Below are 123,677 nucleotides of genomic sequence, written 5' to 3' on the forward strand. Positions count from 1 at the left end.
AAAATTAACTTTCAGTTAACTATTCAGAAGTGCTAGTTTTAGTCAAAGGCTTTGTTTGTTTTGTTTTTGCTGACCTGGTTTGCCTTCGTTTCCCCTCTCCAATTGTTCATTTTGTTAGTTTTGTGGTGTAAACCACCTCAAATCGTACTACAGTAGCTAGCATTAACTTGCTAGGTTAGGTTTTAAAGGTCGACAGGTGTAGTGTAATATATGTATATGTGTGTGTGTGTGTGTGTGTGTGTGTGTGTATATATATATATATATATATATATATATATATATATAAAATACGTTTTATATATTTATACATACTGTATACTGTATATCATACACAAACTATATGTTCAAAGTTTAAATCATTACATATTTTAATTCAGGCTTTTTGGTTGGCCACCTATACTTTTACCCTCAAACTACTTGGCGTCAGTAAAATAACATTAAAAATAACATTAAATAAACATTAAAATGTTAAGGAGTGTGTTTTTAACACTATTTAACCAACCTGTGAGGTATCTGGTGTTTAATTTTGAAGGCAGCAGTCACGTTGTTCCGGTGTTTCCGGCATTGACTCGGCGAGGCGGTACGGGCAAGCAACACTTCACACCCGCGGCTGGCTAGTGTCGGCTGAGCTCAGAGGACCAGCGAAGGGGCGGCAGGAGTGGTCGGCTGCACTCCGATGAGACGCCACCTCCACCCGGCTTGGAATGGACCAATCACCGCGGGGAGAAGAGGTAAGGTAGTTGGATGAATGAACGCATACTCCTCTGTAGGTACAGTGTGGATGTATTGTTGTTACTGAGTCCGGTACAGTATTTTGTTTTGTATTTTGATATAGTTCTATTAACTTTGGGACTAATATGATAACTTGCTTTCACTTATTTTATGTGGGTGTTTTTATAAAATAATGTTGAGGCTGATTTTTCTTGATCGTTCTTGTGTGACATTTGTGAAAAAATTAGGTGAATCATGTTTTTTTTTTTCCCCTGTAAATGTTTGTCTTCATCCCTCTCAAGCTGCATTGTAATCCTTCTTAGTGTTCTCAATCACTAACAAGAAACCAAGAAATATTTGGAACTGGCCATTCTCATAATGTGCAGAATGAAAGTGGAGATTATGGGATTGGGAGGTTGTTTGGCAAGCAGAGAATAGGCTCGCTTGACTTTAAACACGAAACAAACAAAAGGCTAAACGCATTTTACCCTACATGACTGATTAAGTGCGACAAATGATGTGATACATGATGACATTTATGTGCTCCCTTTTGCCCGCGAGATGAAAGAGGCCCATTTGAGATGCACGCGTGTGTGCCCTACTTGTGCACTCTCATGTTTCACAGATCGCGTAACAGAATGACCTTTCGGCGGCGAGCATCTTAACACGTTTTGCGCTTGTCTCCTCATTGTTCATTTGGTTGATGAGATGGATGAGAGGCGGCCAGGCTGTCACTTTTCACTCATGTCATTGTCGTCATCCTTCTCTGTAAAAAGCAGTCACCGCAAGGTTGGTCCGTTCCAGGGGCGACACAAAGACGCGACTCAGAAACAGGTCACTTTTCAGCCTGGCAGGAGCGTCTGTGGCAGTTTACTGGCCCGACAGAAAAGGGAAGTGTTGAACCTCCTACCAAGGCACCTGTTTGGAGGTGGCCTGCATGTGCTTGGTAACTAAAGTCTTTCACAAGTCTGTTACAACAGTAGCAGCCGCATCAGGAAAACTGATCTACAACTGTCATGATAATCGAAAGCCCTCTAGTCTGGTCCAGCAACAAAATCTGCTGCAATGTGAGACCAGGGTTGTCCAGGAAGGGGTAGTGGTTGCAGTGCAGTAATCCCTTGCCACTTTGCGCTTCAAATTTGGCGGCTTCACTCTAAGAAAAAAATTACTAAATCATGCGGTTTTGTGGTTGAATACGGCCTACTATTGGTCAAAAATATGCATATTTAAGCAAATGTTACGCATTTTTGCCTAAGTTATGCATTTTCAAGCATACAAATGGCTCAATGAACTAAATTACAAATATAAGGCATTCAAAAGATGCATTCAAAACATTGATAAAACGTAGTATCCTACACTACTCATGAGGTGTCTGTTGTTACTGTAATGTTCTGTGAGATGCACAAAGATCAGACTTGATCATTGGAACAACAGGATTTGAGTTATTTCACAACAGGCACAAGAATCCCTAATAAAAACACGGGCTACTTTTGCAGCCGTTACCCATGCAAAGCTGAAACTCAACTCTGAAGCCCCAATGTCACTTCCTGTCTGCTTCTCGCTCAGGTCCACCAGGAAACAAATTTATAGCAGCACACGAGTTACTAGATCACGAGTCTTATTTATAGATTAAATGACTTCATTTACTTTTATTATGTGTACTATATTAGATATTACGCTTGTAAAGGTGACTACATGGGTGTTATTTCATGTGTAGAGGGCTCTAATACTGTTAAAATCCGTATTTAGAAGGTTGTAAACATGTTTTCTATGCTCTAACTATGAAAATATTCCATTTATAAAAAAGGAATCCTACTTCACGGATAATCACTTATCATGGTCAGGTTTTGAACCAATTAACCGTGATAAATGAGGGATTCCTGTAATCCAGAATGAGGTCGGTTCCTGCACAATTTGCACGCTAAGCAAAGCGATTCAAAGCTGACGTTTTTGTCCGATATAGGCCACCAAAAACGCCTCTTGGTAAAAGAGCTAGCCCTGATTCCTGGGTGGTAAACTACGCGGGACTCATGGGCCACTCAATCTCCCACATCATCATGTCTCCTTACATCTCGTGAAAGGGGCCGCCGATCTGACGAGAGAGGGCATCAGGTCTGATATTTCAAGAGTCTTAGGTCTGTAGGTGAGGTGGAACAACAATCAGCAGAAAAACAGGGCCCATCTAGCTTGACGGGAGCTTAACCTTCTAGCAGATTGGAGATTGTCTGCCCATACCAGAAATTGTTGTTCAGGTGTGACAACTCGTCCAGGACCACGTTGACTTTGGGCTGGCACGGCTGAGGGAGGGATGTCTGCCATGTGCTGCTATGTGCCACCATGATGCTCGTGATGCCAGAGAATGATGCTTGGGTAGAACTGGTCAGACTTGAATGTTCTCTGAATGTTCTTCCATGAGAGCCCAACACTTCCTTTGTTCAGGGGTCTGCAACCTGCGCTTCTTTTATACTTTCTGAGTGTTTATCTCTGTTTGGAGTTTGCATGCTCTCCCCGTGCGTGGGTTTTTTCCAGGTACTCCGGTTTCCTCCCACATTCCAAAAATATGCATGTTAGGTTAATTGGAGACTCAAAACTGCCCATAGGTATGAATGTGAGTGTGATTGTCTATATGTGCCCTGTGATTGGCGACCAGTCTCGCCCAAAGTCAGCTGGGATAGGGTCCAGCATACCGCCGCAACCCTAGTCAGGACAAGTGGCATAGAAAATTGATGGAGGGATTCAGTTTGCATTAAAAGGTACAGTTTTCGTCTGTTTGTATTTGGGTCAAGTGGGGCAGTAGATGAAACTATGGCGCAAAACAGTTGCTATCTGGGGCAGTAATGACCATTACCGCCACAAGATCTTTTCGGAATCTTGACCTTGCATTCAGCTGAATGGTATTCTTGTCAATTTTCTCAAGGCTGTTAAAGTTTTTGTATTGGCTGTCATTGGAAAGTATACCTAATGTTGATAAGACTGACTTGTTAGAAGGATCGCTTTTTCCTCGACGTGCTTCGCCTTTTGAGTTTGCTCTGTGTCTTGTCTATGAATTCGGGCAAGCCTTCTTATTGCCTTATCTGCAATATCTGCTGCTGCTGCTGCAACGGCCCATTTCCCGGCCAGAGGGAACTTTCATCTGGTGCAATGTAGCTGTCAAATAATGCAACTCTTTGAGGAAGTAGGACCCACACACAGAGAAAAGGGGAGAGGAGGGCGCAAATGTTGACATGGGACACTCATGATGAAGTAGAGGATTGTTGTGCGCGTGCGTTGTAAGGGCCTTCCATCCAGATGGCATGTCGACAGGAAGGTTCCAAGCAAACGGGCCCCTAATGAATGGGGAGGTTGAATCACCTGAGGGGACGGCACACATCAAAGAGCGCCTTTCCCTGCTTCCTCTCTTCCCTCAATCATCATCATCACTTTATACCATTGCTAGCCTCTCTGTTTTTCATCCTCACACCATGTCTGATCTGTTTACTTAATAGTTCCCCCAAGGAAGGAAGGATAGAAGGGCTGATGTCTCTCTTGGCAAGGATAATGCGTCTCCCGCTGTTCATTTTTAAAACGCGTCTCCATTAACCTCTCCTCATCCTCATCCCCTACTTATTTCCATCATTTTTATTCTTCCCCCACCCCACCACCCCATCATCTTCCCTTCATTTTATCCTCTCCTCTTCATCTTCTCTGGTGCCCCCTTGTCACATTTTTTCCTCCTTTCGATCCTTGAAGGTCAACCTCCAATTTGGAAACTAAATGAGCCATTGGAAACAATGGGAATGCTGGAGAAATAGTCCGTTCCGGCATCAAACTGACACCACTGTAAAACCTTTCGACCAGTGGTTCTCCACTGGATTGGCTGAGGGACCCATCATCACCCCTCAATGACAAGCGGCGACCCAAATTTTTTTCAACTCAAGCGCACTCTTCTCCAGTAGACATCTGCAGCTGTGTGGCGGGCGGACAACACGTTAAGTTGCAACTCAACGTCCTTAAAGCTTGACAAAGTCGCCCAGAAACATGGCACGCATCCCGTAGCGGCGTAGCAAGCAAATAGCACAGACAAGAACGCAAGTTATTTTTTTGCCGCGACCCACTTTTGGAGAATCATCATTTTTGAGAATCACTGTTTGACTTTCCTTTCCTTTTCTACACAATTCTTTCTCCCTCTCTCTAATGTTATTCACCTGTCGAGACAGATGGTCGCCCCACACTATCCCTTGGTTCGGTTTGAGTTTTTTTTCCTTGAGGGAGTTTTTCCTTGCTTTCGTCGTGAAAGTGCTTGCTCATGCTGGTTTTCCTTCATGTGTGTGGAGTGGTTTCATACGTGCTCCATGTCTTTTAACATTCTTAATGCTGCTAAGTGTTAAAATAAGTTCACTCTTAATGTTCAACAACCTCACATTTTAACTTCCGTCCGTCTGTCCGATTTCTATTCCGCTTATCCTCATGCTGGAGCCTATCCCAGCTGACTTCGGACGACAGGCGGGGTACACCCTGGACTGGTCGGCAGCCAATTCATTCGCAATTCACTCTCACAATTCATACCTTTGGACAATTTAGAGTCTCCAATTAACCTAACATGCATGTTTTTGGAATGTGGGAGGAAACCGGAGTACCCGGAGAAAACCCACGCACGTACGGGGAGAACATGCAAACTCCACACAGAGATACCCAATGGAGATTCGAACCCAGATCTTCCCGATCTCCTGACTGTGTGGCCAACATGCTAAACACTTGGCCACCGTGCCACATTTTAACTTAATTTTTACCATTTTTAACATTACTTGTCCTGCAAGTTAATGCCTGTAAAATGAAGGGGTGTCCAAGGTGCAGCATGGCGGCCATTTGGCCCTGCAGTTTTTTATTGGCCTGTGGCACATTGTAACATTTTTTAAAGAGCAAAATTGGAAAAATGGAGCTTAAGGCGCAATGTAAAGGAAAAATTGGATTGATGCTACCAACTAATAGCTTAATGCTTTGTCTTTAATGTTTTTTTTAACCTTTTTACCACTAAAAAACCATGACAGTGCCCTGCATCCTTTTGATTTTTCTGAGTGCAGAAAAAGTTTGGACACCATTGGTAAATGCAAAAACAACCACACACTCCACCATAACGAGTGATGCTGCGTTTACCTCTTATTCAGGCTCCCGTTAGAATAAGTATCTTGAAAAAGTTAATTCTGTGATGCTCCCGGAAGTCTCGTAAGGTTGCCTGACGTCTTGTAGGACACTGTCCATGATAGCGATAAATAACAGTCAAGCTTTAAATGAAAAGCCAAAGAAAAAGCACTTTAATATAAGTGATGGTCAGAGGCATTTCAGTTTGCGCTTTATTTGGGCAAGCAGTAGCCAAAACACAACTTGAAATGACGTGTTTCTGGCTCCCTATGCACTTGTTTTGTAAAAAGTTGCTAAAATGACATGTTTAGATCTAATGTAGTTGTTTATTATTCACCGTTTACTTACCTGTTTCATGTTGTGTGTAGTGTTTTTGTGTTCACACTGTGATTGTAGCCGGTGTTCTGTTTAGTGATCCCCCTGCTCATTTCCCTGTGTGACGAGTTTGCTGAGGGTTCAGTGATAGATAGCTATTGCTTTCTCAATGAAAGAGACGCTTTCTTTCAGCAAGCTGGAGTGCCTCTGACCATCTCTTGAAGATATTCAAGGTAGACGGGCTGCACTTCCACTAGAGTTTGATGTCAAGTAGGGGGCCGCGAGTGTGAGCACCCTTCTTTCGAGACATATTTTTCCCACAGTTTAAATTTTATTTTCTTCTCTCGCTCCCTTGTGTGCTCTTCATGCTATCTATAAAAACACCTCCTTCCCTTATGATCCTTACCTGGCCTATTGTTTTATTTGATTCAAAATAGAAGCAATTCAGTGCTTGTCAACAGTCTTCTTCTGTCCGCTCTTCCTCTCGGTTGAAAATAGAAGTGCTTGTTAAAGGCCTCCACCTCCTGCCATATCATCTCCTTGGCAATGGCATACCAATCAAGTATGTAAGGCCAAAAGTTCTGATATCATCTCCTTATCTTCTCCTATCCTCGTCATGCCGGTCAACCCTCTTGTTTTCCTCACAAAGCTGCCGTGTTTTGCCCTTCTTTCCAGCATCCTATCCATGTTTTTTTTTTTTTTAACTTCCATGTAAAATAATAAACACACAAAAAATAATGGTTGGTTTGCAACTTGCACCACACCACTGCAGGTGACGTTGGTGACCCAAGGAAGGGGCTTGTAATATGATGGGAGGACAAATGTGAGGCGTATTATCAGACACGCGTGCTTTTTGCAAGATTTGTGACACCGCGGGGGCCCTTATTTTCCTCTATTTTCCCATATTTCCAAATTCAAATGTTGTCCTCATCGACATTCCTCATGTTCACAGTGAGCTCGTGGGAGGGCAGGTTTAGACAGTTCACATGCACGCAATCACTCAAGAATCCTCGACCTGTGACATGCAAGCGACACAGCGGAGGCGGCACCGAGGCGATTCAAACATGAGGGTCTCATGATTGAGATAGTGGGTGCCTGCATCGGTGAAGAGCGCGTGCGCCCATGCATTCCACAGTAACGCATAGTATTTTCTAGGGATGCACGATGGGCCGAATTATGATATCATACCGATATTTCCAATAACATAAAAAAATAGCTATGATAACCTATTAAAAAAAAGCTCCAAAGAGGTGTGATTACCCGTACTATGCTGTAGGTGGGGTAGCGTGTGCAAATCAAGTGCTCCTTTTCTGTGATGCGCCGTCGTAACTTCCCCTGAGCTCTCTTGTAAACAAACATGGCGTCAAATTGTGTGGGACTTCTTCACCTTTTCAGCGGAAGGCATTTTGCTAAATGCTCCAACAGGTTTGCAGCCATTCCACGATGAGGGGAAAAAAACTCATCAAGCTTCAACACATCAAAATGGCAGCATTGCCATGACGTCCATGGACCAGGGCTTGTACCTATCGCAGCGGTGTTTGAAAAGTGAAAAAAAGGTTGCCAGAGACGACCCAAGGACTAAACAAAATAATAACCAATGTGAACAGAAAGAACATGAAAGGAGCCCTTGCATTTTGGTACAAATCCAGATAAAAGTGCAGTTTGCTCGCATCGGGCCAAATGGGGCAGTGACCGACAAGATCCAGCCGATGGAGCTGTGGTGCAAAAAGTTTGCTGTGTGTGGCAGTTTACTGCGTGTTTGATCACTGCCACTTAAAGGACTGGCGTGGTATGTTCTGACGTATGGCAGACGTCCACACAGTACTGTGCCATCCTACTTTATTTGAAGCAATTCATATTTTAATATATTTTTGAAGCAATGATCCGTTGTATGCATTAAAGGCTCCGAATGAACTGAATTTAAATCAAGCTGAGAGTTATTAAGAGTGTTATTAAGAGCAATGAGGGGTTGCGTTCAAAGACACCCCATAATTTAAGATGAATTCATATGTTTTGAGTGTAGATGTATTTTATGGGATTTCCGAGTATACTTACATATATGCACTAAACTGTACTCCCACATTAGTGAGTGATACGAATATCCACGTACTGTTTTTCCTTTGTCTTTCTGTTTATTTATACCACACATATGTTGCATAATAAAGACAACATTGTGATGTTCGGAGTGTTGAGGAAGTGTCGTTCCGATGACGAGCGGACTAGAGTTTGTTTGTGAGTTGAAGATACATACAGTATGTGGTGTTGGAACTGCGCTGCTGTTTATGTGTTGAGGTCAGAATAAAGTTATTAAAGAGCGTCAAGACTCTGTCTGACTGTGTGGGGATGCTATTGTGGGTCCGTTTGCCGTCATAGTGGAGAGATGTGGCTTGACATGATGCGTCATCCATCCATTTTCGGGCGGGGTACACCCTGGACTGGTCGCCAGCCAATCGCAGGGCACATATAACAACCATTCACACTACATTCATACCTATGGACAGTCGGCAATTAACCTAACATGCATGTTTTTGGAATGTGGGAGAAAACCGGAGTACCTGAATAACGCGCGGGGAGAACATGCAAACGCCAGACAGGGATGCCCAACGGAGATTCAAACCCAGATTTTCCCTTTCTCCTGACTGTGTGGCCAACATGCTAACCACTCGGCCACCGTGCGATAAAGAAATTTAATGTAATTAAATAAATTTGATACCGCGGTTAACGCTGTTTTTGACAATCCTACTTGTCACAAATGTATGCACATGAAAAGTGTGTTCCTATACTCTAGTTAAGGCTTTATGATGGTGATCGTTTGAAAGAAGAAACTGATATACGCCGCAACATAAGTGAGGAAGGGGTGGCTTTCAAAGACATTTAAAGGTTGAGTGTAGTTCAACCTACCGGACGAATGTTAATTCTTAGAGTAGTGTGACTGCTTTTGTATTTTTCACCCTCAATACACCTTAGCCAGCTCTTGAACTCGCCACGAATGCAATGCAGCATTTTGTTGAACGTTGTAGCTATATTTAAGCACATAACGTCCAGAGGGCAGGAAGCTGCAGCAGTAGTGGGATTTGGGATGCTGCAAAGCCCCTCTTTGTAAAACATCTCTGCCGCCTGATCATTTTCCTTTGCCTCCCTCATTGTTTACTTCATCTCCAGAGTGTCCGACCCTCTCAAAGTTGCCTCAGTTTATGGTTCTGAGAATGAAAAATGTGACCAGAGAAAACATCGTTGTCCGTTATTTTGTCACCAGGTACAAAAAAAATGTATCGTCTGTCTTGTTTGTGTGCTTGTAAACAAGTGCTTGACTGTGTTTATGTGGGGATTTATTATATCCTGTCGGGATACGGTGAATTTATGTCTGTTTGTCCGCCGTTTCCGCTACAGAGAATCAGGTCACACTTTTATTTGGTACATGTTTACATTTTGTGTACATCAGATTAAAAAAAATGCCTCCAAAAATGTATTTAGCCCCAATAAATTTGTACCAGCAGATTGAAGAGCTGATGAAAGTGCACTTAGTGTGTTGGCAATCCAGTAATGCCTCATTTGTCATGGTTAATTAGTTCCAGACCCGACCATGCTCTGTAAATTTCCGTGATGTAGGATTTCTTCTTTCAAAATTGAACGTTTGGTTAGAGCATAGAAAAGCTGTTTACGACCTTCTAAATACCATTAGAGCCCTCTAGACATGAAGTAACACCCCTATACTTGTACAACCCCAATATTGTAGACATAATAAGAGAAAATAAGCCATTTAAGACTTTGTGTGGGTCGGGGGTTCAGCGTTGAGTTTTATCCGCATGTAGCTCGTGTTGGGGATTATTGTGCCTGTTGTGAGATACTTCAAACGTGCAGTAAAAGCCTGTTGTTCCGCTGATAAAGTCTGGTGCTTGTGTGTCTCACCCAACATTACTGACACCTAGTGATCAGTGTAGAGGACTACATATCGTCTTGCAGTCTTCTAAATGCCTTACATTTGTATTTTACTTCATTTATCCATTTTAGAGTTTCATAGAGTGAAGCTGCGGAATTCGATGTGTGAATTGGTGAAGGATTACTTTATACGGGTGGGAATGACAGAGTAATGCAAGAAGCAGCATGACGACGCGTTTTGCCATCCCAATAAAATCAAACGTGGTGATTCAGTGTTGAGTGAGCATGTGTGTGTGTGTGTGTGTGTGCGTCTATGTGGCAGCCATGCTCTCCCCACGTAATTTGGGCTGAAACAACTCATTGATTCCTGGGGGAGTGCCACTTTTTAAAATCTGCACAGTGACAAATCCCTCTTTCTTAGCCTTGCTACTGTAATGATACCTTAATGATGCAAAATGCATAACGCGTAAACTCACTTAGAGTCTTAAAACCTGTGTCCTGCTGTCACTTATGCGGCTTTCGTACAAGTTTTGTTGCAGGAAACCATAAAACCAAAGAGTGGCGTCATGATGTGAAGGACCATGTGGAGCTCTGACTAATGAGGGCTGCTTGTTAAACAAAAAGTGGTGACTAAGCACCTTGAGATCACCCACTGATGTACCAGCTAGTGGCAGTGGGTTTCTACAGAAAAGTCCAGGTGCTACCAGATAATATTTCTAGTACCGCCATTTGAGGATACATGTCTAGAAAGGACGAGAAAAACAAATTAAAACAGCATGTCTACACTGGTGTCCGAGGGAGTCACGCAGTGCGCTTGAATGCCACATCATGTGAACAGCACTTGTGCAGGGAATACATTGCAGAAGAATGGACACAGACACAAAGTTGTTCATTGTTCTGTGTGCGTTATACGAATGAGTTTGACAATTATGTTGTGCATTAAGAGTGTTGAATCTTGAAGCGTACATTTACATTGTGCGCTAAATGTGAGCTGCGGCCTCACTTGTAAAGGTTGCTGTGCACAAAAATGTTGCGTCAGCAGGGGTGAGATGTGAGTTTGCATCCTTCTCCTCAAAAAATGGTCTTTTAAGAAAAATTCTATGCGGAAAACAGAATGGAAGACACTGTTTTTTTGTGTTATAAGTGTGCATGAGTCTGAGGTACATGGCTTCAGGTGAAATGACTGAAGGGGTATGGGACTGAAAAATTCTGGGAGCCACTGGTTTAGCCTATTCTGTGCATCAGCTATGGACACAGCAGTATTATACTCTCCTCTTTGTTGTGTTCTTCGATAACATTTGCAAAACGTAAATACAAGAGACTCCCACTCTCGTTTGACCTAAACTCCCACCTCCTGCTGCTCAAACATCCTCCCAGGTTGTCAGCGGAGGTCCGACTGGAGAGGCGCCTCATCTCGCCCTCCGACTTAGCCGTCAGTCAGAGCACAGTCCGGTATTCACTACCACCATAGACTAATCCTTTCATGAGTTCCCCGGCCTCAGGCAGCGGTGTCAAAGAGACGACTGTGTGGGGAGTGCGATACACAGAGATACATTTACAGATATGTACAGTAACTCAAATAGACCTTCCCCCCCAAAAACATATATTCTCACTCATGGCTGGCTTTAGCACATTGCAATGCACCTCAGTCGCTGTCCGTTTAAGACTACACTGGTTTGGGAGCACGTGAGTCCACATTATTCCTGGTTTTTGCCTTTTTAAAAATATATATTTTTTAATTTTGTTTGTTTTTACAATTTTTACAGACAAAAATGGAAGAAATAAGTATTAGAGCACCCTTGTCTCTTCAGTTTATTGATCCATTTCAATGCCTGGTATAACTAAAGGTAGGTACATTTGTTTGGACAAATATAATGATGATAACAAATATAGCTCATAAGAGTTTCATTTAAGAGCTGATATCTCATAACTTCCATGGTTTTCTCGGTAATAACCAAAATCATTAAGTTCTTACATGAATAGCTATAGTACTGTGTTGCCAAAAAATTGAACTCTTATGAGCTATTTTTGTTGTCATTGTTATATTTGTCCAAACAAAGGTACCTTTAGTTGTATCAGGAATTAAAATGAACAAGAAACTGAAGAAACAAGGGTGCTCTAATCATCTTTTCCATGACTGCATTTTAGATCGGGGTGTCCAAACTTTTTCCACCGAGGGCCACATTCTGAAAAATGAAAGGATGGGTCACTGCTAAGAAGTTACATATATTTCAAGAAAAAACTGCATCTCGGGTTTGTGATACAGGGCACCACTGATGATTTGTAATTCAACTAGTTAAAATGCATTTTTATGTCCTGCCATTACCTTGCAGGGTCATCACTCAGACAGGAGGTGTGGCTGCTTGAAAATCTTTTTCCGTCCCGTATAAATGATGCAAACGCTGCCTTTCTCAAACATGTTAAAAGCACAGATACGTGGATATTTCTATCCAGGTACCATAAAAGAGAGCCATCTCAAATGATGTTTTGTGAAGAGATGAATGAGAGTCCCTGATCTTCCTCTCTTCTCACTCATGTGGCAACATTTTTGTCAAAGAACCAAAGACTCTGAGGAATGCTTAGTTTGGCGTTGGCTGCTTGAACACTTTCCTGAATCAACATGTCTTACGCTTTTTAATGACATAACTAACACTGGTGTGCTGCAGTAACGGAAAGGGTCGCGATATAAGGGATATCTCTTCTTCTCCACAGCACGAAGAGACCACCTTTTGATGGCAGTGGAATGTAGCATTCCAACTACATGCATCATCCAGGCCAAGGATCTCCAGACGTTCCCTGAATCATCTCCGTGCAGGAAGAGGGCGTCATGAAGGGCTAGCTAGAGGGACCACATGAGAACACATGATTCACCTCTGAGCGCTGGATGACGTAACGGCGTCTGGGTTAGACTCTTCTAGCAGACCATTGCGCTAAGTGGACCAACAGAGTGGGAAAAAGTGCATTCTCACTGCCTCATTTATTGACTCTGCCAAAGACCAGAGCCAAGTAAGCCGAGGCATCACGTGGATTATGATGACCTCACACTGATAAGTCATATATGGACTCTTATTGCTGTGTGACGTCACATGAAAATCAAGAGGTGATTTTTTTGATGCAAGACGCAACCATGTTGCGGCGTGCACTACTGGACTGGATGTCTGTTAGAAAAATGTGTTATATTTGCACTCACAAAACGATTCCTGTGGGAGGGGTGCTGGTGCTTCTCTGCTGCTCTTTGTCGCTCCTCTATGTGATGACCTGCCGTCCCCAGCACTCAGATGACCCTCAGCTGAATCACGCCATACCCCACGCCAGCCCTAACCAGCTGGGTGATACAAGGCCCGCGGTTGGAGCAGGAGCTGGCGGAACAGGACAAGTTCTCCTGCAAGAACGTGAGGAGCAGCACCGCTTCCACATCTCCTCCCTAAAGAAGCAGATTGCTCAGCTCAAAGAGGCGTTGCAGGAGCGGAGCCAGCAGCTTAAAGGTGTGCAAGACAGCTTGAAGGGGGCCGGAGGAGCCCCGTCAGAGGGGCACAGTCCCCAAGGAGGCGGTTTGGGGGATGCTCCTGGGGCCAAAAGCCAGCAAATGGACCTCCAGGACTTTCTGAGGAGCCAGCTTTCCAAAGCTGAAGTGACAGCCGGGGAGAGGTTTCCTAGCGAGTATGCGGTGGTCCCCTTTGAGAGCTTCACTCTGCAATGGGTCTACCAGCTGGAGATGGGTCTGAGTCGTTACCCCAGGGAGAAGCCCATGAGGAGGGACAAGAGAAACGAGCTGGGAGAGGTGCTGGAGACGGCTCTGCACACCCTCAACACGCCATCGGCCCAGCAGGACGGCAAAAGTAGCAAAGTCTATACGACGTCTGACTTCATAGAAGGTGAGAACATTGAACACGAAGCTACTCCGGCCTTCCTTTACTTCAATGTAAAACGGTATTTTGTTCTTTAATACAAAATACGGGTCGTATATTTGTGGAATTTAGAGTCACTCACACACACCCAGTAAAGCCGAGGTCACAACCAGTCGTACGGGCTCCTACAGCCGGTAGGAACGTAGGGAAGGCGTAGGGAAGCCACCCTGTCATTTACTTGGGATTACTCCAATACATAGGCACCGAGCCAGGGGGCTTATAAGCCCACACCAGATCGCTGCCTCTCCCCTGCAGCAACCCCAGAGTAGAACAACATCCAGCCGTGGTCAAGAGTGTCCAAAGTGCAGTGCAGGGGCCATCTGCAGCCCGCAGCTGTTTTTTATTGGCCCGCAGATCATTCTAAAAATGTAATTTAACATGAAAACATTAAAAAAAAACAGCAAGAATGGAAAAATCTGCAATAATTTTACAAGAATAGAGTGAAAATATTAAAAGCAAAAATTTGAAATATTACAGAAAAAAATAATTATTTATACATATGAGAAACAAACAAAACAACGAAGAAAAGGTGTAATTTTTGGACAATGAAGTTGCGGAAAAAGTTATGTTACGAGAATAAAGTAATAAAATATCAGAATAAAGTCATAATTAGGAGAAGAAAATTTACTTGAAAAAAGTTGAAATAGTGGGAAATAAAAAAAAAAGCAAACAGCAGAAAGGGAAAAAAGTGCTGTAATTATGAGAATAAAGTCAAAATATTACAAGAAAAAAAGTTGTATTCTAATGAGAAAAAAGTTGCAATTTTACAAGAATAAACTCGTAATATAATAAGGAAAAATGATGTCATTTTTGCAGCGTGGATTTGAAATATTAAAGAAAAAAAATACATCCTTTTTTTTTCCATGTCATAATATTATAAGGAACCAAACTAAACAAAATAAAGTTGGGGAAAAAGTTCTAATATGATGAGAATAAAGTCAAAATATTATGGGAATAAAGTAAACATATTGCGGAAAGAAAATGTACAATTTAACAAGAAAGTTGAAAAAACGCAAAAATGGGTAAAAAAGAGCAAAGACTGAAGTTCGTAGTAATAATACGCTTTTTCACTAATATCACAAACCTGGGATGCAGTTTTTTTTCTTGACATATATATGAAAGTGGTCCTCGCATCCTTTCATTTTTCTGTATGTGGCCCTTGACATCCCTGAACTAGGTCTAGTCAGAATGTCGCAAACTCTAGCATAAGCTCAGGCTCCTTCCCCACCAGAGAGGTGACGTTCCATGTCCTAAGAACCAGATTTGGCCAGCCATCTCATCTCTCATCTGTTTTGGAGCCAGCATCGGATTTTCCCACAACAATTAGGGAAATGACTGCCGACTGGAATCAAACTCAAATATCGGCACTACATCGGACTTGACCCCTGAAACGTGTAGTGTAAATCCAGCCTAAGATGTACAACTATGTATAAATGTGATGTGTGTTGTAGTTGCATGAATCCTTGGAAGGATTGTGTGTTTTGTGTGTCAGGATATCCTACTGATTTGTCCTGCTTTGACCACAACTACAGGAAATGGACACAGCTGCTCCTCATTCTCAGAGGGAGTTTCTCTTCACGTTGCAGTATGTCCCTGTGCATGTGTGTGTGTGTGTGTGTGTGTGTGTGGGAAAAACTACCAAAGTGTGTGATGGAAGCCATGAAGTGACTGGTGCCTTGTGTGACCTCATGTGACCAGTTGTGTGACAGTGATCTTGACCGACGTGCAGAAGTGTGTGAGAGACTCCGCGTTTTCACATAAACAGAAGCCTTGTTAGGTCACAATGTGACTCTCCGGCGCTCACATGTTGCACTCGGTGTCCTTTAATGGTCATTGATTTGGAGGAAATCCTGCAAACACAGCGACCAGACAAGAGAGAGCTAGTAGCGGCGTCAAGGCCTGAAGCAGGGGCAAGTTGTTTTTTTTTCCTGCAGATAATGCTACAAATCTGTTCAACTGTAACCACTGCGTTCTGGCCACAGAAAAGCAGGGTCAGGAAGTGAAGGCATTTTGTCTAAATTCGTCTAACACATTTACCAAATCAGAGCTTATCGTGCCAGGCCCGCCAATTTGATATGCAGGAAGGACTCAATTCAGGGTGGCTATCAAACTTGGATCTTTTTCTTGTCTTTCCTTTTTACTTCCACATTCAAGTGTGCTTTGAAAAGCGTAAAATAGCCTTGCACGTAGCCTCGCAAATGTGTTTGTGTACGTGTGTGGTCTTTTGCCTGCAAACATTCAATATCGTCCTTGCTATCTAATGATAAGCAGGTACAGTCATTCATCGTCTAACGCGGTTAATTGCTTCCAGACCCAACCATGATAAGTGAATTTCAGAAGTAGGATTCCTAATTTATGAGTGGAATATTTTTATAGTTACATCTTAGAAAACCTATGTACGTCATTACGCTCGTATTATCCAATATAGTACAGAAAAAATGCAAATTATGAGATAAAATTTTGAAATAATGAGATATAAACTGCGCATGTGCCGAGCGCCATGTGACGAAGGCTCCAGTGAAAAAGGCAGCACATGCACGTTTGTATCTCATGATCTTGACATTTCTATCTCATAATTACGACTTTTTAATCTCAGAATTTGGACTTTTTCTGTCATAATTATGACTTTTCTATCTCATATTTATGACTTTTTAAATCGCGCAATTTCTACTTTTTCCTCTCATAATTGTGACTTTCTTGTCACATAATTAGGATTGGGCATCGTTTTAATTTGATTCCTCACAAGTAAACAGGATAGAGCCCAAAGTGCTCTTATTTTGAAGTCCGGAAATGCGTTGTGTAGGTCCGCTGACTGTTGCTAACAGAGATGGACTGCAAATGAATAAACTTTACACCAAATGCCCACATCAGTTAGCTTCCTGAAACCCTCCCTACATTGGCCTCATTTATTGTTGAACTTTACTGATTCTTAGAGGAAGTCTGTTACTTCTACACCATGAATGTTGTGAACATTAACCATGTTGGTCGTGCACCCTCCTTTGCATGATATCATTGTGTTGCTAAAGTTGCACAAACGTTTTTTTTTTTAATGAAGTTAAGCCAAACTTTTTAGCTGTGGGAAAGGGGTAGTGGTTCTTTTAGAGTTGGGACACCATGGAAAGATTCCGGTCAGAGAATCATTTAATCATCTTTATTATGTAGGTGGATGGGCTCTTTAGAAATGTGTGTTAGTGCAGATGAAATTGGGTTTGTCCAAATGAGTGGATTTGTCCAAGTAGGTGTGTGTCCACAGGCTTGTATGTGTGTGATCTAAACCAGTGGTCCCCAACCCCCGGGCCGTGGCCCGTTACCGGGCCGTGTGTCATTTGGTACCGGGCCGCACAGAAAGAAAAAATAATTTCCTTTATTTCATTTTTTTTAATGTTTAATTTTGAAAAGTGGCCGGATTCTCTCTGTTACATCCGTCTCACTTGATGCGTGTCCATGGTGCGCGTGCTAACTTTCTCTCACGCCGCACAGATAGACTACTACTGTATTTTTACCATTTTTCTTTCACCTCATATTTGGTGTGAAATGCTGATACTATGTGGGAATGCAAAAAAGTAAGTTTTGATGACTTATTGAGTGCTAATGTGCACATTTGTCTCAAGTTAATTCATGCTAGCGCACTGCCTTTTAGCACACACGTCAAACAGCCATGTAATAATCTCTCTGGAAAAACTTGGCTGGAATTTGAACTGGTGGATGGTGGGTTGGCATTCATTTTGTGCTTTTAATTTGATGTTATTCTTGTCTTAGATTTACACAATACATCATAAATTAGATAAATTAGATCGCTATAATGTACGAACCCCGTCCCATTTTCATCTCATAATTTCGACTTTTTATCTCTTAGTTATGACTTAGTGTTGGGATAATTTTTTCTTTCAGTGGCGGAAACAGGCTTCCATATACAGTCGTCCCTCGCTACATCGAGGTTTTTCAGAAATTAATAAATGATCGTTGTTTTGTGGGAGACTATGGTCTATTGTTAGTCAAAACAGTAATGACACAAAACATTGAGACATTAGCTCACATTACCTTAACACTGCATGAAGTCATGAAGTCAGCCATGGCATGTCTGGCATGATAGTGAAAAAAAGTTCTCCTCCCATTCCATGTGGAAGTGGTTGGCTTCTTAAGTTTAGAAGAAATAAACTCAAGGCTATCTTGTTGGCTTGCTGCTCCCTGCAGCATGAGAGTTGCACAATGTGTTGTAAACAATGAATAATAGGAGTGTAAAGGTGACTATAGGGGTGTTATTTCATGTCTACAGGGCTCAAATAATGTTAAAAAACATATTTAGAAAGTCAAGCAGGTTTTATATGCTCTAACTATGAAGATATTCCATTTATTAACATTGAATCATATATCGCCGGAAATCATTTATTGCGGTCGAGGTTGGAAACAACTAACCGCTACAAATGAGGGACTTGCTACATTTAGTGTTTCTGTTTCATTAATAGCAACAACATGTTTGTAGACCCAGTATTAGTCTTTGGTCACGGCTAATAAAAATACACACTTCCCCCTGGGTGATCTTTCCAGTAAAGTAAAAATAAAAAAAAATCAACCACAAAGCTGCCAGCCATTAGTAATAATAATAATAATAATCACAAAAACATGTGCTGCTGTTTGGTCACAAGTTTTGTGTGTTTTTGCATGCCTTCCACAGGCATCACGCGCACAGAGAAGGACAAAGGGACACTGTATGACCTGACCTTCCAAGGAGAGTACAGTCACGAATTCCGACGCCTGGTGCTCTTCCGACCCTTCGGACCGCTGATGAAGGTGAAAAACGAGAGGGTGGACACGGGCCATGTGGTCGTCAACATCGTCATGCCGCTGTATCGCCGCGCCGACAAGTTCAAGCGCTTCATGCGCTATTTCAGGTGGGCGCCTCCGTCCGTGTCATATATTCCGGTCCTGGATGTTTATGAAAAAAAAGCCACATGGCTTCTCTCATCTTGTAACAAACTCAGGAAAATATTATCTTCTGTTTTTCAAACCTAGTTGAGGATTTTAATAAGGGATTAAACACAGCGGTGCAGATTAGAATACATATACATTTAACAGCACGCCTTATTATTTAATTCTACATTAACACATTTTACAGCTGCAAGGTTAAAATCCCAATATGAACAAAGCTGGGACAGATTGGAATGATAGGAGTAAGAATAGATTAGTTCCTTTCTATCGTTGCATGCCCACAGGAGAGCTCAGTTCCTCAGCTAATTGTTACCAACTATTTACAGCTATCGTGTGTGCTGTTACGTGAAGAATAAATGTTACGTAACACGGCGGTGCTTGTTGGTGAAAAATCATAAGCGGCGCTGAAACGTGCTGTCACTTCCTGCTGTCCAAAATTAAACACTCCTCTCCACCCACCAATAAGTTACAATATGTTAAAAATAGCCATAAAAGAAACCTAAAAATGAACAATAGGCGCCGGTCAGTGGGAGAGTTTGTGTATTTGTTAGTGAAAGCAAACGCCTCTCCACCTGAGCCGTTGCACACAAAAGGGTGAACATTTTTCAAAACACGCACCCTGACTGTGTTGCCTGTGCTATTATTTTTCAGACAAATGCACCACCCGCTGCGATTGAAAGTTTTAACCCTGGATTGACTTGCTCTAATTGCCAAGTACCGTATTTTTGCGACCATAAGGCGTACCGTATTAAAAGGCGCAGTCTCAGTTACGGGTGCTATTTCTGTATTTAACACATACATAGCATAGCGCGCACCGTATTATTGGGCGCAGGCATGGTCAAACATACGGTAGCATGCATGCACGCTAAAACATACTGTGGCGCTCAGGAGTCAGTGAGGAAGCGATAGTGCTTCATTTCATTGGACAGATTAAGAACAGAACTCTCACTCAGTTAATCAAACCCACTGGAAATCAATCAAGAAGGTCATCACTCAACAGAACAGTCTCAGTCATGGTGCACAACTAAAAACATCACACAGCAACGCAGCAGATAGACAAAAACAGACAAGACACTACCGCTATTTGTGCAGAACAATAACTAACAACTATGTAGCTCAAACATGTAACTTTAAGAGCATTTGCACCAAAACAGTACCGCAAAGCACGCTGCGGAACAGGAAGTGCTCCCTGCGACGCTACGATACGCTAGCATGCATGCACGCTAAAACATACGCGAGCATGCATGCAACACCATGAACAATTTACAATTTTCACATTTGGAACTGAACTGTGTGTGCGCATGTGTGCCCTCGTGCGTGTGTGCGCGCGCGTGCATGCGTTACAATTTCCCTACAATGCGTAACCTTCTGCACGCTACACTCCTCCACGCTCTCCCACTTCCTCTTACCTGTCATGTGTGTTTCTTCCATGCACATGAGCTCTGCCGAGCTCTTATCAAATGCACTTCTGCCACCTAGTGGACGTTGTTTATGGCTTAAAATTGCTCTGAAGCCAAATGCATTAGTGGAGAGTGGTATCATCACCTTTTAGCCTCGTAAAAGACGTATAAATCCGTTTTTGGGATCGGGTGTTCAGGTTTATAAAAACATCTGACTCCGTCTTTGGTATTGAATGTGTTAATGATGGTGACAGTTCAACCCTGGAACAGATTATTAATATTTCGATTATTTCCTAAAGGGAAAAAAATGTTCAAAGGTTGTCTCGGAAGCGATCGTGTTCAATCTGGGAAGTCCTGCTCTATCAGTCAGAAGTCAACAAGCTAGCTAAAACACATGCCGCCACGGTGGACTCTCAGCATCATACCGCCCCACCGCCTCCCTTCCTCTTGTAAAGTCAGTGATTTATGACCGTGCTGTTGCTTATCACATCTCTTTTTGGTAAGTAAATCCTGCTTAGTTGCTTTGTTTCAGCCTGTTAAAATGCCCTCGGGGGAGCAGAAAAGTGTGAGTTGATATACAGCAACAGAGCCATAATGTTTGCTTGCTTGAAAGAGCTGCTGAGCCAACACTTCTCGCTCATCCATATTGAACGTGTGTGTGTGTTTATCACGTGTTTATATGAGCAAATAGGTGCAGACATGTACGGAGCCCCTAAGGGTGCATAGATGTAGAAATGAGAGATAAGCTAGGAATTCACATCCACACGAAGAGGCTGCAGAGACATTTGGGTTGCTTTTTCACGATGAATGATGAAAAAGCTGCCTCCTCTTCAGGGCTCAGCCAAAATCAATTTGCCTCCGATAATGCTAGCGTTTAGACACAAAACAGCATCTGTCACAGCCTGGACAAATGTTGCATTCCCGACGGCTGCTGTTTTTTTTTTGTTGTTGTTTTTTTAAAAGCTCATCCATTTGGATTTTATGAAAATTGCTCCCATTTGCTTGCTGATGTAAAAAATGGTGTATGTGTGTGTATTTGTTTTGCTAGTTTACAGTAGATGCCCGCTTATTGTGGGGGTTACTTTTCAGGATAACCAGCAAATGGCGAAAAGCCGCAAGTAATTGATACAAATGTCTAAAAATGGACATTCTCCTCCGATTTTAAAAGAACATTTGGATGAAAAAGTGACGGTCATTAATTATTAGATTAGATTCCGCTCCAGAACCCTCTCCCAGCTTTCTTCAGTATACCTCACACATTTATTAACCACATTTTAAATGAGAAAACCATAAAGACAAACATATAAAGATTGTGGGCTTTTTTAACAGTATGCTGTACATCTTATTTGTATTATCAAGTATTTATAGATTACCGTACTTTACGGACTATAAATTGCACTTTTTTCCGTGGTTTGGCTGGTCCTGCGACTTACACTCCGGAGCGACTTACATGATTTTATTCTTCACTGACAGCCACGAGAGGGCGCTCTAGGCTTTTGTGCCGGTATCTGCTAATCCTGTCACTCCTGTACCACAGAAAATTTACAATGTAAACATCAACTTCTAAAGACAACGAGAAAGACGGAACACGAATACCCCTAAAAAGGAAATCATATTCTGGAGATTACAAGATGAAAGTAAACCATTTATGTCATGTTGTTTAGGCTACAGTTATCTGAATGACTGTGAATACGTTAACATACCACCTATTCACGTTACGTTAACAGACGCCTGTTGTTGTCTATTTTACTGTTATTACTATAACTTGCCTTTCAAGATGAAATGTCTGTTCTTAATCTCTGATTTTATAAATTTCCCTCCAAAAATAACGTTTTTTCTTCTTCGTTATGCATTTTTGGCTGGTGCGACTTATACTCCGGAGCGACTTATAGTCCATAAAATACGGCAGTTCCAAGTTTGGGTGAATGAGATGTGTTTTCTGGGTAAAAAACAGCCTGCTTTCCGAGAAAAAAAATTGTTTTTGACCAAAAATCAGCAAATTTGCGGGGCTGTGACTGCTGAATCAGGAATGTGCTGGGACGTCTTTACTGAAGGTATTTGGGCTATGGTTTCGCTGGGTTTTTTATGCATCATGAGAGGCAAATTTTTTTTATTTATTATGGTTATCAAATGTTTCTTAAATGAAGCAGGTAATTCTCCCATAAAATAAAATTCTCAAAAAAAAAATGTTAATATAGCTTACAGGAAAATAGAAGGATGTGGGGACCACTTGCTGTGTACATTGAAGATGCTAAAAGCAAGCCAATGTAGGTCAAGGCTATATAAGCTTTGTGTTAGAAGTGACGAAGCAAACTGGTGTAATGTCTCATGAGAAAGAACACAGAACAAGCTGGAGTCCAAAATGGCTCCTGGGCCACACTTTGGACACCCCTAGTTTACAGTGTTTCCTTTTTAGGAAGGTGCAACAGTAAGAGTTTGAATAGTGAGATGATTATTTGGATTTGTAGTAAAGGTCCTTACCTGAAGTGCAGTGTAGTTGTAGCGTGCAAACCCATTCTCATCTCGACTGCACAATGGCAGCGTCCAGTTGTCGTCTTTGTTCGTTTACGGAGGAGAAGTGTTCAAAAACAGGTGCACCACACCCCGACATCGAGGCCCGGACGCAGGGGGACTGGCAAGCACGTAGCTGAGGAGATCCACCAGGTCCAAGTGTTGTCGCGTATACTCTCCGATATGTACTGTCGCCGAATGCTTTGCCATTTTGTTTGCTTTTAGGCAGGCCGTGTCCCTCACTTGGCAATATGTACAGTGAGGGAAATGGGACATTACATCGTGGGGAACACACACGGTCGTGAACACACACAGTTCAAAATCTACTGCAAAATTGCCGGTCCATAAGGTGGATTGTCCCGTACAGGGCGAACCGAGCGGTTACATGACAACGGTGTTTTCAGGCGGGTTTGCAGATCCGTGTGATCAATACGACAACATTGTCGTCTGTACATGAAACCTTTAAACACGCCATGAAACTGTCATTTGCGTTACTTTACGTTTAGATTCAAGATTTACTTCTTCATAAGGTTGGAATGTGGTTCATGTTTCTGTCAAAAAGCTGAACAAAGTGTGATGAGGTCACAGAGTTGAGTTTCTTTAGCATATACGTGATACATTTAACATGTTTCGGTGAAGAGACTAAATTTCCTGCTCTGTGTCTGGGCATTCTGGTACTTAACCAGCCGCTTCCAAGCGGTTCTTTTAGGAGATCTGTACTTTTTTTTTCCCCACTTTTATTCAGATTACAGCTACTCACAGTAAACCGTGCCGAAACAATGCCTCGAGTGTGTAAAAGGTGAGAAGAAAATGCGGAAAACCTTGCAGGATGCTGCAAGTTTTACATCTGCAACATCTTTTTAAATTATACGTATCACCGGAAAAATATTGTCGCAGCGCGTACACACACACACACACACACACACACACAAAAGCGGTTTCAGAGAAGCGATTAACAATTTACATTCATGTTATTGTTACAAAAAACGTAGTATAGGCCTATATATTTGAAGGCAAAGTGATTTGTTATGAATTTAAAAAAATCCAAAATGCTGCAGCGGGCTCAGACGAAAGGTTTATATTGATGACGCATTGCATTGCGTTGCATACGGTGTTTACGGTGTTTATCCGGTGTTTATCCGCTTCACATGTGCAGATGAGAAAGCTGCGCTCACTTTGATTGATGGATTTGTTTGTGCAAAAAGATACAAGCAGTGCAGGTCGTAGCTTACAATAGTCAGTATGAGAACGGTCAACAGAACGTTTCTCCTCAGGCTCACCACGCCACCATGTTCCAAGGTGTGTGCAATCATTAATAAGCAGACACCACACCACAGCACCACCTCACGTGACCCACCACACCCACGCACTTAAGGCGGACAACAAAACTAATGTATGGCTCCTACACCTGTATTAAAGGTGAGCGGCTAAGAAATATGATATCATTTCTTATTGCAATCTGTCATTGTTAGTTGTTTTTTTTATTGTTATTTTGTATACATTGTATATGTATACATTTGTATTAATACATATTTTAATACATTTATATTTTATTGGCTATTAAAATTATAATAATTTAAATTATATAATTTATATATTTTTTATAACACAAATGTATTATATAAACTGCTATATCATATATATTATAATTATATAATATTGTAAATTCATTATATGTATATACTGTATATGGATATATATACACACTTACATATACACATTTATACAATAAAAAATAATACAATAAAATAATAAATACACTAATAATATACTATATACTATAAATATCTTAATATAAATATATAAAATTACATTAATCAAATAAACATTCATACATAAATACAAATATTATATATACATACTGTATATACATAAGTACATATATATACATATGTATACATTTGTATACGTACATAATATACATTATTACAGTTGTTACTTCAGTGATATTGAAAACGCAATTAAATAATGAACTTTGTATTTTCCACAAATAGTCTTATATTCTTTTAATCAGCTAAGAAATATATTTTTTCAAATGAGTCTCTCTTCTATTGTAAACCCTTTTTTTTTTTTAAAGAGTCATTTTGCCTTGGATTTTGGCCTAAAAGGAGTCCATTGCAGTAAATCTTCTGATTCTGACTGATGTCCAATGGTTTCATATCACACTGGTGTTCCTCCCTTGAGTTCGGTTTGTGCTCATATGTTGCTTTCTCTGTGTTGTGTGTGCACCTGCAGGGATGTCGGTATACGCCAGGATGGCCGCGTCCATCTCACAGTGGTGTATTTTGGGAAAGAGCAAATGAACGAAGTCCGCAGCATTCTGGAGAACACGGCCAGGTGAGTCGGAAACACCGCCAACAACTCACCTTTGATTCAAAGCCAAATTGCATGTGGAGGAGAAAAAGAGATTTAGACTGTAATACTGGTTAGTACACCTGAGGACCATAACACTGTCTTTATATCACCGCATAATATCTCGATACAGTGCAAATATGTCTCCTAGGGGCTGTGAGCAGCATATTAGATGATATCAGAACGGTCATTATTGCTTTTCTGAGCGCGAACCTGCATTTGATCTTCTTGCTACAAAATTCAGGTTATCCAAAACCATGTTTATTTAAAAAAAGATTTACTAGAAATAACACTGAATGAGCTGCAAATGATTATTTAATTTAACTATGTATTGTACTTGACCAGTTAGAATCCAGTATGTCAGTGTTTCCCAACACATATTTTACAGTGCAAAAATCTCAAAGCACACCACCAAACAAAAATATCACAAAAAATATGCAGTATACCCTATTTTCCCGACTAAAAGTGCCATTTTTTATTTGTTTGGCTCCTCCTGCGACTTATATAGGGCCCTGTGAAATCCGTTTTTTACCTTTTACTTATTTTACCAGCACGGAGTGTGTGCTTTGGTGATAGAAAATTAATGTCCGGTAATTAAATGCAAAAATCCTTATATTTATTGATGTGTAACGGATGCCAGCCTGTGAGGCTGCGCAGGTGTACGTTAGTAAAACCTCACTCCCTCTGCCTTGAGAGCTGCGCTGAAAACGCAGTCAACAGTCCGGGATTTTGGCCATGTGGTCAGCGCTCTCGTCTCCCATTGCGAAGGTCCTGTGTCGAGCCCCGGAGCGTGCAGTGTGAAACAGGGCGGGTTACAGATGCAATACATCATCGGCCAATTTTGCCCAGTATTTCTAATAGGATGTCAGCCTCTGCACGCATGGCTACAAAATCCTCAACAAACTGTAATGCCTGTGCTTGTGGTTAAGGAAGACGTAGTCACCAATGCAATTCCTATTGCGTTATTAATGTAAGACACTTTTATGACACCCTTATTTTGTTGACACAACTGGTTGTGTCTGTCTGTTGGCGGTTAAGACGAGTTGGGAGGAAGAATAAACGTCCCTCTCGTCCTTCTTTCACTCAGAACTTGCACGACATCAGCGGCATCGGAACAAGCGGTAAAACACAACACGGTGAAAATATACTCAGCCGCACTAGAATGCTCGGCTAAGCTAAGCTAACCCCGCCAGCTTCCACTCACGCTCCGTAAGAGAGGAGTTTCAATGTTTTTTCGCCAACTTTTGCCGGCTGCGTAAGCCCTTAAAACGTGGTATTAGCGTCCACTTCACTTGTCCCATTCACTACTTCCTGAAGCTGCACCCTTAATGCACAATATTAAGTTGTGCATTCCCTGCACGACTTAATGTTTGTTTGATTTGTTTCAAAATTGCCTTTACATTTAACAAATCTATCGACAACCCCCCTGGCTCAATGTCTCGCCACTCATTTCTGTAATGTTATGAATAGTGGAGCATGTAGCGCCCGTGCAGTGCCGCTCACAGATAAATGACATCACGGACCTTGACCCACCAAAAACCTCCCGATACGACCCATTATCACAACACTGTGAGCCAATTCCCTGAGGGGCTCAGGTTGCTATGGCAATGCAGGTCGACTTGCATCCCCTCGGGGTTCTTGTTTGGGCGGACTAACTCCGGCACCACAAAGCGTCTCTTTGCATCCTCAATACAAGCAGTATTGGAAGGACTTGTCGTCATGAATCAGGTTTGCTGGAGTGACAGTTCAGGCAGCACAGATTAGATTTTGACAATATTGTGCTGTAATATTTACGCCTGATCAGCGCTTTTTCCTCCAAGTCTTTTTATAATCTCTCTTAAATCCCTGAAAAAAATGCATTCGTCAGCGTTTTTCAGATGCAGCAGAATACAGTTTGGTAAACATGAAGACGGATCCAGATGAATAGCATGATTAGGAAAGCAAAAAACACAGTTGACCCTTTATCTTTGAATACATCATCCCCACACAAATCCAAATTCCAAACCTCAACACTACATCATCTGAAGCAGCTCAGAATCAACATTTACCTAGAAATTATGTGACAAAAACATTAATTCAGTAACATACATCACATTCACCACTTGCTCGGTAGCACGAACCCTTTCCTGACTTATGTGTAAAATATATGTATAAACACCCTTATTCGTTCATATGATGCACTCAAAACGATGAACAACTCCATGTCTACTTTCTTCATGTCGGAACAGACTCAATTAAGTGCTGCCGTCATCATGTGACGACCCATTCAAGCGCACTAGTACCTGTTGGAGTGTTAGAGAATCTGCTTTCAGACATCAACCAATCAGAGGACAGAAAAATGTAGGCCAGCTAGCTGGCCTTGTGAGGTGAATCTGAAATAAAATTTAAAAAAAAAACATTACGCCATCACTGACTTAAAATGTTTGCGGAAACTTTTGTTATTCGACATGACACTGATGGATATCATTTGTCATTCGTCATAAACACCATTACGGACGAGCGTATAGTATCTGGACTAAAAGATAAATAAAAAAACACGGCGCAGCGCTTGAATACTTCATCATCTTATTTTGTAATCATGGCAATGTTATGTGTTGGATTTATGTTAATTAATATTAATTATAACAAACATCAGATTGTCAATTAAATATTTCTAGATTAAGTCTACAAGACACAGAGCTAATATGTTCTCAGTGCTCCATTTTTCGCTTTCTTTGGAGAGTTTATCAAAAAAAAGTTTTCCGTTGCGTATGTCATCAATTTATTGACCACGGCCTTTATTTGTGTGGATAGTGTCAGGGCAGTGTGCGTAAACTTATCTCTTTCCTTTTTCACAAATGATGATTAATTTTAAAAAATGATATTAAAATGTTAGCACTTTTTAATCATCCACAAGTTTTTGAAATGAGAACATATTCAAAAATGTATTTTTCTGTGGCAATACCTGATGGAGAGAGTGTACTGCAACAACCCACAGACCACCGAGGCCCTGAAGACCAACATCCGTCAGGAAATTCTGAGAATCCCTCTTGAGATGTGCGGCAATGTCATCACAAACGTCAATGTGTGTGTTGCGGCAGTCATCATTAAGTTCAATCATTTGAAAATATCCGTCTGGAAATACAGCAATTCATTTTTGATATTACTTCTTCATCCCCTTTATGAGTCATTGCGTCCAACTTTAAATTAAACAGATTTTGCTAAGCTTATATTCATCTAAAATGTGTTATCAAGTAGGAAAAAATGTAGAAACACGCTCACTGAAAATGAGGTTGGCCCTGCTCCATTCACACGGAAGGTAGCGGACGTGCTGTCACTCAATCTTTTATTTGTTATGCCACTGCTATGTCTACCAAATATGATACTTTTTCCAATATTTCCACCTCCATTTCCATGAAAGCCAGCTTCTTCATCCCCGTCGTTTTCCCACCTGCCATGATTCCAGTGCAATCAAGGTTCTTTAAGTATGGACGCCACAGTCATGAGTCACTTTGCATTGACCTTCTATGGTGAAGTGGAGGCGTGGAAAGGGCGTAACTTGAGTGGGAGTTGCATACGTGCACTTCTCCTCAAGGTGGAATCTATAAACCACAAATTGCGTGAATGTGTGCGTACGCGGCTTTTTGTCTTTTTAGGTCTAAATATTATTGTCTGTACGCACATTTTAGGTTTCTGGCGAATGCAGACTTTCAGTCAGCTTTCCACGCACAGTTTTATAGATGAGGCCCCTGATCTTCTGGCCAGAGAGTGTAATGAACATCAACCGCTAACTTTGGCCAGAAAAATGACTGCCAAGCCACAGCTGGCATGATGTAAAATCTTAATGGCCACCTGCTCTCTATCGCCAATTGCCATCTCCTCGGGCTTGATGATATATGATAAGATAGAGTTACAGGATGAGGCAGAAATCACAAAATACAACGTCTCAGTCAGGGCTATTCAACGAAATGGAATTATTTTCAGACAAATAAGGACCCTTCATTATTATTCTTATGTAGATAATGCCCATACAAGGCTTTGTCATACCTTGTTATCTCACCAAATGACTAATATAGTCATGGATAAAGTCATAGTCACACATTAAAACACAAGCAATATGTTTACAAAAGTTCACTCTGTCGTTCTTTTAAGGACGTACTGCAAAAACACTCAGAGCCTCTCTATGACAGTAGAGCTGTGCTGTTTTTAAAGACCGACATTTTGAATTTTTCATTTTCCCTGATCTAAGTGGTTGGTGCCCCACTATTGTTTTTCCATATAAAAACGCCACTGGGGACGAGAAGTTAGCAAACCTTGAACGAGATGGGATTTTCCCAAAAGGGGGAAGAGAGCTCAAACGAAATAGGATGCAAATGGAAGAAACAGAAGCTGAGAGAGAGTAAAAAGGAAGGATCATCTTCACACAACCCTTTATATTTGCTGCCTGTCATTCTATTCAAGCTGGATTCGGCTGAGAGACAGGTCTGAGTCTCAAATTTGCACAGCGGGATCAAATTAAGCTGGTTAAGTTAACCTGAATGTTGCTTTTACTGACAACTTATGCGTATCATTTTCCCTTGTGGGACGATTAAAGGATGCTTCAGATTTTGCCTAAAAGCATCTTCCTGTAGATGACAAGCTTACCCGCAAGCATGCTTTGCTGGTGTGTCAGATATGCATCCGGACTGACAAGTGGTCTGTCCAGCTGCAAGTGAGCAAAAGCATGAGTGATACGACTGACACACACACACACACAGACACACACACTCTCACAACAACACAAACAAAGCAGGGAGAAAAGTGGTCTTTCTCTGCCGAGCAGCACTAACAGAATTGGACCTGACATGACAGCATTTCCTTCCATTTGTCCTCCACTGGGTGTCAGACGTCATCATGCTTACAGTAATGACGCCTCGAATGTGAGGGTGTATTTTTAAAAAGCCATTCAAGAAAACAAGGCTATTGTATGTTTTAAGAGGATTTTCTACACTGCAGAAACTTAAATGGAAGCAAGCAGGTATTTCCAATTCTTACTGATATTATGTCTAGCAGCGTTAGCGTAGCATTGTGTCCGCAAAGAGGTGGGACTGTTCATGTGAGATGGTTTTTAAAAGAAGCGATAAAAATGGTGTCTTTTTAGTTGTTCGGTGACATGACAACAGCATTTTGGCGCGTCACAGCGTAAACTTTACAGATCTTCTGAAAATGACCTCGGTTTTCGTACGGCCCGGTTTTCGTATGATTCGGTTTTCGGCCAGAAATTTTCACCAAAATGTTGTCTCGCTTTTTTTTTTTGCACATTGTGTCCGTTTTTGCACAACATTGCAAGTAGCAAACTAGTCCCGTTTGCCCTGTGCAGTGTATCGTACCGTGAAATCGAGTTCCCAAATAAAAGCAACCAACGCATCGCTGACTCACTGTCTGTGCATTTACTTACTTTACTTATTGAAAACTCTTAAATAACACACCATGGGGCCAAAGAAAGCTGCGAGTGCCAGCAATTTGATAAAGTGAGAAACACTATTGAATTCGATGTACGGGAAGTCTGCATCAACAATGACTTCCATCCATTCGTCATTTATAATGATTTCATACTGATTTATACATGTCAAACGATAATTCATCTCTATAAAATTTATTTTTTGTCAATATTTTTGGGTGTCTGGAACGGATTCATTGGATTTACATGGGGAAAAGTTTTTGTCGAAATTTTGGAAGGAATTTATACTTACTACGGGACTTGCAGAGTTGCATTACTTTGAACACATTCGATTCCATTCATAGATACAGTCGTATATCGTCAAATAGAGGGTTTCTGCAAAGACCCAATCAAATAAGCAGTTCTTTATTAAGAGACACTGCCAACAAAGACATAACACAAGAAGAACATTAGTTCTGTTCTTGTGAGAGGGCTACTCTTAATGTCAAAGTCAATTAAAAAGCATCTTGCGTTGACATTGTTCAAGACAAACTGAGCTATTGTGCTGGGTCTCCACCATCTGGGGACAGTTTAGTGCCAGCGGGTGGGTCCACCCCTCTCAGGACTCTGGAACAAGACGGTGTTTGTGTTTGTACGGAAGACGTACGTGAAGACATGTCTATGCGCTCACGTTCTTGACAACAGGATAACCCATAGAAGATAAAGTGCTTAGCTTTTCTCTGATATGTATATGAGAGCTACACCCGGCGGAACATGTTTCCACTGGTTACATGTGTACAAAATATTGAACAACGGTGGGTGGCCGAATAGACACTAGAACCAAGGCAGTATAAAGCCTACGTGAGCTAAGCATTAGTCACTAACGGCATCAATTATTACGCCCCAGGGTTAAATCACAGCTGTTGCAGCTGTTTACGCATTCTTGAACAACTTCAGCTGTAGCTGCCACACCAAATGACAGTATGTCTGCTAAAACCAGCAGTGGGAACTAGTAATGGAGGGCATACTATTTTACCAACCCGAATAAAAGACGACCCTTTACTTTCTGTGCCTCTTGGGATGAAGTGGTTTGGCGCCACATGCCGGTTTGCAGTTATAAATCGTTTTGACAGTGAACATAAGACCATCCGTCTTTTTCAGACTGTTTTCAGGACAAAAATACACTCTTACATTTCAGTCAGTACAATAATTGTAGGGTTATTAAATGTTGGGTGCATAAGTGATTGTTGATTCATTATATCTTGAAACATTTGAGTCAAAAGTTCAAAATGCTGCCGCTGCCAGAAAAGCCGGAGGCGGAGGCTTCTCTGGCTCCTCTGGTGTACAGAGGCAGCTGAATGAATCAGCTTTGAAATGCTTTGAATGAAATGCTTTGTCGAGACGAAATGCATTAGCTACCTTTAGAATGTTAAGTTGCTGTGTGATGAGTTTAATGTTCTTTGTAAGTTGACACCGTGAGTCACACCGGGAGGAGTCTTAATTTAAGGGAAAATGTGTCGTCATTTTACGAGAATAAAGTAAACAAATAAAGCAAAATGAATCGTAATTTTACAGGAATTATTATATATACTACAAAAAAGTCTGGATTTTACTCAAAAAATTCCTAATATTAGGAGGGTAAAGTCAAAAAAGTAAAATAAAATAAATTTACTAGAATAAATAGAATAAAAATAGAATTTTACTAAAATAAAGTTTTTTACAAGAAGTCGTAACAATATTAGGATAAAATTGTAATTCAAAAGTTGTATCAATATTGTCGCAATATTACGAGAATATTAGCGCAAATGGCCCCCAGGCCACACTTTGGACACCCCTGCTGTATTAAATTCAATTCAATTCAATTCAATTCAAGAGTTTTATTGTGATATGCACAGTAAAACAGGTAGTTCTGCTATGCAATGAAATTCTTGTTCTGTTCATTCTCCCAAAAAAAGCAAGAAAACACAAGAAAATGAATAAACTGTTTTGTCACTTATATAACGCAAAGCTGAAATGGAAGCTGTTTTTTCTTTCAATATATTTAACTGTTTAGCGTAAAGGGGAAGTTTGGCGACCTCCGGGCTCAAGTGGAAAGGTGATTATAAGCCCAAAGTGGCTGCCATGAAAATCAAGCATCCAAACACCAGGCATGTGTTTTGGACATTGAAGCTGATGGTTCTATCAGAACCTCTGTCATCCACCCACTCGTCTTCCCTATTGCGCCCCTGCAGGGAGGCTAACTTCAAAGACTACACCCTCCTGCAGCTGGACGAGGAGTTTTCCAGAGGTCGGGGTCTGAATGTCGGGGCCCAAGCGTGGAAGGGTGGCGATGTGGTGCTGTTCTTCTGCGACGTGGATGTCTACTTCACCGCAGACTTCCTGAATTCCTGCAGACTCAATGCTGAGTCCGGTGAGACGCGGACATGTGAACGCCTACCCATCCGATCGTTAGTTTTCTGCCTGGCTGATACGTTTCTCCGCACAACTCAGGTAAAAAGGTATTCTACCCGGTGTTGTTCAGCCAGTACAACCCCGCAGTGGTCTACGGTGGTGCCCAGCACATCCCGCCAATGGAGCAACAGCTGGTAAAAGACACTCATCTTCTTTTACAGCATGCTAATCGACTGCACAGGGAAGTCTGGAAATAAGCCTACAAATACACCAAACTCTACAAGTGTCTCCCTTCCCCCTCTTCCTCTCCACTCAGGTGATAAAGGAAAACACAGGCTTCTGGAGGGATTTTGGTTTCGGCATGACGTGCCAGTACAGGTCGGACTTCATCAACATAGGTGACTATACTGTACGCGGCGCTAACTTAATACTGTCTACTGTTTACAGTTGAAATTGTCTTGACTTTGAGGTCTTATTGCATTACACTGCATCAAATGGCTCTGGGCTGGTGAGTGCATATTTTAGCATATCTCGCAGTGAGGCTCTCAAGACCAATTTGCATCAATTCATCCTCCCTCACAAATGAAACCAGGTTACCGTGATGCAGCGTGAGAGTTGCTTTGGCTGGCCAAAACATGTGCTTATGAATGCAGCCCAAGCCCTAGTCTCAGGCGGAATATTCCAAGATTTGTCATGAACTCATTTGTGTCGACGCGCCTGGGACTCGCTGACTGATGTCGACATAAGCGGTTGTCGACATAACCGAACCTCGCAGCTGAAACTAGCCAGTGCTACTTACCCAAGAGACACAAGGAGAATGGGCGATAATGAAGGATTGTTGAATCAACATCTAACTAATTTTGTTGTGTCATAAAGTAGGTAGCGCCAAATCGATCTGTGGCGGTCAAAATTCATTAGTGGCCGGCTGCCACAAATTGTGTCTCGCCACTTTACTTTTTGAATTTTGCGGCTTCACTCTATCACAGTTTTCAAAATAAATACATGAGTAAATTACCGCTGTTGCGTCGTTGATTATGGCCTATTATTAGTATATATATAAAATGCATATACTGTATATAAGCAAATTTTACGTCTTGTCGGCATAGATAGATACATCACAGATTCACATTTCCATCAGCTCTGCAAAAATGTCATAATAAACTTAATCAAAAAATAAAACAACCAAGGAAAGACAGGAGAGATAAGAAAAATAAGAAAATACAGTAAGAATAAATAAATGATGTTAAAATCTCATCATGTCTACTTATTTATGTCCAATATGTCTTATTTTCTGTTATTATGTCTACCATATTGGGTAATACAAGTGTAAAGTTGACTTTACGGGCTTTAGTTCATATCTAGAGGGCTCTAATAATGTTAAAAAACGGATTTAGAAGGTGGTAAACACGTTTTCTTAGCTGTAACTTAAAAAATATTCTATTTATAAAAAAGGAATCTTACTTTGCGGGAATTCACTTATCACAGTCGGGTCTGGAACCGATCAACCGCGATAGACGAGGAATTACTGTAAAGGAATGTCGATTTGTGATTTTCGAAAGCGGGTTCCACTGTCTATAGCTTTACTAACATCTCCATGTTTTCTTCCCTTCAGGAGGTTTTGACACGAACATAAAAGGCTGGGGCGGTGAGGATGTCTACTTATACAGGAAGTACCTGCACAGTAACATGCTGGTGGTGAGAGCGCCTTCGCGAGGCCTCTTCCACCTGTGGCACAAGAAGGAATGCGCCGACGAGCTATCGCCGGACCAGTACCGCATGTGCATGAACTCCAAGGCCATGAACGAGGCCTCGCAGGGCCAGCTGGGGATGCTCCTGTTCAAGCATGAGTTGGACGCTCACCTTCGCACGGAGAAACAAGACAAACTCAAGAAGACATGAAGACCCCACAAGACTCCACTCGCTTTCCTTTCAGAAAAGAACTCTCAGGAGTATAATACTCACCTTGCAAGAGTCACCGTACTGTTTCTTCCAGGAGGCATTGAACTGCACATTCAGGGACATTAACTGGCACTTTTTTTTTTACAGAAATCAGGAATGTCCTGTCTCTTTAAAACCTGGGTGCCTTTCCAAAGTCTTCTCACAACCACAAGCTCCACTTCAATATTGCGTTTATATGTGAGGAAGCGGCGCCACCTAGTGGACTAAAAGTAAACAAACAATGAAGGACATGCAGTGGGGCCTTGGTTAACGTCATCCCAAACCAAATTGGAATTTAAGCAAAGTAAATTTTCCCATAGGAAATAATGTAAATCCAATTAAGCCGCTCCAGACACCCAAAAATGTTAACACTACAGACATTTTATAGACAATAATTACAGTTTTACATGCAGAAAATGATGCAAAAATAATTACAAATGACAAATGAATGGACAACTGAACATTCAACATCACATACTTCATTTTGTTGGGGGGGAACACAAAAGCGTCAGTTAACAAAATAACAATACACAAAAAAAACACATTATTCTACTGCAACCACAATTTGCATAATTGTAAAAATATATCAAGCTAAATATCAACATTCTAGAACCAATAAACATGTACCTTGCCGTTTAATATAGAAAATGAATACTTGTTTTCTTGTTGGAACCAGAAATGAGTGCTATTGATGTCAAAATGAGACGGGCAGAAACACAGACTGTCACCCTCAACGCGCCGCCGGGTTGATACGCGGGCCGGGTTGATAGACTGTTACATGGGAGCTGAAGTAGATGAGGCGATGACGGAGCCACTCCGTCACATTTACATACCTCTGAAACGACGACGGTCTTCTCTTTAAGCTGTAAAATTCGGAGTTCTTGCACCCTTGGCTCGGTTACGGCACATTTCCTCCCTCTTTTGTGTGGTCCCTGTGTTTGTTACGTCGTGCATCTCTCTCTCGTGATATAAACAAAGGCTGTTTTCTTAAAAGGGCGCCCGCGGCCCACAATGCATTGTGCGACCACGTGCAAGTATCACAAGATTGTGTCTTGGGCGCAGGATCCAAGATGTCAGCGTAAACAAACAAAAGCATGCAAGCACAAGCCGAGGCAAAATTTTTGCAATAATTTTGGGGACGTTAACCGAGGTACCACTGTTATTTAAAGCCTACAACAGCCTTGTGAAGCTGGGTTTTTTATGTATAACTTATTCCCTATCGTATCATTTATGGCACTTTTATGGCTTTCAAGTTTAACCTGCAATCAGGTTTTGCCATCTGTTTTTGTTGATCAGGAGCACAAGGGGTTTTTTTTGTTGTTGTTTTTTGGCAACACCAGAACTGTGAAACAGCATGCCATGTGATATTTTGGCTGAAAAAATGAATTGTCTGTTCTTACCCTTGTGTTTAAAAACAAACAAAAACATCCCATCAGTCACTTGTGTTTTTGTTTTAGATGGCTGTAAACAATTAATTGGCAACTCTTTAAATTGTCCATAGGTATGAATGTGAGCGTGAATGATTGTCTATATGTGCCCTGCGATTGACTGGCGACCAGTCCAGGGTGTACCCCACCTCTCGCCCCAAGTCAGCTGGGATAGGCCCCAGCATACGGGCAACCCTGGTGAGGATAAGCGGCATAGATGATGGATGGATGGATGGATGGATGGATGGATGGATGGATGGCTGTAAACAAATGGCACCCAATGGTGCTTGACCAAAGAAGTGAGATATTTCAAATGACTTTATTTCACTCAATGTAAAAGTTTATTTTATGACAATAAAGTTGCAATATTACGTGAAAAACATATTACAGTACTGCAATAAAGTTGTAATTTAACGGTAAGGACTGTGATGTCTTCATTTTAGAAGAAATTAAATAAAGTCTTGTGGAAAAAGGTCCAAATTTTCCGACAAAGTCTTAATTGTATGATAGAAAAAACTACTACTGTACTGTTGTGTGCTGCAGCGGTTCTCAACCGGTGGGTCGCGAACAACAAATCCAAAATGACATTAAAATACTGTATGTACCGTAATATACAACCAATGTGGCTTTTTTTAATTGTGTGAATGCCCTCCGGGAGATTCGTTCTAATATCCACAGCACAAAAATTCCCACTTTTCCTGACATGCCCGTTTTATTCTGAATGCTGAATGCCTTTGATCTACTACTTCCACATTTCTTAACAGATTCCAACCATTCCAACATCAAACCATTCAATCGTTATAGTTCAATAGTTGAGGACATTTGTGCTATTATCCACATCCCACTTTTCTTGTCATGCCCATTTTTCCAGAATGCTGGATGGTTTTCATCAGATCAGATCAAAGGCATTCAGGACATCAAACCACTGAACTAATTCAGTACATTTGTGCCATTATCCATATTACAACAATTCCCATTTTACCCGACATTTCTATTTGTCTGGAATTGTCTTAGTGCTATCATGCTATCGTTCATACATCCGTTTTAAATTTTGGCAGGTTTCGGCACGCGTTTGCCTCGTCTGCTTTGACACTTGTTGGCTTTAACATATTTGTATTTCATGATGTCATAGTCTTGAATACTCTTATACGTCACATATAATTTGTATTCCTTTTTTTCCCCTTTTTATTATTCCTTTATTTGCTCTAGTTTTCGACGTTGACGTACAGCTCAGAGATGCGGCCGACGTAAATCGTTTTGACAACAGCGCTTCCTGTTTCCCAGCGTGTTTTGCTGTACTGTTGTTGTAAATAGCTGCTGCTCACATAGTTGTTGATTATTCAGCATTATTCGTTGGTAGTGCCTTGTCTGTTGTTCTACCTATTACGTTTTTTGTGTGACGTTTTCTTTTTAGCTCTTTAAAGACACCGTGAGTAAGAATGGTGTGTGGAATGATGAGGCCGCTCTGAGCTGTAACTTGGATTAACTCCTTCATTACGCTGCTTGCAAAATGTATAGATTATTTTCCCAGCACAGACTTGTGAGCGGCACAGTATTAATATATATATTAAATATTAATATACAATATCGGTCGCTATCCGGGCAGCAACCCGCGAGCCCATATTGGTCGCGAAAAAATGACAATTGGAAAATGTGTGGGTCCCTAGTTGAGACCATTTGAGAACCTCTGGTGTAGTGGATTTTGCATGCCATTGCAGTGCATGTCCCATAGAGGGCACTAGTGTATTATGCATCGAAGCATTATGCAGGTTGAATCAGCGTTGCCAGAGGTAGAAAATCATTATATTTGTACGATAATTTCACCCTCGACGACTAATAATTTAAAAAATAATCCAACGATGCACAACAATTCGATCGTTAAATGTTTGTATCACATTGTGTCTCTTTATAGCGTGGTCTTCTGCTAGTGTCAGTTTTGATCCAACCGTTTTTATGTTTATTTAAAAAGGGAAAACTGCATGATAAGCATACAGTACACAGTCTGTGGTAATATTTTGCTGTAGCAGGTGGTCCAGTGCAACGTAAAATTGGGTATGTCCGATTCATTTCCTCAAAATTTTGCAATGTTAAACTCTTGGTAAAATAATTTTGTCCTTTGTCATCTGGCAACACCGGGTTCCATTGACGAACTACAAGTTGCACCGGAGTAGTGGTGGAGGCTTGATGTTGCTGCACATTGACCAATACAGCCAACGAAACTGGAGATACGTTTCTCTCTTTTTTGAGTTGATATGTGAACATATTTATTAGTTTAAAATGTAACAGAGGTTACATGTGTTGAACTCACCTATTTCCCACATTTTTGTCGGCTCTTAAACGCAACTTGGGGCCCGCCTTCGGATCTCTTCGGCTGAGTCCGTAAACAGCGGCTGGTTAGCAACACGACCACAGGCAGGCAAGCAGGTACAGGTGTCCTCTTCGCAAATGGTCGACGTAAGTGATCGAGAGTTAAACTTTTATTTTTTAGAAGCCTGCTTTTAGGAGGGTCATTATGAGAGGAAGGTGGGTGTGTGAAGAACCCCACCGCCGCAGCAGTAGTAGTTCACCGTATAGGCTACAGACCACTGTCAGTCGCCTTTCGTCTTGCTTGTCGTCTCCTAGCTCAAACCGGTGTTAGCTTCACGTTTGTGGTCGTCTTTATTTTTGTCGTCTTTTTCTATTCTTCTACACACAAACTTCCCTTTCCCACCCTTATTTGACACTTGAGTCGGAAACAAGCCCCGCGACGAGGAGGAGCATCACACTGGTGTTTATTACCCGTCGTGGACGAGCCCACGGAGTCGAGAAAAGACAAGAGCCGGACTCGAGACAACATGTTCGAGACAAGAGGCATCCCCTTCGTGGTACTCGACGTCGTCTGCCTCGTGCTAGGTACGTGTGACCCTTTCACACTACCCGTGGCGTAGAACGCCGTGGCTTGCTTGTTGAATTAAGCGGATTTGTGTGTCGATTTAATCGGACATTACCGACCAAGGGGGTGGGGTGGGGTGGGGGGTGTTTGACATGTAACCTCTCCAAGTGCCGCTAACAGTTGCTGAATGACAACATATTAAAACAGCAGTATGCATTTCACCTCCATTATAGTCTTTGTTTGATGATTTGCATTGTATGCAAACGGTTGTTTGCATACAAGACCTAACAAAGATGCGCGCTAGTGTAAACTAAACACTGATTAGCCCCTGTTAGCATCATTGGTGAACTTTTATCAATCATTTTGTTACAAGTAGTAATAAGAACTCGTTGGAAAAAATAGAACATTGGCATAAAATGGTAATAGCGTCATCGAATTGCGAGAATAAAGTTGTAATAATGAGAAATGTTATGTCAACAGTTATTTTAAATGAAACGGTCAACATTTTATAAGAAAAAGTCGTAATAGCAGAATAAATCGTAATATTGTGAGGAAAATTGTAATATTATGAAGAAAAAAGTAACAATGTCAGGAAGATGATAACGTCATAATATTATAGTTGAAATCGTACAAAAACAACATTGTATTCTTAGGAGAAAAATGTCTTAATTTTATGCAGTAATAATATTAGAATAAAATCTTAATTTCAAGCGAAAAAAAGCTAGTCTTTATGCAAGAAAAAAGTAAAGTTATAATATAATACGAATAAAGTCACAATGTTAGAAGGAGACTAAAGCCGTAATATAACAATTTGGTTGAAATATTATGTCAACAAATGTATTTTTTTTGAGGAAAAGAGGTGTGAATTTTACAAGAAAAAAGAAGTAATTTGATGAGGGAGAATTCATAATATTAGGGAGAGGAAAAAGTTGTGATATTTGTAATAGAGTTAAAATATTGCTTCAGCGTCGTATTTTTAAGACTCGTAATTTTATAAGAAAACGAGAAGTCGCAATAAAACTAGAATAAAATAGTAATTTAACAAGAAAACAGAGATTCTTTTATGGGGGAAAAAAGTTGTAATTTTACGAGAAAATAAGTCACATTAGGAGAAGAATAAGGCTGTAATATGATAATACAGTTGAATTGCATATTTTTTTAATTAAAAAAAGTCCAAATTTTATGAGAAAAAAGTAATTTACAAGGGAAAAAACTCAATGTCATAGTACAGATGACTAATTGTTTCAACCAGATCATATTTTTACCAAAAAAAGTTGTAATTTTACGAGAAAATAAGTCACATTAGGAGAAGAATAAGGCTGTAATATGATAATACAGTTGAATTACATATTTTTTAAATTAAAAAAAGTCCAAATTTTATGAGAAAAAAGTAATTTACAAGGGAAAAAACTCAATGTCATAGTACAGATGACTAATTGTTTCAACCAGATCATATTTTTACCAAAAAAAGTTGTAATTTTACGAGGAAAAAGAAAAGTTCTTTTACGGAAAAAAAAATTTACATTTTATGACAAAAAAGTTGAAATATTCTAAGAAAAAAGTCACAATATTAGGAAGAGAATAAGGCTGTAATATCAGAATACAGTTGAAATATTATGTCAACAAATGTCATATTTTTTTAGAAATATTATGAGGAAAAGCTCCCAATATTAGGGAGGGGATAAAGTTGTAATATAATAATACAATTGAAATATTACTTCTATAGTGTCATATTTTTATAAGAATAAAAGCTGTAATTTTACACGAAAAAGAAAAGTTTGAGTAATTGTAGATTACTGACAATAATATCATGAAAAAAACATTAAAAAATTACATCGACGATTGTATTTTTTTAGAAGAAGAAGGCGGTAATGTTACAAAAAAAAGTCCTAATAATACTAGGATAAAAACATAAATTTTGTGAGAAAAAAAAGTCAGCATTTTGTAAGAAAAAAGTCACAATATTAGGAGAATAAAGTTGTCATATGAGAATGGGTTGAATTACATCAACAAAGCCGCATTGCTTTGATAAAGAGCACCTGTTTTTAAGTCAAGGTATAAATATAAAAAGTGTCATGATTTTCCTCACAAAATGACTTATTTCTTGCAAGATTCTTTCTTGTGAATTTTCTATTTTCTTTTCCATTCAGGCTTAGAATTTAACTCCTTTGTGTTTCAGGCTAAGAAAGTTGTAGAAAAATGACAACAATATGCGGATTACTCTAACATTGCACGATCCACCACAGTTCTGTGGCTTTATGTGGTTGCTGTTTCTTAACTGTTTTTTTTTTTTCAACCATATCACTGTGTACAGTATTGTAGATTACACAGAGTGGCTACAACTACACGCTAACAAGAATGCATCAAGAATTCTGCCATTCCAAAGATAACAGAACTGAGTTTGGATGGGTATTCATTGAACAACATGGTTATGGTTATGGTTATTGTTGCGGTAGCAGTTTGCAGTGGCGTGTCATGCTGAGGACGCTTCTAAGCAACTTGTGCATGGTCATAATGTCTGCTCATGTATTGATTATGCACAATTGCTGCGTCATGACACAACCATTACATTGGTGAAAGTCTAAAAACAGCAGCTATCCTTGTGACTTAGCTAAGCTGAAATAAATCACATCTTGTTATTAGTTCAAAATCAGATTAGGTGTGTGCACGGTGTGTGTTTGCTGGCCTTAAATGACCTTTTGATTATGATTGCTTGGCTCAGATGGTGACTCATGCAGCCTTTGTGTGTTGCTAAATTTACAACCAGACTACCAATTGAGTACATAAGGCAACGTTGGGCATTGCAACAGAAAAGTTATGCCTCCGCTGTTTGGGTGACTCATGACGCAAACTCTCTCCTGTTCTCTACAATTGAATTACCACCAAACATCTGCTGCGGTCTTGTCTGCACACACTGCAGGCAAATAAATGAAGAACCGAAGCATTGTCTCGCATGTGAACAGTTCCTGCTCCTTCATAAAGAGCATATCAAAGCTACATTTGGAAAGTGATGTGGCGTTCTAGCCTGCTTCTGTTTCTCTCTTAACATTCTAGCATTTCAGCTGCTGCAGCCAGTCAAGCACCAACAGCTGAAGCCACCTCACACAACCACCCAAGTGCTCTGGGACAATGTGTCACACGCTTCTGTTTTTTTTTTCTTTCTTTGTAACGCTGGTAAATCTTTGGGAATGCGCTCCACGGCTCAATTATACACCCTCGCTTTCCACCCCGACGGATGGCTTCACCACCACGGGACACGTTAAATTGGCCAAACAAGCGGAGAAATCACAGCCTCGTTACACTTGGACTATGGACGGTCAACACCTGCTTGCATAATGGGCTTTCCTCGTGGTATTTTATCTACGGGGAGTGCTGAGTTTCCAAATGTAGGACTGGCTTTGACTAAGGATTTCCATAGTCAAATCTGATTGGTTAGTCGACTAATGATTGAGTATTTTCATTTTTTTAAAGAGCACAGCTAATGGCAATCCCTACAGATAAACATGTCCCATTTGCAACTTTTTCCACCTTAAAGGTTAAATTGGCTAACACACTCAGATAAACAAATAAACACGGTAGGTGTGCAACAACAGTACCTTTATTTATTCAGTGACACAGAAAGCACGTTGAACAAAACGGACACGCGGTCGGAAAGTGGGCATATTACTTGGGCTGTCTTCAAGTGCAAGTGGGCATATTGAAGGGCACATCGAACCGCTCGCAACTTCAGGTTGTCTTAGAAGACGTTTCGCCTCTCATCAGTTCATGCTCAAAGACTAGGTGGGACAGTCAGACTAGATAGGACAGCTCTAGCCGTAGTACTGTAGTCTAGTCTAGAGGTCAGACTAGAGCTGTCCGGTCTAGTCTGACTGGTGTGTGTCCCACCTAGTCTTTGAGCATGAACTAGACTAGAGCTGTCCCACCTAGTCTTTGAGCATGAACTAGACTAGAGCTGTCCTATCTAGTCTTTGAGCATGAACTAGACTAGAGCTGTGCTATCTAGTCTTTGAGCATGAACTGATGAAGCCTGCTTGGATGAGAGGTAAAACATCTTCTAAGACAACCTGAGCAGTCGAGTTGCGATCGATTGAATACCCTGAGAATACAATGACCTGAATGAATGAGAATATCCACAGGCATGCACATAAAATAGGACCAACTTGGCTTGAGAAACAACATTTGCCAAAGCTCTCAGTTCATTTAAAATAAAATTAACTCATTTTAAATCAAATCTAATTTAAAATACAAGCTGCTGACACAAGTTGCACTTCACTCTCTTGGGGTCATCTTTAACCTTTTCTAAACATTTCCGCACTTTGGAGGATTTTTTCAGTAGCCATTAAGAGCCAATAAGTCCGTCAATGTTGACAGTCTTCCTCAGCGTTCAAAACTAGTGCTCACCTCAGCTTGATTTTATTAATGCCTGGTAAGTATATGTCTTCTGTTAAACACAAACGGCATTTTCAATTATTTCATTAGCACAAATTAGGCTGATTTTGTATCAAAATAGGCTAAGTATAACGTAGGCCTGTCACGATAATCGATAAAATGAAACAACAGAAAAAAAGATGTCGATCATTTTGACGCCTGGATAAATTAACATGTGCGACATGGATGTATGCCTGTTCCATTTCCTCATCTTGCTGTAGCAAACAGGCTGGATGACACGAGGGTTCACTCTGCTTGTGTCTGAGCGTATTGGTTGTATATTCAAATTAAGGGAAAGAGTGAGCCTCCTGTCAGCTATTGAGCATCTTTGTCGCAGTACGTGGAGGCGAGAGCCTAGCTAACTGTGAGAGAATACACTGAGTGCTAGCTAGCACTTAGCAAGCAAACGCTAATATGAATGAAAGCACAAAAGCGATAGTTTATAAGCCTAATGCCACAGTTCAAGTGTGGATATGCTGTGGGGTATTCGTCCCGGCGGTTGGCGCTTGCCGGGGTGTTCGATCGGCAAAGTGAACGTATAGTTTCAATGCCCAGGGTATGTGAAGTGGTGACGCCCTGCGTAAGCGCTATAGTAGGCATTTTCTGTGCCTCACACAGATACACTACCATCTAGTGGCTCAAATGTGACATGACACAGTGATCATTCAATGATAAACTTCATGATAATATGGTCTAAATCTCTCATTTATAGTACAATTATCGACCAGCAAAATTTGTTATCGTGGCAGGCCTAGTTTAACGAAAACAAGGACATTTTATGTAAAAATGTATGCTCAGCAGCAAGCGTGGGTGCCCCCTATGTAGGTGGCACAATCTTGATCACGTCACCATAATTACGTTCTACATGAGCAAAAAAACAAAACAAAAAAAAACGTAGCGCCAAAAATCACATGTCCAAAAATTAGTATGTCCGGTTGTAACCTCGGCTTGAGAGGGAAGTGACCGCTCAGCTTAAAAGTCTAGCACTGCAATGATATTTTAGACTAAAATCAGCAAAATGCATAGTGTAATGGCAAATTTAGCCCCCCGGATAGGGTGCATGCATCAGTCAGCACAGGTGAAAAAGTAGGACACCCCATGAATTTGTTTGTGTACGCCTGCAAAAGGGTGGTAATTTGTCAAAACATACAATCCAACAGTGATGCCTGTGCTGTTATTTTCCTGACAAATAACACCAAATGTTGGCCTTGTTATTAAATGGATTGTCTTGAAATTTATCTGCAATATTGCCTACTGTAACTCTAGGGTGTTTAGCCAAAACTCTCCTATCCTGAGTCACAAAAGGGCGGAGTGGTATGTGTTCTGGTGGCCGGTGGAGCTCCACTTGCCGTTATGATACATGGTTTCATTGATTGTTTGGCTACACACTTTTAACAACATGTGCAATAAAACATGAAAAATCTCATGAGGTTAAAGCTTATACAGAGTAAGAGGAACGTGCAGGACCCTTTTATCGTACTTTCATCAAGAATGCACTGACAAATCGTAGGTTGAAGATATTGGTTGTCATTTTCTTTCCCTTTGACACTCTTTCCTGCTTGATCTGTCATCCACAGGAGGCTTGCCTCTGGCGGCCTTCAACCTGGGTAAGATCCATCCCTACCAGAGGGGTTTTTTCTGTAACGACGACAGCATCAAGTACCCTTTCCACCACAGCACAATCACCTCCACAGTGCTCTACACTGTGGGCTTCTCACTGCCCATTAGCTGCGTAAGTAGTAGGAGTGCCCCAAGGCAGGTGCGACGGCCCCGTGAACTTTTGACGTGCCAATCGCAGACTGCATGCGTCGACCTCGTTTTCTTTTTTCCTACCGCTGTCAATGTGTGATCTGGATCCGGGCGTGTGATGGTGATGCAAACAAAATGTTTGCCTCCAAGAAGGCTATATTTACATAAGCATAGCAAAGTCTAGTACGCCTCAAGTCGCGTACATTCACAATGAGATTTTAGGGAAAAATACGCCTCTTAAGTCCCACAAAACTGCATGCTCTCGTGAGACTCCGCAAGTGTCTGACTTTTCCTTTGGCTTTTTTATTTTAAGGGCATCGGTCATGTGTGATGATAACCATAGAATCGGAAATGGAAGTTATTATGGAATACCTGTGGTGTAGCATCATATGTCTGTGTCAGCACAACATGGCGAAAGTCACATCAATAATAACAAAGATGAACTGTATGATGGGGAAGCATTAGCATAACACGGCCAGATCCAGATCACATGTTGCTGGTGTAATCCCAGTATCAGCTTAATTGTTAGTTCCTTATTTCCATGGCGACCCATGATGGGGATGTCCACTTAATAACAGTGAAAATACGTCTATTGACTGCCCCAACAAAGTGCGAGATGGATTGTTGCTTTAGTGACATTTTTTTGTAATCTGCTGTTTGAGTCACTTCTGTTGATCATCTGAACAGACGCACTGGTGCCGAGTGGCGTTGCTCCGCTCCTCGAAATAGACGGGAATGTTCTTTTGGAAGGGTGACTGTTTTTGGACAGAAGTTGAAAATGCAGCTGCCCAGCTGTCAGTCCGTTTTTATTATGTCTTTGTTATTTTATTTTCATCGAACGTCTTATGTGGAGCCAGCGTGATCTGCTGACCTGTCCAAACTTTTGTCTTTGTTTGTTTGAAATGTGCTCTTAACAACCCACCTCGCTGAGGAAGGCGGCGGGGCCGATGACAGGTTTTTGGGAAGGGAAACAATGAGGATGCAAACCTTCAGATTGAGGATTCCACCTCACGACCGAGAGACAATCAAACTAAAAACCTGCCCTGACATGCCATATCTGTTTAGTAACGTTCATTCTCTTAACACACTAACCAACATCAACTACTTCCCGAGGCTTTGGCGAGGACCGCCTCCCGGAGGATGCAACAGCCACAGTGTTGCATCATGGGTGGGGTGGGGGGCATCAGAGGCAATGCTGACCTGAGCTAACTGTTTTTTTCTCTCTCTCTTTCTCATTGCTTCTGCTAGCTGGACTCCCGTTCGTAATACTCACTGCGCAACACAAACCTTTCCGCCGAGGCTTTTTCTGTAACGATGATTCAATCAAGTACCCGCTTAAAGAGGACACCATTTCCTATCAGTTGTTAGGAGGTGTCATGATTCCACTCACAGTGCTCACTGTAAGTGCATCCCTCTTTATTACCATCTGACATTTTCTTGCCTGTGAGCCATTTTGTACGCTACTTTTCTTTGCATCCTTGGCTGCTGTTGTCCTGAAGCATCACTTCCTTCTAACTGTGCATTTGCTAACAGCGTGTTAAATCCATACAACACGATGTCAGGGACAAATATCGTCGTAAGGGTTACAATTCAGCCAATACTGAGTGCGTCGTAATTGGGGATGGGCGGGATTTATAATAATGTAATACGGTAATGCTCAGAAATGTGGCAAAGTCAGGTCGGGTAGAAGTAGTTTGCTGTCTAAACAGCAAGTAAAAAGGAAATTAGCTAAATTATGTACAAAACAATTTGCAGAGAAGAAAAGCTTAATTAATTGTAAATATTGTAATATACATGCAGCACAGACTGGTAGAAAATGAATGGAATGAGGTTCCCTGGGCTGCGTGTCAGTACATTCTGAGCAAATATTGACGTTGATGCTCCTATATCCCAAAAGTCATCACGGATTGACTTTGTTTAGTTTGGCAAATTTGACGTTTAGCTCCGAACTCCACAACTTAAAGGGATAGTTTGGATTTTTTGACATGAAGTTTTGTGACATCCCCATCCGCAGTGTCGTACATCAACAGGGACACCCCCCCCCCCGCTGTTGATGGACTACACTGTTGAAGGGGATGTCATACAACTTCATGTCAAAAAATCCAAACTATCCCTTTAAGGCTTCAGTGTTGCTGTCGGCCTTCGTTAGGTACTGCAAGCCCTGCATTCCTGCTCCGACATTGCAAGGCACGCCTCACGTAACACACACACACACACACACGCGCACACATTAGTCATGTTTGTTATAACAATTGTTTTGAAGTTGAACTTGGAATTGTGACAAACATAGACATGTGTTTGTTCAATCTGTTCTTTTAAACCACTATTCGACATATATCTGCTAGCTGGTGGTGGTCTTATATTTTTTGGTTTAAAAAAAGCTTAATTTAAAGCCAAAGATTTAATTGAAGAGAAAAGAAATTATATAAAATTGACAAAAAGTAACTAGTATTCATTAGTTGTTAATTATCCTGGTCATCGATTGAAGAATTATCACCAAATGTGCTTCCCTCGTATTATCAAACAGTGCTGTGATTTTGACACTCGTTTTTCCATTTTTTCGCCACGTAGCTGTCAAGCGTGCTCACAGTAGGTTAAACGCTACAGGGTAAAATCGGCTAGCTGTTAGCACTGCTTCAGGCCTTGCTGATAAAACCTTTTATTTAAGTGGACATCCTCTCAGTCAAACAGTGTAGTAATTCCAATATTGCAGGTGATTAAGTGTAGCGTAGGAACTCCACAGCAGACGTTTCATCCCGCCCTCCCGTCTCTGTATAACAGATGATCTTTGGCGAGTGCCTCTGCGTTTATCTCAAGCGCCTCAAGTCCAAGTCCTCGTTCGGCGGCTATGTGGCCCGCGTGTACAAGGCGGTCGGCACCTTCCTGTTCGGCGCCGCCATGAGCCAGTCGCTGACCGACATCGCCAAGTACTCCATCGGCCGCCTAAGGCCACACTTCCTGGACGTGTGCAAACCTGACTGGAAGCTCATCAGCTGTTCAGCGGGCACCTACGTGGAAAACTTCACCTGCACCGGAAACCCCACCATGGTCAACGAGGGCAGGTGGGCTCACTTTTATCGTCGTTATACTTCTTTTAGTACAAGTGCAAAGGTTCAGCATACCCCGCAAGCCTAGTGAGGCTCAGTGGCAAAGAAGGTGGATGGATGTGTTCAGGTTTGTAGCTTTTTATACAAGACTCCTCTGAATTTTATGACATGGTCATAGCGTGATACATACACGCTAATGCCCATATCGCCCAACCCTAATCTCTATATTGTTGTACTTTGCTTTATTCTATAGAAACCAATATATTGTTTATTGTATGTCTTGGAGTTTGAAGGGAAACTTTAAAATCAAATTCGTATTTTTTTCATTTGTCCATTTGAATATGCGTCACATCCGCGCCTGTGGCCCTTGCCTTCAGAGCCTACAGTCCCGTGTGAAGAGCAAGTCATATCTTACTGCCCCGACGTGGGGAAGGTCGCCATCGAGCGTCAGAAGCACGAGTCACATGAGAACACGAGCATTTATTAACACCAGCTGTTGTGTTTCAGAATTTCAGACCATTCCTAAATTTATGTTTACGTTTTTAATACTGCCAAGCTGCAACTGTTTTATTTATTATTATTTTTTAATTATATTAAAGTGGGCTATGTTTTATTTTAATTGTACACAAATTAATACGGGAAGGACTCAAAAGGGGCCTTGCAAGCTGCACTTCTGTTTGTTGTATTCGGGGACAATTAAAGCAGGCTAAAACTGTGTTACGTTTGTGGCTGCAGACTATTCTTCTTTTGCATAACAGAGAGCAAAAATAGCTCATTTGATAGTAAAGGTTGGCGACCCCCGCACGAGACTGTTTGAATGAGCAACCATGGACAGAAACAGGAAGTTGATAGACAGACACTAAGGAAACGAGTAAAAGACTTCCGTCACAGGATTATTAATTACAAATACATCAACCATAAACAGCTGAATGGCTTACTTGTACTTTCCATTCAACTTCGATCATTTGTTCATGCCACGATACCACACCTTTCATACATTTCATAGCAATTTATAGATTTGTTGGGAAAAAGTAATTTACCAGGCAAAGTGCTGCAAAGGCCTAAATGGATATTGAGAGGGTTTAAATACGACCTCGGGGAAGCGTGTACGAAATGCGTTATCAGCACGGGCCAGAAGGAAGTGTCCCTGGTGAGAGGATGTGCAGCTCGTATTGCTAGACGCACACCGTTTTGGCTCGTTGCTCCGTTCTCTTAGTATCTATTAAAAGTTAACTCCAGAATAGCGCGGTAGCTCAGTGGAAAAAAACAAAAAAAGAAGTCCTCTCACAGCACAAATGGCCCCTCAGGCTTATCAGCATTTCCAGGGCGTGGCCGCCTGACTCTTTCCTGGAGCCAATTCCCCTCCCTCTCCTCCTTCCCCGCTCCCCCACCCGGCTGCACTCCGCACGCTGAAACAAACGTTGATGAGTTAAAGCATCAGCTGATTGGAGGCAGCCATCCCAAACGCAGAAGATTGAAGGTTTGCACGTGTTTATGTGAGCAGCAGCAGGGAGAAGATCATCTTACTGCAACATGAGTCCTCCCGCGCCTCCTTTTTACTCCTCGGGAGGGAGGAGGCCCACATTCAAGGGCGTCCTCTTGTACGCACTTCCAATTTATCCGGAATGCTCGTCAATGCAATTTTTCCCACAGGAAATCGTGGAAGTGGAAATGATGCGTTCCAAAGGTCAAACTGTGCCAATCCTGAACCCTTTATAGGCAATGTTCAGTTAACTTTTAACACGCCTAACTGTCAGACAAGTGTAAAAAGAAGTTAACCACTAACAACATTGACAAAACAAACTACCTTTGAGGGAGAGAGTCAAACTGTCGACGTCATTAAGCCTGTATTAACTGTACAGGCCACGTTTTAAGTAACGTTCCAACACAACTTCGACTTTGCTGATAGTCAGATGTGGGAAGAAAATATTTCACTTCTTGTTGACTAATCGTTGACTTTAGTAATGAAACCCTTGCAGAAAAGACACGATGGGGTTTTCGTGTGGCTTTTCAATAGCGTTGCAGAAATCCAAGAACTTGGAAAGAAAATGAGAAGCTTTCCATGGCAGCAAATATTAAAGTAAGAGAAACACGTGAATTCACAGGAACGGACTGCGTGGAAAACGTACAGAAAGGCAAAGACGGTGCCTACTGGGATTTTGATCATAACCTCCAGTTGTACTTTTTTGCTCCGTTGCCTTTTTTAGTTAATAACAAAATGGTCAATACACTAGAACCCTCCCTTTCTCTCTTCAATTGCTGTTGTTCTCTCGCGACAAAATCCAACAAAATCAGTCGCGGTGCAGCCTTTAGCTTGGTCATCAGACTAGTGCTAGAGGCTAGTAGGCTAGAGAAGGCGTGTCTACATGATCCACACCACTTGGCGTTATAATTCCAGTAAGCACTGACCCTCGCTACATCACTTGGCTATGGCCTATTATTAGTCCAAAATACTACCACTTGTCAGGACTTGAAGCAATTAACCGCGATAAACGAGGGACGACGGGATGTAAAAAACTTGTATTCAGCCAGGCAATTTTATTCATTTGCACAGTCAAAGGACCTTCTCAGCCCACACAGCACACTTCCGGCCTTCAAAATAAGAGGGTTTTGGGCTGTATCCTGTTTCAAAAAAATAGCTTACACCAACTTTGAGGCAGCAAACGATGTATTCTACTTTTAAACATTTTCTGTGAAAGTGCACTCCTGTAAAACGAAACTTCATACATTTCTATTCAAGTTGAATCTACTAAGGATGGAACGATTCCAGTTCCTATCACGATTCATGGTTACCGATACGATCCAAGGACGATATCGGTTCATTTACAACAAAACAATCCGAAAGGATTCAGTCACTTTAAATCGATTCAGTAACTTTTTAGCCAAATATTCAACCAGTGGGACTGTGAAATAAATAGCTGGATACTGGAGAGTGCAGGTGACGTTTCCCAGCTTCCTGTTGCTTCTTGTAAGGGAATCAGGTATAAATGATTAATAATGCTGACATGCTTCAGAATAAATTGTCAATGAGTCCAAGAAAATGAGTTAAAAATCAGTCCAAAGCGGGATGAACAGAGGGTGGTATAGCTTGCAGTGATTAATTATTGACTTTAAATGGTCCAAAACCTGCACTTTGGTGAGGGACATTATGCAAATTCCTCAGCAAATGAATGTGGATGGTGTCTTCAATTAGGTGTCGTACGGCCCGATGGTTACTGATCACACTTTACAATAAGGTACACAAAAATACAATTGTTGCTGAAGAACTAATAAGGAACTAATGACTACGGCACATACATTTGGACTAGTTACTGAGGAACTAATGAAGAACTGCAAAGTGTTACCAAGTTACTAAACGTCCACGTCTTTAAACAATTCATGGATAAGTTCAGACATTTCACCCAAAACTAACTGTGGTTAGCGCCTTCATGCTAACTTTTATGACCCTGCCTCTTACAAGCATCGGAAATGAGGAATCTGAATGGGAACCAGAATCGTTCAAATTGAAACGATGCCCAACCGTAGCCGTGGATGACACATTATGTATTATGTGCGTATGCAGCATGTAGCGTTTGTCCTCGGATTTCCACTTCAATCCCATGATTTGCCATTCATTCCCATGGAACGTGTCCAACATTCCTGTGCTAAACCTCCCATGGAAAGTTTCCAGAAAGATAACCAGAAATGTTGAGATACCTGCGCACAGTCTAATCATGATATCATTTTACATTTTGAGCCATTCTGTCCCTGCAGGTTGTCCTTCTACTCGGGCCATTCATCGTTCTCCATGTACTGCATGTTGTTCCTGGCGGTACGTATGGAGTATCCTGAACTGTTTGACTTCACTGTAGCATTGTCTTCTGAGGCGACACGAGTATGAATAAACACACTCTTATGAACAGACAGGGTCAAAGGTCCCTGCTTTAATACAGAACTTTGGATCAGAGTTGGAGTGGAACATGATGGACGGTCCAAAGTCACTAAGAGACACGCCCTGTTGTTATTGGTGCAAACAATGTCAACTGTTGTCCCAATGGAACCTGACGTCCAGCTTCTTACATAACGCCTTATTGCATCACGTCTTGTGTGCTCAGAGCAAGAAGAGGCGGGACGTAATGGGAGTCGCACTTTCGAATGTTGGCGCCCTCTGGCCAGCGGGAGGAATCCGCTGCGTACAGTCCCTGGCGACAGCAACTCAATAATAATCGCTAGTCATCATCACTTGCCCCAGCTATACATGTAGGGCATTAGACATCACATAGATGATGATAGACATCCATTGTTTGGGGCCCAGTCACAGACCCATCAAGTATGCATGCCTCATGTGTAACTTCCTGTCACGGCAGCTTCCCGTGACGGCTTCCGGGTGAATTTCTGACAATCCTATTGGTCAATTTGAAATTTGGAGGCGTGATCTCGCGTCTGTTGGCTAAAAGCTTCCAAATGGCCTGCCAGACATTGCACTGGGGACATGCATAACTTGTTGTCCAGATATGTTTTAAATATGTTATTTTTATTACATAAAAAGTGGATTCACACCACTAAATTCTGTTTTGTGAGGGACAGTAAGAAAAGCTCTGACTTGCTTGAAAAGTAGTTTGGCGCCATCTGCTGGATTGCATGTGTTTTCAGACGACCTGTCTATTTCGGACTGCTTTCTAGAGGAAAAAGATCCGCTTAATATTTGGGTCAGTACGGTATTTTTCTTTTCTATGTGGCTCTTAAGCCCTTCCCTCCATTTTTAGAATAAGCAGGTCAAGTATAAAAAGTAGCTGTGGGCTGCGAAAGGACCCCATGTTGGACTTTGGACACCACTGCTCTCATTGTGCAAGTCCCAACAGTTTAAAAAATTACAAAAAGAGGATGCTTGCATAAAATAGGAGGAACTACATCATCCAGTCTGTGGTAAAAAAATGGAATGTGAATCAAATGTGAATCAACTGACGCTTTTAACCACACTTCCTGTCTGGTTTTGCGGAATCATCTAATACTGCTGATGTGCTCCTATGGCAGCTCTACCTGCAGGCTCGTCTGCAGGTGGACTGGGCCCGCCTGCTGAGACCCACCCTCCAGTTTTTCCTCATCGCCGCCTCCGTCTACACAGGCTTGTCCAGGGTGTCCGACTACAAGCACCACTGGAGCGACGTGCTGACGGGCCTCCTGCAGGGGGCGCTGATGGCCATCCTGGTGGTGAGTCCTTGTCATCTTTTAAAACGTCATTTTTAGACAGTGGAACCTCCTTAAAGTGCTGCAATCACATGGGATTTCGGCAAATCCCCTGGGACTATCGCTATGTGTACCATATGGAATCTGCACAATTCAATTTAGAGCTTATTTAATCCAGTCATTGCTCAGTCTTTGAGTCACTGTTCTTCCAGTCATTGGTCAGTCTTTTAGTCAATCTGAGTCACTGTTTATACATTGGTCAGTCTTTCAGTCACAGTTCTTGCAAAATTTGACTCCTCAAATCCTCCATTTGTGTCCCCTGCAGGTCTTCTGTGTGTCCGACTTTTTCAAGCAGCCTCTGGACTCCCGCAAGGAGGAGGACATCGCCCACACCAGTCTCCAGGAGACACCCACAAACAGAAACCACTTTGAGAGTCCCAACTAAAGCCAAAGGAGCAGGAGCGAAAGAACCAGACTCTGCTCACCTGGGATGGTAGTTCTCCAGCTTTGTCATCGCCTGCATGCAGAGCGTGTTTTGTTTTTTTTGTAAATGGCTAAGGACATGAGGATGGCAAGCATTTTAGCGTGAATCTACTGAGTCAGTGGGAAGGAAGATTGTACTGCATGCACCCACTGGAGAGCAGGACGAGACCACTACTTGGGATGGGTGGGGGGTGGGCGGGGGGAGGTTTGAACCTGTGAATGTAAGCCTGCTTTGTGCATTTCTTTACTGGGAGCCAAGCTGCTTCAAGCTCCCTCACTGAGGTTCACTTTGAGGTCAACTACTGCGTGTCCATTAAAGGGCTAATTTAAAGAATGTCCCACGTAAAGATGCTCCTCTTTGGCGATGAAGACAGAATCGACAGGTTTGTTTGCATCCTGTGATGCCTTCTTCACATAATTGCTATTGCTGCTGCCGCGTTTCCCCAAAAATGTTAATATAAACACACCACCACTATGTATGTTTGTCTCATCTGTATGTCGGCTGTTTAGCATACAGACTTTTATTGAAAAAGTTAAATATGTACAAATGTCTAAAACAAGAAAGAAAAAAAGGAAAAATAAAGCCATTTCACTTAACACTAACAAAACGTGTCATTTTTCTTTAAGATTGAAAATAAAAATGTACAAATGGCTGAAAGAAATTGCTGATAGTGACGCTTTCAAACTTTAAAATGAGGCCATGGTCCAAAGGTCAGGTGATGATCTATATTCACGACAACTGGGTCAATTCAAGCCGTGATGGTTCATGGTGTCTGTTCCAAGCATTACAAGTAGAGACTAGCAGCAAAGACGATGTCCCTCTTGATCTTGGTTATTCCTGCAGGGAGATAAAAGCACATCATTAATGTTAGTAGCGCAAGTGCAGCCTGTGGCTATCAGTAAACAAACTTTGACGTTTCATAATCACACTGACAGATTGCTGCTTGTATAACCGCAAATAAAAAGGCACTTATGTAACCAGCAGATGATAACACGGCTTCAGTGGTACGACTGTATTGATAAAAGCAGCAGTTCACGTGCACAATATTAAATAGTCTGAGAGGACCCACAACAGTGACTTGGCATTTCCCATGTCCCAAGGTGGAGGATATCATAACTGGCGAGAGGCACAAACGCATTACAATTACTGATGGCATTGAAACAGTGGCCAACGAACATCTGTGTTGTTTCCTTACCTTCGGCAAACTTGTTCTCCAGCTCCGTGTTGCCAATAGCTTTGGCGGCAGAGCACATTTGTCTAAGTACCTCCTCCAGGCGGCGCATGCAGCGAATTATACTTCCTGTAGGAGGTGACAAAAACAATTGTCTTTCAAGGCAAGATTCATACAGTGCGTTTGTGGGACATTTCGTAACTACACTGTCACCTTCAAAGACGTCGGTCATCTTGCAGATCTGCGCAAAGGTGGCGCCGTTGGCCCACGCATACACCACGTCCATGAGGTGAGGCTTGAACTGGCCCAGGTACGTGTCCTCGTCCACCTCCAGCTTGGCGTCCGCAGACACCTTGGCGATGCGCTTGGCACACTCCTGAACAGCAGCAGCAGACAACACGTTTTAGTGTATTCGCCCTCTGCTGCTAGTGATGGGTACTACATACAGATGTCCTCATGTTGCTTTGCTGCTGTTGCTAGGGAACCTGCAGCCCATGGGCCATATAAAGGCCACCATGCTATTTTAAACAAACCACACAATAACTTTTGGAAGAAGAACAAGAAGAAAAAAATTATCATTTGTTATTTTGGCGCATCTTATTTGCTCATAAATGCCGTTGCCTTCGGCAAAAGCTTCCTGACCACCCAAAGGCTTACCTGCATTTGCCTGAGGGGCGCGGCCAGTTGTTCTGTCAATTTTGGCAACTCATTAGCCTGTAAGGGGAGGAAAAAAACATTGAAGCATCTACACATTCAAAAAACACTTAAGTAGAAGGAAAGTTGGGGATCATTAATAACTGGCAGGAGTGACTGACTGCTTGGCAGTAAGACTACATTGCATGCATTTATTCATGTGCCTGTGAGTGCGCAAGCGCATTGCAGGCTGGGTTATTTAGTGTCTATGACTATTATGCAAAGTGGCGGTTATAATTAATAACTGGCGGGTGGTGTGACGACATATGGCACGCTTATCCTGCATGTGCAATGCTCATCCATCAGCAAGCCTGCTGTGGATTGTCTCAAGTGTTTCATTGTCATTAATAACTGGCAGGAGGAGAGAGAGTATTTCAGATGAGATATTAAGGGAGCAGTTAACTGGCGGGATGAACGGTTCCATGAATCATATGACACGTTGAATGTGTGCAGGCGTACCGCGGCTTTTTAATTTGCGGATTATTTCAAGACATTTGATTTATTTCTATTATGCAAGTAAGTGGTTATCAATGATAACCGGTGGACAGAGTGACCACAGTCACACGAGATCCAAGTTGTGCGTGCACATGTGTCAATGTACAAGTCCACTTTCCCTCTGGGTTATTTGGAGTCTCTTATTTCTGTCATGCAAGGTGGCAGCGATCGCTTTAATAATGAGATGTCTAGAAGGCGTGCGTGCAGGGGCTCGACTGAGCCCTTTTACTTTGTGGATTATTTCAAGCCTTTGTAATTATTTCTGTCATGCAACATAGTGGTTATCATATATAACTGGTGGGCGGAGTGATCATAATTATACGCAAGCTTAAGTTGTGTGCACATGAGCGAGCCTACTTTGGACGTTCACTTCCTGGATTATTTTCAGTCTATTTTTATCGTGCATTAATAACCGGTGGGACTATAAATCATAATGCGCATGCATTCACCTGTGCCTGAGTGAGACTACTGTGGACTATTCTGAGGCGGTTATCAATAATAACTGGTAGCGGTCACATGAATAAAAGTTGACACTGCTCACATGTGAGGGGCCAGGAAAGTGTACCACACAAGATAACGCTAGTTAAACACATTCAATTAGCCTTCAGTGTCCTCAAGCCTGCAATGACTAGCTTGTGTGCTGCTAATCTCATTTTGCTGCACCATACAGATAAGAGAATGATGATAAAATATATTCATAAGCAGAAACAAACAATGCAGCTATTATTTTTACAACCTGAACATGGCTCTTAAGCCATAAAAATGAATTGTTGAGCCTCATCAGCAACACGTAACTTTGACACCACATTTACATTCTAAAATAACAAAGTAACTTTTTTTTTTTAAGTTTTGCGTTCATACGTTCTCCTGGAAGACGAAGCAGGACAGCAGCGCGGTGGCTTGTTCCACTGTTAGGTCGTTGAAGAGGCCGTTGAACACCATCTCTGTCAGCAGGAGCTCGTCAGCGCTGGGCATGAAAACAAATTGTCAATAAATAAATAAAAAACCATCACTCATCAGCGTACGCGTTCTGACCTGCTGATTTCGCACGCAACTCGCCCCTTCATCTCGATGACGTCGGACGGGCTGGCGAAGCCGAGGCGCCGCAGCACTCGCTTCCTGCACTTGAGTTTGTCCATCTGCAGGACGGTCCGAGCTTTCTTTAGCTCACGCTTGGCCGTGCGCACGTCTGCAGCCATCTGAAGCACAAAGCACATACGGTACACCCAAATTACGTCACGCTGTACACAGAACACATCAAGGACACACACCAGGAATTAACACATTAAATACAATAATAAAATGAAACAGTAATACCTACTTAAAAACTGTCCAGGCATAGTCTGGAAAGAACCTCCCAGATTCACAGAATCCATGACCCCCTCTAGCATTCAATCATCTTTATCCATATAATATTGGTGGGCGTTTCTCCCATCTCTGAGCTTTTTACGATGTTCATGTTCACTTGCGTGCTGATGGTTTTCCTTTTCTTTGTCGCACTGCCGCTTAGGAGACGTAATTAAGTGTAAAAAGTGAACTAATAAGCGTGTTTACGGGTCTAAATTAAGTTTGATAAATGTATAATTTATGGGCGACCATTTGTTACCATGATATTATCATAACAGAATGTTGCAAACTGAGGACCACCTGCATTGAACTGTCCTGTAGATTTTCATATACAAATAAGGACCAAAATATAAATACAGTAGACATTTACAATTTTAATGTTGGTAAATATGTACATCATATACACACACGTGATATATATATTTCTTTTTAATGTGGCCCCTCCCGGTCCTTGTATAGCAAGCCTGGTGAGGCTTCCTGTCTTTGTGTGAAAAGGTGACAAGCAGTCTGGTCCGGAAGAGACAAATAAAGGTCGACCATTATCAACGGAATGGGAACCAATGTGACTTGTGGGGAAATAAATGTCAGCAAAGGACAATTTTTAGATCCACACTCACTCATAAATGTGACCTTTGTCTTAAAAAAAACAAAAAACAAAAAAGCTCATCTCACCACAGCTTTCTTCTCACAGAGAGTGTAGACGGCTTCCAGGTTGGGGTCGCTGTGCAGTGGGTGAGAGTACATGCGGTGCTCAAAGGCCTCCACTTTCTGAATGACCTTCTTCAAACTCGGGTCTTTGATGCCCATGTCGTCGATGGGGTCAAGGAGAGGCACGCCGTCTGGGAAACGCTTCTGCACCTCCTGGCATGTTTGGAACAGACAGCATAAAGTGTGGAGAATAAAAACAAACCAGCGACCACGTGTTTCGACTAGAGTCCTAATGTCCTCCATACCTGAATGGACTTGAGCATCAACTGCCGGTTGTCGAAAGGTCTCAGGTCTTTGGGGATGTAAAGACGGACTGAACTGATAGACGTGAGCAGGTGCAGCATCACTGGGACCACCTGGCATACAAGCATCATTCATCAATTCCTTTGTTATTATGTATTGAAACTTCACTTAAGGCATTCAAGTATGTAATAGAATCCATTTTAAAGCCATAAATGAAGATTTCTATTGGCAGTACCTGCATCTCTCCAACCTCGCCTGGAGTGGCGGGTTTGGCCGCCTCAGTGGCCGCCTCCTTGACGCTGTCCTTACTGCAGTGCAGCAACGCCTCCACCACGAAGAGCGGCTCAGAGTCGGTGCTGATCTGCACAAGAGGAAGATTACGTGAAGACAGTGACGGTAATGGTGACTTCACATGCACGAGAAAACAATCCGGCGGAGGACTCACCTTCACGTTGGACTTCTTGCAAAAGTTAACGACCACCCCCCAGCCAAAGTCGGCATCTTCATTTTGTACCTTTGCATGGAGCGGAGAGTAAAGTTAGCCGTGAGCTGGTGTTTTAGTAGTTTTAGGTGGAGGAGGAGGTGTGACGTTCTACCTTGATGAGTCTCCCTGGCTGCAAGAAGGGCAAACAGTATTTAGGCTTGTGGATGAATTCTTGAATCTCTTTGCCCAGTTTGGCCAGCTGCTGGCGGATTTTGAAGTAGGTGACCACGCTCTCTTCGTTGGGGATCTCGATGGTGTGGTACTCCTTCTCCAGCGTCTTTATTCCTGCACAGAACATGAGTGTTTGCAGCTTCCTACACTTCTTCTCGATGAAGAACACAGCAGGAGCTCACTTTCCACGACGCCCGGCAGCGCTCGGTAGTGTTGGAACTGGTAGAAAGATTTCTCCAGCATGTACTCTGGGTTGATCTCTTCCACACGCAGCAGGTTGAGCACCATGTTGTAGGTGAGGTGGAAGGCGCTGTTTAGAGGATCTGCTGAGCCCTGCGTGACAAAAATGGATTCGATTTTATAGCGCTTTTCAAGGCACCCACAGTGCTTCACAATGAAGTGAAGCCATTATTCATTCACTCCAGTCACACACTGGTGGTGGTAATCTACATCTGTAGCCACAGCTGCCCTGGGGTAGTCTGACAGAAACATGGCTGCCAATTCGCACCAATGGCCTCTCTGACCACCACCAAACTGGCTCACCATGGAGACATTTATAAAAGTCTTCATCTGCTTAGCAAATATTCCACAATGCTTCTCAAAGGTAATCACCCAGGCAGCTGACGTCAAACAAGTGGACGTCACACCGCCGTGTTACCTTGAGGAGCTGTTTGCCCACAGACGGGCTCATCTTTTCGTCCACCATGAAGATAACGATGCCTCGGTCATCCATTCCTCTCCTGCCCGCACGCCCAGACATCTGGATGTACTCGCCTGAGGTAATCTGGAGCATGTGCACACACAAAATACACACGTAAAGTGAAGGAAGCAGTCTTTCTTCTTGTAACTCGGTCACTTAGTATCATGCAAAAAACGTTCTATAAAACTTAGTAGAGTGGTGTTGCAACAGCAAAGGAATCTGATATTTATTTTTACTTAACAGTTACAGTCCGCTTGCATTGAGTCCAAGTGGAGCAGTCCAACCCGACCCGGAAAACTGAGCTGTATTTTTATTTTATTTTTTTTAAGTTTTTATGTGGTAGTTGACGCCCACTATATGGCACAGTGCCGCCACCTACTGAGGTGGAACCGTTGCCTGGCACAAAAGTTTTTCAATCAAATCAACTCTTTCTATGTCAAGTCATTGCCAAAAAAAAAAATTAAATACACCAATTCCTGCTGCATTAGTGAGATAAGTTGTCACACATGTGACACAAGCGTGCAGACAAGATCAGATGTTTAATGGAGCCGTCTCAGGGAAAGACGTTAAGTTAGGTCTTTGTGTTGCAGAGATCTGTTCCTCTCAGGCATGTGATGGATACGCTCGGGATGAGAAACGGCGTGTGTGTTTGTGTGTGCATGAGGAATGAGACAGCGCATGTGTTAATGTGAGTGCCTGCGTGGAGCTTTGGCACTGTTTACAGCACCAGATGTTCCTGATGAGCTTCTTGGAAGACAGATCTTGTCTCTATTCCATTCTCTTCAAGTGTGTGAGTGTGTGCGCACATGCACGCACGCGCGCACGTGAGAGAGAACCTTTACAAACACGTGGCTCTGTATGCGAGGACTGCAGCCATTCACGACCTTATAAAGGCCTCAGAGCCACACACTGTGCGCACTTTCAAAGAGGCTGCAGCATACCAAATATGTATGTGTCACAAAAGTGACTACACCCCTCACTTTTTTTTTTTTTTTTTTACCATTTCTATATCTTCTCAAGGAACAAAATAGAAATGAAGCTTGGATATAAGTTAGTGCTTGCTATTTAGCACTGCCTTAATCCTCTTGGGCATGGAATTCACCAGAGCTGCACAGCTTGTTACTGGAACCCTCGTCCACTCCCAAATGATGACATCACACCTTGAACTCCTCCACCTTCCTTCCACTTGAGGATACCCCACTGGTGATCAATTGGGTTCAGGTCTGGAGGAGACTGACTTGGCCACTCCATAACCTTCCTCAACAAGGCACTTGTCATCTTGGGAAAACTGTTTCCCCAAGGGAGGGTTCTCTGCTTCACAATGCCACAATATATGATGGGATTCATCTTTTCCTTCAATGAACTGCAGCTTCAAGTGCCAGCAGCACTCATGCAGCCCACCATGACACAAACAACCCCATGACTGCTAGCAACAGTTTTCTTGCTCACTTGTGCGCTTTAAGTTTCAATTCTATAGTAATGTCCACTGTCTTAAGATAAAATGGTGGCTGAAATGTGACTTTTGAGATATACTGTACATGTTTACAATTGAATATATGATGAGAGGAAACATTCATGGTCTTGTATGAATTAATGTTCTGACCGCCTTCTGACTGTAAATTGTCAGTCTTGTGCAGTGTTTTAAATTTGTTTGACTTAGCATGTGGTGTTGTGTTTGTGTGTGTGTGCTTACAAAACGGTGATTCTTTCCGTCAAACTTGCGGGCACTGGTGAAGAGCACAGTGCGCGCTGGCATGTTGATGCCCATGGCGAACGTCTCTGTGGCAAACAGGGCCTGGGAATGAAGAGACAATGGCGTTTCAGTCTCCGCATTATGAGTAGTTATGCACAAATGTTGCTGGTGATAATGTCGTTACCTTGAGCAGGCCTTCGGAGAAGAGAATTTCAATGGTTTCCTTTAGAATGGGCAGCAGGCCTCCGTGGTGGATTCCGATCCCTCTCTTCAACAGCGGCAGCACGTGCTCCACCTAACGAACATCAGAACGCTATTTTGGTATTTTCTTAGACAATCATCTACATCTACATCCGGGCACCAGAAACTATTGCAGGACACCACTGTATGATTCAAAAACATTTTAACCTGGGGAAGCTTCTTGTCTTCGTCTGACAGGCAGTCCACTGCGTTGTTGAACACTTCTTCCACCAGTCGCTTCTCTTCATCTGCAACAACACGTTTTTAAAATATGTTACTTAGCAATTCATTTCCAATGTGCACAAGTGAAAGAACAAGTGGCTGAAATGGCTGAATTTATTTATTTTTTTTTTAAACACAGCCTGACCACCAGTGTTTAGCTTTTGTAACAAACCTCTGCATGTCTGGTCCCTAGTGCAATAAAAAGACCCAATAAAAGTCCATCCATTAAACAAAAGTGAAAAAAATGGGCGTGCAAAATACTTTGTGTAGGACTAATCATTTGAAAAAAACCACATCAAACCTTTTCAGCCACCTGACACACCAGCATCGCTATGACTCCCGCGGCTTGTTCCTATCGCCGTCGCGTTTGAAAAGTGCAAATAGTCAGAAGAGACAACCCGAGGGCTAAAGCCATGTGTGATTTCATCCTGAAAATGGCACTGATGACCATCCCTTAACCATCGTTGAACATCTATTAAAAATGTCACTTTCGTTTTTTTTCCACGGGAAACTGCATGGATTTGGACCCCCCCCCGCCCCAAATAAAAAAAAAATGTATGTTGTGTCTTGGTTAAACAATTTTCAAAGAAAAAAAAAAAAAGGAAAAAAAAAAAGAGCATGACACCGTGTTAAATGATATTTGTCCATCCTACACATGAAAACATCCCAAGTTTTGGGTTGGAATTGATCCATTGCTAAAACTTGCTTATTTTGGCTTATGTTTTTTGTTCCCACAGCATCATAAAAAGGAAACCACACCAGAGATAAGAAACAATCTTTGGGAGAACGCATCATTATTTGTGTATTATAATACAGTTCAAGACTTTGGCAGAGTTGTCTACGAGGGTCCAGGGACACCACGGGAAAATATTTCCCACGCAAGGACTTTTACGATCAGCCTCATGAGACTCAGTAGCACAGTATGATTATAAAAAATATATATTATTTCAATTTCATCACATTGGATGTAATGTTTGTTTAGTATGGTGGTGGTGTAATACTACACCCAAGGGAACGCACCCTTGTTGAAGTCCAGTTTGGCCACCTGCAGAGCGTAGGCCTCACATTCTTTCTTACTGAAGCTGAAAATGATGACGGGCTGGAAGTTTCTCTCCATGATCATCTTCACTATCTTGAAAACACTGGAAGGACCTGTGGATACCACAGTCGTTTAAATCACTGCATTCAGATTGTGCTGTTTTGACCCCGCAAAGTATAACACACACACACACACACACCTTTTGTTCCCCCTTTGCGTCCTTTCGGGTCCCACTTGCCCCCCGCATTGTTCCCGGAATCCCCGGTGTCTCTTAAAACTTGCATGGCTGTGTTGAAGTTGTCTTCCCGGAAGTCTCCCTGTGGGGACGCAAAAGTGACTGCATGAATCTGAACAACATCTGATGGTGCAGTGGTTAGGAATGTGGCCTTTCACACCAAAAGCTATTAATCTAGATTCCTTCAGTATGCATCCTTCAGGGGATTGAATGAACAGTGTCCCCCTGCCTCCCAAGTATTTCTGCATGAGGTCAGAAAGAAAGAAATCGTGTAGTAATTAAATAAGTTAGTGTGTATAAATTAAAGAAAAATAGTAAATATTATAGAATAGAATTTTAAAAAACGTGAAAAAAAATCGGGGTGCAGGAAACAACAAAATAAACATTTAATAAGAAATAAATTATGGTAAAAGTAATAAGAAAATTGACTAAGAAAAAAATGGTAAATTACACAATCATGAATTTGTATTTTTTTTTTTTGTAAGTGCATGTAAAGCATTTAACAAGTGTAAAATGTGTGTAAAATGTGTAGACACAAAATGATTCCATAAAATACATATAATTCTGTTTTTTAATTTTAAAAAATGCATACAGTCTAAAAAATTTATTATATATGTTCACTGCTGTGATGGGTTAAAGGGGTTTATAGATTTTGTAAAAAAATAAAAAATAATAATAATAATTCCAATTCTTGATGTGTAAAGTGTGTCTTAAAACGTGGAGCTAATGTAATCACTATGCATACTGTACGTGAGCTGTGTCTGTCCTTACGTTTTCATCCACCACCAAGTGGAGTCCATCGCCCCCTGCTGGAAATATATAGTGTTGCAGCGGGGTTGGACGGTAGTCTGTGTAGATCACATGGCATGGCTGCAAGAAAGGGGGGGGGAGAGTCACACATTTGTTAGGCGGAGCTCATTAAAAGGCAATAGATAATGGCCTCACACTACATTGTGGATCATTTAAAATAAATGCATCAAAACAGCGTAAAAAGTATAACCTGCTTGTGAAGGTGGCATATCCACTCTGCAAACTGTCTGGCGTTGGGGATGGTGGCCGACAGGAAGACGTAATGCACGTTGTCAGGGAGCAGAATGATGGTCTCCTCCCACACAACGCCACGCTCTGAAGTATACATGGAAGGGTGCTCGCACAAAGCTTACAAAAACACACAAGATTAATTAAAGTGTTCTTTCACTTACCTGCGTCTCTCATGTAATGGATCTCGTCAAAGACGACCCAAGCCACTTCCCTCATGATCTCTGAGCCGCGGTACAGCATGCTCCTCAGGATCTGGGTGTTTAAAACAAAAATAAATCAGCATAACACAACTACACAACTACATTTATTATGCAATTTTTAAAAACTACATATTTTTCCCATGGCTTTCTTACACGATGACCATAGAACAGAAACTTACTGAAATAGTGGTACACATGTTTCTGTCCTGGCAGCTCAGTAAAATATGGCAAAAGCAACAATTGTAAGTCATTCAATACCAAAGACGTATTTATACGTTTTTATAAACCTCAACGCCCAATCCCAAAGACTATATGACTTTTAGGTTTTTTTGCATAAAGCAAAAAGAGGTGATGACGCAACTGCACACAAAAAAATTTCACTTCTACAGCAGTTTTAAGCCATAAAAAGTGCATGTGATAAGAGGTCCGCATGGATCATTTGCCTGTAAAAACACTCAACAGCAAGGAGGAAGTGGAAGAGCTTGGAGTGTACCGTGCAGAAGGTTACGCGTTGTAGGGAAATTTGAACGCATGCACGTGCACACACAGTATGTGTATGGGCGCATTGTAGGGAAATTTGAACGCAAGTGCACACACTGGGTATATGTATGAGCGCATTGTAGGAAAATTTGAACATATGTACACACACGCGCGCGTGCACACAGTTTAGTTCCAAATGTGAAAATTGCAAATAGTTCACAGTGTTATATTCGTGAATTGTTATTTTGATGTAAAACCACCCTTTTTTGTGTGTATAGTTGTTTAGATATTTGAGCTGTGACAAAAGCAAAAAAATAGTGTCAAAGCAAAAGTTATGCTTGAAATGTATCTTCACAAAAAGCTGTTTTTCTCCCATTTCTTGTCAGGAACTGATATTTTCCTGAAACTGACCGATATTCTACTGCTGATTACTACAGAACGGAAAAAGGTAGAAACTAACTTTTTTTCCTGATGAAAGACGAGAGCCTAATCTTTCTTTCGGTGGGTTCCATGTTTATATAGCCATAGAACACAATATTCTGTGTGCCTTGAAAGATCAGTCAAGATCGTCTAAAATGGACGGTACTGAAGGGGTTGTCTTTTGAAAAATGGCTGGGATTGAATGAGTTAACCTTGAACACGGTAACACACCTCTGTTGTCATGACGAGACAGGAGGCGGTGGGGTTGATGGTAACGTCACCAGTCATCAATCCCACATCTTGGAACTCTTCGTACATCTCTCTGTACTTCTGGTTAGACAGAGCCTTGATGGGGCTGGTGAAGATCACTCGCTGCTTCTCTCGGAGGGCAAGTGCAATGGCGTACCTACAAGAGCAGAGGTTAAGTCATTAAAAGAGCTTTTTCCCCCAGTTAAAAAAATGTGGTAATTTAAGAGAAGTTGAGATCCTCACTCTGCACAGACGGTCTTTCCGGCTGAGGTGTGGGCAGAGACGAGCACAGACTGGTTGTTGTCGATGCACAAGATGGCCTCGCGCTGGAACGGGTCCAGAATGAAAGGGTAGTCCTGCAAGACCAGAAAATACGCTTGTAAGAATGCAGTGAAACCGCAAAAGGTATGCAATTTGTAATTTTAACCAAATTTGGGGGGGAAGAAACATGCCTCTAAAATTTGAGTCTCCACAATGCATGATGCAGAAGTCCGCAGTTTAGCGAGCATCGAAAAGATTAACTGTGCAATTTGCTTTTTTTTCGGCTTGACAAATTAAAAAAAATATATATACAAAGTAGGTGAAGTAAGCGGACTCACGTTCAAACCAGTAAGACAGCATCGTCAGACTTAATCAAATTAAAAAGTGGTTTTCCTTCTATATCTATAATTTGTAAAAGGAAGATTTAACTGTAGTTTACGACTCAAACAAGGTTGGATTTGACAAACTGAACGTGTAGTTTCATCCTAACCAAATATGACACTACTATTAGCCAAAACATTAAAAAAAGCACCCAGTCAGAAGTAAAAACAGTGACTCAGAGTGGTTTGCTGGCCAAAGGGGGCCGGTGTCTTTGGCGATGGGAGTGGGCCCCGGGCCTTTCTTTGCAGCTGGCTTTAGGGCAGCTTCTTTGGCAGCGTGAGCGTCTTGGTGGGCTTGCCGGGCTCAATCTGCTCAATGCTGGCGGGGTTTGGTGTGTTAAGGGTTGATTTTTTTTTTCTCTCTCGTTGCGAACTACTTGCGGAGCGTTTGGTGTGACTAGAGGGCGAGGTGTCAGAGGCAGAGGGGAGGTCGCACACGATCGGCGCCTTGTGTGTTAAAAACGCGTGTTTACAGAAGTCACATGTAGGAGAAAAGGAACACTTCATTTGCCCACCTCTTGCATCCTACAGCACAGTACAAGTGGCCTCGCCTCATTGGAGCGTATTTTTAAATGATCTCTTATCGGAGCTATTTTTTACTGTTATCGGATTTAGGGGTACGGAGTCATAATTTCTCATACTGCGCCAATATTTATCGTGTACCCCTAGTTTTATACTGCATCACTAATACATTTAAACCACCACAAATAGATTTGGCGCTATCTGATGTCACGCACCGCAACTCGGCTCCGAATTCCGTTAAAAGTGAAAGACAGGAAGTGTTTCTTGCGTCATGCATTTAGTTGGTGAAGACTTTGACCGTAACGGTGGTTTTACACCATTTAAAGACCTGTCAACATGAGTTGAAACAGAACATTTGTGTGGCTGCATCATATTGCTGCGCCTGCTGCCTCCAAAGACGGCGGAAAAGCGGTTGTGGACTTCTGAAACAACTGAAAATGAAACAAAGAGTTAATCAACAGTATACCTTGGCCGCCTTCCCTACTCGAGATTTGAGAGGTTTGTATTCATCACCGGAAGGCAGAGCGACCTGTTAGGAAAATACATTTCTTTTAATAACATTGCACAGCTTGGTCAAGTAAACAAACATTCAAATTGCTTTACTCACCTCGTGTGAGCAGCCTTCCACCGTCTCAATTTGCTCCACTTTGACTTGGGGCATAAACTCTGCAAGGCTGATGTAAACAATGCACATTATGAATACTACAATTTGATGATGTATTACAGCTAAGTCATGCTTAGTTTCATGGCAACATTTTGACAGTATATGCGCTCATGAGTACAATATGCATACTTTATGTCATTAGCAGAGACGGTGTCAAGGCGAGGCTTCTTCCCCAAGCACAGCTCCTCTCCTCCGTCACTGTCCTGCTCCCTCTTGGGCTTTGTGGCCTGGCGAACATCGCTGTCGTTATTTTGACCTACCGCTTTCCTAAATTAGACAGACAAAAACACACATTTAGCTTGTTTTCCACTTTAATATCAAAGAAGTTTAACCCGTAGTTGTGCTGAAGCTGAATAAAAAATAACTATGGTATAAAAATGACGTCTCACTATTAGCTAGCTAGTTTGCTGACGTTACAGCACACGTGAAGCTAGCTTGAGGAGTTGCCTCACCCCCTCGCTATAAAAAAACCCGGAAATTATCGAATTAAAATATTCAAACACAGAGTTTGGAATGTACCCTGTCACTAGAGCAGTCGAAGCCGGTAGCTTTTTACTCGAAGTGGGCTGCTGTTCGTCGTCAAACACGCTGAACAGACCGTCTCCGAAAGGGTCCGCCATGATTATTGTAGGCACGTTTCCCCACAATGCAACGCGAGTTTGATACCGTCACCTACGGTGGCCGTGTGGCTCAAATACGTCTCCAAACTCCACGACGGGAAAGACGAGGTGACGCAAAGAGTAGCGTGGTGTCTGCTCACTGACGCATAAAGTGTAGTTTTTTAAAGGGTATATGAATGGGTGGGAAGAAGAAGAAATCATCGGCGGGGGCTGCTGCTCCAGTGGCTCCCGGAGGAGCTGCGGCAGCGGGCCGTGCTGGTGCTCCTTCAGCCGGGAACAGCACGACAGAGGAGGCGAAGAAGCAAGCAACGAGCGGCAAGCTGAGCAAAGCAGCCAAAGACAGCAAATCGAAAGGTGATATTAAACACCTTCCTGCACATTATAGGCAATATATCATAATTTTATCCTTAAACATGTTTCTAGATTGCCTAATACATCAAAACAACGATACACTAACCAGTCACAACATTAGGTACACTTGACCGATCTGATACTAACCACTATTATACATTCTTTACAAAAATGAGTTTAACAAAGTGTTTATTCTTGTAGCTGTAGTTTCCGTCAAAGCATTACAAGCAGCTGTCCTTAAGATGCAGTGCAATCCGACACCACAGCTAGCTCCAATTTACATTTCCATAACATATCTGTACAATATAATGTACACAAATACCGGTTTCAAATGGCGTGATGGAGTGTTTGTTTGGGATCCTTGCAGCTCCAAAGACCTACAGTCTTGCCAACACTGCCCAGGTGGACACAGGCGGCATCTCGGATAAATCAATCCTAAAAGTGAGTCATAACTGAATTAGATTACTACCAATGTACTGTTATTAAGAGATGGTGGTGGTGTTTCTTCCACAGGTTGCTATCCAAGCAGACTTGGAGAAGAAGATCATCAAGTTGATAAATGACTTCCGGCAGGAGGATGGGGACAAAGGGCCTGTTTCGGGCAGACTCACCAACAAGAAGCTTTTGGTGAGGGTCAACACAGGACTGTAAATGTACCTACTTGTAAATGACTTGAATGAAAGGTTTCATTTGTTTCTACACACGAATGTCTGTTTTGTGCGTGCAGGATCTGTACACGGCTTTGCAGAAGTTTGACTTCAAGAGGGAGCACATCGAGGAGGCCATGAAGAGCAGCGTGCTCTACGGTGGCGATCTCCACTCTGCTCTTGATTGGCTCTGCCTTAACCTTAACGATGGTAACGACAAATGTTTTATATGTCATCCCTTGCCTTTGCAAATTGGTCCTTTTCACGCGTTTCATTTGTGTTTAATCTGCAGACGAGTTGCCTGAAGGTTTCAGCCAGCAGATGCAGGAGGAGAACCAGAGGAGTAGGCCCAGGTTCCATCCTCCTACCCAGCAGCAGACCCCCACAGCCCCAAGCCAGGCTACGCCTAAAGCGCCCTCCGGAGACAACACCAAGGTTTGAGTGTGAATGTGCAGACAGTCGTGCCCTGTCACACATCCAGACGTTTACATTATGTGTTGTGTTTTCCAGGACTCAGTCAAGGATGAAGATGCACGCATGAAGGATTGGATCTTAAGGTATGCTGAGCAGAGCAGTGAGGAAGAGGAGGATGAGGAGGATGAAGGCGGGAAGATGTCACGGCGCAATCCAGAATTGGAAGAAAAATTTGACCCGGTAAGCAAAGTTAAGAGTGGTACAAAGCTGTTATCATTGGAGTTTTACATTATCAAAATAGCAAAAATATAAATTAACATAAATATATCATATGCTTCTGTGCTGGCTGTGCCACAATTTTCTTTTTGTGTATAATAAAGCTTATTTTGTACCTTATTCGCATGTTAAATGTTAATGTTTATCTGTAAATTATGACTGTATTCTGGTAAAAATGTTTCCCCCTGTAATTAACATGACCTTTTGTTGTTAAATTACTACTTTATTCTGGTCATCTCTTTTTTTTTGGTAATATTATGACTATATTCTACCATAATTAACTTAATTTTACCACTTTAGTCTGTTAATTTTAATTCTTATGACTATTAAAGTAAAATCTTTTTTACCCTTAACATCACCTTTGTCCTTAATTTACTACTTGATTCTGGTTAAAAAGATCCTTAGATATTATAACTTTGCTGCAATTAACATGACCTACAGTATGTGTCATTAAATTACTGAGTTATTCTGATGCAATAGCTTTTTTTAATGACAATTATTTCAGTAAAATTGCATCATTTCTAATATGATGTTTGTGATACGACATTATTTTGTTTCCATTGTATTACAACTTTGGTCCTCATATTTATTTTTTTTGGTAATATTTTGACTTTATTCTCATCATTGTTATCTATTATTGTTTTTTTTGTATGAAGAAGTCACAATTATATTTTTAAATCACTTTACATATCGGAGGACTGATTTTAATTGAACTTAATTAAATGTTGATATTGTTTCGTAGAATGACAGGTATTTGATCCTGACGGCTCAATTGTACGACGCTAAAGAAATGGCGATGGCCGCCAAGACCAAAGGAGACAAGGCGGGTCAACGGACGGCACAAGACCGAATACGTGTCATACAGCAAGGTTCTTGTTTTTTACTGTTGTATTTTTTTTTATTCATGCGTTAGAGCCTCCTGTGTTCTCTGTTAACAGAAATGAAGCAACTAGAGTCGCACCCTGTGTTCAATCCGGCCGTAAAAGTGGTGGAGTTGTCCCAGAAAGACAAGAAGACATTGCCTGTGAACGAGGACAAAGAAGAACTTGGCTTCAGCTTGTTTGAACGGGCCGAAAAAGAACCCCCAGCAGAAAAGAAAGGTTCATTTATAAACAAAAACGACACATTCTGGTGTCAGTACAACAGTGACGTTGTGCCTCCATTTCCCCTTCCAGTTGTGAAGAAAAACGAGCCGAAGGACATTCGTAATTTTGACTACACGGCGCGCAGTTGGACCGGCAAGTCCCCCAAACAGTTTCTCATTGACTGGGTGCGAAAAAATCTCCCCAAAAGCCCCGCGCCTGCTTTCCACAAGGTGGCTGCAGGCAGATACTGGAGGTGCAAGTAAGTGCTGCTGTGTCTCTGCACAAAAAGTGCACACATACAGTACATGTCATTGATGGTCATACATCTTTTTTTTTTTTAATATAGGGTGCGTGTTCAGAGGCCAGATGATGTCCTGGAAGTCTGTCCGACCATCCTAACAGAGGACAGCATGCAGGCTCAACATTTGGGAGCAACGTTGGCGCTCTACAACCTGGTTAAAGGACAGGTAGCACTTGCAGGCAACCAGACGATGGTGCTTAGCTCCATCAAGTCTGTGTGAATTTCCTGTTTTTGATCAGTGTTCTTCCAGTGATGTTTCTACTCACTTATGATAAATCACGCTTTGATTACCTCTTAAAAGTCATTACTGTAGTTTAATCTGCGTCCTTTTTTTCCTGGATTAACATTTTCAATACCAAAGATGTATTTATACGTTTTTATAATCCCGAATGCCTGATTCCAACAACATGGTTGTAATAGTTTTGTGATGAAAATACATGAAGAACACACTTGGACACACGCTGTATTGTATACTAAATGGAAAATGTACGTAAAAGTTTGTCTTAAATTTACGACGTTAACAGGCAAAAAACAAGCTAACCTGGGTTTACGCTAACCGAGGTTCCACTGTACAGTAATTTCATTTTAATAAGATTTTGCCATATTTTTTCATCGAATACTGTCGTACCAAATTGTTTACATTACAAAGTTTAGCTTGCAGTTAAAAGGAGGTCAATTTTGGCAACTTTTCCTTTTAGCTTCGCAACCTAATTCGAGCATAATCCTCTCATCCTCAGTCAGTGCACCAGCTCCTCCCACCAACCTACAGGGACGTGTGGCTGGAGTGGAGGGACGGCGAGCAGCAGCAACAGGAAGAGAGCCGCACCGCCGCTAACAAGCCCCGGGATCAGTTCATCGCCCGACTCCTGACCCGCCTCAAGCAGCAGCAGAACCGAGAGCGGGGATCAAATGGATCAGATGGCCACGCCGGGCTTAGCGGAGCTGCGGAGGAAGAACCCGAGGAGTCTTGGGAGAACCTGGCTGGTCTTGACATCGCTGAAAAAGGAGGATGGGGAGAGGTTGAGGGTAGAGGAGGCAGGAAGGAAAAGGAAGGAGCGCTGGAGACGGCCAGAGAGCTCCTTATGAAGATGAGGAAGTCCCCACTGGCACAGAAATTACAGGTAGTACACTCATTTACCTTCTTGGATGGAAGCATATTCAGTGGTGTGAAAAAGTGTTCGCCCCCTTCCTGATTTCTTTTTTTTTTTGCATGTTTGTCACACTTAAATGTTTTAGATAATTAAACAAATGTAAATATTAAATCAGTGGCAACACAACTGAACACAAAATCCAGTTTTTAAATGAAACTTATTAAGGGAGAAAAAAAATCAATTTACACCCCTGTCAAAACACAACTGAGATTAATTGAGGTCTATCAGTCTAGAAAAGGTTATAAAGCCTTTTCTAAAGCTTTGGGACTCCAGCGAACCACAGTGAGAGCCATTATCCACAAATGGCGAAAACATGGAACAGTGGTGAGGCTTCCCAACACCAAGAGTGCAACGACAACTCATCCAAGAGGTCACAAAAGACCCCACAACAACATCCAAAGAACTCCAGGCCTCACTTACCTCAGTTAAGGTCAGTGTTCATGACTCCACCATAAGAAAGACACTGGGCAAAAACGGCCTGCATGGTAGAGTTCCATGATGAAAACCACTGTTGAACAAAAATAACATTAAGGCTCATCTAAATATCTTGATGATCCCAAGACCTTTTGGGAAAATACTCAATAGGCCCATTACATCTGGCGTAAAAGTAACGCCGCATTTCAGAAAAAGAACATCATACCAACAGTAAAATGTATTGGTGGTAGTGTGATGGTCTGGGGCTGTTTTGCTGCTTCAGGACGTGGGAGACTTGCTGTGGTAAATGGAGCCATGAATTGTGCCGTCTACAAAAAAATCCTGAAGAAGAATGTCCAGCCATCTGTTGGTGACCTCAAACTGAAAATGAAGACTTTGGAGTGGCCTAGTCAAGTCCTGACCTGAATCCTTTTGAGATGCTCTGGCATGGCCTTAAAAAGGCGCTTCATACTCGAAAACACTCCAATGTGGCTGAATTACAACAATTCTGCAAAGATGAGTGCGCCAAAATTCCTTCAGAGTGCTGTAAGAGACTCATTGCATCAAGTTATCACAAATGCTTGATTCCAGTTGTTGCTTCTAAGGGTGGTCCAGCCATTTATTAGGTTTAGGGGGCAATCGCTTTTTCAGTCAGGGCCATGTAAATTTGGATTTTTTTCTCCCTTAATAAAAAGTTTAATTTAAAAATGGCATTTTGTGTTCAGTTGTGTTGTCATTGACTAATATTAAAATTTGTCTGATGTGAAACATTTAATTGTGACAAACATGCAAAAAAATAAGAAATCAGGAAGCGGGAAAACACTTTTTCACACCACTGTATGACATTAATAACCTGTGTGTGTCCTCTCAAGGCGGATCGAGAGCAGCTTCCCGTCTTCCAGCACCGCCACCGCGTCCTGGAGGCCCTGCAACGCCACCGTGTGGTGGTGGTGGCGGGCGAGACGGGCAGCGGGAAGAGCACGCAGATCCCTCAGTTCCTCCTGGAGGAGCTGCTGCTCGGGCCGTCGGAGGCGGTACAGCCCTGCAACATCGTGGTGACGCAGCCCCGACGGATATCCGCCATGAGTCTGGCCTGCAGGGTCAGCCAGGAGCTGGGATGCGAGGAAGGACCGGGGTCGAAGGTGAAATCTTTTTTTGTGAACTAGTCATTTTAAATGTACAGTGGTTAGCTTGTTTTTACACTTGTATAGCAGTGAGGAAGGTAAAAACTTGGCTTTTACAGCTAAAAGGTAATGTGTAATATTTTTTTGTCATGTGTCAGTCGTCGCTGTGTGGCTACCAGATCAGGATGGAGAACCAGTCGGGGGAATGGACCCGCTTGTTGTACTGCACCACTGGAGTTCTTCTTCGGAAACTCCAGCACGACAAACACCTCAATTCCTTGACCCACATCATTGTAGATGAGGTACTTTTAAAATAGGCCACCATTAGAACTTTCCAGCCCCCTCCCAATTATCCCTTTTCACTGTCGTCGCAGGTGCATGAGCGCAGCGTCCAGTCCGACTTCCTGCTGACCATCCTGAAAGACGTCGTTTTGAGGAGATCAGACCTGCGGCTTATACTGATGAGCGCCACGGTGGACTGCGACAAGTTCTCCAGCTACTTCAACCGCTGCCCCGTCGTCAGCATTCCGGGGCGCACCTTCCCAGTGGAGGTGATCTCGGACAACGTCGCTCATGCTAAAAATGTCAGGTCACTGTGAGATACTCAAACTCGTGTGGCTTCCAGGTGTTCCATTTAGAGGATATAGTGGAGGAGACCGGATACATTCTGGACAAGGACTCGGAATACTGCCAGCGAATCCTGGAAGAAGAAGAGGAAGTTAGCGTCACCGTCACCCAAAAAGGTGGAAAGACGTTACAGCACCAGGTAATGTTCACCATCAGCAACTCCTCTTCTTTATAATTACAAGTATTCATCTCCCGGATTGTGATTTTTAGGAGGTGATCATAAGGGACTCGTCTCCAGGATGGGATCTGGGTCCCGACCTGGACCACTTCAGCAGCAGGACTCGCCAGGTGTTGCAGTACATGAACCCGAACAAGATCAACATGGACCTGCTGGTTGAGCTCATCGACTACCTCGGTATGCTAATTAAAGGCCATGAAACACTCACTGGCCACAGTATTAGGTACATATGGGCAGTGTTTCTATTTTTGTATTTCAGTGTCATCTATTTGTGGCTGTGGTTGGTTCTCGACTTTGAAATTTGATTAGGACTATAAATGAACTTTATTTTGTCGCTGATTTTTTTTTTTTTTTTCAGTGACTCAAACAAATCAGAGCCGCCTGTGCATGATTTTCGATGGGGGAGTGGCCCGCAGCATCACTAGCATGCTTTCATGCTAGTCTTCAAAAGTCTCTTCACTAGATTTGTCACTAGTCGCCTTTTTTAAAAAGAATACGGTGGTGCCTTGGTTAACGTCATTAACCCGTTCCTGAAGGTCAGACTCAAACCAAAACGGACTCTAACCAAAGCAAATTTTCCCAAATGAAATAATGTAAAAAATAAATTTTAGAGAGAATAATTAGTTTACCATGCAGAAAATAATGCTACTTAAAAATTACGAATTTATTGTTGATGCAGAAGATTGAGCAGTTGCTCTCCATAAAAAAGGACGGTGAGTCAGCAGCGTGTAGGATGCTTTGTTTGGGCACTTGATTTTGTAGAAGAATACAGTTTGTACAATATTGTACAAAAACTGAGACAGTATATGAAAACCGAGATGAAATTTTGGCAAACATTTTCAATGAAAACCGAATCATACGAAAGCTTGTTTTGACTGTATGTGATTCATTTGTGGCAGGCCACCAAAATTAAATGGATGAATGAGAAACACTGCATGTACATTATAGCACAAGAGCCGTGTCTAAAATTTGTCTGAGTGTTAATTAAAATGAAAAATCTGGATTTTGGCTGCATATCTTGATATTCTTTTTAATTTCCTATTGTATAATGCATGAATCTTAATGGTCAAAGTCAAGTGTGTCATCATTTTGGTTTGGTACTATATAGTAGATATTTTATTTATTTAGCTATATTGGAAAACATAAAAAATAGTTTTGAGTCTGATGCAACTAAGCATTATTATCTTTGTAAAGGCAGAATGTGTAGAATATTTTGCTTTGTGTGATCTGCTAGATAAATCCCCACAATTTGCACAACTGGATGGCGCTGTTCTTGTGTTCCTGCCCGGTCTGGCTCACATCCAGCAGAGCTATGACCTGCTGTCGTCAGACAAGAGGTTCAGGGACAAAAACAGGTGATGTAAGCACACAAATGTAGCATGCTCGCATCCAAAATACACACCATATTTACTGTAACTCGGTGTGGTCTGGTACTTGAAGGTACAGGATCGTCGCTCTCCACTCGACGCTGTCATCCAAGGAGCAGGCAACGGCCTTCACAGTGCCCCCGTCTGGCGTCAGGAAGGTACTGCTAATGGTGAATAAGACAACGAACATGAGGAAAGTATAGAGGAAATCATAGCTATCTTTTTTTCTTTCTTTTAGATTGTGTTGTCGACTAACATTGCTGAGACGGGCGTGACTATTCCCGATGTTGTTTTTGTCATCGACACAGGAAAAACTAAGGAAAACAAGTGAGGGACACACGCACTTATACTATAATAGTACTAGAATAATAGGGTTGCAATACTTGGCTACAACCTGCAGAGGCACTGTTGATTCAATCTCAATATAAGAGACTGACGATACAACACTGGCATGGAAACAGAAGTTTAGAACATTCAGAGAGATTCTCCCATCCCATTAAAAGTCATCAGAAAATGTCGTCAAATGCCAATCTAATTGTAAACAGTTAAGTTGTTTTTTTTTTATAGTGACTTGGATAGCGCAATTTGCAGGGCAAAAACGGTGTTCCAGCTATGAACCCAGCACTTGGTGCTGTCTCGCATGTCAATATACTCAACATTTTCCAGCAGGAAGATGCTTTGACAAGACGTGATGTTTTTTAACTGCACGTTTTGTAAGTTCTACATATTGTACTGTCGGCCTGTAATATTTAAAACAAAATTTAAAATGTGTTTAATAACTGTGAGAGGCATATTGTAGGAATTAAAAATAAATTATTAGTGCATTCTACGGGTGAGTCCATTATTGCAGCCCCCAGTGAGTAGCGGGGCTCTACTGTACTACAACAGCTACTTCTACTAATAAAATTATTATTCAAAAATAATTATATAACAATAAGATTTCTTATTAAAATTATTCCATAATTCTGACAACTGTGATTTTTCAGGTACCATGAAAGCAGCCAGATGAGCTCCCTGGTGGAAACCTTTGTGTCCAAAGCCAGCGCCCTCCAGAGGCAGGGAAGAGCAGGACGGGTCTGCAACGGCTTCTGCTTCAGGCTCTATCCAAAATACAGGTAAATAAATATGAGACTACCGTGGAACGGATTAGTTGCATTATAACGAGAAATCTTTCTGAATGTTTGGGTGGTGTGTGCCTCAGGTTTGATGCTTTCATGGACTACTCCATTCCGGAGATACTTCGGGTCCCCCTGGAGGAGCTCTGTCTTCATATAATGGTAATATTATAGAAAGGATGACCTCATATGAAAACAAAGTACACTTTACTAAGAAGAGAGGAAGTGGTCATCTCGGAACTTCATCTGCTACTGATAAGACAGTGGACAGTAGCATCCAACCAGTCACCACCACATACAAAAGACATAATACTGTAGTCATATTTGGACATATTAGAAATAAGTGTCTTGGCTTTTTAACCTATACATTTCCATTAACTTGCCTCCTGGACGCCTCCCTGATGAGGTGTTCATGGCGTGCCCAGCTGGGAGAAGGCCCCGAGGCAGACTTATAGGACACGCTGGAGGGATAATGTCTCACAGCTGGCCTTGGAATGCCTTGGTGGAGGAAAATGATGGATGGATGGAATTCCGTTAACTTATAGGAAAATAGTTTCAAAACTTGATTCTGCTTCCAGCCAATTATCAAAAAAAATGATATTGAAAATAAGTACATAAGTACACAGATTCTAATTGACTCGCATATACAGGTATTCCACTTCAATGTAATTATCATAAAGTACTGTACAGTCACGGAAAAAATGATCCATTTTAATGCCTGGTACGACTAAAGGTACATTTGTTTAGACAAATATAATAACAAATATAGCTCAGAAGAGTTTGATATCTAGCAACGTCCATGGTTTTCTTGATAACCAAAATCACTTAAGTTCTTACATCAATAGCTATGGCATTGTACTGCCATTTTTGTTGTCATCGTTATATTTGTCCAAACAAAGGTACCTTTTAGTTGTGTCAGGCATTAAAATGAACAAGAAACTGAAGCAACAAGGGTGGTGTGATCATTTTTTTCCATGACTGCATATCAAATTTTAATGATCAACATATTTAATTTTACTTCTCAAAATCTAACAGAATCTGGTTGACTTGCAAGTTGTTCTCATTTCAAAAATGTTTTCCCCCATACGTAATGTCAAATGAGTTCACTCAAACCAGGGTCAAACTGTTACCATCAGTGAAACCTGGGTTAGCTGTTGAAGCAACTTTTGTCGCATTTTAACATTTTTAACTGTCATACACTGTCATTCACTCATTTTCGATGCTGCTTAATCCACATTAGGGTCACAGGGATATGCTGGAGCCTTTGCCGGGAGGCGGGGTAAACTCTGGACTGGTCGCCAGCCGATCGCAGGGGACATATAGACATACAACCATTCACATTCACACCTATGGACAATTTAGAGTTGCTAATTAACCTGTCATACAAGTGTAAAAATAATGAAATAAGTTCCTGTTCTATGGTTATCATCACACTTTTTCCTCTTTTCCATCAGTAATACCCTTCTGTAGTAAAGTTTAAAAAAAAAAAAAAAATTCGGCATCTTTTAGATGCTCACTTAACAGTGCTCACTGAACATGATGTATGATGATGGTTTGGACCTCCACGTTTTCTTTCAAATTGTTCAACTTTTGAGGTGTTTGGACGTAATATTATGACCAAACAGTAAGTCAAATGTCCTTAATCTGGACCTTGTCTGAGATGTTGCACACTTGTGTCTCATCACTGCTTAGAAATGCGAGTACGGCTCCCCAGAAGACTTCCTGAGTCGTGCCCTGGATGCTCCTCAGCCTCAGTCAGTCAGCAATGCCGTCAACCTGCTGAGGAAGATCGGCGCCTGTCAGCCCAGCAGTCACCTTCTCACCCCTCTGGGGCAACATCTGGCCAATCTGCCCGTCAACGTCAAGATCGGCAAGATGCTCATCTACGGCGCCATCTTCGGCTGCCTGGAGCCGATCGTACGTCATCTGTGATTAGACCTTATATTTGGTTGGTGATGTATGACGTTCTCACTGACGCGTTCCAGGCGACCATCGCAGCAGCCATCACAGAGAAGTCTCCATTCTCCACGCCCATGAACAGGAAGGAGGAAGCCAACCTGGCCAAAGCGGCACTGGCGTTAGCCAACTCTGATCACATGACCATATACAATGCATATCTAGGGTATGGACCTCTTTTCACAAACAAAGCCTTTGATTATTATAATGATTAACATGGCTTTTGTTCATTCTTTTAGATGGAAGAACTCCCAGAAGGAAGGACTTAAAGCGGAAATGTCCTTCTGCCGAAAACACTTCCTCAATCGCGCCGCTCTTGCAACTATAGAGGCAAGACATTTACTGCCTATTCTGCTATAAAATGTTATACAATACATGAAGAATAATTTTATAAAATATTTAATTTGAATCTAATCTCTTACTTGCAACAAAAATAAACCATTTGAATTAAAAAGAAATTGTATTTAACATGCATTCAGTAAAGCTTCTTTTCATCAGGATGTGAAGCATGACCTGATGAAGATGATGGAGCAGGCGGGCTTCTGCTCGTCCCGTAGGCCCGTCTCGCCGCGTGCCCTGCCCCCCGCCGCGTCCAAGCAGCTGGTGTCCGTGCTGGGGTCGGTCCTGACGGCCGGCCTGTATGACAGCGTGGCACGCATCCTCTGCACCACCTCCGTGGACGTTCTCGAGCGGCTGGCGTGCTCGGCGGAGACCCCGCAAGGCAAGGCCCAGGTGCATCCTTCGTCTGTGAACCGCAACCTGCAAACGCATGGATGGCTGCTCTACCAGGAGAAGGTTTGAGCACGTTCTCAACCTCATTCATTCTTCCTTATCTCATGAATAATTACATACTGTACAAATAATGTTCATCTTCAGGTGAAGTACACAAAGATCTACCTACGAGACACCACTCTGATATCTCCCTTCCCAATGCTGCTGTTCGGAGGAGACATCGACATTCAGCACAGAGAGCGCCTCATTACGCTGGATGGATGGATGCACTTCCAGGTAATAGCCACCCGAGGGTACTGTGACAATTTGTTGACATGTCAGGCAATTTGCGATAATGTACAACTCCATTTGGTCTCAAGGCTCCTGTGCGGATCGGCGTGATCTTCAAACACCTCAGGAAGCTGCTGGACTCCTTGCTGGAGAAGAAGCTTGAAAACCCCCGCATGAGTTTAGAAGGTACACCCAATCATGACAAAAAATGCCTCTTCTCGTTCCCATGCATGATTGAAGTCACTTTCTCTTTGCCCCATCAAGGCGAGAGGACCATCCAACTGATTCTGGACTTGATCCGATCGGAGCATTCTTCGTAACATCCAGACATCTGCAGACAAATTAAAGGATGTGGGCTCTCAAATGATGGACTATTGGTCTGAAGAACTTTCAATCATGTTGAAGAGGAGTGGTCACAAGGTTTGGGCACATATTAGAGGGTGTTATTGGTCCACTCCTCATGACAGATACTCTTCAAATTCTGAGGGTTTTGAGGCTGTTGCTTGGCAACTCAAAAGTTTAAAGCTCCTCCGGAGAGGAGGATATTAATGCACTTGAGCTGCTCCTTTGTTGCTTGTTGAGGATTGGCATATAGAATCTACAACCTGTATCATGGGACGAAGAGAGGAAATGTCAAACATGGTTGGAATAAAGCATTTTTTATTTACAGGAAAATATTCCTTGAAATACACTATATGTACAAAAGTTTTGGGACACCATTCAATTAAAATGGCAGGAACAATGGAGTTGTTCCCCCCTGTGGAATGTGTCTGTGGGAATCCATTTTCCAGATGTCACTGGTGTTGCACCTGAAGATCACCTCCACTGCCCTAGTTCATCCCAAAGGCAGTCTTCTTCCTTCCACGCCAAACTACTCCCAAGTATGCCTCTATGGAGTGTTTCCCAGTACAGTGCAGTACATCCCCTCAAAAGTGGACAACACTGTAGCCCGCATCTTGCATGTCTGAGTCGACTGTATCTGCTGCAACAAGGCATCCATTTATCTAATAGGAGCATAAGTAAAGCTAAAGTACAAAAAAAACCCAACATACCCCTTCTGTTGTCGGGTTGACGGGGTGATGGGCATGCCCTGCAAATATTCATGCAAGAAAGCATCCAACAAATGAAACCCGCTTACTATCAAACAAGCAGCTCGCTGGTGGAAGTAATCAATATTGATACACCGGTAGTTGGCGGTCTGCCCCCTCACTTACCTGAGGAGAGGTGGAGGTAGCTGAGGTGGAGGAACCCTCTGACCACTATAGAAGTTCTCATATAGGACTGGAGCTATCATACAGGAAGACAATTTAATGTTTATTATTAGTAATAATCTATTACTGTTGTATTCCAGTTTAAAATTATATATACAAATATGTAGAAATAATATAATCTAAATATCAATTTCATGTACTCAATATTTATATATTTGATTTTCATGTTTATTTTATTATTTAACTACCATAACAATTATATATTTTAATGATTTGTAATGTTTGTATTATATATTTTATTTCATTTTAAATATATATAATATATATATATATAATATATATATATATATACACACACACACACAAAGTAATCGATGACAGCAACATTCAAAAAATACACAATTATACGTATATTACATACACTGACAATCATTTGACTAAATGGCACATTCAGTTAAACTGCAACTGATTTCATTTTAAATATACTATGTAATGTAGGGGACACCGGGACTAGCACACTTTTTACACTCATATATTTTTTACAATCAACACATCATGTAAAGACAAAATGTGTACCAGGTGAAAGACCAAAGTCTTGGGTATATTTTTGTATTCATGTCATTTTGATGTCTCATGTCAGTGCAGAGTTATAAGCAATCAAATACAGGGAGTGAACATGTGACATGACATGACAGATTAGTGCTGGGGCCTGCAAAAGATGGGTCAGTTTTGGAGCCTGGAACAGCAGGGTTGCTGCTTGGGGGTTGGTAGAACTGGGTCCTGATAGGGGCGATCTGAGACATAAGATGGTGCAAATTCTGTCTCCAAGAACACATCTCTGTTGTAAGGTTGAATCCCTGTCACCCGAAAGCCGGCCTGAATATTCAGTGAGGTTGAAGCCAGAGGATAAACCATTGCACAATTCCAAGGATGCCATAGATACCGAGTGTTTCACCTGGACTGTTCCTCATACATGAATCAGAGACAGAGTTTCCATACTTTTTTTAGTGGCTCAAAGACACTTCTGTCCAAAGGCTGCAGCCTGCGTGAGCAGTGGGGAGGAAAGGACAACATAATGCCTTTTTCTTTGGTAAAATTCAGCCCATTAATAGAAACATGTGAGGAGTGGTTATCCAGAAGGAGTAAACAGGGATTCTCCTTTGAGCACTTGGCATGTTCCACAAAATGCTTGAGGAAATGAACAAAGTGTGGTTCTTTCATCCACTCTGTGGGATTTGCTCCTACGTTGCTGTCGGGTGGCCCATTGTTGGTGAAGTGATCACGAAAGTGAACCCGAGGAAATATAAAGTAAATAGTAAAGTATACTGTTTCCTGTGGCTGAGAATGCACAAGCAAGCGTCACCAGGGTACCTCTTTCACCATATGTCAGCGAACCCACCTGCTTGAACCGACGCCTGGCGACCAATCGGTCTGGTTTCTGAACCACTGTCATCCATGTTCCAGATATCTCCTGGTCCCAGGGAATCTCTGGTTAACGCTTTGTCCAGATTGTCAAAAAAAGACTTAACATTCTCCTTGTTAAAGGCACTAGCTCCGGCGAGGCTAGTAGCCTCTGGTTTTCTGAGAGAGAGCGATGGGTGCCGCTTCAGGGAGCCTGTAAACCAGTCAAAGCTGGCTTTTTACTTGACAGACCAAGCTTGTGGAAACTGCAGATCCTGTGCCACTGCAAATTTGTATGCCAGCGTTCTCACCTCAGTCGGAGACAAACCAAAATAGATGTCAGCTTATCTCATAATATACTTCTCAAGCTGCAGTTCCACAACTGCAACTTGTACAACTGTCTTACTCTGTATTGCAGCTGGGGTAAAGGTTTTGCAGTACCAAGCCAGGGTACGGTAGTTGATGTTAAAATCTTTTGCTGTACCCCTGATTGATTTCTTTGCTGGGGTCACTTGCCTGACTGCCCTCAGCATCACATCAGGTGCTGCACTGCCATATTCTGTTTTTCTTTTGTAATTCCTGACCATCCTGTGGTTCTTCTCACTTTCTCCTCTCCTTTAACCACTCTGTTCTGTAAAAATAGAGTCAAAATTTGCTGCTAAGCAGACTTAATTCAAATATTCTTTGAAATTGAAATTGGTTATTGTGGGGTTAGTTGTCACATGTGGCTACTAACCCCACAATTTTTTACTTTGCAGTATGCAAAATGGTTCATTCATGCTCATCTCACCTCACAATGTGCTACTCCCTTCCCAGACAGGACATGACACATGACCATGTAAAGGAAGAAAACTACTATTCCACTTTTTAGTTGCACCCTCAGATGGACAAGATAATTGCAATGTGACAACTAGCCCCAGTCTCCCCTACACTCAATGGCCATAACATTAGGTACACTTGCACAATGTTAATATGCGGATAAAACCTGCCTTTACAATGATAATGGCAATAGTCTCACTTTTTCGAATACTATCAGGCAGGTATCATTAAACAATAAGTTTATTATTCAGCTGTTTCTTATATTTTGCTCACCTTCTTCACCTTGACAAGAGGCGCAACATATCCTATCTGTATCATACACACCGGATGAGACACGTGATCCTACCTGGCGGTTTTTCCCCGGTGCGCCGTAGCTTGACAAAGTGTTCCATGTCTTCTTGGATGTCGCACTTTTCCAGCGACTTCCTGACTTCCTCGTTCAGCTACAGCACACAAAAGCGCACGTAAACAACAAAAGCTACTTCAGCCATTAAACTTTTTTTAAATGCCTCTGACCTCGTCTGCGCTCACACACTGCTGAGACAGTAAGTTCAGGTGAGTCCATATTGTGTTTCTTACAAAACCAATGCGGTCAGCGGCCTGCTTCTCAAACACCTGTTGAGGAAACACACCTTCTTTTAAATGTGCAGGTTTGGTTGAGGAACAGATGTCACATTGCCACTGACACCTCACCTCGCAGGCCTGGATGTGCTCCTTCAGCCAATCATCTCTGATCTTGGCCAGCAAGGTCACATTCTGACGGTAAATCCTGTCTTATAAATATAATTATACATCTATAGAATTTATATTTATAAAATAGGATTATAGATAATGCAATTATTTCAAGTACAATTTAAAAATTACACTGCCAGTGGTGTGAAAAAGTGTTTGCCTCCTTCCTGATTTCTCTTTTTTTTGGGCATGTTTGTCACACTTAATGTTTCAGATCAAACAAATTTAAATATTAAATACAAAATGCTATTTTTAAATAAAACTTTTTATTATTATGGGAGAAAAAATCCAAACCTGCATGGCACTGTGTGAAAAAGTGATTGGGACACCCTCAGCAGCAACAACTGCAATCAAGCGTTTGTGATAACTTGCAATGAGTCTCTTACAGCGCTGGGGAGGAATTTTGGCCTCATCTTTGGTCATGCCACATAATCGCAATAAGATTCAGGTCAGGACTTTGACTCGGCCACTTCAAAGTCTTCATTTTGTTTTTCTTCAGCCAATCAGAGGTGGACTTGCTGGTGTGTTTTGGATCATTGTCCTGCTGCAGAACCCAAGTTGGTTTCAGCTTGAGGTCACCAACAGATGGCGGGACATTCTCCTTCAGGATTTTTTGGTGGACAGCAGAATTCATGGTTCCATTTATCAGAGCAAGTCTTCCAGGTCCTGAAGCATCAAAACAGCCCCAGACCATCACACTACCACCACCATATTTTACTGCTGCTATGATGTTTATTCTGAAATGCGGCGTTACTTTTACACTAGATGTAATAGGACACACACCTTCCAAAAAGTTCAACTTTTGTCATGTCAGACCAGAGAGTATTTTCCCAAAGGTCTTGGGGATCATCAATATGTTTTCTGGCAAAATTGAGACGAGCCTTAATGTTCTTTTTGCTCAGCAGTGATTGTCATCTTGGAACTCTGAAACTCTTTCTTATGGTGGAGTCATGAACACTGACCTTAACTGAGGCACGTGAGGTCTTTTGTGACCTCTTGGATGAGTCGTCGCTGCGCTCTTGGTGTTGGGAGGCTTCACCACTGTTCCATGTTTTTGCCATTTGTGGATAATGGCTCTCACTGTGGTTCGCTGAGTCCCAAAGCTTTAGAAAAGGCTTTAGAACCTTTTCCAGACCTTTTTCCAGATAGATCTCAATTTAAAAACTGCATTTTGTGTTCAGTTGTGTTGTCATTGACTAATATTTATGTTTGTTTGATTATCTGAAACATTTAAGTGTGACAAACATGCAAAAAAAATAAGAAATCAGGAAGGGGGCAAACACCTTTTCACACCACTGTACTGTATAGTGTGTAAACACACACACACACACGCACACACACATACACACACACTTAATCTGGATTTGGATAAATGTGTGGATCTTATTTATACATTTTATTTATATTTATCAAAAATAAATAATTAAATTGATGTCAGTCTGGGTAAACATGGATTTTCTTAACATTTTTATTTTCTCTTTCCCTATTTGTCCATGCATTTATTAATAAATATCACAATAAAATATGAATGTATTTGCATTTGCTTTGCTTTGTTCGTGTATTTACCAAAATAAATAAATGTACCGGTAAGTACATCTGGATAAACATGTGGACCAAGGATAAATACTATTTCATTTTTTTGCTAACCACCTTATCTTTACAACTCTACTTGCAAATGAACTGAGCATTGTTATCTTCGTAAAGGTGGAGTGTTTGCTCTTGGATCTCATTGGGTGGTGCTCGTGGGTGTACCTAATGAAGTGTCCAGTGAGCATGTCATTGAAGGTAATGTGTACCTGCTTCTTCTGCATTCACTTTGGCCTGCTGTGCTTTAGCGCAGAGCTGCAAGATGACAAAAGGGGAACACGAGTACAATATCCATGATAGCATTTGAACTATATGGCAACTGTTGCCACGTCATTACAAACGGTGACGTAGGCGTTACCTTGTCCATGTGCTTTGTGCTGCTGCTGCCTCTGTTCACATTCTGTTCCGCTTCTTCTTTATCTTTGCACTTCTGCTCATACGACCTCTTTGACTGCAGGACACATGGATATGCAACTGTAGTGCAGTGTTGTTTGACAGTATGCTTCATGTACACACCATGTCAGACCAATAGGAGATCTAAAATATAGAAACGCTTGTAGTCAACATTTTCATGTGAACGCACCATGATGTTCCTCTTTTAGTGTGAGATGATCTGACCATGTGGACAAGACAGCTTCCCTCAATGACTTCCCCTACAAAACCCATGACATATGTGTATTTTCACGAAAGCACCCGGCTCACTCACACAGAAGGTTAGCCCTTTGCCATTTTCAGCCACTTATTCCTGTTAAGGTTTGCAGTTGAGCTGGAGCCTACGCCAGCTGACTTTTGGGTGAGAGGCGGGGTACACCATCGACTGATGACCAGTCAATCCCAAAACACTTCCAGCCAAACAAACGTCCAATCATTTTCAGTCAACCAGGTGTTTTCATCAACATGAGATAAGTTGGTTAATAATGAGATTGTTTTTAATCAGTATTGGCTTAGTTACAGCATTTATAGTTAGCGTAGTCCACACGGGAACACTCCCGTTTTGTTTTTGTTTGTTTTTTTTTAAATTGCATCCACACTGTGTCAGAGCAGTAAATAGGAGAGATTTTGAATTGAATTTTGACGACTTTGGACCCGAATTGACAATATCATCAAAGACTTGCAACTTGAATTAGACTGGAATGTTCTAAGTAAAATGTGTTAACTATTCAATGAATGTTATAGTTATGTCATTCCCAGCGAGACATCATAGTTTCCCTTTCAATCTGCCTCATTGAATGCATCTACTAACGTCCAATCAGGTTTCAGAGCAAAAATATTGTATTTCTGTGCACTGACTAAATCCCGAATGCTATGTCAAGACTCTTTTTCTGTGACTAAGTTTTGTCACACTGGTCTTATTTTATTTCAAAAATAAAACAATTCAAAATGCATTCATTGTATTTGTCAAATTGAATAGATTGTTACTTTGTTAAAATGGCATTTTATTTGGGAGACATTGAGCAGTGCTTATGACCTGTAAGGACTCAAAAGTTGAAAACCTATGACTTCAAACCTGACTTGACCTTTCTTGTTTTGTCTAGACTTGGACTTGCACGTCTTTACTTGAGACGTGACTTGAAATTAAAGACTTGAGACTTGCAAAACACTGACTTTCTCCCACCTTTGGTAAATAGTCACATCCACACAGCAACGGATTACTGGGTGAAAACAATGTAATACATACGTCACACCTACATGTGGCGCTGTAAACAGACACGCAGGCAAAGCCAAGTGACACACACCAAAGCAATAGAAGATGAAAGAGCGCATGCGCACAAGGTCCGTCGTCTTCCGCGAGTTACGACGAAGCGGAATTTACTTCTGTGAGTCACTTTGGAGTGTAAGACAAAAAATATCAAAAGAATCTCAACTGGGACTCTAAATATTTCAGATATTATGTTGGCTTTTTAACCGCAGTCGGCAACCGCTCACTTCTGGTCACGTGACAGCAACTGAGTGGTGACATTGTCATTTTCAAAAGGTAGTCATTTTGCTTGCAATGACAAGACAGCGTTATAAAATTTTCCCATCTTGGCAGCCATTAAAAAAAAAAAACCCAGAATGACGTTTCCGTGTGGATCAGAGGTGTCCAAACTGTGGCCCAGGGGCCATTGGCGGCCCACAGCTGTTTTTTATAGGCCCGTGACGCATTCTAAAAATATAATTTAGCAAGAAGCCTAAAAAATAAATTAATAAATATAAAATCAGCAGTAATCCTGCAAGAATAAAGAAATTTATAAATAAACTTCTTATTTCACGAGTTGTTTTAAGTAATATGAAGAAAAATAAAGTCATTTTAGTAGAATAAAGATGGAATATTAAAGAAAAATTACGTTTTGTTTTTAGAAAGACGTAATATGAGAAACAAACAAAGAATTAAGCTGTAATTTTTGGAAAATGTGCTTACATTATTAAGTTATAACAGAAAGCTGAAATATTTGTAAAAATATATATATAAAATATATTTTTAAAAGCAACAGCATACATTTTACAGGAATAATGTCAAAATATTAAGAGGAAAAAAAGTCATTCTAACAAGGTAAAAGGTCACAATTTTACGAAAAAAATAAATTTTAGTAGCATACAGTTGAAATATTAAAGAAAATACTTTTTTTTTTAAAGACATCATATGACAAACAAAACAAAGAATAATGTCAGAAAAAGTTATAATATTACGAGAATTAAGTCAAAATGTTACGGGAATAAAGTCAAAGTTACAAGAAGAACTTTTACGAAAGAACCGTTGTAATTTTACAAGTCTAAAGTCAAAATATTGAGATAAAAAAGTTGCAATTTTAATAAACCCTTAATATCCTGTGGAAAAAATAACACTTCGCTTATAGAACAAAATTGAAATGCACTTTTTCCTTAAAATATACAATATATATATATATACTGTATATATATATATATATATATACAAAACTTCTAAGCAAGTCTACATGTGTTGCTTTATAAAATATCAATGTGCCCCTTGCATCCTTTCATTTTTCAGTATGTGGCCCTCGCTGGAAAAAGTTTGAACACCCCTGGTGTGGATAAAGGGCTGAAACGATAAAATACTTCACCTCTTAGTTGTTAGTTGCTATCATGAACATTAGTGTTCATTCATCCACTCATTGGTGACAACACCTTCAAGCCTTGGTGGACTAACCTCCATTGTTCTCTTCAGCTGGGAGCTCTTGTGCTTATGCAGAACCTCCATGTGTTGTTCCACCTGAAATGACAGGTTGGATGACATGATGGCAACGTCACCATTAACAGAACGCCAACCTTCTTCTTCGTGTCTTTTTGCTTCTCTCTGAAGTCCTCCAGTTTCTTGGCCTCCTCCCTCATGCTTTGTGCCAGTTGTAAGTGTGACAGACTCACATGTTCAGTCTCTGGGGGACACAGTAACACAACCGCTAACACAATCGATGTCATTCATATAAGTGTGGGGGGGGGGGGGGGGGGGGGGGGGGGGGTACTTACGTAATTTGAATATGTCCAGAGATCGTTTTAATGTGCTGGAAAATAAAAGCAGAGAATGTTGCGCAGTTTTTATGCATATACAGCAGAAAGCCTTCTCTGCTGGCCTAAACACTATCAGAAGCACTACATTTCCAACTTCAATTCTAGTATTTGTCCCATGAACTGCTTTCAGTGCAGGTATGGAATCAAATCAAGTTTCAGCTTCTATGTGTTGCCATGTCAATGTAACATGCCCGGCCGGGGCCTTCAGAGTTAGGAGTGCTGGCCCAATGTTACTTAAGCTATGGGGCTGTTTCTTTAATCAATCAGATTCGCCTCACAAGGCCAGCTAGCAGGCATACAGTAACGTCAGCATTTTTCCATCTGCTGATTGGTTCCCCAACACTCAAGAGTTACGCAGTGCGCTTGAGCACCTAGTCACATGAACAGCGCAGCCCTGTTCCGACACAAAGAAAGGGGACAGACACAGTGTTGTTCATTGTTCTGTGTGCGTTATATGAAAAAAATAAGTGAGTTTGTATATATTTGATGTATAAGCCTTTTCTGCTGGAAGTCTTCCTGACCAGTGCTTACGAGTGCACGGTGAGTGTGATGTATTTTATTTGTTTTTTTACGTTTTTGTCATGTTGTTAGACAAATATTGATTCTCAACTGCTCCACATGATGTTGCAGTGTACATGTTTGAATTTGATGTATTTCGGGATAAAGGGTTAACTGGGTTTCTTGCGTAATACTGGTATTCATCCCCAATTCTGTCAAGTCTTGCATTGTTATGTTTGGTTTTTGTATATTATTGATGATTTGTGTAATTGTGACATGATAGTTGTGGTGTTAAGAGTTGAACTGAGTGGCCACTGAAGGCTCAGGTACCAAAAATTAGTACAAATATTCTAATGCTGCTTAGCAATATGTTCATTGGTGTGGTTGAATAACTGCACTGCATCATATTGGAAGCTGTTTCTAATATTGTGGTGGTGACATTTTATGACCATGCACAAAAAGGGGCACACGCTTCCTTCCTCATCATCCATACACAAACTTGATCATGTGATTATGCAGCATGAGGGTGTGCACATGGACTAGTTGTTCAAACACACACAAAAGCATAAAAGGTGCTTACTTCATCTCATTGTGTCCACACACCTTCTTGGATAAACCCAGGAGCTCTTTGGCATATTTTTCCTCAATGGACGCCCTGACAGTAACACACAGCCAGAGAGACAAAGGGGGACATAGTCATAGTTACTGAATACAGTCAAACCTCAAGTTTCATACGCCCCAGTTTTCGCAAGATTTGATTTTCGTTGCAAACTTTGCCTCAACTTTCGTACAATATTGCACGCACTAAATATGTTCTCTCGTTTGTAATTATGTTCTACAATGTTCGTTTTTTGAAAGCAAACGGTAAATTCGTAAAAAAAATTACATTTACAGTATGTGGCAGGAGAAATGTTCACTGAAGTGTTTCCGGAAGTGACATCGGCGAAGGCGCAGCGCTCATCTTAGGCAGAGTAAACAAACATGAAAGGATGGACGAGCTAGTAGATGTTCACAGTGATTACAGCAAAGATTTGAGCAAAGTGTCAGTAGTTTTCGATGAGGAAGAAACATCTAGAGATGAAATAGAGAACTTGCAGGACATGAAATCAAGCCGTATTTATTCTATTCGAACGCCCGACGATGGGACTATAAGTCTGATGCGGAGGCGTCCGATGACAAAGACATGCAGATGAAGACTGGTCGGCTTCAAACACAAAACGATAAGTGCAAATTACACTGGAGTTGTTTTCCTTCAATTATTGTTTTAGATCGGCTTCTTGATTACCGAAAATGGGTCTTTGAAGGCTTTTTTTATTGGGTAGTTCGTCACCGCCCCGCCCCCACTGTCAACATATGGCTGTGAAAGTGTGTTCTATAACATGTATAATGCTTTGATGCATAGCATCAGCAATAGCATCCAAAATGCGTTTATACCGTACTTTCAAGCCAAATGCTTCTTGTAAAAGGCATTTCTTCATAGAAGTCTTCAGTGAAATGAACACAAGGCGGTGGTCCATTTGTCCCTTGTCCGTGTATTTGCTTCGTTCATTTTAAAACTTCGTCTTTTGGGAAAGAAAACAAACTTGCAGTACCACTCGGACACCGTGAACACCCAGCGGCAACACAGCACAACTACTATTTTGATGAAAAATATACCAAACGAAGTTGACGAGCTGCCTCTTGAAGGGTTTGTTTACTCGACGTTAGCCGAGAGCTTCTCCTTTGCCGACGTCACTTGGGAAACACCCCTTTTCTACGGCGTTCAGGCAAAAATGGCGCCCGCCACGTGCAAAAATGTACTTTTTACGAATTTAACATTTGCTTTCAAACAACGAAAAACGTAGAACATATGGTAGGTGCATATAGTTTGCATTGGAAAATGGTTTAAAATATTCATAAATATAATAAAAATATATTTAAATAATTATCAGAAGAAAGCGCAGGTTTAATCTGTTTTCATCATCATTAGTTCATTGATTAGTTAGTAGTTTATGTTTACATCAACATTGGTTAGCAGTAAGCTAATGTTTTCATTGGTGTATGTTCATTTAGTAATGAGGTTATGTTTTTATTGATGAAGGTTCAGTTAGTTATTTTCATCAGCATTCGTTAGGTGGTTAGTTAGTAGTTCATGTTTTCATCAACATTGGTTTTTAATAAAATGATGTGTTCATTGGTGGAAGCTTTGTTTGTTACTTAGTTGGTACAGAGGTCATGTTTTCATTCGCCAACAGTTTGTTGGTTAGTAAATTATTTCCAGCAGCATTAGCTTGTGAGTAAGTAAGCGTTGTTTACATCAACATTCATTTGTAAAAAGGTTATGTTTTCGTTGGCATAGGATAGTTAGTAGTCTGTACTATTAGCTGTGGACTTGGACTTTGTGGATTCTGTGTCATCTTTCTATTTCTTTCTGTTATGCAAGTTGGCGGATATCTTTAATAACTGGCAGGACAATTAATTCATTATGTGTCAGCACACCATAGGCTTTGTTTTTGTGGATTATTTATAGTCTTATAGTCTTTCGCTTGATGTCTGTTATGCAAGGCTGTGGTTATCATGAATAACTGTCAGGAGGCGTCATTGCAGTAATTATATGACTCATCTACATTCCATGAACAACTGTGCCCGGTCCAGGCCTTGGGTACGGAGCTTGTTACCTGGCCCTGATGAACTCCTCCACCTCTTTGCACGTCCGCCTGCCGTCATTCAGGTACTGGATGATGACGTCATAACCACCCGTGCAGGTCAAGTCGGAGCTCTGTCAGTGAAAGGCATCGAGAGTTCATATATACAATAGATGAGATGGTTTATTGTGCAATCACACAAAGACGTCCATCTATGCAAACACACATGAAACACTAAACGGAGGTTTTGACCTTCAGCTCCATAATTTAGGCATAGAGGAGGCCTGTAATCATCCAAACAAAGTGGATATCACATCCAGTGGGTTTTTACCAGCACTGCATGCAACAGATTTAAATAGAAAATAAACCTAATCAAATAATTTAATATATATAGTATTTTTACACAGCCCCATCCGAGATATTAAATAAAAGTTTTGTTATATGTAATTCCAACATCCCTAAATTGCACTTTTAAAATCGAGTAATGTTAAACGAATTTAGCATCCTGTTCTGTATGTACTTTACGTAGCTTTTTTCCATTCACATGGCATCCATATTAGCCATTTTTCACTGTTTAGCGCTTATAATGTGCCTTTAAAGTAAAACACATGTTAGAGTTAGGAGTTAGCAATGTAGTTTGACACTCACCCAGAAGAAGTCCTTAAAATGAAGCATTTTCATTCTGAAAAGACAACAATTGGCAGGCGAATGTTGTGTGTGTGTGAGCGTCTGCACTTTGCGATGGACGCCCACGTGACGTCATCAGTTACAGGAAGTATATGATACGATGCTTCTATCCCATCCGCCACATTACTACATTTCTGAGGTTCACGTGTTTGTTACTTGTGTTTTTGTCATCTCCATATTTTGTAGTTATTTTATTTTGTTTCATTATTACAACAGTAACATTACACGACATGTATAATATATACATAAGACGTATGTAACTACATGGTGCAATAAGCATATAGACAGATAATGGATGCCACGTAGTGGTTAATGTGAGTAAATGCAGGCCCTTGAAATGGAAAAATATTATATATTATATAATATTATTCTTAACTATATTTATATAACTATTTTTTTCATTTAATTTTTTCCTGATAAAAAAATTAATTACGTTTGTACATTTAATTTTAATTAATATTAAATTTCTACATTTTAATACAATTAGTATTACATGTCTACATTTAAATGAAAAAATATATACATTTCCACATTTCAATGAATATTGCATTGCCACATTATAATAAAACAGAAGAAAATAAAATGTTCGCATTTAGATTAAATCAATATTAACTTTCTGCATTTAAATTGAATTCAAAATAAAATACACTTTGAAATGGATGGATTTTATTTTTACCATTAATTTATGTTTGGAGAAAAAAATAGCTGAACTAATTTACACTACAATTTTTTTTTGTCATATGCCTTAGTTTCACATTCAAATGAAAATTTGTATTCTTATTTTTCAGTATAAAAATATTAAATCCAATTAAATTATTTCCACATTTAAATTAAATGAATGTTCAATTTCTGTATTACAATAAAATGTATATTACACTTCCACACAAAAATAAAATAAATTGATTTTTTTACATTTACATTAAATTACATTTAAATTAAATTAAAAAAAAATTAAGTTCCATTTTTGTGTGACAACTGATTTGGAAAAAAAAAAAAAAATACATTAGCTCACACACATAACATCCCCCGAAATTGCTAAGTTGATAAAAAAAAAAGAAAAGAACTGTAATAAACAAGGAGCTGGAAGAAATGACGGAGCACTGTAAACGTTTCTCAGCAGTCGGCCTTCCTGTTTTGTTGAGGTTGAAAAACATGTCACGCGCTTACCGGTATTTAAAAACACAAAGTGCAATTTGTATGACAGACACAGGAGTCACAATTTTCTGAACCGTTTCACTTTCAGATTACTCACTGTGAAGTACTTGGCTGCATCACACTTCCTCGTTTACTCTCAAACATGCGCAAGCCCGAACTCGCCTTCTTGTGCTCAGACCCAACAGGTCGACATATTTTGTTACCAGTATCCTCTGCGTTTAATGGTCTCCCTTCAAACTTCTTGTGTCAAAGCAAGACAACAGCTGATTTTGACCGATACGGCATGGAAGAGGTAGCTAAGGTCGAAGGTCAAAACAACCTGTGAGCCTGACAGTGTGTAAACAAGCAAGGTGTTCTTACATCTTATCACTGGCAACAACAGTCAAATGTCAACTGTCCACTGAAAAACATTTACAGGGGGTGTTCGTAGTAGTAGGTGTTGCATTGTTATACAACAACTATTCTTTTTATGATTGCTCACAGTCATAGTGGCAGCAATATATACACATATTTTGTTTTGTTATTTAGAAACACAACAGGGTAACATTCAGTAGCTATATGTAAATATTAGTATTTGTCGTGCGGTATGTAAGGAATAAAATAATATACAGTACATACAAAATATAATTTTTATACGTTTTTTTTTTTGTTTTTTTTATTTATAGAACGTAGGATGACATATAAACCTATTTAATCCGGCCCCTTAAAATAACCTATGTTATTTTTAGTAGTACTAATTTCATTATTAACAAAAAATAGTATACATAAATTTATATTTTGTTTCACTTATTTAAACCACAATAATACTGTACATCCACTCCCTTGTTGTGCATTGTTTTGTATACATGTAAAAAAATATATTAAAAAATTACACGACAAAAGTGAAGCCTTTGACTAACCTATTTAATCACCAATATTAAAACATTTGATTCCTCGTCTGATTACAAAATTAATATGTCTTTGCATAAGACTTACTCAATACCATGTGACTTTCGGAAAACAAACCTCAGTTGTAAAATGAAGCCTGTGACATCAAACTAACGCGCCACTAGTCAACAAACAAGTCTCCTGCGTGGAAGATGGGCGGGGCTTGGCACAGGTCGGGCGGGGATTCCACTCCCGCGTCATCGGGACTATTAAAGATGGCGGGCTAGGAATAGCTCTTTACACTCATGACCCCTGATCGCTTGCTGCTGTTTCTTCGTTCGAAGTACACAAGGGAGATTCAAGATCCACTTTGTTGTCTTATGTGGCGGAGACACGTTGAAAATATGACTAAACAAGGTGAGTGCTCACGGTTACCTTAAAAAAGAAATGACAAGTGTGTCGTCGGTATGTATGTCGGTATAAGAAAAGTGAAAACAAGGAAGTGTGCGTATAATTATTATATACTGACTTAAACTTAACAATATATTTTTAAAAAAATCTTACATTTATTAAGCCCTCTTTGGGTTGTCATTTGTCATCTTTTTAACAATCTCTACTTTTTCAATTTTGTCTTCCATCGATATAGTGCGTCATAGAATATTGGATGTAAACACGATTTGTTATATAATAAGTGTAGTGTAAATACAGAATCAAGCTTTCTTTTTAAAGTAAAAAAAAACCCTTACTTTACTGAGCATACTTTCATCTTCATTTTCATATATTTACTATTTGTGTTTTATATATTTGTATTTAATAAACATTAAATACATTATAACTTATATAACAGCTTTCGCTTAACATGATTTTAAGATTTTTCATATTTATATTTTTATACTAATATTTAAGTTTTTTTTTTTAGCTTAAATTTGTTTACTTTTTAAAATGTTTTTAGCAGGCCCATAAATACTCTATTTAAGTTCATTTACATATGTTATAATAATACTGTATATTTCATAGGCAGAAATATGAAAAAACTTTTGTAATATATTAAAATTGTATTTGTAATAAAATACATGTAAATAAATTATACAAAAAACTTTTGACTACACTTATTCTGATTTTATACTATGAAGTAGTTTGTACGTCCTGTTCTCTGAAAAGTGCTGTAAACATCCATTTTACTTGAATGACTGAAGTGGTTCTTTGGTAATGTCTTCCAGCTTTGACATCCAATCCTCCTCTCCCGACCTCTGACCTCACCGACATGGTGGGTCTGGAGCTGCGTCACCTAGGAGACCAGCTCTACTGGACATACTGCCTGCTGCGGGTACTGATGAGGGATGACAAGAGACTTGTCAAGTCCAACGGCACCTGATGGCGTAGTGCATTCTCGGCCTGTGCATAGAGGAAAGCCGCTAAAGGGGGGAAAATACCTGGAAGATGCGGTTTTTGAAAGGGGATGTGAAGATAATTAAACACCCTGATGGAGAAAGCAGATGTGGTCACCAGGCAAGATGTGTGCCGGTTGAGCCAAGGAGACACCAGATTGGAGGTTTCATGTCAAAGATGGTGACTGTCTTAACGAGTGGACAGCAGTGAGGACATTTATTTTCTGAATGCATATAATTACATCATGTGGTGCTTTTAAACGCATCCTAATAAAAATGTGACTTTACAAAGACAATAACGCTCATTTTTTTGGTTTTATTATTGTGACTGATGGCGAGTTTTAGGGGTGTCCAAACCTTCCACTGAGGACCACATACTGAAAAATGAAAGGATGCAAGGGCCACTTACAGTATATATTTCAAGCTTTGTGATATACTGTAGGTGAAAAAGCATATTAGTATGAACGTAAGTCCCCCATTTTTGATGGGGTGTTTTTTTGTGTAATTTTCCAAATATTTAAACTTTGTTCTTAAATTATCTTTGTATATTTTTTTTTGTAATTATGACTTTATTGCTATAATATTTTGACTTGATTCCCATATTGTTACACTTTTTCTCCCAACCAAAATTTTTTACATTTCATATGACTTTGAAATGTATGGTCTCATCAACTGCAGCTACTAAAATGACATTTTTCCTCATATTACAAGAACTATTTTCTTGTTAGAATACAACTTTTGTCTCTTAATATTTTGACGTAATTATCGTAAAATTGCAAATTCCCATTTCTGCTGTCATTTTAGGTTTTCCAACAATTTAAACTTTCTTCTTGTAATTATTACTTTCTTCCCATAATATTTCAACTTCACTCTCCTAACATTGTAACTTTTTAGACAACCTAATTTTCCAAAAATTACAACTTTTTGTTTTTCATATTACGACTTTTTTTTTCCCTTCAATATTTCAGTTGTATGACTTATTTTTACTCATAATATTACATTAGATTATGATTTTCTCGTAATATTTTGACAATATTCTTGTATAATTACTGATTTTTCTTTTTTTTGCTGTGGTTGTTTTTTTAAAATTATGTTTAGGATGTGCTGCGGGAAAAATTATCGAGTTCATTTTCATTTGTTGTGATTATTTATTTATCGCTCCAGCCCTAGTGCCCACGAGGTTTTTTTTTCCAGAACGAGACCTCTTGTCACGTTTTGATCTCGCGAGACCTTATGACACAAAATCTTGTTATACCGCTAGTAATTGTACAATAACCAAGACAATATTAAGAGAGTAAAGTCATAACAGAAAAAATAGGATCAAGTTGAAAAATTTAAATGTGCTTCGTAAGTGTGTGAGGTACACTGAAGAAAGACCGGGGAGGGTCTAGTAATTACAACAGTTCTGCCAGTCGTTGGTAGTCCCAAAACATAACGCCAAGGAAAAGTGGGGATCGAAACTGGTACTTTTGCCATATTTTGCATTTTTAACTATATTTGAGAGCCAAAAGTTATACTGCTGTATGATGAAACCTTTCATTTAAGCCTCTAGGCATAGCAACTACTCTAAATTACGCCGCTGCATGATATTCACTCGGCTTGACCCGCTATTGAGGCTTCTCCAGTGCCAAAAGCATGTACTACAACCATTGTAACATATCAAGGATACACAGCTGACAAATGACAACAAACATGCTTACATTAGCGTACCCTGAGCTCTGGATTGTGAAGTATGATACTCCATAGTCTCCACTTTGCTGCAGTGTTCCACATTCTTGCTGACCCCCCTCTTCTCTTGGATAAAAGGAGTCTGCTTGCTGAGAAATAACCACAGGAGACCATCAATCTCCTCCAGTGCTGTTTAGTAGCTTGTCCCGTTCCACCTGACTTGACTGTGTTTTCTTCCATTATTACAGGAGAAAATCCAAAAGCAGTCCAGTGGTGCACGTTGTGGTCACCTGCACTACAACCATGCAGTTTGGGTTAAAAAACAGCACAGCAACATGAGCTAAATTCAGGCACTTAAAGGATCCTTACTTTATTTTCGTGTGGTAATACAAAAGCATACAGATAGAGGACAGGAGAGAAGATCCCTTTTGTAGAATTCCATTAGATCGTACACGTAAAACGAGTTAATAATTACATAAGACGCCGTCTCATCTGGAGCTAAATCCACTGCATGCAAACAGCCCTTCTTTCACCTTTGGGTGTGGCTCTGCAGGAAAGGAAGGGTATTAATACCATGAAACAGATGCTCAGTCATGTACAGACGACCTGACCTCCATTATCCACACCTCAAAAACCTTTCAGATCTACAGTGGAAAAAAAAAAATAAAAAATGAGGTCCCTTTTGTTGATAAGGGCGGAGCCACCTGGCACGAACAGGGGCCAATTAATAGCGATGACTTGATTATGTTACGACATACAGGAAAAAAAAAAAGAATGGAGGCAAAGACTTAAAGAACCAGTCCACCTGAATAAAAACAAAATACTCGCGGAGCTAAAGACATTTCAGCAGAGTGGCTAAACGACTAAAATGTCACAGTGGGGACACTGCGTTGTTATTCACAGCACAACGTGGCCTCTGCTGCTTCTCCTGCAACCTCGCACCAAGACATCAGAAAGGAAATAACAGAAAGAAAAATATCTGCATGATCGGCAATAAAGTCAGAGAGTGTATGGTGTGTGCGTCATTTGAATGCACCGACCCTCGCTTTGTGCAGAATGTTAAGAGGAATGATGCAAAGATCGATAGCTATAGATAAAATATTTGTTTTCGATCGTCCTCATCGCACCCAACTACCTATAGAGCTATCGACTGTGCAAAATAGTTGATAAATGGCAAAACTACTTGTTATCTTACAGAGAATTGGAAGTCCAGTTCTGAAAGCGTAAAGCGGCCCCGCTTGCATAAGCAGAAAACCAATGACAACTAGCTAGGAATTAAATCCTACACAGGGGCCAATTAGGGCCAAACGAGCCAGAATCGCTCGTTTAAAAAGACGCAGGAAGTGGTCCTCTCTTTCCTCCTCAGTGTCGTGAGGGAGAAAGGAGAATCCAAAGTGGACAGGGACATGAAAAACATCAATGGCGTCGTGGGAAATAAGGTCTTCAGCCTCGTGACCGGCTGTCTTTTAAAGTTTTGCACATGACAGGAGATGACACTTCCTTCCTCCTTGTGAAGTCTTCATATAATCACCACGGCAACCACCCAAGCTGCTTTCTCCCTCCGCGTCTTCGATGAGTAGTGTCCATGATCATGTAGAGAAGGTTCCCAACCACCACCTTAACCCAGGTGAAGCCCACCACCACCAATAGGGATTGCACTGGGATAAGAATGTGGGCCCCCCTGACTCAACTAGATTGTCTTATTTTAAGTGAAGTCCTTCAAGCCGATTAAATAATGCACAGGTCCTTCAGGTTCTGACCGCTCGCTTTAAAAAAAAAAAAAAGAAGAAGAAGAAAAAAAAAAAGAAGGTTCTTCCATCTCATTTAGTGAAGGCGGCCACCACGGCCCACATGAGTTCATTGGTGTTGGGCTTGGCGCTCTCCTTCTCCGGCTCCAGATCCAGCAGGGTGTGCAACCGCTTCATGCCAAGGTCGTACTCTTCGTCCTGCAGCGGAGCAAAAGCGTTCTCCAGGACGTCTGAAGAGTGGGCCAGGAAGATCAGGGACAGCACTCGCTTGTCCATGCGGTGGGGATCGTTGACCCACTTCTCCAGAACGGAGTCCTGGACCTTCTTCACGAGACGCTGCGGGCCAAAAAAAAAAAAAAAAAGTGTTTGTTTATTTTTATGCATCGCATGTTGGAAAAAACTGTGACACTAAACAAATAACAGTTGGGCAATCCTGTTCATTCAGAACCAGCTGGATCTTCACTATTCTGCTTTTGTTTTTGGCCATTAAAAGACAGCTTTTTTAAAAAAAAATAAAAAATTTTTTATGTGTAATGAATATGAAATGGCCCCTTCATCCTTCAGCTAAATCAGGGGTGTCCAAAGTGTGGCCCACTTGCGCGGCTGGTTTTCTTCTTTTTTTTTTGCCCTTGGCACACTCTAAAATACGATTAAAGCAAACAGTAAAAACTGCAAAAATGGGAAAAAAAAGCAGTAATTTTTAGGGGTGTCACAAGACACTCAGTTCACGAGATGAGACAATACACAAAATTGGGTCTATGAGATTTTAACATGACTTTTTTTAAAAAGTACAATGAAAAAATATAAGTATATACACAGTGTTCCCTCGTTTATCGCGGGGGATAGGTTCCCGAAATAACCCGCAATAAGTGAAAAACACAACGTAGCCAAATTTATTCGTTTAAATGATTATATATGTTTTAAGGCTGTAAAAACCCTCACCATACACTTTTCTCAGACATGCATGAACATCTTCTCACATTTCTTTCTTGTTGTCCGTTTGAATTTTAATGATCCATCTACTAGGTTGGACACAGGAAATTATGAAGTGACTCACATGCATTCACTCCTCTGACCATGCCTTGTCCTGGTGCCGTTCGGCTGTAGCGTTTTTGTATCCTTGTTAAAACATATTGCTGCTGCTTGTGTATTTTCCTCCTCCTCGTCCTACTCCTTGCACTGAAGATTAATTTATTCTGAAGGGGGTTAGCTGCTGTTTCTTCTTCTTTGATTGTTTATTGGCGGTTAGCAAGCAGCTCACAGCAGTTCCCACAACAGGGAATGGCACGAGGGAGATTGACTGTCAATGGTCTCCAGCCAATCGAGACTCAGAACACAATGGGTGGGTTCTCCCTTAGCCAATAAGAACTGTTGTGGCTCTATATTTAGTCGGCTATTGCCTACAGTGGGTTCCTAATATGCTTGTGCACGCACATAAACACATACTGAGATGAGGTGGAGCTGCACCCTTGTTCAAGATGAGTAAACAACACCCTCTACTGGTAGCGTTAGTAAATACAATAACAGACACATACAACAGAGTCATAGAAGTATGTATGCATCGTTCTTTTGTAATATTCCACACTACAAAATAAATCAGAAGTACGTAAGATTCACGTTGATATCAAATCAATAACAGCTTTGCATATAACACAAAGCTGAGATGCAGGCTGTTTTTTCCTATAATATATCGACGTGGCTTGGTTTAAGAAAATGTAAAAGTGGCCCCCACATCCTGTGTTTTTTTTTTTTATTTAGTATGTGGCCCCCAGGGGGAAAAAAGTCTGTCCTAAATTATTAATTCTACCCTTCCTGATTTTGTGATGCCTAACAAGGGCACCACTGATTGCAAAGAATGATGATGATTATGACCACAGAGCCAGAATTGGAACTTATTGTGATGTTGGAAAGCAGGATGCACATTTTTGTCCAGGCTGCTAAGTATACCAAGGTTTCCGCTAGGATTTTTCAAAGCTGTGGTGTTGGGCTGCATGGGAAGCCGACTGCCGGCGCTGTGTCGTTCCGCTGCATCAGGATTTTTTTTTAAATATTCAAATGTACTGTCCGTAGAAATGTCAACATTAGGGACGTTTTCACAGGCTTGAGCAACAACTGCACGATCCATTGCATGAAGTGGAAACCCTGCTAAACATATATGAATCTCTCTACGTCCATCAGTAAACTGCACAATTTTTAGAATACACTGCGTTACCGGTGCTGGTACTGCAAGTGGTGTTTACATGCAGGGATGAAGACCGCTTTCATAAAAACTGGAACACATTCCTGTACATAACAATGGACAAGCAGCAGTGCCCAGCTATACGAACGGAGAGAAAATCACGCGGAGCGATTGAGAGGTCTAACTTTTTTGTGTGCAAAGGTTTTGTGATGCAAATGCTAAAGCAAATGTTTTGAGAAGCAAAATCCCAGCAACTTGCCGGAAATCTTCCTTTCCTCCACAACAAAAACCGACCAGAACTCGGCTCATGGGACAAAGTGGGGGAAGAGTCACTGTTGATGCACTACACTGTTGACGGGGATGTCCTACAACTCCATGTAAAAAAAAAAAAAAAAAAATCCAAACTATTCCTTTTAAAAAGGCACAGCCACGTCACAGATGCCCGGGGAAAAGAAGTGCTGCAAGGTTGGGCAAGTTAGCAAACAACAAAGCAGGAGTTATGCTTATTTTAAGATAATGGTGCTCAATGAAGCAGAGTACTCAAACAACTCTTTGCTAATAAAATGTATCTACAAGCTGTCACTCACAAAAAACATGATTGTCTTAAAAATGTGTGTTGAAAAAGAGCGAGTGTTCTCCATTTAGGTCAATATGGTACATACACTCTTGTGTACACATTAAAGGGAATGATCAGCTGTGTACTTACCTGTTTGATGGTGCTGTTGGTGAGAGGATGCGTGGTCATGTCAAAAAGCAGGAAGTTCTGTTTCTCTGTGGTGAGGACTCCTTTCTCTACCAGGTTTTTGGCCAGACGTTCCCTGACGTTCCTCAGCTGGTAGTGCAGCTTCAAGGGATTCCAGGTCTCTCCTGAAGAACAAGAGGTTACCATGCATTTAAAAAGAATATTTGAAACAAAAAACATACTTGCAAGGTGCAAATAAAGCCATCGAAGCAACCCACCGCTCAGCAGCTCTACCCAGCTCTGGACAGTCTCTGGAGGCTGAGTGTCCTTAATGTGCTTCAAGGCCTCATCCAGCAGCACGTCTCCTGTAGGCGCGTCAGACTTGCAGATCACCTTGGGCAACAAAAGCAAACATGGTCAGCTCGTCACGGCTGTGTTCACATCCTGAGTGAAAAGGAACAAGCTCCACTATGTGTGCTATGTGCCTCAGAGGGAAAAAAGGCCTGTAAATACTTTCTAGCAGGAATACTGATCATAGATAAACCATCTCATGGTTTAAAATGGCCGGCCTTCAAATAAACACTACAAAGAAACAGTATGTCATCTTCTGATATCCTAACAGCAACATAGACAATACCAAACAAATGTTTAGGATGAGCAAATATTAGACATCTTTGGACCGGTACCGTATAAATAGCAGCGCTCCACCTCCCACTATATTAGGGGAGTATTGGCAATGCTTTCCATGATAAAAAAATCTGTAACTGTTGAGTATCTGCAATAAAGTCCAAAAAGGAATTTTAAAGTCCAATGATTCCCAACCAGGGGTACGTATGTGAGCAAACTGCAGGGTACGTGGAAGATAAATAAATATTGTCAGTCTTTTCATATTAAGCCAGATGATAAAACTCTTTTCCACAGGGAGACAATAATCTGTAGCACCAAAATCAGTTGTGTTACATAATACTTTTGGAGAATTATCAACACATAAGACAAAAAAGGCTGGGAAACACTGATCTAGTCTGGTCATAAGGTTTTTACACTAATTTACGACATTTAACAGCAATACCACTTAATTAAAAGCCACTATTAATGTTATTGTGTGCACTTTAAACAGAATAGCGAGGAAACACTTCTCTTAATTAAGGCTGCAGCTATGATTCCGCTCTCTCAATGTTTTTGTTGACTTTTCCGCACCACTTTCCGCAAGCTACCCTTTTGTTTGACAGTTATAGCACCAACTGCTGCTTTGGCATGCACACGACAGCCAGCAAATGTGTCCGGCAAGGGCTTTTGACAGCTTAGTTAAGCATAAACTACACTTTATTAATGCCGCAGATACGATTCCTCTATGTGTCAACGTTATGCCTTTTCCATAAATTACTTTCTTCAGGCTTCTGATTGGTTAAGACACCTTATCGTTTGGTGGTTATAGCACCACCTACTGCTGTGGACAGCATGCACATGACATGACAGCCTGCAAGCTGGTCATGTGAGGGCTTTTTCAACAACATAGATCTAAAGCAAAGGTGACTATATCACTCCGGCCTCTTGTTTTTAATTCTTCTCACCTTGCGAGAGAGCAGACTTTTTCTCCTCATCCCACAGGCCTCCAGCTGCAGCCTCCCCCGGAGAGCCAACTCGATCAACATGCACCCTCGGAGGCCAGAGGAAATACAGTCGTTCCAGAAAGATGTGTAGCCCTAAGTGGAAGAAGGAGAAAAGGGAGGTGGGGAGAAACATCCGCTAAAAAGGTGCGCTTGTTCGCTAGCTGACGTGTTGGCAGGTCAGCCCACTGAGAGTTAGCCAACTCTAGTGGACAAAAAAAAAAGTCACGTCACTAGTGGCAAGTTGACAAGGAAAGTGTCAAGTAACGGAGTTAGCAGATTCAGTTAACCAGTAAACGTAAGTGTCACAAACAATCAGAGAATGTAAGGGTTTATTGGCATCATTGTTTTTTGATGCGGTTGTTGATAACTAACTGCGGTTGAGATCATGCTAATGTTAGCTTTAGCCAGCTAGCAAGGGAGGTAGCTAACCCGGATAAAGGATTTTAAAAAGCAGTAAAATCACCTCTCGGTCCTTGAGGCCCAAGAGCAACACCTCCTCCATTAGTGTCAATCTAGTCTCTTTCGAATCCCCCTTGTCGTCCTCTTCCTCATCGCCGCGACGTGCGTCCTCCTCCTCCCCGTCGGGCTCCCTCTCCTTATCGGCGGCGGCGCTACGGGTGGCCTCGGTCCTCCGTTGGACGAGGCCCGAGGTTCTCTGCGTCAGAGAAGCCATATCTGGCGCTGTGATACGGTACAATCCGGAGAAAAGTGGCTTCCTCGAGTGGCCAAAAAGACGCCCAGCATGTAAGCTGAATGTTAAAGATGTTGAATTTGTATGTGAGGAACGGCTGGCAGAAGGAATAAAAGACTGTCGTTTAAGCGTTTAAGCCGTCGGACTCACAAGCTTCTTCGACTCAGCCCACTTCCTGATCCAACATGGTGGAAAGGGGGAGTGACGTTGTTGAATGCTGGCGTGAAAGTCACCTGAACGCATCTTTGTTACGTTCCAAGTTATCCGAATTAAAATAACAACCGAGAGCGAGTAACCACATAAACTATAACTATAACCATAAGCATAAACCTGGCGACACACTCTTTTTTGTAAAAAAAAACATACTTAGGATATAATTATACACACATCCATATAGGCTATTCGTATTTTTAATTTCAAGCCGTTGGAACACAGCGAATAATATTAAGGCTTAAGTCTTCAAAACTACAAATATATCATAAAATAAATAATAATATTGGTCCATTCAACTATATTACTGAAATGTATTTTCTGTGTGAGTTCAGTCTTTTAACATTTTCATAAGCAAAAATCGCTAAATTTGTACAATTTTGACCAAGTGAGGGTGCCGCGTACGTGTCTGCTTTGGATAATGGTGCCTGCCAGTTTGTGTTTAAATACAAATTGTCAGCATGTCAATAATAGAATGTTGCAGAAATATTTATTATACACCATGACTTTCTACAGCCCGTGTAATGTCTAAAATTTCTGTGCTACGTCATTATTCTTTGGACAATAAAATACATAGAAATGTCATATGCAGTACCGCTGCATCCTGAAGGGGTCAGGCGTGCATGAGCTGGAAGATGTTGGTCACTGCCTTTCTTCTAAAGAGGAAAAGCCAGAGGGTTGTTTGTTTTGACGGCAGCACTAGCTAGCAGAAAGTCATATGCATTGAATTTTTTTTAATGCTTTGCTGAATGAATGAATGAATTTGACTGCCAAGATGGAGGATTATATTCCGGAGCTCACCAGGAGGTGATCCAACTTTTACAGCAAAGTCTCTTTTCCTGGATAAGGAAAGGCCGCATGTACTTCATATACGTACAGATAAAAAGTAAGAACACAAGTTTTCCAGTTAAGAAAAAAGTAAATAAGTGGGACTAATAAGTATTTGAAAACAATTTGAAGACTTTTTTTTTTTTAAACAAAAGTGAATTATTTTTCATGTTACCTTCTTAATGGACAGTCTGTATTAAAATACATTTTAAAAAAATTCCAAATAAGTCAGTGATTCTTCCTTTGCTTCTTCCTATTTCTTTTCAGACATGTCGAATTATGCAAGTCTAAACATGTGATTGTTAGAGTGGAATTATATTCATTTACAGAGGTGGAAAAATAGGTAATTATTCCAAAAAAATAAGAAGAGGGGGTAATACACTGTGCTTATACACTCCTGACCAAAATATTAAGACCAGTTGAAAAATTGCAAGAGTTTACATTTTGCACTGTTGGATCTTAAGGAGGTTCTAAGTCGAGCTTCAAAATGCAAAAAGAAGAAATGGAGTGAGACAAGAACCTTTTTTGAGGAAGCAATTTATTGCAAACAAGCATTCAAGTGAAATAGGCTGTTCATCAGCTGATCAAAAGTTGAAGACCACAGCCTTTAAAAGGCAAAAACTTGGAGTCAACGTCATTTTCTGTCAGGTATTCACCCTGTTGTGATCTCTTGATGGCAAAAGCAAAAAAGCTCTTTCTCTTTGAACGCAGTCGGATTGTTGAGCTGCATAAGCAAGGCCTCTTGCAGCGCACGTTCGCGGCAGTAAGACAGTCATTTGAAACTTCTTCAAAGATCCTGTGGGTTATGAAACAAAAAACTCCAAGTGGTAGACACAAAAAAATGTCACCAGCTCTGAGCTGGAGTATCCAACTGGCTGTCCGCCAAGACACGGGACGGTCCTCGGGCCAAATGAAGGTTGTTACCTTGGTGTTGTTACCTTGCGTCAAACAGTAGCTGGCTATGTGGAGATGTTGCTGGGGCCGTCCCTCATGACTGAAGGCCCTCGTCTGTGGAACAACCTCACCATCCTGCGTGTTCCCCTGATTTAACTCCAGTTGAGAACATTTGGGGATGAATGGCAAGGGAAGGTTACAAAAATGGACATCAGTGGATGGATGCCCTCCGTGAAGCCAGCAGCGTTCCCACTAGCCTCCTGGAGACACTGGCATCAAGAATGCCTGAACCAATTTTTGAGGCGATTAACAAGAATGGCGCAGCTCCCCATTACTGAGTCCCTTGATGAACATTTTTTTTTTAATTTTAGGGGGGTTTCTGGGTTGTTGTTTTTTTTAAGCTATAATCTTAAACATTTGATCAGCCCATTTGGTTGTTTGCAATAAATTGCTTACTTATTTTATTTCTTGTCTCACTGCCATTTCTTCTTTTTGCATTTTGAAGCTCTACTTAGAACCACTTTAAGATCCGACAGTGCAAAATGTAAATTATTGCAATTTTTCAACTGGTCTTAAAATTTGAGGAGTGTATGTCGAGTTTTTGTGTTTAAATTGTTTGAAGTTGATTGTTGTATTTATCATGTCTTACTATTTAATCCCTTGTTTGCAGGGTTTTCGTTTTGTGCTAAGGGTATTTCAACTATATATCAGTTTTTATATATTGACTTTGAATTTGTAACCATGTAAATTGCGTGACACGTTATCTTACAAATTAAAGACAACAACAGTGCCATTCAATTTGTTTTGTGAGCGTATGTAAATCGTCGAAGGGGGCGGGCGCCACTTTGGGCACAGCTTTGCACCCTTTACTTTGCACGCAATACCAGTTTAACTCGTAATAACCACGTAATAACAATTCTTAACACCAGATGGCAGTCAGCTTCTACTTACGGTAGATAATAATTCCCTTCACTCTTCTGTTCCTTTAAATATGATTCTTTTGAAGATGAATCTTGTCTTTGGGGATTTTTTTTTGTGTGTGTGCATATTTCATATTTGCATCCTTTCCTGACTCAAGTGTGACGTCTGTCTTTTTATCTGTTCGTCTGCATCCTGAGCACACTGACCTGCTGAATGTCAGACTAATTCACTAAACCCATTCTTCATTGGCATAGCTCCACCACTATGAATGACGCAGCAGATATCCTCCCCTGAATGTCCTCCACCTGACGTTCGGCATTTTATTGTCGCTCAAAGCGGAGATGCTTCACTCTAGTTTAATTAAAAGAGTGCCTTGCATCTTTAGATCAGCGTATGTGTTGGATTTAAACTCTTAAGTAACAGTAAATTATTCATTGGAACGCGGTGTCATGGTAACAGCAGACAATACTTGAGTGAATCTTTGTTTAACATTTGACATAAACACTTATCCCTTTTAAAGGGCATCTGTTAGATTGTGACGTAAAAGTGAGATCCTTAATATTCTGGCCCAGACAGTTGGAAAAACTCTTTGCTAAACAACCACCACAGCCAAAGACAGGGGTCCGACGCTTATGACCATCTATGTCGGATATTTGCAAACAAGCCAAGATGAGTACGACCTGAAAAAACGGGACCGAAAAAACCTCTTGAAGTCTGCACTGATGTAAACAGATGATAATGTTTTATAGCAATGTTTAGTATCGTAGTAGCGTTGATTTACGTGCGCAGTTAATGGCTGTCTTTGCTACACAATTATGTTAAATAAAGTTCTTTAGACACCAAACCAGTTGAGACTGAATCAACAGAGCCTCTGCTGGTCGCAGCCAAGTAATTCACTCTCTTTTGCTTTGAAAACGAGTGAAAGAAGAGAATAATTCACGTGTGTTAATCGTTTTGTTTTCAAAATAATTTTTCATCCCATTTATTTCGACGAGCATGAGTGGGCATGTAAACCAAGGAGTCTAGAGTTAAAATAGGAGTGCTGATCGGCATCTACTTCCGTATTATTCCCTGCACGGGTTTGGCCGCCATGATGGGGAGCAGAATCCAGAAACTATGCATTGAAAACATGTCCTTGGCACACTGCTCGGCTATTAATTGCTCTAATAGACGGCCCAAAAGCAGTGGCGGAGCTGATGGTCACTCTCCGGCCACCCCACTGGCCATCTAGACAATTCAGTTATCAACTTATTACCACCCCTATGTGAGTAATGGTCTCACCTTGGCCACACCAATGAAAAATGTCTGGCTCCGCCACTGGTGTAAGCATACCTGGCCAATAAAGCTGATTCTGATTGAAGGTGTGAAAATGACCTCAGTAAAGTGTGTAGACCTTCTGACTGACCACTTTCTTCCATGGTACAATATGAAGAACCGTACCTTCTGTAGCAAAATGGCCTTCATGCATGTTATGGGCATAAAAGGAGGAAACTCATGGTTTGGTCCCCTTTCTTCCCCTGACCTCAACCCAATTGAGAACCTATGGAGCATCATCAAGCAGAAAAATCTATGAGGGTGGGAGGCAGATCACAGCAAAACAGCAGGTGTGGGCTGCTATTCTGACATCTTGCAAAGAAATTCAAGCAGAAACGCTCCTGCTCACAAAACTCACAAGTTCAATGTAAGAATTGCGAAGGTTATATCAAAGAAGGGATCTTATGTTAACATATAACTGGGCCTGTTAAAATGTCAAGTGATTGAAATAGCTTTCGCTTTCAGTATATATGACCTACTTAAGCCGCAAATTCAACAAATGACCATTTTCGGTTCTTAACAACCAGTGAAATGCTTTGAAACTCTGTAGTGCATAATAGTGTGGAACAATGCATTTTAAGGTTTTATTTTGGAAAAAAAACATCATTGGGAGGTTTGTTCAAAAACATTCAAACTGTACTCTAAAGGTTGATGATTTGAAAATGATGATGACTGTAATTTATATTGACTATTTAGGAAAATCAGAAAAAATATCATTTGCATAATAATTTGGAACACAGTGTAAACCGAGAGGAGGGGTTCGACGCAGCCTCACCCCAGCTTTTTTACTTAATAAAATGTAAAAAAAAAAAGATTGGAAACATACATAAAATATTGTATTGTTTGTTTTTTATTTGGCCTGCCTCCCTTTATTAACCTTTATTATGTTTTTTTTGTCAATTTTTGGTCAAATTCTAAATTGTTCAACCAGCAAAGCGTTCAACTTGAACTCTAACTCATCCTCCCTGTCCTTGCTGACAGTATTAATAAAAGTTGAGATCCCTGTGAAGTCTACCAGGTCCTCTATGGTTTCAAATGGCCCGAGTAAAACATCTGTATTTTTCACTTAGGTCATCTGCGCTCACTGATGGCTGAGATCGGGTCTGAACGAGGAGCCTAAAATCGCTCCCCGGAGCTTTCACGGAGGCCATGCTCGGCCCCATATTGGAGCCATTTCCTGTCTCAGGAGTGGGCAAAGGGTTGACCCCTTGTGCCCCTTTCCTCTATAAGAACACACACACATGTGAACACTCTTTTTAAGACAACACCCCAAGGAGAGAAAGCTTGACTTACAGTTTCCCCGCTGTAAGTGAATTAGAGAATCTCTAAATAGCCCAACACAGTGTGTGACTCCAGAGTCCTGATAGAATTATATTTAATGGCGTATGATATTCAAAAAGCCTCGGGAATGCTTCCAAGCCTGAGATAAAGCAGAGTGGCAACGTCGGGATGTTCTGTCAAAGGTCGGGGGGGATCCAAATACCGGTACCGCCCCCACAGCTTGTTGCAATCACCAGAAACAAGATAGGACAAGAAGCCTATCGCTGTGTAAGGATAATCGCACAATAAAAGGTGACATGTGCATGGTTCTCCGTGGATGATTTGAGTGTGAACCTGAAGGTGAAACAGAAGCTACGTGTGAGCAAATTAACAGCCCTAACCTCCAAGGTCCAACACAATCTGTCGTCAATTTTCGATCCACGATCAGACACCCAACTCACAAGACGAGATGAGACGATGCCGAGATTGGGTGAGACTGTAACATTCATTTTAAGAAACTTACAATAAAAAAATATGACTAAACAAACTTTTTTAATATAAGACAAACAATGCAGGTGCGTTTTGAAATGTTTAGTATCCAACAAATTGACGCTAAACAATATAGTCAACATTTCTTGGAGACCAAAATAATGTAATTATAAGCAATAATAATATATCATAATAATGCAACATTGTCTTTAATATGTCATCTTTCGCTATTGTAAAGCTGGGGAATTGGCGTTTGTGACGTGCTTTCACACAGGCAATTTGTACTGTTTGTCAAACATTTGCAGCATTTCTTGATATGCTGACTTTTCAGCTGTATTAAAGAGCAGCATTTCTTTTGTGAGGACTTACTGTGAAAGCACGCAATTTTGCGCTGTTTTATTTGTATTTACTTTGCCGATCAGACGTCTCTGAGTGTTGACTGTCGGGACGATGGCTCTACATCTCGATGTGCAGGTTTATTCCCAGATGGGAAAACTGGGTCAGGTTGATATGTTTGAGGTGGACAAGTTTTGTTGCCTTTTATTTTGGTACTATTTGGATACATTTGGCATACATGCTCATTAAAATTCCCACATGGGGGCTGTGGCATTTTCTCATTTTGGTGTAAATGTTTGATGTTAACTGAAAACACGCTAACCGGGGTGTACATTGACCAAGATTCCACCGTACACTTTCATCCAATATCAGTAGAAGCACTCACTTATCATTCTTTGAAGTTGTGAAATATTGCTGCATGCTTTGAATGGGAAACAGTAACGCCATCTGGTGGACAAATGTAAAAAAATTCAAATTGAAAGCCAGTAATCTAAATGGAAATTTGAACACAAAGGATTACATTAGTTAATATTAAAATAAATACAGGATGGCATTTTCAGTGGCACTTTTTTGTCGTTAGGAACAAATGTGTCAGAATTCATCTGTTGATGCATTGAATTTTCAAATAACGTTAATGAGTGACGTCTATTCTAACTCTGACATCTGGTGCAACTTTTAAATATGCATTTAAAATAGTGGTGGATCCCCAAATTCTGCTATTTTAGGCCGATTCCTCTTTAGAGGTTCGACTGTAGGCCAAAGACAAAACCATGAGTAGGGTGGACTAAACTGAGGCGATTGACATAACAGACAAAATATCGTCGGACCCAACATCTGCTCCGTTTCGGCACAATTAAGGGAAGTGCTTTGCCTTCGCCCCATTGAAGGTGACATGAATAATAAACATAACAATGAGACATTGGGGTCTATGGTATTGTAGAACTGAAACAAGTCCCTTTTGCCTCACAGCTGAGACAATATGTGCATTGACCTTTTATCACAGTCACAGATCAGTCTTTTCGTTGATCCAAATCAGGCTATTGTCCCGTGCAGGAAAAAATAATTGGTTGGTCAAATCTGGAATAAAATTTGCAATTAATTGGCTGGATTTGTTGTGTGTTTATACTTTTAAATGATTTTTGTGTGTGTGATCCTCCCTTTTCCTCCGTTCTCCCTCATAGGGGCTGCAGGAAGTCTTGAACAATGGGACTCCCCCGGAGGTTCTGCAAGCCGGCTGTAAGGAACCCGACATATACACACACACACGTGTCGCTGTGTTTAATGTTTGCAGGTGCACACACACCAACACATACGTATATATGTATTTAAACACATAATGGTGTGCACGGGGAAAGTGAAGCCATGAACTCGACAATGAAAAAAGCAGCTGGACCTGTTAGCTTCATGCTATCTCATTAGCACGTAAATACAAATATTTAAAAGTTATTCTCTTAAGAGGATCAAGGGAGAGCTTGAACGATAATAATTCTGACCAGATGACTTCTCGTTCCAACATGCGATACCTGAGTGGAGGTGAACATGATGAGGAACCATGGAGACCTTTTGATCTGAATCTCCATCTGGTTACCAAAGGGGACCACTTGAGGGGCTAATGCACACACACACACACACACGCACACAAGCCGGAGGTCATATGACCCCCAGCCAAACCCCAACCTGGTGCTGTTTTGATTTAGCATAGACCACTTGAAACCTTGCAAAGTGACCCAAACTAAAGCTGTTCAAAATTAGCTCTGAATGCGAACCAGTTCTCTGTAATTGTTTGGATTTTAAAGCCACTTTTCCCCGTAGAAAACAATGGACTTAGTTCTCTTCTAACTGCATTGCATTAGACTGTATAGATCAGAGGTTATTATATAAAGCTTTACGACTGCAACTTTTGTGGCTTACTTTTGCAGTGTTTCTATTGTGCAAGGTGGTTGTTATCATTAATAACAGGCGGGAGGAGAGATCATATTAATTCTGCAATCGTGCTTCAAGTCGCACAGTCTCATGTGTTCTTATTGTTCGATATCATTTTGTGGATTATTTGAACTCTTATGTATCTTTTTATGCAAGGTGCCGGTTATCATTAATAACTGGAGAGAGGAGCAACTGCGATAATTGTGTATGGAGTGCAGGTGCAAGTGCTCATGCATGAGCAAGTGTATTGTTACATTTGATTTTGTCGATTATTTGGAGCCTGTCTATTTCTTTCATGTGATAACTGGAGAGAGGAGCAACTGCAGAAATTATTTAGCACATATTGTAAGGAGTACAGGTGCACGTTCTCATGCATGAGCCAGCGTATTCTTGGATTTGACTTTACGGATTATTTGGAGTCTTTTTTTAATATGCAAGATGGCGGGTATCTAAAAAAATGGTGGGAGGAGCATTGTTGGATTTGATTTGGTGGATTATTTGGAGGCTTTATATTTATTTTTAATATGAAAGGTGGTGGTTATCATTCATAACTGGAGAGAGGAGCAATTGCAGTAATTATATAAGCCATACTGTATGTAGCGCAGGCGCATATGCTCTTGCATGAGTGATCATATTGTTGGATTTTACTTTATGGACTATTTGGAGTCTTTCTTATGATGTAAGGTGGTGGTTATCACTAAGTAATGGCGGGAGGAGTGATTACATTACATACAGTATATGTTGCGTACTGCACAGTATGTAGCTCGTGTGCATGAGCGAGAGTATTGTTGGATTTGACTTTGTGGAATATTTGGAGTGTTTCTATTTTTTTCGAGAATGAAAAGTGGCGGTTATCTTTAATAACTGACAAAACCGTGGAGTGAAAAGGTGTTTGCCCCTTTCCTGATTTCTTGTTTTTTTTCACGTTTGTCACACTTAAATGTTTCAGATCATCAAACAAATTGAAATATTAGTCAGTGACAACACAACTGAACACAAAATGCAGTTTTTAAATGAAACGTTTTATTATTAAGGTAGAAAAAAAAATCCAAACCTACATGGCCCTGTGTGAAAAAGTGATTTCTCCCCTGTTAAAACTGAGATCCACCAATCTGGACAAGGTTATAAGACATTTCTAAAGCTTTTCTAAAGCCATGATCCGCAAATGGTGAAAACATGGAACAGGGGTGAACCATCCCAGGAGTGGCCAGCCAACCAAAATTACCCGAAGAGTGCGCTTGATTGAAGTTGTTGCTGCTAAGGGTGGCCCAAACAGTTATTAGGTTTAGGGGGCAATCACTTTTTCACACAGGACCACGTAGGTTTGGATTTTTTTAAAAATCCCATAATAATAAAAGGTTTTGGTCACCACCATGCACCATGTTGTTAACAAAGCCGACGTCTTCATCTCCCAACATCTTTGATGGTTCAAAGTTCAGCTGTTAGGCGAACAACTGGATGCGTGCATCTCGTCAGTCTGCGTCGTAAGCCGCTCCCATTCCCGCCCCCGCTATGTTGTCGTGCCAGATGTCACGCCAAGACATTACGGAATATGATCCCTTCCAGGCCTGATGCTGGTGTGACACGCCAAGAATGTGTTGTCATGCGTGGTCGAAGACAAGTGTGTTTGTGCGCCCACATGCTTCTCTCCATACATGGGAACATGTAAGTGTGTGTGTGTGTGTGTGTGTGTGTGTGTGTCAGGTCATCATAGCAGCTCCTTCCTGAAGAGCCATCTGTGTTGGTGTTGCTTTCAAGGAACAAAAACGGTGTGAAACTCACTGCAGTTCCCTTTTGTGACTCACTTGATTCCTCTTAGTCAAGCCCTGACTGTGCTTCTTGGACAATCTTTGACACAAATCATGTTCCGGCCATTGTTAGGCTTGTACTGCAGGACCGTAACCACACAATGGCTATCGACTTCTACCTTGTTTGGTCTCGTCTGCGGACGAGGGAGTGACCCAGTGTGAAATCACTTCCTTCTTTGTGCATTCACTCCCTTTTTATTATTCCTTGTAAATTTTGGCAAGGAAGTGAGATTTACAACATTAGAACATGGAGCAATTTGACCTTTTGCGATAGAGTTTTACAGTAGTACCTTGGCCCGGAATTAGCGTTGGGCAAGTTACTTGTTGTATTCATTTATTCATGTCGTTACAGTGCAGTATTACTGTCTCTGGGTTGTAACTGTTAGAGTACTTCTGCGTTATTCGTTAGGTACTTTCACCAAAACAACTGTGCTATTTTAATGTTTAACATTTAATTTAACACAGTAATCCCTCGTTTATCGCAGTCAATTCTTTCAAGACCTGACCGTGATAAGCGAATTTCCATGAAGTAGGATTCCTAATTTATAAATGGAATATTTTTGTACCCGACCTTCTAAATACATTATTAAAGACATCTATACATGAAATAACACCCCATAATCACCTTTACACTCATATTACCAAATATAGTTGACATAATAAGAGAAAATAAGCCATGTAAGTCATAAATAAGACTCGTGCTTGTGTGTGTTGCTGTAAATGTGTTACAGTACCAGGGGAGCTGAGTGGGTGGCGGACAGGAAGTGACGTTGGGGGTTTAGAGTTGAGTTTTAACTTGGCGTGGGTCACAGCCGCAACAGTAGCTCGTGTTAGGGGTTATTGTGCCTTTGTGAGATAATTCAAACCTGCAATAAAAGCCCCATTGTTCCGGCAATCAAGTCTGGTGTTTGTGTGTCTCACGAAATACATTAAAGTAACATTACTGACACCTAGTGACCAGTGTAGAATACGACACATTATCACACATCTTTGAATGCGTCTCCTGAATGCCTTGTATTTGTATTTTAGTTTATTTTGACATTTCTTATGCTTGTAAATGCTCCATTTATGCAAAGACTACGTAAAATGTATGTAATGTACGGGTTGCGTAAAACAACAACACTCGGCATATAAGATTGATATGCACGTTGTTATGTGCCTAACATGTTTGGACGCCAAGTGTTATCACATGTTACAACTATTTCCTCTTATTATGAATCACTAGTTGCTAAAAAGCCAGCCAATAACAATGTGTAGAAAGGAGTATAAGTACAGTGTTCCCTCGTTTATCGCGTGGGATAAGTTCCCAAAACAGCCCGCAATAAGGGAAATCCGCGAAGTAGCCTACTTTATTGGTTTACAGTTATTATAGCTGTTTTAAGGCTGTAAAACCCCTCACAATGCACTTTATACACTTTCTCAGACAGGCATTCACATTTTCTCACATTTTAAACACTCCTGAAGTTCAAATTTTGTTTGAATTGTAATGATCGATCTACTTGGTTGGACACAATAGATTATTAAGTGACTCAGGCGTATTCAGTCCTCTGACCGTGCTTCATCCTGGCGCCGTTCAGCTGTAGCGTTTTTGTATCCTTGTTAAAACATATCGCTCCTGCCGTCATGCCCCTACTCATCCTACTCCTCGAACTGAAGATTGATTTAGACGGTTAGCTGCTTCTGCTTCTTCTATTGCTTATTCGGGGTTAGCAAGCCAGTTTGCTAGCGACAGCACAAAGGAGATTGATTGACAATGGCCTATGGCTCTCCACACAATGGCTCTCCCTTAGCGAATAAGGACTGTTGTGGCTCTATATTTAGCCAGCTATTATCTACTATGGGTTCCTAATATGTTCCTCCAGGCACGTAAACACCCTCTACTGGCAGCAGAAGTAAATACAATAACACACACATACAGCAGAGCACAGTTACATTGCTCTAACACACCACAAGGACGTAGAACACAATGCGCGTTCATACGCTCTTAAAAAAATTATATACAAAATTACACTTTAAAAAATCCGCAAAACAGCGAATCTGCGAAAGGTGAACCGCAATGTAGCCAGGGAACACTGTAATACATGCTTGGGATCGCAACAGTAGGACGCTTTTTGTTGGTCGCAAAAAGTGGACTGAATCTGGTCACAGCAAGGTTCAAAATTGTTGAGATTGAGCGATAATATTACGGAAATTTGATTAGTAATGCCTTACATCAGGAGTTTAAAGTACCTTATTCACCTGAGACTCTCGTTTACTGTTACCGTATGAACAGAAAATCTATTTATTTTGCCTTTGGCGTCACTGAAATTAGCTTCGCAGTTTTGAAAAGTATCTTTTTCTTTACTTTTCTCAAGTTGCCGCACATCCCGTGAAGTCTTCTGGCGCCTTTGAAAACCCCTGCCTTACGTTACTGCAATCAAGCAAATTGAGACAGTTACTGTAATTGTGTTATTTTTGTAACACTTCACACCCTACACTGCTTCTAATACGGACACTTTCACACACAATTTGGCAGGCTATGATATTAGCAGGGCCCGCCCGGACACCTCTCATGTTGTGTTAGCGCTAAATTTAAAACACATGTCAGAGGTTGTTTGGAAGGTTCAATAAAAAATAACAGAAACGTGAATCATTCCAGCTTTGAGAGGAAATTAGTTCAGCCCCAAAATGTTGGAAAATGTGTGAGATCATTTGTCCTGCTCTAAAGCCACAAGAAGTGGTAACTTAACCTTCGGGTACCGTTTTCTATGCCCCGCAACCCTTTCAACCAGGGGTGTCCAAACCTTTTCCAGCGAGGACCACAGACTAAAAAATGAAAGGATGCAACTTTGCCGCTATGCAGATATGCTAAAACAAAAGGAGTTACACTTGTCTATACTGACTTGAGACAACTTAATAGGAAGTGGTTGTGCATGCCCCATGCGTCAGTGTCCAGGATGTAACCAAAGCCCTACGTTGGTGTTGACAGAGTCAAAGGGTCAAGCCCCATCGCCGGTCGGAGAGTGAAGTCAACTGAAGCTCCACGTCCTGCCAGCAAGACAGAGAGGGTATATAGAGCCCGCTAATTGATGCACATATGTTGGATTGTTGTTGTTGGTGGCCCTGAGGGGGATTTGAGGTGGACTTTAAAGAGGGACGGCTAATTTACACACGTTTCCAGTCTGGGAATTAAGATGTAAGGGATTATGGATTGTAAAGCAGGTCTTTTTAGAGAGTACAATCCTTACACCGAGTAATTTAAAGTGCTTCGCAAACAACAACAATTGCGTAGGAATGCTGACAGATGCCAAAGTTAAAGTAAATAAATCCAAAATAAGTCCAAACCTACATGGCCCTGTGTGAAAAAGTGATTTCCCCCTAAAGCTAATAACCGGTTGGGCCACCCTTAGCAGCAACAACTGCAATCAAGCGTTTGCGATAGCTTGCAGTGAGTCTCCTACAGCGCTGTGGAGGAATTAATCTCAGTTAAATTGTTTTAACGGGGGGGGCAATCACTCTTTCACACAGGGCCATGTAGGTTTGAATTTTTTTCTCCCTTAATAATAAAGTAAAATAAAAACTGCATTTTGTGTTCACTTGTGTTGTCATTGACTGATATTTAAATTTGTTTCCTGATGTGAAACATTTACAGTAAGTGCGACAAACACACACACATCAGGACACTTGCATGCCCTTTAAGTGTCACACCGAGAGTCCACCGAGACCAGATTAGATTTGTCATCTTCGCCGTGCTACAATGATCATAATACTACTCCTCCACCAGGACCAGACTGTTAACTAAAGTGACAATAATGTGTGTCATGTTTGGGTTTGTATCCACATTTTTAGAGCTTCCTTTTTCATGTCTGTTGACGAGCAGACAGACAGCTGTTGCCGTTATGACGCTGTGACTTCTTCGTCACATTTCTGCAAAATTACAAGGAAATCAGCGTTGTACTTTTTGCATAATCCCACCAACTGCCAACCAAAAATGAAATGACATTAAAACAACACGGAATGACAGATAAAAGGCTGGCAGTGGCTAGGAATGAACTATGATTAAAAGGAGGGATTATGAGGGGCCAAGTGAAGCTGTGTCTTCGTCTGGTTAATGTTCGCGTTAAAAGCATAGGCGAACGCTGTTCTCATCGGCGAGGAAGGCTCTGCTTTCTCTCACGCCGAGTTGACAGAGGACTCATGTTCTTTACCCGAGTGGCATTGCTAAGCCACGCAGCCGCCGCCAACGATCATGTAGCACGGACATGAGGACATGAGCGCCTCTGACAACGTTGGTGGTCTTTTAAAGAGGCTGTTCTGTCATATCAGACGTAACACCAGTGAAACAAGGCCTTGCCAGCAATCATTCAGCTGTTGAAGGTGTATTTAAAGGGACACTCAAATATAGTAGTTGTTGCGATTTCCATGTTTTTGTGGGTGGTGGTGGAGCTTTGTGGTGACGTAGGAAGTCGTTGTGGTTATTCAGCCTTCGCTTGCAACTGTTGCAAGTGGAGTTTGATAGACATGAACCTTAACAGGATAGGACAAGTTAAAGAAAAAAAGATTGCTGTCACTGGACAATATGCATTTTTCAGGCTGCATTCAAGCACAAAACAGCACTCATTTATTAATTAATTATTTACTTAAAACCAGGATAGAGTGAGGATGCAATATGTGAAGCGCGATGTGGCGAGGGAAGACTGTACCTCGCTTTTCATATTAGTTCATTTAAAAAAAAAAACATACAGAAACTGAGGCAATTTTTTTCTCCATAGGAAATCATCTAAATCCACTTAATCCTTTCCAGACCCCCACAAAATTAACAAAAAATACATTTTACAGATAGTAATTAGTAGCTTTACATGCAAAAAATAATGTAAAATAATTATAAATGACAAATGGATGGAGCGTATTGTTGATGTGGACTTCCCGTGCATCCTGGCCAGATCAAATTTAATAGTGTTGCTCACCTTTATCAAATTCGCAGCACTCGCAACTTTCTTTGGCCCCGTGGCGGGTTATTTAGCAGTCAGGGTGCTTATTCGGGCCCCCGAGTTTGGGGCAAATGGACACGTTTGATACCTGCAATACTGTACAAAAAGCGAGGCGGTGTACGAAACCGAGGCAACATTTTTGCTGATCGGTGGTTTTATTACAATTTCCGATTAAATTCCTGCCGGTAGACACTGCAGCAAATCGGGTTTTTCAAAAATAAGAGAAATATTATAATATGATATAAAAAGAACTCTGGTGTCCTGCAGTAAACTTGAAGCATCCTTTTTGATTATGCAGTAATTACTGTCTATGATTGGATCAGCAGAGCACTGACTATATCTCTAATGTGCCTCTTGTGGTTCCTCTTAACTGGCTGGGTTAAATTTGCCATTGAGGTCCACATTTATTGAATGAATTGCATCTTCAAGTCTGACAGTCATACCATTTTTAGGCTGCAGGGCGATTGCCAGCGTCATATACAGTACAGAATGTTTACCCTGACCTGTCACCGACATAAACAGCCATGAAAGATTATTTTGTGTACATTACAAATTCCTCAGATGCTCTCCGTAGATAGACGTCTCTCACAGGGGAAGGGTCACTTAGCACGACAACTGACTTATACAGCCATCTGCAAGTAAAGATTCCCTGTCAGACCCTTATGAAAACGAATCGGCTCTCTAAAAGGGATTTTGTCTTTGTTAGCCGCAGAAACAGCAGCTCGGCTGATTGTGTTTTCTGGATATTCTAAGAACATACTTGCCTAAATTAGATGAGCATGGCTTGGCCTCATTAGGGAGCTGGTGGGCCTTGTATCTCGTCCTCTACTAATGCTCTTCCTGTCAGCCGTTGGATGCAGAGGAAGTGAAGGAAACCGTGTGATGACAACATGCTACACACCCTTAAAAACAGCAGACTACTCTTGTGGATCTTTGTTGTTTTTAAGGACTTACTGCACAAATGTGAGTAAAAGATCTTCTACTATATGACAAGCGCGCTCTGCTGTTTTAAAAACCCTATTGCTGAAATGGTAATCAAAGATCCTTTATATGACTGGAGCACTCTGCTGTTTTTAAGGACCGACTGCCAAAACACTACTCATATAAAGGATCTTTGCAGCAGAGCAGAGCACGCTTCTTATATAGAGGATCTTTACTGTTTTTAAGGACATAACGCACAAAAGCTAGTCAAAGATCCTCTATATGAAAGGGCATTCTGCATGATTGTCATGTAGAGGATCTTTGACTAGCATTTTTGCACCCAGTCCTTAAGAACAGCAGACCACTCTTGTGGATCTTTGTTGTTTTTAAGGACCTACTGCACAAATGTGAGTCAAAGGTCCTCTATATGACAAGCCTGCTCTGCTGTTTTAAAAACCCGACTGCTGAAACGGTAGTCAAAGATCCTTTATATGACTGGAGCACTCTGCTGTTTTTAAGGACCGACTGCCAAAACACTACTTATATACTGTAGAGGATCTTTGCAGCAGAGCAGAGCACTCTTGTTATATAGAGGATCTTTACTGTTTTTAAGGACATACTGCACAAAAGCTAGCCAAAGATCCTCTATATGACAAGCGCACTCTGCTGTTTTTAAAGACCGACTGCAGAAACGCTAGTCAAAGATCCTGTTTATGAGAGGAGCACTCTGACTAGCGTTTTGTGCAGGGGGTCCAGCAAAGATCCTCTATATCAGGGGTGCCAAACTCATGTCATGGAGGGACGAAACACTGCAGGTTTTCTTTCCAGACGGTCACTAAAGCAGGTGATGCTACTAATCAACACCTCCTTCAATTTGATGGAAGGAGCTCATCAATAAAATCACCTGCTGGAGAAAACCTGCAGTGTCTCGGCCCTCCTTTGAAACGTGTGCTCTACATGACAAGAGTGCTCTGCTTTTTTTAAAGGACCTACTGCATAAATGTCAAAGATCCTTTATGTGACAGGAGAGCTCTGCTGTTTTAAGGATCGACTGTAAAAACGCTATTCAAAGATTCCCTTTCTGACAAGAACTAGGGGTGTGACAATCTTGTGAGATTAAAATGTGATTTCTCCTTCAGAAGAAAATGTCTTGTTGGCACTAGGCCTGGGACGAAAATAAATCATAATAATTAATGAATTATTCACATAATAAATGAAAATGAACTTGATAATTTTGCCGGCCTCATTACATTGCCATGTGCGTGTCTGTCTGTTTTCCAAACAGCCGGGAAGAGAGTTCACTCTGTGCATTTGTTTCAGCGCCTTGGCACATTTGTCCCAAAGAACAACGACATGAACGGAGTGAGCCCTTTTTTCCGTCATAGTCTTGGTGGGTGGAGGCGGGGCCGGTAGCATAAACACAGAGCGCAGAAGAGTGTAATGTAGTAAAAATTAAATGAGTAGATTGCGATATATTATCCTATTTGTTTTAAATTGCACTCTTCTTAAAAGTAATGTTAAAATCTTGCCTCGCCTCGTTCTCGTAGACGCAATCTCGTGTATCATCTCGCCTTGTGGGCGTCTCGTGATGCCTCTAATGTGAACACTCTGCTGGTCTTAAGGGCCGCCTGCACAAATGCTAGTTAAAGATCTTCTATGTGACAAAAGCGCTCTGCTGCTTTTAACGATCTCCTGCAGAAACGGTAAAGATCCTTTATACTCTTTGACCGGAGCACTCGTTTTTGCACTAGTTTTGCAGTTGTTTTTAAGCACCGCCTTGGGGGTTGGGGGGGTTAGAAGGGTGGAGATGGGTGAGGAAATGCACTAAAAACTAATCAGAGTCTTCCTGAGTCCCTGTTGGAGATATCTGCTATAGGGCTGAGGACAGGAAGGACTTGTGTAAACATTTGCTGGCAGTTCCGGAGGCATGCACGTTTTTGTGGAACCTCACACATATGACACTGCGTTGCTGCACGTATGATGTACGGCAATAACTGCTTGAGGGTGTGTTTACGAAGACGTTCATAATATGTACACATGGATATAGACAAGGATAACCGTGGACAACACTGCTCAGTGATTGCTGGAATCGATACGTGGCGAATCGAGATAATTGAAATAACATAAGGGCTAAAATTGCTATGATTTGCATTTGAAGCCGGTTTACAAATTGGGCTAAGCGTGCGTTATTATAGCTATTTTAGGGCATTATAGGATAACTGACACATGCGTTATGTACACCAACACTGCACTCATATTTTGGCTCGTTAGCCAAAGGATCTGTTGGCACCCTATAAGAATGTGGCAGGGATTTTTTTTTGAGCCCTCTCCAGCTGGTGGTAGTGGGGGGCGGGGTCCCTGGAATCAGCTTCACGTTTCTGTGCGTACCGCTGCACTTGAAACTTGACAATGTGTGGCATTCAGTGACTACAGTGGCGCC

At 41.2% G+C, this 123,677-nt stretch overlaps 6 protein-coding genes across 14 annotated transcripts; 3 read left to right on the forward strand and 3 right to left on the reverse strand.

Annotated features, from left to right (window-relative positions):
* The first annotated feature begins 607 nt into the window (after nt 1-607).
* csgalnact1a (chondroitin sulfate N-acetylgalactosaminyltransferase 1a) lies at nt 608-36,688 on the forward strand. Of its 2 annotated transcripts, none has more exons than XM_054756784.1 (8): nt 608-731; nt 12,736-13,898; nt 18,607-18,823; nt 25,007-25,108; nt 32,753-32,931; nt 33,012-33,106; nt 33,229-33,310; nt 34,525-36,688. In XM_054756784.1, exons 2-8 carry the CDS (start codon nt 13,082-13,084, stop codon nt 34,809-34,811), a joined length of 1,779 nt encoding a protein of 592 aa, XP_054612759.1. In that variant the 5' UTR covers nt 608-731; nt 12,736-13,081; the 3' UTR covers nt 34,812-36,688. The 2 variants fall into 2 exon arrangements, with proteins under 2 accessions (XP_054612759.1, XP_054612760.1); XM_054756785.1 differs by having other exon boundaries at nt 33,229-33,321; nt 34,525-34,686.
* A 1,753-nt stretch (nt 36,689-38,441) lies between these two features.
* Nucleotides 38,442-54,641, forward strand: plpp1a (phospholipid phosphatase 1a). Of its 2 annotated transcripts, none has more exons than XM_054756347.1 (6): nt 38,442-39,169; nt 46,575-46,726; nt 48,108-48,388; nt 52,127-52,184; nt 53,387-53,563; nt 53,865-54,641. In XM_054756347.1, the coding sequence occupies exons 1-6, from the start codon at nt 39,112-39,114 to the stop codon at nt 53,982-53,984; spliced, it is 846 nt and encodes a 281-aa protein (XP_054612322.1). In that variant the 5' UTR covers nt 38,442-39,111; the 3' UTR covers nt 53,985-54,641. The 2 variants fall into 2 exon arrangements, with proteins under 2 accessions (XP_054612322.1, XP_054612321.1); XM_054756346.1 differs by lacking the exon at nt 46,575-46,726 and adding an exon at nt 45,155-45,309 and having other exon boundaries at nt 38,445-39,169; nt 53,865-54,640.
* On the reverse strand, nt 54,500-72,586 carry mtrex (Mtr4 exosome RNA helicase). 2 transcript variants are annotated; one of them, XM_054756339.1, is made up of 27 exons: nt 72,143-72,586; nt 67,811-67,948; nt 67,625-67,691; nt 67,484-67,546; nt 66,098-66,210; nt 65,837-66,011; nt 64,667-64,757; nt 64,465-64,589; nt 64,236-64,334; nt 63,429-63,546; nt 63,211-63,342; nt 62,137-62,216; nt 61,913-62,023; nt 61,729-61,830; nt 59,994-60,119; nt 59,518-59,668; nt 59,277-59,449; nt 59,126-59,194; nt 58,916-59,041; nt 58,683-58,793; nt 58,402-58,590; nt 57,418-57,581; nt 57,244-57,349; nt 55,852-55,908; nt 55,408-55,570; nt 55,219-55,323; nt 54,500-54,860 (listed from the first exon to the last, which is right to left on the reverse strand). In XM_054756339.1, the coding sequence occupies exons 3-27, from the start codon at nt 67,676-67,678 to the stop codon at nt 54,808-54,810; spliced, it is 2,856 nt and encodes a 951-aa protein (XP_054612314.1). In that variant the 5' UTR covers nt 67,679-67,691; nt 67,811-67,948; nt 72,143-72,586; the 3' UTR covers nt 54,500-54,807. The 2 variants fall into 2 exon arrangements, with proteins under 2 accessions (XP_054612314.1, XP_054612312.1); XM_054756337.1 differs by lacking the exon at nt 72,143-72,586 and adding an exon at nt 68,201-68,345.
* dhx29 (DEAH (Asp-Glu-Ala-His) box polypeptide 29) lies at nt 68,331-81,191 on the forward strand. The gene is made up of 28 exons (XM_054756336.1): nt 68,331-68,655; nt 69,020-69,093; nt 69,166-69,279; nt 69,380-69,509; nt 69,592-69,734; nt 69,810-69,953; nt 70,732-70,858; nt 70,928-71,089; nt 71,165-71,333; nt 71,421-71,541; nt 72,113-72,496; nt 73,813-74,082; nt 74,223-74,366; nt 74,439-74,615; nt 74,690-74,830; nt 74,902-75,046; nt 76,104-76,224; nt 76,310-76,394; nt 76,475-76,563; nt 77,223-77,351; nt 77,438-77,513; nt 79,044-79,268; nt 79,337-79,473; nt 79,547-79,637; nt 79,806-80,102; nt 80,184-80,315; nt 80,399-80,495; nt 80,574-81,191. The coding sequence occupies exons 1-28, from the start codon at nt 68,478-68,480 to the stop codon at nt 80,627-80,629; spliced, it is 4,158 nt and encodes a 1,385-aa protein (XP_054612311.1). The 5' UTR covers nt 68,331-68,477; the 3' UTR covers nt 80,630-81,191.
* On the reverse strand, nt 80,953-95,088 carry pstpip2 (proline-serine-threonine phosphatase interacting protein 2). Of its 6 annotated transcripts, none has more exons than XM_054756344.1 (14): nt 93,337-93,809; nt 92,722-92,822; nt 90,645-90,719; nt 89,525-89,559; nt 89,327-89,433; nt 89,208-89,270; nt 86,418-86,510; nt 86,269-86,314; nt 84,434-84,513; nt 84,257-84,355; nt 84,087-84,183; nt 81,524-81,596; nt 81,362-81,399; nt 80,953-81,288 (listed from the first exon to the last, which is right to left on the reverse strand). In XM_054756344.1, exons 1-14 carry the CDS (start codon nt 93,367-93,369, stop codon nt 81,236-81,238), a joined length of 993 nt encoding a protein of 330 aa, XP_054612319.1. In that variant the 5' UTR covers nt 93,370-93,809; the 3' UTR covers nt 80,953-81,235. The 6 variants fall into 6 exon arrangements, with proteins under 6 accessions (XP_054612319.1, XP_054612318.1, XP_054612316.1 ...); XM_054756343.1 differs by having other exon boundaries at nt 80,953-81,291; nt 93,337-93,806; XM_054756341.1 differs by lacking the exon at nt 93,337-93,809 and adding an exon at nt 94,628-95,088 and having other exon boundaries at nt 80,953-81,399; nt 90,668-90,719.
* A 3,706-nt stretch (nt 95,089-98,794) lies between these two features.
* LOC129170326 (Golgi phosphoprotein 3-like) lies at nt 98,795-105,573 on the reverse strand. The gene is made up of 5 exons (XM_054757754.1): nt 105,136-105,573; nt 104,634-104,765; nt 103,341-103,455; nt 103,087-103,247; nt 98,795-100,537 (listed from the first exon to the last, which is right to left on the reverse strand). Exons 1-5 carry the CDS (start codon nt 105,343-105,345, stop codon nt 100,274-100,276), a joined length of 882 nt encoding a protein of 293 aa, XP_054613729.1. The 5' UTR covers nt 105,346-105,573; the 3' UTR covers nt 98,795-100,273.
* Nucleotides 105,574-123,677: the final 18,104 nt, after the last annotated feature.

The sequence above is a fragment of the Dunckerocampus dactyliophorus genome, chromosome 17, assembly GCF_027744805.1.
Source record: "Dunckerocampus dactyliophorus isolate RoL2022-P2 chromosome 17, RoL_Ddac_1.1, whole genome shotgun sequence".
Lineage (NCBI taxonomy): Eukaryota > Metazoa > Chordata > Actinopteri > Syngnathiformes > Syngnathidae > Dunckerocampus > Dunckerocampus dactyliophorus.

What these genes read in the sequence shown, in the direction of transcription:
- csgalnact1a (XM_054756784.1), top strand. Translation starts at nt 13,082, where the DNA reads ATGGACTCTTATTGCTGTGTGACGTCACATGAAAATCAAGAGGTGATT. An exon ending in GACGTCTGACTTCATAGAAG is followed by an intron (nt 13,899 to 18,606) that starts GTGAGAACATTG and finishes TGCCTTCCACAG; the next exon opens with GCATCACGCGCACAGAGAAG. An exon ending in CGCCAATGGAGCAACAGCTG is followed by an intron (nt 33,107 to 33,228) that starts GTAAAAGACACT and finishes CTCTCCACTCAG; the next exon opens with GTGATAAAGGAAAACACAGG.
- mtrex (XM_054756337.1), bottom strand. Translation starts at nt 68,301, where the DNA reads ATGGCGGACCCTTTCGGAGACGGTCTGTTCAGCGTGTTTGACGACGAA. An exon ending in GAGTAGGGAAGGCGGCCAAG is followed by an intron (nt 66,211 to 67,483) that starts GTATACTGTTGA and finishes CTGGTCTTGCAG; the next exon opens with GACTACCCTTTCATTCTGGA. An exon ending in AGCCAGGGAGACTCATCAAG is followed by an intron (nt 59,195 to 59,276) that starts GTAGAACGTCAC and finishes CTCCATGCAAAG; the next exon opens with GTACAAAATGAAGATGCCGA.
- dhx29 (XM_054756336.1), top strand. Translation starts at nt 68,478, where the DNA reads ATGGGTGGGAAGAAGAAGAAATCATCGGCGGGGGCTGCTGCTCCAGTG. An exon ending in CTGCCTTAACCTTAACGATG is followed by an intron (nt 69,510 to 69,591) that starts GTAACGACAAAT and finishes TTTAATCTGCAG; the next exon opens with ACGAGTTGCCTGAAGGTTTC. An exon ending in CACTGGCACAGAAATTACAG is followed by an intron (nt 72,497 to 73,812) that starts GTAGTACACTCA and finishes TGTCCTCTCAAG; the next exon opens with GCGGATCGAGAGCAGCTTCC.
- plpp1a (XM_054756346.1), top strand. Translation starts at nt 39,112, where the DNA reads ATGTTCGAGACAAGAGGCATCCCCTTCGTGGTACTCGACGTCGTCTGC. An exon ending in TCTCACTGCCCATTAGCTGC is followed by an intron (nt 45,310 to 48,107) that starts GTAAGTAGTAGG and finishes TCTGTATAACAG; the next exon opens with ATGATCTTTGGCGAGTGCCT. An exon ending in CGCTGATGGCCATCCTGGTG is followed by an intron (nt 53,564 to 53,864) that starts GTGAGTCCTTGT and finishes TGTCCCCTGCAG; the next exon opens with GTCTTCTGTGTGTCCGACTT.
- LOC129170326 (XM_054757754.1), bottom strand. Translation starts at nt 105,345, where the DNA reads ATGGCTTCTCTGACGCAGAGAACCTCGGGCCTCGTCCAACGGAGGACC. An exon ending in TGGGCCTCAAGGACCGAGAG is followed by an intron (nt 104,766 to 105,135) that starts GTGATTTTACTG and finishes TCTTCCACTTAG; the next exon opens with GGCTACACATCTTTCTGGAA. An exon ending in CCAACAGCACCATCAAACAG is followed by an intron (nt 100,538 to 103,086) that starts GTAAGTACACAG and finishes TTTGGCCCGCAG; the next exon opens with CGTCTCGTGAAGAAGGTCCA.
- pstpip2 (XM_054756340.1), bottom strand. Translation starts at nt 93,369, where the DNA reads ATGAAAATGCTTCATTTTAAGGACTTCTTCTGG. An exon ending in GAGGAGTTCATCAGGGCCAG is followed by an intron (nt 90,720 to 92,721) that starts GTAACAAGCTCC and finishes TGTTACTGTCAG; the next exon opens with GGCGTCCATTGAGGAAAAAT. An exon ending in GCACAAAGCACATGGACAAG is followed by an intron (nt 86,315 to 86,417) that starts GTAACGCCTACG and finishes GTCATCTTGCAG; the next exon opens with CTCTGCGCTAAAGCACAGCA.